The sequence below is a fragment of the Protopterus annectens genome, chromosome 7.part1, assembly GCF_019279795.1.
Source record: "Protopterus annectens isolate FY-2018-M chromosome 7.part1, PAN1.0, whole genome shotgun sequence".
Classification (NCBI taxonomy): domain Eukaryota; kingdom Metazoa; phylum Chordata; order Ceratodontiformes; family Protopteridae; genus Protopterus; species Protopterus annectens.
In genome coordinates, this window is record NC_056740.1 from 463,178,169 (window position 1) to 463,322,347 (window position 144,179).

At 40.5% G+C, this 144,179-nt stretch overlaps 1 protein-coding gene across 1 annotated transcript; it reads left to right on the plus strand.

Annotated features, from left to right (window-relative positions):
- The first annotated feature begins 17,023 nt into the window (after positions 1–17,023).
- LOC122807599 (zinc finger protein 260-like) lies at positions 17,024–70,450 on the plus strand. Its single transcript, XM_044078509.1, has 3 exons — positions 17,024–17,297; positions 17,382–17,558; positions 68,453–70,450. The coding sequence occupies exons 1-3, from the start codon at positions 17,024–17,026 to the stop codon at positions 70,153–70,155; spliced, it is 2,154 nt and encodes a 717-aa protein (XP_043934444.1). The 3' UTR covers positions 70,156–70,450.
- Positions 70,451–144,179: the final 73,729 nt, after the last annotated feature.

Genomic DNA, 144,179 nt, shown 5'->3' on the forward strand with positions numbered 1-144,179 from the left:
TGTGGTTTGTGTTTTGGGACAGGTTTTTCAGGTCAGGACTATGCTGAGTGTTTTGTGGTTTGTGTTTTGGGACAGGTTTTTCAGGTCAGGACTATGCTGAGTGTTTTGTGGTTTGTGTTTTGGGACAGGTTTTTCAGGTCAGGGCTCTGCTGAGTGTTTTGTGGTTTGTGTTTTGGGACGGGTTTTTCAGGTCAGGACTATGCTGAGTGTTTTGTGGTTTGTGTTTTCGGATAGGTTTTTCAGGTCAGGACTATGCTGAGTGTTTTGTGGTTTGTGTTTTGGGACTGGTTTTTCAGGTCAGGACTCTGCTGAGTGTTTTGTGGTTTGTGTTTTGGGACAGGTTTTTCAGGTCAGGACTATGCTGAGTGTTTTGTGGTTTGTGTTTTTGGACAGGTTTTCCAGGTCAGGACTATGCTGTGTATTTTGTGGTTTGTGTTTTGGGACAGGTTTTTCAGGTCAGGACTATGCTGAGTGTTTTGTGGTTTGTGTTTTGGGACAGGTTTTTCAGGTCAGGGCTCTGCTGAGTGTTTTGTGGTTTGTGTTTTGGGACAGGTTTTTCAGGTCAGGGCTCTGCTGAGTGTTTCGTGGTTTATGTTTTGGGACGGGTTTTTCAAGTCAGGGCTCTGCTGAGTGTTTTATGGTTTGTGTTTTGAGACATGTTTTTCAGGTCAGGACTATGCTGAGTGTTTTGTGGTTTGTGTTTTGGGACAGGTTTTTCAGGTCAGGACTATGCTGAGTGTTTTGTGGTTTGTGTTTTGGGACAGGTTTTTCAGGTCAGGGCTCTGCTGAGTGTTTTATGGTTTGTGTTTTGAGACATGTTTTTCAGGTCAGGACTATGCTGAGTGTTTTGTGGTTTGTGTTTTGGGACGGGTTTTTCAGGTCAGGGCTCTGCTGAGTGTTTTATGGTTTGTGTTTTGAGACATGTTTTTCAGGTCAGGACTATGCTGAGTGTTTTGTGGTTTGTGTTTTGGGACAGGTTTTTCAGGTCAGGACTATGCTGAGTGTTTTGTGGTTTGTGTTTTGGGACAGGTTTTTCAGGTCAGGACTATGCTAAGTGTTTTGTGGTTTGTGTTTTGGGACAGGTTTTTCAGGTCAGGACTATGCTGAGTGTTTTGTGGTTTGTGTTTTGGGGCAGGTTTTTCAGGTCAGGACTATGCTGAGTGTTTTGTGGTTTGTGTTTTGGGACGGGTTTTTCAGGTCAGGACTATGCTGAGTGTTTTGTGGTTTGTGTTTTGGGACGGGTTTTTCAGGTCAGGACTATGCTGAGTGTTTTGTGGTTTGTGTTTTGGGATGGGTTTTTCAGGTCAGGACTATGCTGAGTGTTTTGTGGTTTGTGTTTTGGGACGGGTTTTTCAGGTCAGGACTCTGCTGAGTGTTTTGTGGTTTGTGTTTTGGGACAGGTTTTTCAGGTCAGGACTATGCTGAGTGTTTTGTGGTTTGTGTTTTGGGACAGGTTTTTCAGGTCAGGACTATGCTGAGTGTTTTATGGTTTGTGTTTTGGGACAGGTTTTTCAGGTCAGGACTATGCTGAGTGTTTTGTGGTTTGTGTTTTGGGACAGGTTTTTCAGGTCAGGACTATGCTGAGTGTTTTGTGGTTTGTGTTTTGGGACGGGTTTTTCAGGTCAGGACTATGCTGAGTGTTTTGTGGTTTGTGTTTTGGGACAGGTTTTTCAGGTCAGGACTATGCTGAGTGTTTTGTGGTTTGTGTTTTGGGACAGGTTTTTCAGGTCAGGACTATGCTGAGTGTTTTGTGTTTGTGTTTTGGGACGGGTTTTTCAGGTCAGGACTATGCTGAGTGTTTTGTGGTTTGTGTTTTGGGACAGGTTTTCAGGTCAGGACTATGCTGAGTGTTTTGTGGTTTGTGTTTTGGGACAGGTTTTTCAGGTCAGGACTCTGCTGAGTGTTTTGTGGTTTGTGTTTTGGGACAGGTTTTCAGGTCAGGACTATGCTGAGTGTTTTGTGGTTTGTGTTTTGGGACAGGTTTTTCAGGTCAGGACTATGGTGAGTGTTTTGTGGTTTGTGTTTTGGGACGGGTTTTTCAGGTCAGGACTATGCTGAGTGTTTTGTGTTTGTGTTTTGGGACGGGTTTTTCAGGTCAGGACTATGCTGAGTGTTTTGTGGTTTGTGTTTTGGGACAGGTTTTTCAGGTCAGGACTATGCTGAGTGTTTTGGGACAGGTTTTTCAGGTCAGGACTATGCTGAGTGTTTTGTGGTTTGTGTTTTGGGACGGGTTTTTCAGGTCAGGACTATGCTGAGTGTTTTGTGGTTTGTGTTTTTGGACTGGTTTTTCAGGTCAGGACTCTGCTGAGTGTTTTGTGGTTTGTGTTTTTGGACTGGTTTTGCAGGTCAGGACTATGCTGAGTGTTTTGTGGTTTGTGTTTTTGGACTGGTTTTTCAGGTCAGGACTATGCTGAGTGTTTTGTGGTTTGTGTTTTGGGACAGGTTTTTCAGGTCAGGACTATGCTGAGTGTTTTGTGGTTTGTGTTTTGGGACAGGTTTTTCAGGTCAGGACTATGCTGAGTGTTTTGTGGTTTGTGTTTTGGGACAGGTTTTTCAGGTCAGGACTATGCTGAGTGTTTTGTGGTTTGTGTTTTGGGACAGGTTTTTCAGGTCAGGACTATGCTGAGTGTTTTGTGGTTTGTGTTTTGGGACAGGTTTTTCAGGTCAGGACTCTGCTGAGTGTTTTGTGGTTTGTGTTTTGGGACAGGTTTTTCAGGTCAGGACTATGCTGAGTGTTTTGTGGTTTGTGTTTTGGGACGGGTTTTTCAGGTCAGGACCATGCTGAGTGTTTTGTGGTTTGTGTTTTGGGACAGGTTTTTCAGGTCAGGACTATGCTGAGTGTTTTGTGGTTTGTGTTTTGGGACTGGTTTTCAGGTCAGGACTATGCTGAGTGTTTTGTGGTTTGTGTTTTTGGACTGGTTTTTCAGGTCAGGACTATGCTGAGTGTTTTGTGGTTTGTGTTTTTGGACTGGTTTTTCAGGTCAGGACTATGCTGAGTGTTTTGTGGTTTGTGTTTTGGACTGGTTTTTCAGTTCAGGTCTATGCTGAGTGTTTTGTGGTTTGTGTTTTGGGACAGGTTTTTCAGGTCAGGACTATGCTGAGTGTTTTGTGGTTTGTGTTTTTGGACTGGTTTTTCAGGTCAGGACTATGCTGAGTGTTTTGTGGTTTGTGTTTTGGGACTGGTTTTTCAGGTCAGGACTATGCTGAGTGTTTTGTGGTTTGTGTTTTGGGACAGGTTTTTCAGGTCAGGACTATGCTGAGTGTTTTATGGTTTGTGTTTTGGGACAGGTTTTTCAGGTCAGGACTATGCTGAGTGTTTTGTGGTTTGTGTTTTGGGACGGGTTTTTCAGGTCAGGACTATGCTGAGTGTTTTGTGGTTTGTGTTTTGGGACTGGTTTTTCAGGTCAGGACTATGCTGAGTGTTTTGTGGTTTGTGTTTTGGGACTGTTTTTCAGGTCAGGACTATGCTGAGTGTTTTGTGGTTTGTGTTTTGGGACAGGTTTTTCAGGTCAGGACTATGCTGAGTGTTTTGTGGTTTGTGTTTTGGGACAGGTTTTTCAGGTCAGGACTATGCTGAGTGTTTTATGGTTTGTGTTTTGGGACGGGTTTTTCAGGTCAGGACTATGCTGAGTGTTTTGTGGTTTGTGTTTTTGGACGGGTTTTTCAGGTCAGGACTATGCTGAGTGTTTTGTGGTTTGTGTTTTGGGACGGGTTTTTCAGGTCAGGACTATGTTGAGTGTTTTGGGACGGGTTTTTCGGGTCAGGACTATGGCAGTTTCTTGACTCCCCTCTTGCTCATTCCTTGGGACTTGGTTCTGTTGTTTTTTTGGTTGGTTCAAAATGTCTGAGAATCCTTCAGGATTTAAGAGGTTCTACTCATGCAGTCTGAAGATGCCTGTCTCTGACTCACACAAGGAGTGCCTCTACTGCCTTGGCGCTGGCCACCTGGAGGTTGAATGCGGCATTTGTGCTGAGGGACAGTTGGGCCATTTATCTTTGCATCTTTTGGCCTGAGCAAACATCACAACTTATCAGTGGGTGCTAAGAATCATATCCAGGGGCTACTATATTCTCTTTTCTGACCCACAGCCAAGAATCAGAACTCTTCCTGATGTGCCACCCAGTCAGAAAGAGTTAGCCCATCTAGATGTGGCTAACCTCATTCTAAAAGGAGCCATCCAAAAGGTCTCCCCAGGACAGAGAAGATTTGGAACTTACTCCCACTTCTTTTTGGTGCCCAAGAAAACAGGGGACCTGCGTCCAATTCTGAACCACAGTCAGTTAAATCTCTCAGTCATGATGTCAAAGTTTCGAATGGTCACTGTACAGTTGATTGTGCCCCTTCTACATAAGAATGCCAAAAGTGGCCACTGAAGCAAACCTCAGGCAGTCTATCCACCTTCCAGTGTTCTTTCCCAATTATTCTAACAAGGGGAATACATTGTGCATACCTTAGATGTTCATTGAAAGCTTTGTTTTTATTTGCGCAGAACTAAGTCTTTAGTGGCCTTTTCAGTCAAGAGGAAGAGCTGAGGTGTTTCAAAAGTTACCATTTCTCACTGGATTTCCCAATGCATCACTACTCCTTCTATGGTACTTCTTTGCCTGGACAATTTAGGGCTCATTCTACCAGGTCAGTTGCTACATCAGCTGCCTTCTCATCTTGTCAATCCTTGGATTACATTTGTGCAGCAGCAACATGGTCTTCCTTTCATACCGTTGTTACTCATTACAAGCTCAACCTACTTTCTAGGGTAAGGGCTTCCTTTGGCTCCACTGTTCTTCAGCTTGTCCTTCCATGAGGCCACCCGAGAATGTTGGGTAGCTGGGGACTCTGACCGGTATGTGATGAATGGTGACTAGGATACCATCAGATTAGTAGTTGTGTACTTACCATAACTTAGTATCTGGTACTTGCCATCTGTGTCTGTATCTGTGTTATCTGTGTCTGTACTTGCCATCTGTGTCTGTATCTGTGTTATCTGTGTCTGTACTTGCCATCTGTGTCTGTATCTGTGTTATCTGTGTCTGTACTTAACCATCTGTGTCTGTATCTGTGTTATTTGTCTGTACTTACCATCTGTGTCTGTATCTGTGTTATCTGTCTGTGCTTACCATCTGTGTCTGTATCTGTGTTATCTGTCAGTACTTACCATCTGTGTCTGTATCTGTGTTATCTGTCTGTACTTACCATCTGTGTCAGTATCTGTGTTATCTGTCTGTACTTACCATCTGTGTCTGTGTTATCTGTCTGTACTTACCATCTGTGTGTGTATCTGTGTTATCTGTCTGTACTTACCATCTGTGTCTGTATCTGTGTTATCTGTCTGTACTTACCATCTGTGTCTGTATTTGTTTGTACTTACCATCTGTGTCTGTATCTGTCTGTACTTACCATCTGTGTGTGTATCTGTGTTATCTGTCTGTACTTACCATCTTTGTCCGTATCTGTGTTATCTGTCTTTATTTACCATCTGTGTCGCTATCTGTGTTATCTGTCTGTACTTACCACCTGTGTCTGTATCTGTGTTATCTGTCTGTACTTACCATCTGTGTCTGTATCTGTGTTATCTGTCTGCACTTACCATCTGTGTCTGTATCTGTGTTATCTGTCTGCACTTACCATCTGTGTCTGTATCTGTGTTATCTGTCTGTACTTACCATCTGTGTCTGTATATGTGTTATCTGTCTGTACTTAACATCTGTGTCTGTATCTGTGTTATCTGTCTGTACTTACCATCTGTGTCTGTATCTGTCTGTACTTACCATCTCTGTCTGTATCTGTGTTATCTGTCTGTACTTACCATTTGTGTCTGGGTTATCTGTCTGCACTTATCATCTGTGTCTGTATCTGTGTTATCTGTCTGTACTTACCATCTCTGTCTGTATCTGTGTTGTCTGTCTGTACTTACCATCTGTGTTTGTATCTGTGTTATCTGTCCGTACTTACCATCTGTGTCTGCATCTGTGTTATCTGTCTGTACTTACTATCTGTGTCTGTATCTGTGTTATCTGTCTGTACTTACCATCTGTGTCTGTATCTGTGCTGTACTTACCATCTGTGTCTGTATCTGTTATCTGTCTGTACTTACCACCTGTGTCTGTATCTGTCTGTACTTACCACCTGTGTCTGTATCTGTGCTGTACTTACCATCTTTGTCTGTATCTGTGTTATCTGTCTGTACTTACCATCTGTGTCTGTATCTGTGTTATCTGTCTGTACTTACCATCTGTGTCTGTATCTGTCTGTACTTACCATCTGCGTCTGTATCTGTGTTATCTGTCTGTACTTACCATCTGTGTCTATATCTGTGTTATATGTCTGCACTTACCATCTGTGTCTGTATCTGTGTTATCCGTCTGTGCTTACCATCTGTGTCTGTATCTGTGTTATCCGTCTGTACTTACCATCTGTGTCTATATCTGTGTTATATGTGTGCACTTACCATCTGTGTCTGTATCTGTGTTGTCTGTCCTTACTTACCATCTGTGTCTGTATCTGTGTTATCTGTCTGTACTTACCGTCTGTGTCTGTATCTGTGTTATCTGTGCTGTACTTACCATATGTGTCTGTAGCTGTCTGTACTTACCATCTGTGTCTGTATCTGTGTTATCCATCTGAACTTACCATCTGTGTCTGTATCTGTGTTATCTGTCTGTACTTACCATCTGTGTCTTTATCTGTGTTATTTGTCTGTACTTACCATCTGTATCCGTCTATACTTACCATCTGTGTCTATATCTGTCTGTACTTACGATCTGTGTCTGTATCTGTGTTATTTGTCTGTACTTACCATCTGTGTTTGTATCTGTGTTATCTGTCTTTACTTACCATCTGTGTCTATATCTGTCTGTACTTACCATCTGTGTCTGTATCTGTGTTATCTGTCTGTACTTACCATCTGTGTCTGTATCTGTGTTATCTGTCTATACTTACCATCTGTGTCTGTATCTGTGTTATCTGTCTGTGCTTACCATCTGTGTCTGTATCTGTGTTATCTGGCTGTGCTTACCATCTGTGTCTGTATCTGTGTTATCTGGCTGTACTGACCGTCTGTGTCTGTATCTCTGTTATCTGTCTGTACTTACCATTTGTGTCTGTATCTGTCTGTACTTACCGTCTGTGTCTGTATCTGTGCTGTACTTACCATCTGTGTCTGTATCTGTGTTATCTGTCTGTACTTTACCATCTGTGTCTGTATCTGTGTTATCTGTCTATACTTACAATCTATGTTATCTGTATGTACTTACCATCTGTGTCTTTATCTGTGCTATCTGTCTGTACTTACCATCTGTGTCTGTATCTGTGTTATCTGTCTGTACTTAGCATCTGTGTCTGTATCTGTGTTTTCTGTCTGTACTTGCCATCTGTGTCTGTATCTGTGTTATCTGTGTCTGTACTTGCCATCTGTGTCTGTATCTGTGTTATCTGTGTCTGTACTTGCCATCTGTGTCTGTATCTGTGCTTTACTTACCATCTGTGTCTGTATCTGTGATGTACTTACCATCTGTGTCTGTATCTGTGCTGTACTCACCATCTGTGTCTGTATCTGTCTGTACTTACCATCTGTGTCTGTATCTGTGTTATCTGTCTGCACTTATCATCTGTGTCTGTATCTGTGTTATCTGTCTGTACTTACCATCTCTGTCTGTATCTGTGTTGTCTGTCTGTACTTACCATCTGTGTTTGTATCTGTGTTATCTGTCCGTACTTACCATCTGTGTCTGCATCTGTGTTATCTGTCTGTACTTACTATCTGTGTCTGTATCTGTGTTATCTGTCTGTACTTACCATCTGTGTCTGTATCTGTGCTGTACTTACCATCTGTGTCTGTATCTGTTATCTGTCTGTACTTACCACCTGTGTCTGTATCTGTCTGTACTTACCACCTGTGTCTGTATCTGTGCTGTACTTACCATCTTTGTCTGTATCTGTGTTATCTGTCTGTACTTACCATCTGTGTCTGTATCTGTGTTATCTGTCTGTACTTACCATCTGTGTCTGTATCTGTCTGTACTTACCATCTGCGTCTGTATCTGTGTTATCTGTCTGTACTTACCATCTGTGTCTATATCTGTGTTATATGTCTGCACTTACCATCTGTGTCTGTATCTGTGTTATCCGTCTGTGCTTACCATCTGTGTCTGTATCTGTGTTATCCGTCTGTACTTACCATCTGTGTCTATATCTGTGTTATATGTGTGCACTTACCATCTGTGTCTGTATCTGTGTTGTCTGTCCTTACTTACCATCTGTGTCTGTATCTGTGTTATCTGTCTGTACTTACCGTCTGTGTCTGTATCTGTGTTATCTGTGCTGTACTTACCATATGTGTCTGTAGCTGTCTGTACTTACCATCTGTGTCTGTATCTGTGTTATCCATCTGAACTTACCATCTGTGTCTGTATCTGTGTTATCTGTCTGTACTTACCATCTGTGTCTTTATCTGTGTTATTTGTCTGTACTTACCATCTGTATCCGTCTATACTTACCATCTGTGTCTATATCTGTCTGTACTACGATCTGTGTCTGTATCTGTGTTATTTGTCTGTACTTACCATCTGTGTTTGTATCTGTGTTATCTGTCTTTACTTACCATCTGTGTCTATATCTGTCTGTACTTACCATCTGTGTCTGTATCTGTGTTATCTGTCTGTACTTACCATCTGTGTCTGTATCTGTGTTATCTGTCTATACTTACCATCTGTGTCTGTATCTGTGTTATCTGTCTGTGCTTACCATCTGTGTCTGTATCTGTGTTATCTGGCTGTGCTTACCATCTGTGTCTGTATCTGTGTTATCTGGCTGTACTGACCGTCTGTGTCTGTATCTCTGTTATCTGTCTGTACTTACCATTTGTGTCTGTATCTGTCTGTACTTACCGTCTGTGTCTGTATCTGTGCTGTACTTACCATCTGTGTCTGTATCTGTGTTATCTGTCTGTACTTACCATCTGTGTCTGTATCTGTGTTATCTGTCTATACTTACAATCTATGTTATCTGTATGTACTTACCATCTGTGTCTTTATCTGTGCTATCTGTCTGTACTTACCATCTGTGTCTGTATCTGTGTTATCTGTCTGTACTTAGCATCTGTGTCTGTATCTGTGTTTTCTGTCTGTACTTGCCATCTGTGTCTGTATCTGTGTTATCTGTGTCTGTACTTGCCATCTGTGTCTGTATCTGTGTTATCTGTGTCTGTACTTGCCATCTGTGTCTGTATCTGTGCTTTACTTACCATCTGTGTCTGTATCTGTGATGTACTTACCATCTGTGTCTGTATCTGTGCTGTACTCACCATCTGTGTCTGTATCTGTCTGTACTTACCATCTGTGTCTGTATCTGTGTTATCTGTCTGTACTTACCATCTGTGTCTGTATCTGTGTTATCTGTCTTCACTTACCATCTGTGTCTGTATCTGTGTTATCTGTCTGTACTTACCATCTGTGTCTGTATCTGTGTTATCTGTCTGTACTTACCATATGTGTCTGTATCTGTGTTATCTGTCTGTACTTACCATCTGTGTTTGTATCTGTGTTATCTGTCTGTACTTACCATCTGTGTCTGTATCTGTGTTATCTGTCTGTACTTACCATCTGTGTCTGTATTTGTGTTATCCGTGCTGTGCTTACCATCTGTGTCTGTATCTGTGTTATCTGTCTGTATTTACTATCTGTGTCTGTATCTGTGCTGTATTTACCATCTGTGTCTGTATATGTGGTATCTGTCTGTACTTACCCTCTGTGTCTGTATCTCTGCTGTACTTAACATCTTTGTCTGTATCTGTATCTGTGCTGTACTTACCATATGTGTCTGTATCTGTGTTATCTGTGCTGTACGTACCATCTGTGTCTGTATCTGTGTTATCTGTCTGTACTTACCATCTGTGTCTGTATCTGTGCTGTACTTACCATCTGTGTCTGTATCTGCAGTCACCATTCAGCACTGTCTCTTCCTCCTTTCCCCCTTCCTGAGAGGCTGGCAGGAAATTAGCTGGACCTTTTCTGGTGACAGGTCTACTCTTTCTGTCTTCTTTCTCCAGTGCAAACTCAATCTGAGGGGTTAGAGGTCAGCAGAGTATTATGGGAGGAGCTGGAGCTAAGCTGTTGTCTAAGTGTTACTGGCTCAGATCCGATGTCTGATCCTAGACCCACACGTGATGAATGGTGACTACGGATAACACAGATATCAAGTTATAGTAGGTACATAAATATTATTTTAAGTGGAATTGTTCTCTGGTCTCTGATATTAAGAAATGTATTATGAGCTCCTACAGATGGCGTCTCCCAAAACTGTCTGCCGTTCCTCCTGTTTGGGCTCCCCTTTTGAATACCTTTTGGCAGTATCTGTAGCCACTGTCTCTCAGCATCCTACATGTAAGAAACCTGATAGGTTCTGTAGGGTGCCTGAGAAGTAAAAATTTCTTTATAAATGCCCTTCTTTTGACCCTTCTGTCATGTCAGTCTCTTCTGACAGGCCATCCAAGTTATTGGCCTTTACCAGGCTGCTGTCTTTTAATAAGGATATTAGGTGATGAAGAGGTTGGGCACAAAAGTTACACTGCTGCCATCTTGTCCTTTAGGGACATTAATTGCCAGACTCATATGACCAGGTATGTCTTGACTATTCTTTCTCGGGTTTCTAAGGTGGTTTCTGATCTTCCTGAGTCCGAGGGGAAGGCTTTGTCTCCTACCCTCCTGGACTCCAGTTCTCAAGTTGCCCACCTTCCATTTAAATGCACCTGATGCCTCTTCCAGGGCTGCTGCCCTTGGTTCAGTTTTGAGGCGTTACTCTTGGCTTTGTCTTCAGGCTTTGCCTGATGACCTTAAGGCCAAACTTGTGATGCTGCTTTGGATAACAAAAGTAGTTTTGGATCAACTGCTGTTGTCCTTTTCAAGTCCCTGTAGGACAAGGGCAAAGCCTTGCAGGGACTGAAACATATTTTTGTTTCTCCCATTCTTAAATTTCAGAGGAACTATCCCCCCAATTATGCCTTTCTCACAGGCATTCTTGCACTCCTCCCAATGATAAGAAAGCTCCTAGGCATGAGCCACCTAAGTTTACTCAGATTCCTGCCTCCCAGATGCCTTCTTTTCAGGACAAGCCTGGTTCTATTTGATGGTTTGCTTCCTCCTTCCCTTGGCCAGGTTCCCTTGTTTCTTCATCTTTCCCTGTCTCTTGCAGATTAGCCACGAGTCGCTTCAGACTCTTGGGTTCTTTCCATTATCAATCAGGATATTTCATGGTTTGTAAGTTCCATCCTCCCTTTTCAGGCATTCCTCAACCTCCGTAGGGACAGCTCTCTCACTTCCTGAAGGTTTTTTTTTACTTTCTTTTGGCTCAGGACACTAATCAAGCCATGCCTCTTAACACAGGTAGGAAAGGGATTTTATTCCAGAATGTTTTTGGCCCCACAAAAGGAGGGTACATAGAGACCATTCCGGATCTGTCCCTGCTGAGCACCTTTCTCATGGCTCCTTCCTTTCAAATGTTTTCCCTTTTGACATTTTGCTTCTTCTTCTTCTTTCACAAGCCTTTCTGGTATCTATGGACCTTAAGGATGCATACCTTCACATCCCCGTTCATCCTGTTTTCAGGAATTTTTTTTATATTTCTCTGCCTCTTCCTTGCATTTTCAGTTTTTTTTGCTTTGCCTTTGACCTCTCTACTGCCCTAAGGGTATTCATCAAATGCCTCACTCCTGTCATTGCTTTTTGCAGGAGTCAAAGTATTCAGATGTTTCCCTGTCTAGACAATCTGCTTATCCAAGTTCCTTCCTCCCAGCATCCTGCTTCAGAATCTCAAGTTACTACTTGCCTATTACACAGACTAGGATTCACCGTAAACCTCCAGAAGTCAGTCCTGACATCTTCCCAGGATCACATGTTCCTTGGTTGCAGGCTTAGACTATTCCCATGCAGAAGTCAGTCCTGACATCTTCCCAGGATCACATGTTCCTTGGTTGCAGGCTTAGACTATTCCCATGCAGAAGTCAGTCCTGACATCTTCCCAGGATCACATGTTCCTTGGTTGCAGGCTTAGACTATTCCCATGCAGAAGTCAGTCCTGACATCTTCCCAGGATCACATGTTCCTTGGTTGCAGGCTTAGACTATTCCCATGCAGAAGTCAGTCCTGACATCTTCCCAGGATCATATGTTCCTTGGTTGCAGGCTTAGACTATTCCCATGCAGAAGTCAGTCCTGACATCTTCCCAGGATCATATGTTCCTTGGTTGCAGGCTTAGACTATTCCCATGCAGAAGTCAGTCCTGACATCTTCCCAGGATCACATGTTCCTTGGTTGCAGGCTTAGACTATTCCCATGCAGAAGTCAGTCCTGACATCTTCCCAGGATCACATGTTCCTTGGTTGCAGGCTTAGACTATTCCCATGCAGAAGTCAGTCCTGACATCTTCCCAGGATCATATGTTCCTTGGTTGCAGGCTTAGACTATTCCCATGTTGGCACCCTGCCTACCCCCAAGGCTGTATCACCAATAACCTTTTTTGAATCCCTTCTTCCACCGGCATCTATCAAGGCTGGAGAATTTTTCAGGGTCCTGGGTTTCATGGCTTCCACCATGACCATGTTCCTTCTTGCCAGGCTGTATATGAGGAAAGGTCAGTGGTTCCTCAGATTGGTGTGGCTTCACCACTGCCCTCCCATGGAGGTCCTGGTACCTTTCTTTCCTTGTCTCAAGCTTGAACTTCACTGTTGGATTCATCAACTTTCTCTCAACTCAGGACTTCCTTTTCAAGCTCCAGTTCCCACTCAGGAGCTATTTACAAATGCCTCAGACAGGGAGTGGGGTGCCTCCTGTGACCCCCTAAAGTTTCAGAGTCTCAGGCCTATGTATCACAAGCCAGACCACATCAACAAAAATGAGATGAGGGCTGTGCTTCTGGCTCTGCAAGCCATTTACTACCTCTTTTATCCTGGGCCCCTCAAAGTTTTGACAGACAGTACCACAGTGATGTGGTATGTCAAGAAGCAGGGAGGCACAAGGTCCTGTCTTCTTTGCAGACTAGCTCTTCAGCTCTAGGATCTAGCTATCCATTATCAAGTGACTTTTCAAGCAGTTTACATTCTATCAGAGCACAATCTAGTGGCAGACTTCTTGAGCAAATCCAGTACACAGGATCATAGGAGGTTACTAGACTAATGACCTTAGGGCCCTTACAGGCCTAGACAAGTTCAACTCATTTTCCCAAGGATGTGTGGTTTAAGCCCCTGTTCAAGAGGGACACAGATGGAACACTTGCGTTCAATTTGCAGCTACTCATCCAATCGTCCAAATTACGTTTAAATGGGGCCGAGAGGCTTTGTGTAACATGAATAGGAAGCTTGTTCCAAAGGCGGGGCAGCCTCTGTGAGATAAATCACAACACAGAATAAAGTGACAATGATTTTAGTCTATCCACATACGATAGACAATGACCCTGAATTTTCTCTGTAAGGAACCTTTGTGGTCTCTCCATTTGCTGTAGGCGTTTGGAAAGGAACATGCCAAAGGGAACGTTGTACTCTATTATTGACCTGATAAGGGAAGAATACAGGGGAGTTATAATCTCTTTTTTCTGGAAGCAATGCCCCTATTTATGAGATGAGCAATATAAAATGTCCTTCTTAACACTGTGGAGACATGGTGATAGAAGTTAAGGTTGCTGTCAACCTGTGTGCCCAGACTCTCACCATTGACTGTGTGTTTAGGGTATTGCATTGATGTGGTAGTTTGAAGAAACATCACCCTTGCCAAAGGGAATGACAGTGCTTTTTTGTATTAAGTTTAAGGCCATGACTTTGGCACCAGTCATTAGTCTGCTTAAGAACTTCTTGCAGGATATTGACATCACTAGGGGTTGCAGTGATCACTCCTGGTTTGCAGTCATTAGCAAACTTTGTCAGCTATAGTCCTTTAGTTTTAGACTGTACTTCAGAGATGTAGATTCTGAACAGTGGGGGTCCCAGAACCAATCTGTGTGGAGCACCACTAGTTACAGGTCTGCTGGAGGAGGTAGAGTCCCCTATTTTGACCATATGAGTTCTATCAATGTGCCAGTTTGCAACCCACCTGACAATGTATGGGTTGATAATCAGCTGGGTGAGTTTATCAATGATGCCTGAGTGGGAGATTGTGTCAAATGCCTTGACTAAGTCTAGGTAGGCCGTATGCACAGATTTGCCCTTGTTTAGGGCTTAGGTGACTGTCTTAAAGTCATGATCTTCCCTTGACAAAGCCAAACTGGGTGGGGTCGAGCATTTGGAGATTTCATAGATCTTTGTTAATAAGGTCCATTATGATTAGTTCCGTTGCCTTGCAGATAAGGCTGGTCAGGCTAATGGGTCTGTAGTTGCCAGGGTCCATGGAATGCAGTCCCTTTGTTCAAAGGGATGATAGTAGCTGTTTTCCATTCCACTGGGATGAAGCCAATACTTAAGCTGTGATTGAAAAGTGCATCCAATGATGATGCTAATTCCTGTTTTAACCTGTGCAGAACACAGCCCAGGATGTTGTCTTGTCCCCTGGAGGCTGCGTTTTAGCCTTGGAGAGGGCATTTAAGACCTCCTCCTCAGAGGTACTAGGTGGGGAACAAGTGTTAAGGATGCTTTGGGATATATGCGGCAGGGACAGGGGAGTTAAGTTTTCACTGAACTTATCAGCCAGCAGGTTTGCTATAACCACAGGTTCTATAAATGTAGTACCATTAACTATGAGTTCAGCACAAATCTGGGCCTTACCTTTGAGGTTACGTATGTAACTAAAGAACACCTTGTGGTTATCCTTAGTTAGGGGAAGCTAATCTGGATTCATAGTTTGCTTTGGAAGACTTCACTAGGAGTCTTATTTACTTGTTTAAGTTGAGGTGGCAGTGTTTCCAGCTTTGAGACTGTTCCTTCTTATTCTTAGAGAGCATTTTTTTTCTCCTATTGTATAGCCTATTAATGGCATTTGTCCACCAGGCAGCCTTGTTTTTCCGTGAAGATTTTGCTTTGGTGCTATCTGGTACGGCAGAGTCAATACAATTGTAGAGGTGCTCATATAAAGCATTGGTGTATAACTCAGCGTAGATGTCTGTTCCATCAGTGTGGGGAGGGCCTATGAAGCTATTTATGCTGTCACATAAGAGGTTGTAACTGGCCTAAGAGAAGTTTTTTAGTTTAGTTGTTGCTAAAGGGGGAGTCTTGTGTTATAGTTACTTCTAGTGAGACTCATTTGTAGTCAGATCACCAGGAATGGCCACAAACTGGATGTCATGCAGTGGACCCCCATGTTGGTGAGCACCAGATCCAGGAAGTTTGATCCCATTGTGGATGTGTCAGCCAGCTGGTCCAGGGCACTGGAGTTAATGATGTCCAGGAACCTTTGGGCAAGTGAGTTAGAACACGTATAATTTAACCATTCAACAGACGGGTAATTAAAGTCACCCAAAACCAGGTTATTTGGTTGTATCTTGATTGACTCAAGTGGATCCAAGTAGGCTGAGTGGATGTCTTGATTCATAGAGGGGGTCCTATAGCTGGCAATGACCCGAAGAAGAGTCTTACCTACATTCAGTTGCACCTGAAGTAATTCAAGAGAATCCTGATGTTTAACCAATATGGATATGTATTTATCTTTAATGAGTATTGATACGCCACCTCTTTTAGTTCTCATGCCTTCAGTTTGTGGTCTGAATGTGTGGAAGTAAATGTAACCTGGTGTAGCTGAGGTCTCCCTGCAGCCTTAAACCAGGTCTCAGTGACTGCTTAAATGTCACCATCTTCCAAGGTGAGGATTGCTTCCAGTGAGTGCTGTTTCTGGTTTAGACTCCTATCATTTAACAGCATAACATTGAGGTTGTTTTTAGAGGGTATTTTTACATTGAGAATTTTGTTCTTGTGACTTTGCCTAAAAAAGAGACTATGGTTGTGGCAAGAGCCTTAGCCAGTAACCGAAATCTTGGGGTGACAGATGAAAACCATCTCTGGCAAAGCATCGAGGTCTGTTGACCATGTCATCTCCAGACTGACAGATACTGGATCCCCTTTGAATGACACTAAAAGCTAACACAGTTGTTGAAGTCAATCATTTCTTCTTTGTATTGAGGCACCATACTAGGCAAAGGTAAAATGCTGGTTAAAGTTAGGGACATACCCGCCTGAGACACATAATCAGAGAGCTCAGTCATGTCTGTCTTCATATAGTCCAATGAGGTACATCTCAAGTCATTCACACCAACATGGACTATGGCGGAGTCATAACAGTGCCTGTTGCTGAGAGATTTGAGTGTGTGTGTGATACAGCGGATCCTGGCACTTGACAGCTGACTGTGACCTTTTCCTTATTCAACCTGGTGAGAGGGACATCTGTGTGTCTCACAACTAAGTCACTTATGACTTAGATGTTTGTTTTTGTGTCATGCCTTAGGAGCTTGACTGGTGAAACACTGGTGTGTGATGTATTATGTGTATTATGTTCTGCAGAGGATGTATTATGTGAATTGTGCTTGTGTTTGTGTTTGGGAGGTCTCTGATGTTTAGGTAAGCTTTTGGTAAGGACCTCCGCATATGTAGGTTTATGTGGTATTGGTTTGGTAGGTGCAGGAGATGAGGTGTGCGTGCTGACAACCTGCTTAGTATCAGATGAACTGACTGGTAAGTGAGAGAGCCTGGATTCTAGGTTCTTGATATTGATGCATCTCTCGCATAATGAATTTGTGTGGACTGGAAGAAGTGGGTTGCCAGTGTACATGAGGCAGTTGCTACCGTAAGCCCAGCTACTCAAATTAATTTCTTCACTTTCACAGTAACCATCCTTTATTCCAAAAATGGGACATTGTTAAAGGGCAGCTAGGTAGAGCTGCCCACATGGTTATGGATTGGGGTCATTTTGTTGAAGAATGTGAGCTTTTGAAGGCAATGTTTTTAAATCGAGGATTTCTTGAGTTACTTATTACTGGGCTTATAGTAGAGGTAAAAGAAAAAAAGAATTAAAGGGCTATTTTCAACCCCTTTTGAGTAATGTAATTCTTGATAACAATATGGTGGGTTCATCACATGTGTCTTGTATAAGTTTGAACATAGAGATTGAAGCAAATTTACTGTTGTCTGTTCCTGGTAGTAGTGTTGAGCCTAAGGGCAGACTTGGTACAAGTATGTATACTAATGCCTTTACTACATCTTTTAGTGATGATAGTCATGCCATTAGAGGTGTCTTAATGAAAAATTGGAATGTGTTACTCAATGATTCTGATGTTAGAGTGAGAATAGGTGATAAACCCACAATAGTCTTTAAAAAAGGCTTTAATCTGAAAAGTATTTTTAAACATTCTAAATCCTTTCCTAACAAAGGACATATGATAAAGTGTGGTGCTTATGTTTTTTGTAAATATATTTTAGCAGTAAGTCAAGTAAATATTAACCATCAGACTATTCAGATTTTTGGAAAACCTTGCTGTAATACTAAAAAGGTTGTTTACTGTGCTATCTGCTCTGTCTGCCCTTGTTTTTATGTTGACAAGACCAAGAGGAAACTTAAAAATCGAATTAGTGAGCATTTATCGGATATCCGTCCAAGTAAAGTAACCAATGCTCTTTTTAGGCATATTGATGCCCATAATGATCATTCCTTTAAATTTGATTGTGTTACAAACATTATCTGAGTCACACAGAGGTGGTGCTTGACCACTACTTCTTGAAAAAGTCGAGTTATCCTGGCCACTTCGTTTAGAGGCTCATTGCTGGCCAGGTTTAAATGAAGCTGCATCGGTTTTATGTTTACTTAAGCTAAAAGCCATTTCTAGCCACTGGGTAAGGTTTGTTTAAATAATTGTTTTAATAAGTCTTTTATTTTAAGCGTTGTAGTTAGGTTTGTTAATATAAAAGTGTTTCATGTTTAATGTAAAAAGTGGGTCTATGCATGGACGTGAATATGGGGGGGGGATGTCTGTTTTTAGACACTGTCATTGGGTTTTAATATTAACCCTATTGATTATGATGCGAATGTGTGTCTGATTATGTGTTTTTATTGGATCAGTGCCATTTTAAAAGGTTTTTGCTTTATGTAAATGTTTTATCTGAGAAATTCCAGTCTTGTAGTGGGACGGAATCCTGTGTTGTGTAATTAAAAGGATAATTGTTTATTTCAGCAGTTGCTTTCTGCTTCAAGTTATTTTATTGGCTTGTAACCAGAATTTTGCTTAAGGAGATTGTCTGTGTGTTCCCACTAGGGTCGTTTATTGGTTTATATCATTTTGTTGGTTTACATTACCTCAGGATGCCCATGTCAACCAGGCTGGCTGGAGAAACTGTCTGTCCATAATGCTAGGTAAGTTGATGGGAGAGGAGATGACAGGAGAAGTGGACAAAAAATATGAAAAGCTAGTGGGAAGGATCTGTGTTAGTACTTCAAGAGCTTCGCTGAATGTATGACCTGTCAGTGAGGGACATAAGTTCATGAATGGATGTGTCACAGAGATGTGTTCCTGGGCATTGTCCATCGGTAGTTCTTTTTGCCTCCCCTCTGAACACACATATTCCTCTATTCTCTTCCAGAATCCCAAGTCCTCTGGCTTGGAAAGTGGATGGTTTGTTTTTTTTTCGGAAGGGAATGTTTCTGTACGCCTTTCCTCCCCTTTGTCTGGGGCCAGTCACTACAAGTTACATCACTGGGTGGATCTTCTCACACAAGACAAGGGGTCTCTTATCCATCCTTACTTGTCCACTTTTCAAATGATGCTGTTGGTGATAGGGTTTTGATCCTTTTTAGGAACCTCTTTTTTTGACAGTGTAATTCAGGTTCTGTAGGAAGCCAGGAAACTCCTATCAGGAAATCACATATGTCCAAATGGAAAAGATTTTCTGTCTGGTGCCTCTCACAATCAGGATCCCCTTTCTGTGGAAGTTACTCTGGTTCTTTTCTTATTTGTGTGACCTGCTCCGTACTGGGTTGGCATATTCTTCAGCGAAAGCTCACCTATCATCAACTTCTGCTTGTTTGCCCTTTAATCCTCCACTGACCTGTAGGTTTGAGGTTAAACAATTCCTTAAAGGCGTCCTTCATATCAGGCCTCCCAGGAAGCCTATTCTGCCTTCTTGGGACCTCAGTTTTGTACTTGAAAAATTGACCCAGGCTTCTTTTCAGCCTGCTTCCTCAGCTTCCTTGTAACATTATACTTGGAAGACTGTTCTGATTTTAGCTCTTACTTCAGCCAGAAGAGTATCTGAACTTCAGGCTCTCATGGCTATTCCTCCTTTTTTTAGTTTTCAATATAGACAAGTACTATTCCTTCTTTTATGCTCAAGGTATCCTTCTTTGCAGAGTGAAAAGGTTCTTCACAACTTGCATTTGCATATACAGCTCAGATATTGTTTATGTAAAACTGAAGTCTCTCATAAATTTGAGCAGCTTTCTGTTTCTTTTCACCCCAATTTTTGGGTTTGGCTGTTTCTAAGCAAACAATCTTCTCCTGGATTTCTATTCTTTTCATGGAAAATGTTTTTCCTCGTCGATAAAGGCACAGTCTACTAGGGGAGTTGCCTCCTCTGGTGCTTTTTTTAAGGGTTTGTATACCAGTTCCATCCTTGAAAGTGCAACTTGGCCCTGTCTTCATACTTTGACTAAAGCATTACAAATATGATGCTGTTTTCAGAGGCAGAACAGGCTTTGCCAGGGCTATCCTGGATGGGTTTGTGGAGGGTTCTTCTTTGCATTCCTCCTTCCAGGCATCCTCTTGAGCTCTTATACTCTCCCTTAGGTGGAGCACTGCAACAGTGTACGGAAGGACAGTTGTGTAAAATCTTATGTCCTTGTCTTCACTGTTGTAGTATTTAGCCCCTCCCTTCTTCCACCCCTGTTCTTACTCTTGCCCTGTGTTCTGGTTGCCCCCCAGGGCAAGGGCCTTCTTCCTTGTTTTTCCTTCTGGGTGCACTTATTCTCTTTGTCCCCATGGGTATTCTGTTCCTGGTGGGTTTTTTCATTTCTGAGTATCTGTGTCTGTACATCATCTTTATGGCCAGTGCCGTGCACCGGGTACATATGTGTGATGTGTGGTGCCTATAAACTGCATGAGCTGAAGGCTTTGGTATACTGGACAGATGTTGGGCTATCCTTGGCAGGAGATCCCTAATGATGAAGATTATTGCAACAGTGAAGAGAAGAACGTCTACTGTAATGGTAATATTTTTACACAACTATACTTTCTGTGTGTGGACATTCTTAGTACATTTTATTATGCACTTTGCATATTGTGGGTTTTATTCCCCATAACCTGTCTTTGCCTGTTGTGCGACTCTGAGCAGGTTGGTTAAATGGAGTTTGTGCATGGCTCATTCTTGGAAGGGACCATGTGTCCAGTGGGCTTACCAGTTAACAAATGCTTTTATTTTTTTATTTTATGTGTTGCTGTTTATATGCACTTTAGCATTCTTAGTAGTAATTCATGTGTCCACTCAAATATTTCTTTTATTGATTTCCGACTTATCATTTTGTCAGTTTGAGTGTTACATCCTGGACACAACTTGTTTTTTGAAAGAAAATTAAGACTGACTTTTTTTCTTTACTGATAATTTTTACTCACGCAATTCTTTCACTAACATGATCATGAATGTATTTTTCCTACATGAGATCAGGGTATCACAGAAACTGTTGCCCAAGTGTCTTGGTTCAGTGCCACTCTCATGCCTTCTTTGGGACTCATGCCTATTATAGATATTTTCTTGTGCAATCCATCCAGCCATGTGTTTGCTAGACATCCTTATTTCATGCTTTCTTCTTCCTGTCTTTCTCCTAAATCTCTTCACAAAATCTACTTTCCTGCACATGTGCTCAAACTATGGTAATCAGATCTCTTTGACCTTCTCTGCTGTTGAAGCTACTTTGACTTCTGCTCTGATGCCCTCATTTGTTCGTCTGTCCCATAGAGTGCATCGTACCACCCATCTCAGGCATTTTGTTGACATCACCTTTAACTTCCTCTACTGCTTTGCCTTTATTGCCAGGTTTCCATACTGTACAGTAGTACTGGTCACACCACTGCTTTGTATACATTACTTTTCAGCTTCTTTGCCATTATTTTGTCAGACGGTATCTCTGACACACTGTGCCAGTTGGCTGCAGCTCCTCTGGTTCCAGCCCCGACCTCATCATTCCGACTTTCCTCCTCCTCGACCAGCCCTCTCAGATACTTGAAGCTGTTTACCTGTTTCGCTATTTTCTCTTCTGTCTCAGTTTCCAGCTTCTTCTGGTTTCCTTATTTGCTGCCATGACAACCTTCGTCTCTGTTTCTTATACAGCTTCAGTTTTGCATTTTGTTCCTCCATCCAGTAAATTCAGTTATTGAGTAGTAAGTGCACTGCCTGGATGCCAGCAAAGAGGAAACTTAGAGAGCCTGAAAGAAAATCAACTGGAAAAGGTAAACACTTACTGGGAAGAATCCTGCAGCTGTTCAGCAAAAACAGTTCAAGCTCCAGCTTTGACAGAAGACATGACTTCCAGTAACTTAGAGGAATATAAATCAAATGTGCTTAGAGCTGATTAAAATAAATGAAACACTGAAGGAGTATATCAACTTAAGTAACAAAAGACTGTAAAAATGGAAGAAACTTTAAACAGCTATTCAGATGAACTGATAAAACTGCAAACGTCAGTGGTTGAAATGAAGAAATATCTCACTGAGTGTGAGTCCTCAGAAAGAGGTCAATCAAATGTGAATAAATATAATAAATACAACAGGTGTTTCAAAAATAGTGCAGTTACAGGACAAAGCATACAGGGAAAAACTGACATTTTCTGCTGTACCAGAGTAGTGGGGCAATGCGGCAATTGCCTCATGTACACAGAAAACCTCATCTCCTACCACCCAACGCTACAACCTGCGAGAGATGCACTTACATAGTCAAACTGGAAGCAAAGCTCTCTCCACCCAAGATTGTGCTAGACAGTCAAGAGCAGAAGGTTAACACCCATACTACACCTCAAGCAACACATAGGCCTTCTAAACCCACACCACCAACACCCTCACATAGCAACACTAAACCCTCATATGCGGTGGCCCTTAACAGTAACCTGCCCAAGCAACAAGGACCTCCGAAGCTGAAATGCAAACAAACACTAATCACAACCAAAGTGTCACATAGCTCACAACACCAGTGTGCCACCCACAATAGCGCCTAAGGCGAGACAACATACCCAACACTTTAGTCATAGGTGACTCCATAGTCAGGCACACTGATGTCCCACTCACCAAGCTGAACAAGGAGAAAATTACAGTCAGCTGCTTGTTGGGTGCCAGGATCTGCCACGTAATGCATGCACTCAAGTCACTCCACAACAAGTACAGATATGACTCTGTCATTGTCCATGTTGGAGTGAATGACTCGAGACGTACCTCCCTGGACTACATGAAAAGAAACATGGAAGAGCTCTTGGATCATCTGGCCCAGGCAGGTATGACCATAGCCCTGAGTAGCATCCTGCCTTCACCCAGAATGATACCACAGTATAAGGACAAAATGATTGACTTCAACAATTAGCTAAGATTCTGGTGTCATTCAAAGGGGATCCAGTATGTGTCTGCCTAGGATGACACGATCGACAGACCACGAAGCTTTGACAGAGATGGTCTGCACCCGTCGCCCCTGGGATTCAGTAGCTTACTGGCTAAGGCTCTTGCCACCCCTATAGTGCCTTTTTTAGGCAAAGTTCAAAGGACAAAACCACCACCGTAACAGGTACAAGCATGCTAAATCTGAAGGTAATGCTACTCAATGCTAGAAGTCTAGACCTCAAAATGCACTCTCTCGAGGCACTCCTAAAAATGGAGAACATCAATATCTGTGCAGTAATTGAGACCTGGTTCAAGGCTCCAGAGAGCACCCCTGCAATACCAGACTAAAACTCTTACCACACTTTTCGGCCACTAAACCAGGACCAAAACACTAAAAGTGGAGGACTGTCCATATTCACCAAGGATATTCACACCACCTTGCCAGTTGCCCAACACAATGCGTCTGAAATTCTCCAGGTGCAACTAACACTAGGTAAGACTGCAATCCAAATTGTAGCTTGCTACAGATCCCCCATCATGCCCCAAGATTCTCACTACACTTTTCTAAACATACTGGAAAATATTAAGATATAACCAAACACCCTAATACTGGGTGATTTCAACTGCCCTGCCATTAACTGGGAAAACTACTTGTGTACCAACACCTTTGCCCAACGGTTCTTGGCATTCATAAATTCCAATGCGTTGGATCAACTAATCCATAGTCCCACCAGGGGCTCCAATATCCTAAACCTGGTCATTACCAACATGGGAAATCGATGCTCCACACCTATGGTCACCCCCTCATTGGTCAAGTCTGACCATAAGAATTTCACGCTTGACATCCACATCCCCGGCCCCCCAATAAGGAAACCTCCATAAAAAACTTCTCCAAAGCCAACTCCATGCTTCTCAAGTCAGAAGTGACAAACTTCATGATACCCATGCAGATGGGAACTGAAAGTTCGACTGCTGAAACCTACACTAAGACACTGTACGAGCACATCCACTCGTGCATGAATCATGCCATCCCAAATACAGCCAAGAAGTTCTCCTCCAAAAAAGGAAGCCAATCTAGTGGTCCCCTGCCATAAACAAACTTTACAACAAAAGGAAGAAACTGTTGCAGAAAAGAGGAAAATCCCAGGATGCAAAAAACTCCCTTACCAGTCTCAGTAACAAACTGAGATCCCTCATAAAATCCTCCAAAGCTAGTTACAACAATAAAATTGCCAAAGATTCCAAACACAACCACAAGGCATTCTACAGCTATGTCAAGAATCTAAATGGCAATGCTCAGATCTGCTCTGAGCTACAACAGAATGGCATTAAATATACTGATCCCAAGGATATTGCCAATATCCTGTCAGATCGATTCATTGCCAACTTCACCCTCCTCTCACCCCCTAAAAGGCTCATCTCAATACCAAAAGATTGCTAAATTATGGTAATAACTGCCACATAGGTAAAAAATGCACTTTCCAAAGCTATGAATACAGCATCCATGGGACCAAACGACATCGCGGGCTGTATACTACATGAACTACAAAATGAACTGGCACCTCACCTAAGTGTCATGTTTAATCATAACCTCACCTCAGGCTTTGTGCCCACTGAGTGGAGCACAGCTACAGTTATCCCATTCTACAAGGGGGGATCCACCTTGGATCCTGGGAACTACCGCCCCATCAGTCTGACGAGCCTGTTTTTCAAGGCCATGGAATGTATTATCATGGAACTTATGAACAAAGACATTGGCAAGCTTCAAACACTGGACCCCACCCAGTTTGGGTTCGTGAAGGCCGATCTTGTCTCCTGAACTTGATTGACTTCTTCGAATCAGTCTCCAGAGCTGTGGACAAGGGTAAGGCGGTCCACACAGCCTATCTGGACCTCGCCAAGGCCTTCTACACCATCCCCCACTCTGAAATCATAGATAAACTTACTAAGCTGGGCATTAATCCCTACATCACTCGATGGGTTGCCAACTGGCTTACTGACAGAACCCACACTGTAAAAGTAGCCGACTCCAAATCCAGCTCCAGACAAGTGACAAGTGGAGTACCTCAGGGTTCAGTCCTGGGTCTGCTCTTGTTTGGCATCTACTTCTCTGAAGTACAGGCCTACACTAAGGGAGTCTGGCTAACAAAGTTCGCAGAAGACTGCAAACTGGAAGCCATTATTGAATCCCCAAATTATGTGGATATTCTACAAAAGGGCCTTACAGAAACAGACACTTGGTGCAAGAGTCATGGGCTCTAGCTCAATGCCAAGAAATGTGTAGATGTTCATCGTGTTTTGCTGTTGCTGTCATTACACTTGGGTTATCCTGCTGGCAGGCTACCCGCAATCGGCCTGAATTCCAAAGTCCTGGTCCGGCGTCAGTTGCTGTCGCCTCTTCCCTGACGTCAGTGCACCAGGGGTATAAAAGATGCAGCTGACGCCATTTTCTTCAGTCTTTCTTGCCGTGCGGTGCCCGAAGCAAAAGCAGTTTGCAAGTGCCGGTCGGCCGACTCCTGAGATTTTCATAATTGAATTTCAGATCCAAAGTCTTCAATAAAGCTAAGTACCCGGTTGGGGAAACTTTTTTCTTGCTCCAGACCGATGTCAGAAAAAGTTAACAATTGTATTTCTTGTGGGAAGCAAATACCTCATAAGGATTTTCATTCTTACTGTATTCCTTGCCTAAGCCCTGATCACAATGTTGCTAGTTGTCGGTTTTGTGCTAGATTTAACCAACGCATTATAAAGCGTCGGTATGACTTTGCTTTTCATTACTTTGGCTGAAGGTTTAACTATATAATGCTGTCGGAACAACCGATGACCGGAATTCATAAAAAGCGCAAGTATAAAGAAAAGGACAGGCATCCGAGGTCCAAAACTGACGAAGAAGCCTCTTCTAGGCCAGTCACCGGTTCGCCGGTGCTCAGTGAGGCGCTTTTGCAGCCCCTGACTCCTGCTACCTCAGAGCCACAGGCTGCTTCCGACTCCCACGTGGAGACAACTAGGCCTCTGGATACTCAAGGTATTGGCCCTTTGGAAGTCAATCCCTCAGATGGGTCCGGAGCCGCTGAGCAGGCATCGGCTTCTGAGGGTGTTTTCAGACCTACACAACTTTATATCAAGCCTACTTCAGCATCCAAGACCAAGTCTAAAACAGTTTTAAAGACAAGGAAACAAGTACAGCGTTCTCCAGGACAGACTTCCATGCCTAAGAAACAGATGCTCAAAATGGCCGAAGACCTAATTACTTTGATCAGGGGTTCCCATCCTCCTCCTGATAAGAGACCTAGGCAAGATACTGAATATGATTCCTCTGATGAGGTTTCCATTTCCTGTGATTCCTTGGAACAGGAATATTCCCTTCCTCCCTATGAAGATTCTGATGCTGAAGAATCTATCCCTTCAGCCTCTCCTCCTGAGGATTATTCTTTTGGTGAGACCCTACATTCTATGAGGGAACATTTCCACTGGGAGAGCCAGGATTACTCAGATTCTAAGAAAAGGCTTAGAGACTTTCTGTTACTGCCTCAGCACAGACCTCTTGCAATTCCTCCGGTACTAGACATAGTAGATGATGTTTTTTCAGAGACTGTCTCCAGACTCTTTACCTCCTGCACCTGTTAAGCCGGACAGATACTACAGGGTTCCAGATTCCCATAAATTTCTATATAAAAACCCTGCTGCTGACCCAGAAATTATCTCACATGGTCCCAAAGGGGTCAAGGGTGCTTCTGCTAAAAACCCTGTCCCCTCAGATAGAGATTTTAGGGCTCTGGACAGATGGGGGAAAAAAGTCTACACTTCTGCTACCTTGGCTGTAAGGGTTTTAAATTGTCAGTTTCATATGCTCAAATATCAGCAATACTTAATGTCTTTGTTAAAACAAAAAATGTTGACAAATTCTGAATGTTTTGAGAACAAAGAATTGCAGGATTTATTGCATGCAGCTGAACAAGTGGGAAAACATACTTTGCAATGTGGTTATGATTCACTGGAGGCCTCGTGCAGGGCCGCAGTTACAGGTTCTGTTATCAGAAGGCATGCTTGGTTAAAGGAACAGAATCTGCCTGATCATGTTAAAGCAAAATTATTGGACGCTCCATTACAGCATGATACTTTGTTTGGTGTTAAGGCAGAAGAGGTGTTCAAGAAAATGGAGGATAAGGCTAAATCTATGCAGACAGTAAAGGATTTCTTACAGGTACAGCCACCCAGATTTATCAGGAACTGGCCTTCTAAGAATTGGTCCTTTCCAGTGGCAGACAGACCACAAAGAGGCAAATTCAGACTCCCTAGAGGCAGGCAACAGCCCCAGGGCTCATACAGGCCCAGACAATGGGGTGCTTCTACCTCCAAAAGTGGAGAAGACAAGTCACAACCCTATAGGAAACAGTCACAATGACTTCCCTCTGCCAATGCCAAGCACTTATCTTTTGGCAGCTCCCTTAGGGAGAAAGTTAGCACTTGTTTCACAAAATTGGCACAGGATCACCCAGGACAAATGGGTCTTAAATATAGTCTCTCAGGGCTACAGGTTCCATTTTCACACCCTTCCAAAGGCAAAAGGTATGCCAGACCTGCCACACAATCAATGGGCAGAGGCACAAAAACAGGTTTCATCTCTCATGGACATGAGGGCTATTCAGCCAGTGCCACAACAAGAACAGGGACAAGGATTTTACTCAAGACTTTTCTTAGTACCAAGAAAGGACAGTTCTGGACCTGTCTATTCTAAACACTTTTCTGGACATTCCAAAATTCAAAATGTTGACTCTGCAGCAGCTTCTGCCCATGCTGGGCAAGGAGGCTTGGCTTGTAACTTTGGACCTCAAAGAGGCATACCTGCATGTCCCAATCAGACAATCTTGCAGAAGATACCTCAGATTCATAGCTGGCTCAATGCACTACCAATTCTCTGCACTGCCCTTTGGCTTATCTACTGTGCCTAGGGTCTTCACAAAATGTCTGGCACCAGTAATTGCATTTTGCAGACAAAGAGGAATTCATATATTTCCCTACTTGGATGATTGCCTTATTCAAGCAGAGACCAAAGACATTCTACTAAAGCAACTGGCGTTTGTAAAAAGATTGCTAATTTGCCTAGGGTACACTGTAAACGAAAATAAATCAAAACTAGTACCCTCTCAAGAGATAATATTCCTGGGTGCAAGCTTAAATACAACTGCCAAGATGGCTTATCTCACGCCAGACAAACAAAGACAACTGACTTCTTACTTCAAAAACATGGCAACAAAGACCCAGTTATCTGCAAGAAAAATTCTGCAGGCTCTGGGCTACATGGCATCCTGCATTCTACTAATTCCATATGCAAGACTGCATATGAGGAAACTACAATGGTACCTAAAAAGTGTTTGGACTCAACATTGCCACAGCCTGGAAACATTAATAACTCTCATTCCCTGCCTGCAACAGGAGTTTCGATGGTGGGCACAGGCCTGTCACCACATCAAGGGACAGCCATTCGCTTTACCCACACCCAGGCAGACATTAACAACAGATGCATCAGATTATGCCTGGGGGGGCAAACATGGCAGGAAAATGTATTCAGGGCACATGGCCTGCAAGCCAAATGCATCTTCATATCAATCAAAAAGAGATGCTAGCTGTACAAAATGCCCTGACAGCCTTCAAGGTACTACTTCATCCGGGACAACTGCTGATAAAGATGGACAATACTACAGTCATGTGGTACATAAACAAGCAAGGAGGCACACATTCCTACCACCTCTGCAGACAAGCCATGACTTTGTGGAACACAGCATTGACTTATCAAGTACACCTGCAAGCACAATTCCTGCAGACAAACTAAGCAGAAACCTCATGGATCCTCACGAGTGGAAACTAGATCCACAAATCTTCAGAATGATAACAGGGAAATGGGGATGCCCAGACATAGATCTATTTGCCTCCCCTCACAACTGCCAACTACAGAGATTTTGTACAAGGACTTATCACAAGCTAGCATGGAAAGTGGATGCTCTATCATTCAGCTGGGAAAACCTTACAGTATATGCCTTTCCTCCACTACCTCTCCTCCCCAAGGTACTCCTAAAGGTCAGACAAGAGAAGCCAAAAATTATCCTGATTGCCCCAGACTGGCCACACCAGCACTGGTACCCAATCCTAAAGAGCTTGTCTCAAGGCCCAGCCTGGACATTACCTCAAATTCCTCATTTGCTGACCCAACAAAACAATCAGATCCTACACAGCCAACTCAGAACCCTAAGTCTGGCTGCATGGCGGATAACGTAACCATTCAGAGCACACCTCTCTCTAAAGCAGTTATGGATGTTATTTTGGAGGCCAGGAGGCCCAGCACCAGAAAATCTTATGCAGAAAAATGGAAGAAATTCTGTGCTTGGAACCAGGCACAAGGAATTGACACGCTTGTTCCAAATATTCCTCAGATTTTACAATACCTAACTGAGATGCTGGATAAAGGCCTATCCTTCTCATCAATTAAGATCCATGCCTCTGCCATTTCAGCTCATTACAATACGGACCCACCTATTTTCTCTCATCCACTGCTAAGGCAGTATCTCAGAGGGGCCAAAAACATAAGACCTCCAAGGAGAGCTCCAATACCTGCATGGGACCTCAATTTTGTCTTGGAAAAATTCACTCTGCCTCCTTTTGAGCCAGCCAATACAGCTGAGATAAAATACTTATCATGGAAAACAGCTCTTCTCCTAGCAATAACTTCAGCAAGAAGAGTCTCAGAATTTCAAGCACTAATGGCTGTGGAACCTTTTACTATCTTCCATCCGGACAGGGTTTCTCTAAGGACAAACACAACATTTATGCCTAAGGTAGTGTCCAGCATGGCCCTTAACCAAACCATACATTTGCCTAGCTTTTATCCAAACCTGCAGAATAAGGGGGAGAGACTTCTGCATTATTTGTACATACACAGACAGCTACATTTTTACTTGGACAAGACTAAAGTTTTCAGAAAGACTGAGCAACTCTTAGTGGCATATGCTGCAGGATCGGAAGGAAAGCTATTTCAAAGCAGACTATTTCAAAATGGATAGGCCACTGCATTCGTTTCTGCTATTCACAACATGGCAAATCAGTGCCTAAGGGCATTAGGCCACATTCTACCAGAGCAGCAGCCACTTCAGCAGCCTTCCTCAGAGGAGTACCAACCAAGGACATTTTGGAGGCTGCAACCTGGACTTCAGTGCACACTTTCACAAAGCATTACCACTTACCATCCAGAGCAGGCTTGGCCACTGCAGTTCTGCAGGGCCTCATAGCCACTTCTAATTCTATTTAGGCCCAGCCACCCAACCTCAGCTTTGGGATTCAACCCAAGTGTAATGACTGCAACAGTGAAACATGATGAACATAGTACAGTTGTGTACCTACCATAAATGTAGATGTTCGAGTGTATTCACTGTTGCAGTCCAGGTTACCCTCCCACTACCCCCCTTTCATTGCTAGGACTTATCTGTACTTCTCTATTCTATACAACCTATGTGGTGTATTTGCTTGTAGATGAAGTTATGTGAATGCTTTTTTATGATCAGAATTTTTAGCCTACCCTTTTGGGGGCACCTGACATCTGGAGCAAGAAAACTGAAGAAATGATGTTGGCTGCATCTTTTATACCCCCGGCGCACTGACGTCAGGCAAGAGGCAATAGCAACTGATGCCAGAGCAGGACTTTGGAATTCAGGCCGACTGCAGGTAGCCTGCCAGCAGGATAACCCAAGTGTAATGACTGCAACAGTGAATACACTCGAACATCTACATTTATGGTAGGTACACAACTGTACTTTATCCCCTTTGGGAAAAAACATGCACCTGTGAAATACCACATAGGTGGCAGTACACTAAACACTGAAAGTGTGGTAAGAGACTTAGGGACACAGGTGGACAGTGGTCTCAGCTTTGATAACCACATTGCCATAACAGTCAGGAAATCCTTCTATGTGGCACACCTCATTACTAAGGGCTTTTCATCCAGAAAAAGGAGGTCATTCTCCCACTGTACTCCTCCCCCATTTGACCCATTATAGAATACAACGCCCCATTTGGTATGTACCTCTCAAGACATCTGCAACAACTGGAAAGGCCATAGAAATAACTCACTAAAAGAATCACAGGCCTAAAGCAGATGCCCTATGCTGACCGTCAAAAAAACCTCCAGCTATACTCTGTCGCATATCGTCTACTCAGAGGCGATCTCTGCTTAACATACAAAAGGTTACAAAAAGGTTACTAGGAGTTTATAGTCACATAATTTGACTTTTATCTCTGTAGATGTTATAGATTTATTTACCTCAATACCACATGATGTGTGTTTAGAATGGTTTGAGGAAGTTTTAAGTGACAGCAACGAGATATCTTTTAATGAATTTCGCACCAGTTTAATTTAGTCCTGAAAAATAATTTCATTTTCTTTGAAGGTGAGTTTTTTTGACAGCATAGGGGTGTTGCAATGGGGGCTCATTGTGTGCTTACCTATGCAAATATTATCTTGTCTTACTGGGAAAAGAAATATGTTTTTAATTCAGAGTTTAGGGACTGTTGGGATTTTTATGCACATTTCTTGGATGATATATGTTTATTTTGGGTAGATTCGAAAAGTAGGTTTATGGAAATTTTCAACTATATGTGTGGGACCACCAGTTTTTTAAAATTTACTTATGAAATAGGACATGATGAGATGAAGTATTTGGATGTTAATATATCTAAACATAATGGTAATTTTAAATCCAAAGTACATAGAAAGGAGACTTTGTCAAACTCATACTTGTATTACATCAGTCTTTTTCTTCTTCTTCTTCTTCTTTCAGCTTTTTCCCGGTTAGGGGTCGCCACAGCAGATCACCTGTCCGCTCATGATTGGCAGTGGAGTTTTACAGTGTCGAGTTGCCAGCCCAACCTTCCACAGAAGGCACACACACGCACACACTCACACTTAGGGCAAATTTAGAGTGTCCAATCCACCTACAGCATGTCTTTGGAATGTGTGAGGAAACCCACACGACCACAGGGAGGACATGTAGACTCCGCACAGAAGGCACCCCAGCTGAGGATCAAACCGGAGAACCTCTTGCTGTGAGGTGGCAACACTAACTGCTCCACCACCGTGGCCGCCCTACTTGTATTACATCAGTACTCATCCTTTTTATCAGAAAAAGGGGTTTGGTAAAGGGTCAGTTCGTACCAGTGAGCAGAATGACCTAAGAAAATGTAGATTTTAACAATGAGTGTAAGTTCCTTATGGATTTATTCAAAGCTAGGGGGTACCCTGAAAATTTATTGTTGGAAGTATTTGAAGTGAGGCGAGAAAAACTAGGTTTGCTCCTATACTAGGGAATTATATGGATAATATTGTTCAGAACATTTTGAATAGTAAGATAGTGGACAAGGCTTATAATAGTGCTCTGGTTATTACATATGATGGGGATGCAAAGCTTGTTAAAAACATTATAGAAAAGGATTGGACGAAGTTTGCTAACATCTTGGATTTAAATTTTATCTTTGATAAACCTTTCAAATGTATATACAGAAAGGGCCGTAACATTAAAATATTCCAGAAAATAGGACTTCTTATTTTAATACTGCAAAACAAGGTAAAAGGGGCACTTACAACTGTGGAAGTTGTCCCAGTGCCCGTATGCTAAGGAAGGTGATATGGTTTACCTAAAGAGCAGAGATAGGTATATTAGAAGTAGGGGTTATGGTACCACTGGTACTATTATTTACCTTCCTTTATGCGACAAATGTGAGGCGTTTTACATAGGTAAGACTGAAAGGAAGTTTAAACTTAGGCTGTATGAGCGTAGGTATGATGTAAAGAAAAAGAACATAAACACGGCTCTATTTAAGCACACCCAGATTTGTGATGGAGCAGATTTTATTTTTTTGTAATAAAAATATTGCCTATTGTTCCAAGAGGTGGTCCTTGGGAAACTCGACTGGAGCACAGGGAACTGTATTGGCAGTTAGTGTTAGAAGCCAATAGGTTGCCTGGCTTGAATTATACTGTTTCTCTTGTATCAGTTCTAAAACTCAGATCAGCTAAACTTTAAATTATTTTCATACAGAATTTATATCTTTGGCCAGTAGATGGTGGTGTTGTACAAGTTAACAAGTGCGTCTACTTGTATACATATACATCACCCATATACAAGAACCATGTATTTGTATGTATATATTTATTTGTTTATTTATTCATGTTTTACTTATTATTTTATTAGAGTTTTAATGAGGAGAATTTGTTTTATTCATTATATTCCAATATGACTTTAGTAAGTGATTTTAAAAGTCATTGTTATTCAACATTTTACATTATTATGTATACGTGAACTGTGATTGGTAAATTGGTGGAAGTAACAATTAAGTTTATCTGTTTAAGGTCATTGTCATTTGGTACACTCACATATGATAAAGTTTTTAAGACGAAAACGCAGTGATAAAGTTAAGTGTTCTGTGTGTTTCTCTTACTATATGTGTATTTACTTCTGTGTGGATTATTCGTATTAAAACTGTTGATTTGGATTGTGTGTGTCCCTCTGGTGCCTTTTTTATGTTTATTGGTTTATCATTTAGCACTTTTACCACTATCATTTATTTGATTAAAATTTATGAAAATATTTGGTATGTAAGATGTGAATTCAGTAGTAGGAACTCAGAGAATTTACATATTGTTCCCTAAGGTACAATAACTGAGCTAGATTAGACAGAAAATATATTTTATTGCAGCTTGTGTACTTAATTGAAAGCTTTGACAGACATACAAATAACTATTTCAGATCATGCCAATAACAACTAAGATAAAAGTGCAGGGTAATAAAGTAAAAATGAGACACTAGTCCCCACCTACGTGTGAAAATGAGAGGAATTTAAGGATTGGATAGTAGAAATTATTCAAGAGGTTTTAGATGTTCATAGAGGAGGTAGTATTATTACTACTAGGCTAACTGCTTTTATTATTTTAAGCCTAGCCCCCCTATCCCCTGTGAGAATTCAACTGTAACTTGTGTTTGTAAGGCAAACACCTTAACCATTAGGCCACCCTCCCAACCCTAGGGACAATAGACTATCAAATGAAACTTGAGTTTAAAACTCGAGGAGAATTAAAAGAAAAAACAGAAGAAGGAACCGGAATTATTTAAAGGAGCTGGCAAGGTTCAAGTGCTGCAGAATGAGGGCGATCTCACCCAGCAAAAAGAGGCGCAACTGCAGCGTGCCAAAGAAAAATTAAGGGAGTATCTGGATAATATGTATGAGTTTAGAATTCCAGAGCACAAAAACCTTTAGCACAACAAAGTATGTAACAGAAAGAAATGGTTGTTGCCCAATTTAGGGAGCCTATAACAAGAAAAATGACCAGATATCATGTAGCGGTATTAAGTGATATTTCAGAAATGTTATGAAAATTAATATAAAGCAGAGAAATGTGGAAGTCAAGAAAGAGCATACGTGAAAATGTTTGTGGAAGACAAGTATACCAAGATTAGAGGTAGATGAGGCATGTTTATTTATTTGACATTTGCTAACCAGGTTGATCTGACTAAGCCTGAACCCATTTTCAGTGGATGGTGATAAACAATCAATCAGCAGGAAAGTCTCCAGTAAAAGATGATATTCCTGTGAAATTAGGAAGCTACGAGGAAAGAAAGGGATTAAGATCTGGAAGGTTTTGTTTAACAAACAGTATTTTAAAAGGAGGGGAAGCACCAACATCATAGAGGAAAGCTGTGATGGCTATAATACCTAAAGATGGTAAAAACCCATTGGATACAGCTTCATATAGGCACATTTCAATTTTAAACTATGATTATAAAGTGCTTATATCTATAACAGCTAAAAGAATAGCAAAGGTGTTGCCAAAAGTGGTAGATATGGATCATTGTGGTTTTGTGTAGGGGAGACAGACATTTGACAACATTAGTAGAACAGTGATGATCCATAGAGAAGCAGAGTGTTAAAAATATTCTGTTATTGATGGCATTTCCTGATACAGTAATAAGGTTAATCATGAGGATATATCAGGAACTGGAGGCAAAAATTAAAGTGGGAGGGTTCCTTTCTGACAAGTTCTCTATGAGCAGAAGAAGCAGGCAGGGGTGTCCTTTTTCCTCTTTGTTATGTGCTTTATGTTTAGAGCTACTGGCAAAGAACATAAGGGTCTCAAACATTCAAGGATATAACTGGTATGGTAACCAAAAACTGGCTTTATTTGAAAACAATTTATTTATTTTTTATTTATATTTTATATTTTATTATTTATTTTTTTATTTATTTTATTTATTTATTTTTTATTTGCAGACATTATATTTCATATCTCAGTATTGTGGATCATATTGCGACAGTTTCAAGTATATTGAGATATAACATTCATCATCATCATCTTCTTTCGGCTGTTCCAGTTAGGGGTCGCCACAGCAGATCATTTGTTCCCATTTCTTCCTGTCCTCTGCATCTTGCTCTGTCACACCATCCACCTGCATGTCCTCTCTCACCACATCCATAAACCTTATCTTAGGCCTTCCTCTTTTCCTGTTACCTGGTAGCTTCATCCTTAGCATCTTTTTCCCAATATACTCACCATCCCTCATCAGGACATGTCCAAACCAACGTAATCTTGCCTCTCTAGCTTTGTCTCCAAACCTTCCAACCTGGGCTGACCCTCTAATATACTTATTCCTAATCCTGTCCACCCTCATCACACCCAGTGCAAATCTTAACATCTTTAACTCTGCCACATCCAGCTCTGACTCTCCTGCCTGTTTGTCAGTGCCACTATCTCCAACCCATATAACATAGCTGGTCTCACTACCCTCTTGTTGACCTTCCCTTTCACTCTTACTGGTACTCGTCTGTCACAAATCACTCCTGACACTCTTCTCCACCCACTCCATCCTGCCTGTACTCTCTTCTTCACCTCTCTTCCACACTCACCATTACTCTGAACTATTGATCCCAAATATTTAAACTCATCCACCTTCACCATCTCTACTCCTTGCATCCTCACCATTCCTGTATCCTCCCTCTCATTCACACACATATATTCTGTCTTAGTCCTGCTGACCTTCATTTCTCTCCTCTCTAGAGCATATCTCCACCTCCCCATGGTCTCCTCCACCTGCTTCCTACTCTCACTACAGATCACAATGTTATCTGCAAACATCATAGTCCACTATTGAGATATAAAATGAATGAATATAAAACAAAGGCTATAGCTATAAGCTGTGTACCCACACATGAAGCTGGCCCAGCAATAATCATGTCTGTGGGAATACAATAAAATAAAATGAAGAATCCAGGAGGATTAAAAAGCATTTTGTTATAACAGCGAAGGGTATGTGGGGAGAGACTAAAAAGATAAAACAAGAAGTTAGAAACTGGCAGCTCTTTACGGATATGGATAACAAGTAGTGAAAATGTTTAGTCCCTTTAGCTTTATATACAGGTCAGGCATATTTTTATCAACCAGAGGAAAAGCTGTGGACAATAATTAAGGGTTGAAGAAATGTATCTGGGGGGAAGGATAGCTAGGGTGAAGTGGAATAAGTTTATCCTTCCAACAGAAGAAGGTGGTTTAGGATTAAGGATTTAAAGTGATATGTTAGAGCTACACAGTTAAGGCTCATATACATAACACAAGCAGAACTCTAGTATTAAAATGGAAAGGGATGATGATGAAATGGGGGGGGGGGTTCAAGACATAGGGAGAGAGTAGGATTTTGGATGTAGACTGTTGAAAGGAATAACAGCAGATGTATGGAATATTATATTCATAAAGTAGCCGAAAGTATTTGAAGATCTAAGCCGACACGAGAATGGAGAAAGGAGATTTTGCCAGTAAGGATGACTGTAATTAGGGGTACAGAGAGAAGGCAAGACGGGGCTGAATTTATTGGAGAAAACTGGCAAAGCAACCAAGGTACTGGGAGCAAATAACTAGAAAGGGAAAGATAGAATGGGAAGAGGCCAAGAAGATATTTGGACTGAAGGCTAGAGACTGCCTTCCCTATCAGCTATTGATATTAGAGTACAGGCAGAGAGACAGGGCTAGAGGAATCCTACGAGAAATCCTACCAGGGATTGATATTAGAGTACAGGCAGAGAGACAGGGATAGAGGAATCCTACGAGAAATCCTGCCAGGGATTGATATTAGAGTACAGGCAGAGAGACAGGGATAGAGGAATCCTACGAGAAATCCTACCAGGTATTGATATTAGAGTACAGGCAGAGAGACAGGGATAGAGGAATCCTACGAGAAATCCTACCAGGGATTGATATTAGAGTACAGGCAGAGAGACAGGGATAGAGGAATCCTACGAGAAATCCTACCAGGGATTGATATTAGAGTACAGGCAGAGAGACAGGGATAGAGGAATCCTACGAGAAATCCTACCAGGGATTGATATTAGAGTACAGGCAGAGAGACAGGGATAGAGGAATCCTACGAGAAATCCTACCAGGGATTGATATTAGAGTACAGGCAGAGAGACAGGGATAGAGGAATCCTACGAGAAATCCTACCAGGGATTGATATTAGAGTACAGGCAGAGAGACAGGGATAGAGGAATCCTACGAGAAATCCTACCAGGGATTGATATTAGAGTACAGGCAGAGAGACAGGGATAGAGGAATCCTACGAGAAATCCTACCAGGGATTGATATTAGAGTACAGGCAGAGAGACAGGGATAGAGGAATCCTACGAGAAATCCTACCAGGGATTGATATTAGAGTACAGGCAGAGAGACAGGGATAGAGGAATCCTCGAGAAATCTTACCAGGGATTGATATTAGAGTACAGGCAGAGAGACAGGGATAGAGGAATCCTACGAGAAATCCTACCAGGGATTGATATTAGAGTACAGGCAGAGAGACAGGGATAGAGGAATCCTACGAGAAATCCTACCAGGGATTGATATTAGAGTACAGGCAGAGAGACAGGGATAGAGGAATCCTATGAGAAATCCTACCAGGGATTGATATTAGAGTACAGGCAGAGAGATAGGGATAGAGGAATCCTACGAGAAATCCTACCAGGGATTGATATTAGAGTACAGGCAGAGAGACAGGGATAGAGGAATCCTAAGAGAAAGAACTAGTAGAGTTTTTAGTTGACTCTGAAAGAGAAATTGTTTTTAAAAAGGGATAATTAGTAGAGCTTGTAAATATCGCATGATAACTATAGGAATTAATCAGAGGAGGTTAGAAAGGACTAGGAAGAGAGACTGGATAAGCAATTCACAAGGAAACAAAGGGAAAGCATATATATGACTCCCAAATATGCAACAAAGTCTAGAACGTTTAGGATTTTTGCTTAGAAGTGTTTGCATAGGTATTTTTATACCCCAGCCAGACTCCAAAGAATTTTTCTCAGGTAGATGTTGGAGATGTGATGGGGAAGAAAGAGGTAACTGGGAACATATGTTTTGGGAGTGTAATGAGTTGGCAGACTTCAAACATTCCCTACAGAGTACTCTGTCAGAAGTATTGGGTAAGCAAATGGGTGTAACTAAGGAAATTATTTTTTGAGCTGGGATACACGATCTGAATTGCCTAGACATAGTAAGGCCTTGCTAAGTTTAATTCTGGTAGCTGCCAAAAAAGCAAATTACTAGAAAATGGAAATCACAGTGTAAACCAGCTGTATTTGCAGTAGTGAATATTGCAACAGAGATAAAATAACTGGAAGAGGTTCTTTTGAAAAGGGCAGGAGCAAATTACATAAAATAGAAATGTTGGGAACAATATATACAGAAAAAAGTAGGAACTGAATAATTCATGTAATGTGGATTGATGATAGTTATGCAAAAATATGTGATCTGTAATGTTTGTAACAAAGAATATTGAAAGCATTGATTAGACTGTAGTATACTGGAATTAACTGGAAATGACTGAAATGAGACTGGAATCTGTTAATTACCCAAACTTGTGCTGAACGGGTGCCAGTCTCTCCTTTATGGACCAAGTCTTTTTGTACTTTTCAGAATGAATTCTACACCCGAATACCATCTCCAATAACAGTACTGATAAGCAATTACGTTTGTAGAAATTCTGGAATGTTGGATAACAGAAACAATGCTGCTAAATATAATCAAAGTTTCTGCACTTATAGTCTGATTCTTCTCAGTTATATCAACTGAAACAGTCTTTTTCTCCGGAATGGTATGGGTATTTGAAACTGAACTTGTCTGAAGTATTTTCTGATAATACCAAAACCCTGTAATGTCCTACACGCCTCTTTAAACTTGGTTTCCAAGCCTTGTCTTGCATGTGCCTCACAGTGCCTAACTGTCTATTCTTTATCTAGCACTCTGTTCCAAGTACACACAGCTTTCCCTTGAGAAAGGAACATTCTGAAGCTTTCTCTTGAAAACTGTTATTTCTGCACAGCTCATGCTTAGCCAGAAAGGGTATCTTTTCCTTCCTACTGACTCTTTCCATAAACGTGAATGTATACATGAAAACACAAGTCTGACTTTATATTGTCAGGCCTGTTATTCTACCTTAATGTACTATAGTGAACTCCCTCAGTCAGACAAAGATTTTAATATGATTTAATCCAATGTTGTCTAGTTTTATCTATTTCAAACGTATGGGTTGTTAAATCTGACTTGATCTGTCCTCGTCTCTGACTTTGAAATTTCTTCAGATCCAGAGTTGTGACTCCTCCCCTACCCATAATTCCCTAGACTCCACCTTAGATGCTCAGATCTCGTTTACCACTCATAGATAACGGATGTGTGAAAGAGTTCTCAACAATAAGCTTGCTGTATACTTTGGAATACAAACTGTTTCTGTCCTACCACGAGAGAGTTTTCTGTCTGTAAGTTTAGCATTAGTTGCTAGTCAGTCATTTTAGTTAGTTAACTCAGTTAAGACCTCCAGCCTACGTAGTACATCTTATTTGCTTTTTATATATAAAAAAATAGGATATATAGCTTTAATAGTTGTAATAATTGTTGTTGCTGTTAAAATAGAACTGTAGTTAGGGTGTAACCTACACTTTTTTCTAGACTACCTTCACCATGTCAGAATCCACTGGATTCAAGAATTGTTCATAGTGTCGGCATAAACTTCCATGGGTGCCGCACATTTTGTGGACTATCAGTCCTATGCCACCTTTAGTGCCAGAGCCCTTCAGACAACAAGGGACAAACTTGTTGTAAAGGTGCTCCTTCCAGCACAGACAGGGGCTACCCCATCAACTTCTGCTCCCCCTCCAGAAAAGATTGACCTAAACCTGAGGGGAAGAAGAGGAAAAAGATGAAGATAAATGGGAGAAAGAGAGGAGCATGTTACCCACTAAGACTACCTGAAAATGGTTACCAGAACTGACAGCTTTGCATTGTCCAAATCAAAAAAAACACTCAAAGATTGGATCTGATGACTCCTTGAGCCCAACCACCTTCTCCTTGAACCAGATACTCACCAGGACCAGTGAGTCCTAGATTACATTTCTCTATCCTGTAGGAAAAAAGATATCCAGGCCATCATCAGTGGCGTCATCCACTCGGTCATCTCAAATCCTCACAGATCGCGATACTGATAGGGTGATGAGGACATTTTTGAGGATGTAAATCTAGCTTGGGGTTATCCCAGTACCATCCCCTGGAAACCAAGTTCTGGCCATCTTACTTCTCCTCTGGAATCTGTACCGACAAAAAACCCTTTGGATCTGGTGCTATTGGATCTGACTGGAACAGGAGCAGCTTTATTGGTACCAGATCTAATCATGACATTGATGCAGACTGCTTTCCTCTCTCTCTTGACAGATGCCCTCAGATCGAGATGAAACTCAGAATTGAAGCATCTTCACTGAGTTCCTAGAGTGCGAATCAACACTCAGATTCTCAGAGCCATCCCTCCCACTTGGGATTTCAGCACTGGACAACTCAGATCCAAGATCGACTTTGGGGCCAGGGGTCATCAGTGGTGAGGGTTCCCTTCTTTCCTTGGATCAGAGGGTGTCCTCAGTGCTGGTGGCAGCTTCAGCCTTAGAGGCCTTTGAAAGTGTTTTGGGAAGTTCCAAAGAGAGGGTGCCTTAATTCACCTCGGCTTTACCCAAACCCCAGTAGTGGTCTGCTTCCTCTTCTGTACATCTTGTTGTGCAGAGACGGCTGGTCTTAAGGGCTTCTGAGAAAGTCTGCTTTGTCAGCTCCCTGTCTGATTCTGAACAATCTGTTGCCACCCAGAAAGTGTCCCCAGAAAATGGATCTGCAAATAGAAGCATTTAGATTTTTTCCCGGACTTTCACTCACTGGATACACACTGACTTAGAGGTAGAGGAGATATTCTTGAATTAATGAAGCAGAGATGAAGTTGGTCATCTCAAGACTCTTCACCAGATAAGTCTGTGACCCCCTTATCGACCTTATGGTTCATTGGGCTTGGAAGGACCATGATGTGGTGGAGCCCATCCCTAAAACAAGCAGATTGCATCTTGGATGTGCCTAAGGATAAGGAACACTGGAGTAAGGGTTCCCCTGTAGATGTTGTGGTAGCAGCAGCAGCCGCCAGAAAATAACTATCTGACGAAAGTTCATCTGTTCATCCTCCTAACAGAGAATCTAGGGTGATGGATAGATTTGGAAGGTGGGCCTATGCATCAACGACGTTTGCCCTTAGATTGCTGAACTGTTTGGCTTATTTAACAAGATTCCGGAGAGACTTGACCAAAGAAATGATCAAGTCTCTCTTCAGGTATATTACCTGCAGATGTTCAGAAAACTGAACTCCCAGCTTTCCACCCTGCAATACTCTTCAAATAAGTTTACTCTCTAATGCAGCTGATGGCACAGCCATAGCACACGGCACCAGCATCACACATGCCACCACACCTGGATGTGTCTTTGTGGAAGGGTTTAAGTTGTCTTTTGTAAATACCCCTTTTGATGGTTCAGGCTTGTTTGGACCTAAATTTAATGACACAAGTAGTCAACAGAATGATAAGACTTCCTCTGTGGTGGGATTACACTTCTCTACCCTGCAAAAGATCTTTCCTCTGTGAACTAGAGATCAGGGAAGAAGATTTGGTTCCTCAAATCACAGAGTACTTTCCATGACAACCAAGGTGATAGACATCATGTGGCAGAGGTGGAGGGAATGCTAATGGATGACTCACTATAGGCAGGGGCAGACCACATAACTAAGGCTTTCATGGTCCTTTTACTGAAAAAGGTTTTCAGAATTTATGAATGGTTGCCTGACTGCTGCACTGTGAGGGCAGTCATGGGGTGCCTTCCTTTGCATCCTCAAGCCTGGAACAAAATATTGATGGATTCCTGGGTGCTAAAGATAAAATCCAGAGGCTATTCAATTCCATTTTCCCTTCCATCTCTCAAAAAGAAGAATGTCCCCGATGCTCCATCCAGTCAGTGGTACTTGGCAGCCATAGAAATGTTAAAGCTGCAGAAAAAGAGTCAGTTAACCAGTGTCCTATGACCAGTTAAAGTCTGGAGTTTATTCCAGGTTTTTTGTAGTGCCAGAGAAAATGGGGGACCTCAGACCATTTTGGATCTCAGTCACCCAAACCAGTTTGTGAAACATACAAATTTCCACATGGTCCCAGTTCAGTCCATTGTATCTCTACTGAGGAAGGACAACTGGATGTGGTCCATAGATCTCCAAGACAACGACTATCACATCAAAATAGCAAAATAATCCAGGAGATTTCTTCACTTCCAGATGGGAACCAATTACTGTCAATTCTGGACACTGCCATTTGGTCTCAAAACAGCCCCCAGGGTGTTCACCAAGATCGTGGCAGTGGTAGCAACACAACAACGCCTTTTGGAGATCCATGTTTTCCTGTACCTTGATGATTGGCTCCTCATTGCTACCTCCAAGCAGCTACTATTGCGAAACCTGTACCAGGTACTTCAGTTGTTACAGATGTTACTGGACATAGTCTTCTTTCGGCTTTTTCCTGGTTAGGGGTCGCCACAGCAGATCACCTGCCCGCTCATGATTGGCAGTGGAGTTTTACGGTGTCGGGTTGCCAGCCCGACACCCAACCTTGCATGGAAGGCACACAAACACATGCATGCACTTACACCTAGGGCCAATTTAGAGTATCCAATCCACCTATGTTACTGGATGTTGTAATAACTGTAAAGCTACCAAAATGTCGACTGACTCCAACACAGAGTATAGAGATTATAGGATGCTACCTAGACACCCACCAACAAATAGCCTTCCACAGCCCAGAATTCTGTCACTTCATCTCAGAGAATTGCAAACACTGCATTACCCATCACCTCCAGCAAGGTTAGCTGTGCATCGTTTAGGCCCCATGGTATCCACAGTACTAATTGTCCTTTTAGGCCGATACTACATGAGAATAGTGCAGTGGACGTCTGCATAACAGTGGTCTCAGTCCATTCACCCTTTACATTCAAAAGTCTGAATTACTCAGGTCTGCAAACAACGTGTGGCTTGGTAGGTAACATCCCTGACTGTAATCGAGGGTTGCCCTTTCCAGTCAGAATCACCAATTGCAACAGTGACCACTGACACTTCTCTTCTAGGGTGGGGGAACATTTCAAAGGGAGAATGGTCGAAGGTACATGGTTATCACTAGAGGTCAAACTTCACATCAGTGTCTTGGAGTTGAAAGCAGTTCTCCCAGCATTTCAGGCATATCATGATCCCCCTTGGATGGGTTCGGAGCCACTGTGCAAGCACCAGCTTCTGAGGGTGTATTCAGGCCTACAGACTTGCATATTAAATCTACACCGCCTTTATTATTAAGTCCTAAATCTCGATCCATGTCTAAAATGCCGACACCTAGGTCACATGTTCAGGCCTCTATGCCTAAAAAACAAATGATAAAAATGGCTGAAGATCTAATTACTCTAATCAGGGGTAGTCAACCCCCCCTCTAAGAGGCCTAGGGCTGAGCTTGATTATGAATCTTCTGATCAAGATTCTGTTTCTTCTGATGACCTGGATTTGTCCATACCTACTTATGAGGATTCTGATGCAGAGGATTCTATTCCCTCTGCTTCCCCTCCTGAGGATTTTTCTTTTGGGGAAACTTTACATACTTTAAGGGAGCATTTCCACTGGGAAAGCCAGGAATTTTCTGATTCAAAAAAGAGGCTTAGGAATTTCCTTCTTCTACCTCAGCATAGGCCTTTGGCTATACCTCCTGTACTAGACATTGTTGATGTTTTCTCGGAATCCAGTTTTGCCCCTGATTCCCTGCCTCCTGCTCCTAGTAAACATGACAGATACTACAGGGTTCCTGAGTCCCACAAGTTCCTTTTCAAAAATCCTGTTGCAGATCCAGAAACTATTTCTCAGGGGCCCAAGGGCATTAAGGCTTCTACTGCTAAAAATCCTACCCCTTCTGATAGAGACTCCAGGGTGCTGGATAGATGGGGTAAAAAGGTTTATACTTCTGCCACCTTGGCAATCAGAACATTAAACTGCCAATTTCATATGTTAAAATATCAACAGCATATTATTGGACTGCTTAAACAGAAAATGATGTTGATTCCTGACTGTGTGGAAAATAAAGATTTACAGGATTTAATGCATTCTGATGAACAAGTTGGAAAATATACTTTGCAATGTGGTTTTGATTCCTTAGAGGCCTATTGCAGGGCTGCTGTTACTGGGTCTGTACTTAGAAGGCATGCTTGGCTTAAGGAGCAATCTTTGCCTGATCATGTTAATTGTTGGATGCTCCTTTAACTCCTGACCACCTGTTTGGCAACAAGGCTGAACAAGTTCTTAAAAAGAGGAAGATAAAGCTAAATCTATGCAAACTGTTAAAATTTTTTATAAGTGCAACCTCCAAGATTTCGTAGGCACTGGCCTACTAAGAATTAGTCCTTTCCAGTCCCTTCCAGGTCCTCTCAAGCCAAACCCAGACACAGTAAAAATACCAGGTTTCAGTCCCAGGGGACTCTCAGAACTAAGCAGTGGGGGGCCTCCACTTCCAAATCTGGAAATAACAAGACACCCCCTATGGTAAACAGTCTCAATGACTTCCTTTTAAAATTCCCAAGCACTTATCTTCTGACTGCCCCTTTGAGGGGAAAGATTGCTCTTCATGCAAAAAACTGGGAACTCATAACCCAGGACAAATGAGTTTTAAATACAGTGTCCCATTGATACAGATTTCATTTCCACACGTTGCCAACGCCAAACGGGTGGCCAGACCTGCCCACAAATCAGTGGGCAGAGGCTTAAAAACAAGGACTTTCCCATTTAAGCATGGGGGCTATTCAACTGGTACCAGAAGAGGAAAGGGGACAAGGTTTCTACTCCAGGCTTTTTCTGGTACCCAGAAAAGACAAATCATGGCGTCCAGTCCTGGACCTGTCTACTATAAACACCTTTCTGGAGATTCCAAAATTCAAGATGCTGACTCTTCACCAATTACTTCCTATGCTAGGCAAAGATGCCTGGTTGGCAACACTAGATTTAAAAGAAGCATACCTGCACATCTCAATCAGGGAATCTTGCAGAAGATACCTACGCTTCAAAACAGGCTACTCGCATTATCAGTTCTCTGCACTGCCCTTTGGCTTATCTACTGTGCCCAGGGTATTCACAGTATTTGGCTCCAGTTATTGCATTTTGCAGGCAAAGAAATATTCAAATATATCCATACCTGGACGATTGTCTAATTCAGGCAGAAAACCAGGGCATACTTTTTAATCAACTGGCATTTGTAAAAAGGGTTCTAACTTGTCTGGGGTACACCATAAACGAAAAGAAATCACAACTGGTACCCTGTCAACAAATTACATTCCTGGGTGCAAGCTTGAATACAACTGCCCAGATGGCTTTCTTCATGCCAGAAAAGCAAATTCATTTGCTAACTTACTTCAAACAAGTGGCCATAAAAACCCTGCTATCTGCAAGACAAATCCTGCAAGCCTTGGGGTTCATGGCCTCCTGCATTCTTCTAATTCCATATGCAAGACTGCATATGAAGAAACTACAGTGGTATCTAAAAAGTCTATGGAGTCAACATTATCACAGCCTGGAAACAATGATTCCTATCACACCTTGCCTACGCCTGGAGTTCCTATGGTGGGCAGAGGCCTGCCACCAAAACAAGGGACTACCAGTCACGATACCCCCTGCTGCCCAAACCCTAACTACAGATGCATCAGACTATGCATGGGGGGCTCACCTGGCAGGGAAGTGCATTCAGGGCAAATGGAACCCAAATCAAGTGCACCTGCATATCAATCAAAAAGAAATGTTAGCTGTACAGAATGCTCTGACAGCCTTCAAGGACTGAATTCTTCCAGGACAACTAATGGTAAAGATAGACAACACCACAGTTATGTGGTACACAAACAAGCAGAGGGATACACATTCCTACTCCCTCTGCAGACTAGCCATGGCATTGTGGAACACAGCATTGAGCTACCAAGTGCACCTACAAGCTCAATTCCTGCCAGGAAAATTGAATGCACTGGCAGACGGACTAAGCAGAAACCTCATGGACCCATGCGAGTGGAAACTGGAACCAAGGATTTTCAGCATGTTAACAAGCGAATGGGGGAGCCCAGACATAGATCTATTTGCCTCCCCCCAAAACTACCAGTTGGACAAGTTTTGCACAAGGTCTCCCCATAAAGAAGCCTGGAAAGTGAATGCTCTGTCCTTCAGCTGGAAACACCTCTCAGTCTACGCCTTCCCCCCACTGCCTCTGCTCTCCAAAGTTCTACTAAAAGTCAAACAGGACAAACCAAGGATGATCTTGATTGCTCCAGACTGGCCTCAGCAACACTGGTATCCCTCCTGCACAGTGTGTTGCAGTTATCTCCATGGCACCTGCCTCAGAAACTTTCCCTGCTGTCTCAGCAGGAGAACGAAATTCTGCACCCTCGGCTTCCAACATTGAACCTTGCAGCATGGCTAATCACTTAAATTCACCCTTATCATCCCTCAGCAAACCTGTGATGGATGTCATCTTGGAAGCAAGGAGACCTAGTACTAGAAAATCTTATGCTGACAAATGGAAAAGATTCTGTGCCTGGAACCAATCTCAAGAGATGAGCACAGCAGCACCCAATTTACCTCAGATTTTGCAATACTTAACTGAGATGCTTCACAAGGGCCTGTCATTTTCCTCCATTAAAATCCATGCCGCAGCTATTTCAGCTCATTATAACACACAACCTCCCCTCTTCTCTCATCCTCTACTCAAGCAGTATCTCAGAGGGGCAAAAAACTTGACACCACCCAGGAGAGCTCCAACCCCTGCCTGGGACCTTAACTTTGTTTTGGAGAAACTCACTCTACCTCCTTTCGAGCCAGCTGCTACTGCAAACTTAAAATTTTTTTCTTGGAAAACAGCCTTCCTTTTAGCAATCACTTCAGCTAGAAGGATATCTGAATTAGAGGCCCTTATGGCAGTGGAGCCTTTCATCATCTTTCATGCGGACAGGGTATCTCTCAGAACCAGTCCATCCTTCATGCCCAAGGTGGTATCCAGTGTGGCTCTTAATCAGTCCATTCATTTGCCAACCTTCTTTTCCGACCCACAGAACAAAGGGGAACAGATTCTGTGTTCCTTGGATGTGCACAGACAACTTAGATTCTACTTGGACAGGACTAAATCTCGAAGAAAATCTGAACAACTGCTGGTAGCATTTGCTGCGGGGGCAGAGGGGAAGGCTATTTCAAAACAAACCATTTCTAAATGGATAAGCCATTGCATTCATTTCTGCTATAAGCACCATGGAAAACCTATCCCACAGGGGATCAATCTCACTCCACCAGGGCTGTATCTACTTCTGCAGCCTTTCTCAGAGGTGTTCCTACCAGGGGCATCCTAGAAGATGCTACCTGGAGCTCTATACATACTTTCACCAAGCATTATCATTTACCAATTTTCTCTAAATCCAGAGCTGGCTTTGCCACTGCTGTCTTGCAGGGCCTTATATCTGGCCCTAATGCTGTATAAAATCCTCCTCCCAACCATAACTTTGGGAATCTACCCAAATGTAATGACTGCAACAGTGAAACACGAAGAACATAGTACAGTTGTGTACACTTACCATAAATGTAGATGTTCGAGTGTATTTGCTGTTGCAGTCCTGGTTACCCTCCCTCCAGCCCCCCAACTTTTTCTGGCTATACCTCTACTTTCCTTTACTATGCTTAAAAGCCTTTTTGGTGTATCTGCTTTTTGTTGGAGGTATTGCTTTGTGTTTTTATGTTTATTTGCTCCCCATTAGGGGGCACCTGACATCTGGGGCAAGAAAAACTGATGTAATGGCATCATGCATGTTTTATACCCCTGACGACCTGACATCATGGAAGAAGGGACAGCAACTGATGCAGGACCCAAGACTTTGTTAATCAAGCCGACTGAGGGCAACCTGCCAGCAGATTACCCAAATGTAATGACTGCAACAGTGAATACACTCGAACATCTACATTTATAGTAAGTGTGCACAACTGTACTATCTTGTGTAGCCCATGCAATTGAGGTAAACTAAGTTGAGGAACCAAAACATAATTGTGTTGATCAAAACTTATGAGTCAGTTCATATAATGTATCATGCTCTCTCCTAATTATCTTGTCCACATGCACTCTATTAATATGACAGTATGTTCCTAAATCCGATAAATGCTGGTACATAGTGTCCAGGTATAAAGTACTGCCCATAACGACAACAGACCCCCTTGTCTGCCGGTCATATATGGATGTCATTATTCAATCTCAACTCATGGAGTGCACTGCATTCTTAATTAGTTGAATTATGAAACTTCACCGAATGCAAATTATTAATATATGTATAGATGTCAAATTCACACAGCCTTAAGAAAGATTCCAACAATGGACATAAATGAAGATTCATGGTACTCGGTTAATGTAAAGTTTTATCAACACCAGTAGAAAATGTATCTGTAAACATGGTGCTTAACATCACCTTTCTAACAAACATTCTTAGATCCACAATGACATTAGTCAAATCTGACCGATTGCAGGGAATAAAAGATAAAACCTTTGTTCAGTAAAGAACTTTGTGCTAAAGTTAAATGGTGAGAGGAAATGTTATATACAAGAGTTACTTCACTATCCTTTTGGCCTTGCTGTTCCTGCTGTCTGTCGGTGCCTTCCATTTGTGAACACCCTTACGTGGCATCCAAAAACATCATTGCAACTGGTAAACTCTGAAAAAATGAAGATGTGGGTTGACATTGATGTGAGATGAAGGAAACATTGATTGCTTCTTTCCTATGTGCACGAAGATCCAGGGAGGTATTCATACTGACTGTGGAGCCAGTACAAACAGACGCTTGTTCTTTATTGTTGTTAATAGCAAGAGAAGACCTGATAATAGTACCTTCACTGCACTGAAGATTAGATGTCACAGCTGCATGCTTGTTGGAATCAGTAGAATGTACAAAATTACCAGTCTGCTTGTTAACACGATGAGAACATTCATTAACATTCGCAGTACATCTGGGCCAGACAAATATATATTCTGATTTAAAATCAGTGTAATCACGCTCAAGTTTCCTTTGCTTTTGTTGCTTAAGCCTGACCTCATACATCTGTATTTTATTACATAAACTCTCAACTTTAGAAATACAGGGGACAGATATGCAGGTTTTCTTAATTTTATGCAACAATGTCGAGAAAGCACTACATAAATCGATTTCAATGGGTTTAAAAAAGTCAAAGAGAAGCTACATATAACTAAAACTAAGGCAATGTTGCTAGCTAGCCACTGTTTCAACAGCTCAGGAAATTGCTCCTCGTAAGTCATTTTAAAGATGCGAAGCCCTGTCAGAATAATCTGATGATGCAAACATGCCTCAAGATGTAATCTTTGCAAAGGTAGCCGGTACATTTTATAAAACTTATTTTCCAAATCCTGTAATTCAGACTAAAAGGATTCCATATTCACATTAGCTTCATCTGCATTCCTTGCATCTTCAAATGAATGCAGAGTCAGAAGGGGTTAACCTTCAACAGTCAGTCATGCCAGAATCACCAGGTACATACTTCAGCTCCACTTCTGGGCTCTCCGTCATGTACCCAGAGGTCAATAACAACTTCCAAAAGATAAAAAACAACAAAACCTCTTGGCTGATGGGTAGTACTAATGTAAAACTCACAAAGAAGAGTGAAAACAAAATGAACATAGTGCAAATCAACATGGTGGATAAAAACAAGGAAAAAACGTTAATATTGGTAAGCTCTTTCAAGGAATATTCCCCTTCTTCAGACCATAAAATCATATCAGGATCAGGTCATTTATAACAAACTTATGATCAACAAACAGCCAATAAAAAGTAACTATTAATTAAAATCAATGAACTACATTGCGAGCCTGTTGTTATGGACAGTACTTTATATCTGGACACTACACTACAAAAATCAGGAGTTGCTATAGGTAGTATTTGCTCCAATAGTTAACGCTAATTTGGTGATGGCCCAATGGGAATCTGAACATGTCTTATGTACCCATGCATACACTTTTAGTTTAAAATTTTATGGCAGGTACTTGGATGATATATTTATATTGTGGGAGGCTCTCTGGGCTCTTGAATGATTTTATACAGTATTTAGAGTCCAACACCAGCGTTCTTAAATTTACAGTGCATTCTTCACTACGTACTGTAGTTTTTCTTGATGTATGTTTGAATAAGAGCTGTCAAGGTCATATAGATACAACTCTACTTAGGAAACCATGCTAGAAGAATGGAATATTGCATCATAGTTGCATGCATCCCATGGATGTTTATTCCAACATTATTAAGGGTCAGTCAATGAGAATATCTAGGCTCCATACTGATCACAAAAGCATTTTGATACAGCGATAGAAGGCATTTGTAAGGATCTCATGCATAGGGGTTATTTGAAAAAAGAACTTCATAAATCTTTGAGTACAGTTAATGTTATATATGAGGCATGTCCCTATTTCTCCGCTGTTAGAAAGGAGCCTAAACATAGGCGATATTACGGTAACAGTAATAAGTTAATTCTCACATTTTTAGTGATATCAGGAATGTGTGTGACATTATTAAGAAAAATTGGCCTATCCTCATGACTGACCATAATATTAGAAAAAAGGTGGGCGATAAACCATGTTTCCTATTTAGAAATAATGTTTCTCTGAGAAGACAGCTTTGTTATAAATTTAGTGATATTAATGTAGGGGAATAGGCTTTTGTCGGATAGACTTGGGACCTTTCCCTGTAATCATTGCACATGTTATAGTTTTATTTCCAAAGATAGATGTTTTATTCATCTAGTAACTAGCAGGGCATTTATTCCTCGGTTTTATGCAGACTGTATTAGTTGTAATTTGATTTATCTTGCAACCTGTAATAGATGTGCTAGTTTTTATATTGGTAAAAGTATACGCTCTTTTAAAGAGCATGTTTTAGAACACATTGGTTGTATACATAGATGTGATGTCTCTAATGCACTTGCCAAACATGTGATTGAATGTACAGATCATATTTTTTCTTTTAAAGTATTGCAAAAGATTTATGGCAGTGCATACTTAGGTGATTTTAATAATACAGTGGGAATGGCAGAGTTGAGATGGATTGTAGCCCTACAGGCACATAGAGAGCCAGAGTTAAACGGATCTGTGCCTTTAAAACCTATATTGAAGGCTTGCAGTGTACTTCATTCATTTTAATTAATAGTTTTTATTGATTGAGTGTTGATTGCAAATTTGTTATAAATGTGCATTATTTGATGTGATTTTATGCTCCATGTTCCGCAAAACTAACCTATATTAAAGGTTTTTCCTTGTTTTTGTCCGCCGTGTTGATTTGTACTACGTTTATTTTGTTTTCCTTGTTCCTTGTGAGTTTTATGTTAGTACTACTCATTAGCCAAGAGGTTTAGTTGTTTTTGAATTTTTTCCCCCTTGCAGTAGTCAACATCCTTTCTGCTTCTCAGAAACTGTTCTAGAAAAATTTACCAGAGTAAATGGAAGAGATTCTGGATTGCTCCTACTCTAAATGCCTGGAGCCTTTTGCAGCTCCTGTTCCATCCATGCTATATTTTTTATCTGATCTCTTTGATAAAGGTTCTAGCTTTGCTACCATCAAGATGCAGTTGACTGCAATTTCAAATTTTCATGTTGGATGTAAAGACTTTCCAGTAGCTTCATTGAAAGTTTCCAAAGCTTTCTGAAAGGTATCTTTCTACAAAGACCTCCCATTGGAGACCCAGCCCCTCCAAGAGCTTCACCATTATGCTACAAGTTCTGACACCAGCTCCATTTGAACCTATGACAGCAGAGCTAAAATTTCTTACTTGGAAAATAGTTGTCCCAGTGCAGTGACATCACCCAAGCAAATCTCTGAGTCCTGTAAGCCTCCTTATGTAGTGTTTCATAAAAATGAAGTTTCCGTTATAACTAATGCATCCTTTTTCCTAAGGTGGCATCTGAAGTTAATGAAAATCAATCAATAAACATGCCTGTGTTTTTCCCAGGTATTCATATAAAGGAGAATGCTTACCTGCTTATGTTAGCTGTCCACAGGCAGCTCAGATTCTGTATCCACAGGACAAAACAATTCGGAAAAGAATATCGATTCTTCCAGGTATTCATATAAAGGAGAATGCTTACCTGCTTATGTTAGTTGTCCACAGGCAGCTCAGATTCTGTATCCACAGGACAAAACAATTCGGAAAAGAATATCGATTCTTTGTTTCATTTTCTAAACTAAAGTTGGGGAAGGTAGTTACTAAGGTTAAACAATCAAAAATGAGGGAAGCTGAAAAAAACAACAAAGTACCCAAGCACAGCTTCAGGGATGATGAATGCATTCAGCAACGAAAACGTGTTTTACTTGTTGGAAATATCAGCGTTAATAAAGAAGGTTTATTTTCAGTGCTTTCACCACTTGGTTCTTGGATATTTATTGGCATCATCCCTGAAGCTGTGCTTGGGTACTTAGTTACTAAGGTTACTTTGCCCAGATGGCTGTCAGTGTCTGTGATAAGAATTTACCCTTATTGAGTACACCAAAAACCCACTGAGCTAGGGCAGTTTCTACTTCAGCCTTTAACAGAGGACTATCCATTGATGATGTGCTGTGACCACGTGGTCTATGTTACACACATCTGTGTCTCACTGTAGTCTGGATGTACAATCCAAGGCATGTTCTTTTGCCTCCATCATCCTCAGGAATGTCCTTCCTTGACACAGCTCAGTTTGAAAGCTTGGGATTCTCCCCCACATGTTTGAATGGACAAAATTACAAAAGTTATGTACTTATCAGAATGTTAGATCCATGTTATCTGATTTTTGTGTGGTTTACACTCCCTCCTCCCCCTTCCAAATTGTCACCTGTTGCTTTGAGATGATTGGATAAATTTTATTCCTTGTCTCTGCATAGTCTTGTAAGACTGTACCCACCATTCCTCAACAGCGTGGAAAAATTAGGGGTTCATTTGTAGGGTGGTTCCTTTTTTAGCATGTGTCTGATATATGACAAATATTGGGGGTGGCAGACTCGATCTGAGCATCTAAGGTGGAGTCTAGGGAATTATGGGTAGGGGAGGAGCCAGAGGTCTGCATCCAAAGAAGCTTCAAAGTTGGCTCTGAAGTCTGATCTGACAGCCCATTCATTTGAACATGCATTACTGTTTGACAGGTGTACTGGCCCAGTCAAACTTCCCACCTGACACTGTCCCCAGAGCTTAGTCGTTTACACTTCTGTGCATAATGATGGATGCATCAGATATGAGCTACAGTACACAGCTCAAGTCTTGGAATTTCCATTGAGTGTGGACCTTATCGTGGATTTCAGTCTGTCAATTTTAAGGAGATGTTAGCATTCATCCTTACCTTTAGACCTTTCAGTAACTTGAGGTCAGCAGTGCTTCATGTGTTAATGGACAGTACCACTGTCATGTGGTATGTAAACAAGCAGCATGGTCACAGTTTATTGGAATCTGACTCTGTTCCTTATTTGGTAGTAATGCATCTGGCAAGAGAGTTAGCTTTCTGTGGATGTCTTAAGTCATGTGGTTCTTTTAGGTTACAGATGGCAGCTGAACTTTAAGGTGTCAACTTTCCTGGTAGACGTCTGCATGAGCCAAGAAAATTAGATGTTTTCAGCTCAGTAACAGCATTTCTTTTTCCTCAAGTTTTGGATGAACCTTAGGGTGCTCTCATGAGAATCTGAACCCAGGGCTATTTTAACCTATCCCTCCTATGTCTCCTATTCATAAAATTCTGTTAAAGGAAAGATAAGGAAAATTCAGATTGCTGTTGGTGGTCATTTGTTGGCCTGAAAAACATCTTCTCCTTCTGTTAAACAGCGAGGTGTTGTTCCTTTTGCTTTTGTAATCCAAGGGCAGCTTGTTTCCTGAGCAGCAGGGTAGGATTCTCTGCCCTAGTCTTCATCATCTCTACCTCTTATCTTGGGTATTTACTTTCTCCTCTACAGTGGTATAAAATATCCAGGAGACTTAAAAACTTTCTGCCATAAATTATATATCAACATAGGAGAGATTTTAAAACTCTCATTCCATTGCAAGTGGAACTTGCGTTCTCTTCTTACCTATTGTATCCTTTAATGAGTATGACTGTTTCTTATATAAATATTTGAAAGCACACTCTGCTGTTTTGCTGGCAGGCCTTTCCTAGGTTTTTGCTTTAGCATCAAAACCTACAAATATGTTTTTTTTTTTTTTGAAAGGGTGCATACATATCAAACCTGGTAGGAAGAATCCTTTCTGATAATATGACCTGAGCTGATAAAGTCTCCATTTAAGCCAGCACATTCAACACTTTTTTTAAGTTCCCTTGGTAAATGGCTGTTTTGTTGACTAAGTTAAGACAGTGTCTCATCTACAAGCTTTGTTGTGTTTATTTTCTTTTATATTTTATTTGTACTTTTTGGTCAAGGTCGAACACTGATCCATGTGGACATTTTCTATACTTTCCCTGTGAGCATTGTCTGGTTATGTGATTTACTTTGAGTTACACAGTAGACAGATGGAGGCTGAGGGAATCAAACCCTAGACTGGTGAATAGCTCAGAGTCTCAATCCATTCTACTAACTTTCAGACACCCCCACTGTACAATATTTTATAAAAACAAATTGAAAAAAAAAATACAGTGATATTGAATGCCAGATGCTCCATTATGCCCAGATCAATGTAGTACTTAGCTCAAAGTCAAAATGATTACATTTCTATTCTTTTATCCCTGCCTCACATCTGAGGGAATAGTTGTACCTTATAGGTCAAAGCAAACAACTGTGGGCCTGTATTTCCAGATTCAGCTGTTTCATAGTGTTATCAACTTATGTTTCATTTACGCAGAGCAGGCTGAGCCTGAACTTGATCGGTATTGATCAGTACACTACCCCGATAAACACATATAAATAATAATAATAATAATTAATAAATAAATACTGATCAGTGCACTACCCCAATAAATGTAAATATAATAATAATAAATAAATACTGATCAGTACACTACCCTGATAAACAAATATAAATAATATAATAATAAATAAATACTGATCAGTACACTACCCTGATAAACAAATATAAATAATATAATAATAAATAATAATAAATAAATACTGATCAGTACACTACCCTGATAAACAAATATAAATAATATAATAATAAATAATAATAAATAAATACTGATCAGTACACTACCCTGATAAACAAATATAAATAATATAATAATAAATAATAAATAAATACTGATCAGTACACTACCCCAATAAACAAATAACAAATAAATACTGATTTCACTACCCCGATAAACAAATATTAATAATAATCATAATAATAATAATAATTACTGATCAGTACACTACCCCGATAAACAAATATAAATATCATAATAATAATAATAAATAAATACTGAACAATAATCTACTGGCAATCATTAGTAGACCGGAGTTCCGCTGTGGCGACCCCTAACCGGGAAAAGCCAAAAGACACAACAACAACACTACTCCAGTAAACAAATATAAATAATAATAATAAATAAATACTGATCAGTACACTACCCCAATAAACAAATATAAATAATATAATAATAAATAAATACTGGCCAGTACACTACCCCAATAAATATAAATAACAATAATAATAAATAAATACTGATCAGAACACTACCCCGATAAACAAATATTAATAATAATAATTACTGATCAGTACACTACCCCAATAAACAAATATAAATAATAATAATAAATAAATACTGATCAGTACACTATGCCAATAAACAAATATAAATAATATAATAATGAATAAATACTGGTCAGTACACTACCCCAATAAATATTAATAATAATAATAATAATAATAATAATAATAATAATAATAATAATAATAATAATAATAATGATCAGTACACTACCCCGATAAACAAATAATAATAAATACTGATTAGTATACTACCCGGATAAATATAAATAATAATAATAATAATAATTAAATAAATACTGATCAGTGCACTACCCCGATAAACGAATATAAATATAATAATAATACTAAATAAATACTGATCAGTACACTACCCTGATAAACAAATATAAATAATATAAATAATATAATAATAAATAATAATAAATAAATACTGATCAGTACACTACCCCAATAAACAAATAATAAATAAATACTGATTTCACTACCCCGATAAACAAATATTAATAAATATCATAATAATAATAATAAATAAATACTGAACAGTAATCTACTGGCAATCATTAGTGGACCGGAGTTCTACTGTGGCGACCCCTAACCGGGAAAAGCCAAAAGACACAACAACAACACTACTCCAGTAAACAAATATAAATAATAATAATAATAATAATAAATAAATACTGATCAGTACACTACCCTGATAAACAAATATAAATAATATAATAATAAATAATAATAAATAAATACTGATCAGTACACTACCCTGATAAACAAATATAATTAATATAATAATAAATAAATACTGGCCAGTACACTACCCCGATAAATATTAATAATAATAATTACTGATCAGTACACTACCCCAATAAACAAATATAAATAATAACAATAATAACAATAATAATAATAATAATAAATACTGATCAGTACACTATGCCAATAAGCAAATATAAATAATATAATAATAAATAAATACTGGTCAGTACACTACAACGATAAATATTAATAATAATAATAATAATAATAATAATAATAATAAATAATGATCAGTACACTATCCCGATAAACAAATAATAATAAATACTGATCAGTATACTACCCCGATAAATATAAATAATAATAATAATAAATAAATAAATACTGATCAGTACACTACCCCAATAAACAAATATAAATAATATAATAATAAATAAATACTGGCCAGTACACTACCCCGATAAATATTAATAATAATAATTACTGATCAGTACACTACCCCAATAAACAAATATAAATAATAATAATAATAATAATAATAATAATAATAATAAATAAATACTGATCAGTACACTATGCCAATAAACAAATATAAATAATATAATAATAAATAAATACTGGTCAGCACACTTCCCCAATAAATATTAATAATAATAATAATAATAATAATAATAATAATAATAATAAATAATGATCAGTACACTACCCCGATAAACAAATAATAAATACTGATCAGTATACTACCCCGATGAATATAAATAATAATAATAATAATAATTAAATAAATACTGATCAGTGCACTACCCCGATAAACAAATACAAATAATAATAATATAATAATAAAAATAAATAAATACTGATCAATACACTACTCCGATAAATGAATATAAATATAATAATAATAATAAATAAATAAATACTGATCAGTACACTACCCCGATAAACAAATATAAATAATATAATAATAATACATAATAATAAATAAATACTGATCAGTATACTACCCCAATAAACTAATAAAAATAATAATAATAAATAAATACCGATCAGTACATTACCCTAATAGACACATATTAATAATAATAATTAAATGCTGATCAGTACACTACCCCTATAAACAAATATAAATATAATAATAATAATAAATAAATACTGATCTGTACACTACCCCAATAAACAAATATAAATAATAATAATAATAATAATAATAAATAAATAAATACTGATCAGTACACTACCCCGATAAACAAATATAAATAATATAATAAATAAATACTGATCAATACACTAACCCGATAAATATTAATAATAATAATAATAATAATAATAATAATAATAATAAATAAATACTGATCAGTACACTACCCTGATAAACAAATAATAATAATAATAAATACTGATCAGTACACTACCCCGATAAATATAAATAATAATAATAATAGTTAAATAAATAAATAATGATCAGTGCACTACCCCGATAAATGAATATAAATATAATAATAATAATAATAAATAAATAAATACTGATCAGTACACTACCCCGATAAACAAATATAAATAATATAATAATAAATAAATACTGATCAATACACTAACCCAATAAATATTAATAATAATAATAATAATAATAATAAATAAATACTGATCAGTACACTGCCCCGATAAATATAAATAATAATAATAGTTAAATAAATAAATTCTGATCAGTGCACTACCCCGATAAACAAATATAAATAATAATAATATAATAATAATAAAAATAAATAAATAAATACTGATCAGTGCACTACCCTGATAAACAAATAATAATAATAATAAATACTGATCAGTACACTACCCCAATAAATATAAATAATAATAACAGTTAAATAAATAAATACTGATCAGTGCACTACCCCGATAAATTAATATAAATATAATAATAATAATAAATAAATAAATACTGATCAGGACACTACCCCGATAAACAAATATAAATAATATAATAATAAATAAATACTGATCAATACACTAACCCAATAAATATTAATAATAATAATAATAAATAAATACTGATCAGTACACTACCCTGATAAACAAATAATAATAATAATAAATACTGATCAGTACACTACCCCGATAAATATAAATAATAATAATAATAGTTAAATAAATAAATACTGATCAGTGCACTACCCCGATAAACAAATATAAATAATAATAATAATATAATAATAATAAAAATAAATAAATAAATACTGATCAGTGCATTACCCCAATAAACAAATACTGTAGATCCTGGATTCGTTCCTGTTCACTGCAACACATCGGGCAACAAGCACCATTCAGCACTCTTTCCATTGCAGTTCCTCAGAGGCTGCAGCACACACACACACACACACACACACACACACACACACACACACACACACACACACGGCCAATTTAGAGTGTCCAGTCCACCTATTGCATGTCTTTGTAATGTGGAAGGAAACCTGCGCACCATGAGGAAACCTACGCAAATGCAGGGAGGACATGCAGACTCCACATAGAAGGCACACCAGCCAGGAAGTGAACCAGAGAACCTCTTGCTGTGAAGCGACAATGAATGCTAACAGCTGCACCACTGCACTGCCCATATATATAAAGTTAGGAGCCTCTGCTGGTAAACAGCACTGGCTTTTCCTACGACTCTTCCGACAAGCCCACTGAGGACTGTATCAGAGCTCATTCCACAAGGGGGTTGCAGCAATCTTGGATAAACTTTACAGAGGTGTTCCAGCTGGTGAGCCTTGTGAGGCAAAGGCAAGTTGTTCTGCATATAGATTTGGCAAACATTACAAGCTGGACTTTCAGTCCGAGGCTTGGGGGATGGCATATTTTCTTCAGGGAATGTGATGTTCATTGTGTTTCACTGTTGCAGTCATGACTGTAGGGTTCTCCCCTGCTGGCAGGCAGTCCTCAGTCGGCCAGAATCCCAAAGTCTGGGTCTGGCGTCGGCTGCTCAGCCATGCTCCCTGATGTCAGAGCGCCAGGAGTATAAAGCTGGCAGCCGACGCCATGTTCTCCAGTCTTTCTGTCTTTTTTGCCGTGCAGTGATAGCAGTTCGCAAGTGCCGGTTGGCTGACTCCTGACAATTTTTTCTAAACGTACTTCAGTCCGAAGACTTTCTACTCCTACTCAAAGCTAAGTACCCCGTTGGGGAAACTTTTTTCTTGCTCCAGTCCGATGTCAGAAAAAGTTAATAATTGTATTTCATGTGGGAAGCAAATACCTCATAAGGATTTTCATTCTTACTGTATTCCTTGCTTAGGCCCTGACCACGACGTAGCTAGTTGTCGGTTTTGTGCCAGATTTAATCAACGTACTATTAAACGAAGGTACGATTTTGCATTTCATTACTTCGGTAGGCGTTTTAATTACAAAATGTCATCAGACATGCTTCCGGCTACCGGAGTTCACAAACGGCGCAAGGATAAAGACAGGCCTCCGAGGTCCAAATCAGACGATATTGTACAAGCAGAGCCAGCTTCAGGTTTGGCAGTCGTCAGTGAGGTGCTTTTGCAGCCCCTGTCGTCGGCCATTTCAGAACCGATGGCCGAAACGGACTCCCACAAGGAGCCAACAAGGCCTTTGAATACTTCAGTTGCAGGACCTTCGGACAATGCTCCTTCGGATGGGTCCGGAGCCGCTGTGCAGGTACCGGCTTCCGAAGGGGTTTTCAGGCCTACACAGCTTCTGATAAAGGCAAAGCCAAAGACAAAGGCAAAGACTCCTTCCAAATCAAAGACTACAGCCCGGGCCTCTTCTGATCCGGGACCCAAGTCTCAGAAACAGTTACTTAAGATGGCGGAGGACTTACTTACTATGATTAGGGGTTCACATCCCCCTCCAGACAAAAGGCCAAGGCAGGAATTGTATTGTGACTCCTGTGATCAGGCTTCTGTTTCTTCAGTTTCTTCTTCTGACCAGGATTATTCTTTCCCTCCCTATGAGGATTCTGATGCTGAGGAATCCATTCCTTCAGCTTTTCCTCCTGAGGATTTTTCTTTTGGGGAAACTTTACATGAAATGAGGGAACATTTTCACTGGGAAGGACAAGAGACTTAGAGATTTTCTTCTTCTTCCCCAACATAGACCCCTGGCTAGCCCTCCTGTTTTGGATATTGTGGATGATGCTTTTTCGGAGGCTAACTTAACTCCTGACTCTTTTCCTCCAGCTCCTGTTAAGCCAGACATATATTATAGGGTTCCTGATTCCCACCAGTTTTTATACAAGAATCCTACTGCTGATCCTGAAACCATTTCCCAGGGTCCTAAGGGGGTTAAGGCCGCTTCTGCTAAAAACCCCATTCCCACTGAGAAGGATTCCAAATCTTTAGAAAGATGGGGCAAAAAATGTACACTTCTGCAACTTTATCTATTAGGGCTTTAAACTGTCAGTTTCATATGCTGAAATACCAGCAATTTCTTTTGTCTGTTTTGAAACAAAAGCTAACTTCTATTTCTGCTTGTGCAGATGATAAGGAATTACACGACTTAATGCATGCCACTGAACAAGTAGAGAAGCATGGTTTACACTGTGGTTTTGATGCCTTGGAGGCTTCTTGTAGGGCTGCTGCCTCAGGCACAGTCATTAGAAGGCATGCTTGGTTAAAGGAACAAACTTGCCAGATCAAGTAAAAGCTAAGTTATTGGATGCTCCTGTTCAACATAATGTTTTGTTTGGATCAAAGGCTGAAGAGGTGATAAAGGAGATGGAGGACAAGGCAAAATCCATGCAAACGGTTAAGGATTTCTTACAAGTACAGCCACCCAGATTTAGTAGGAATTGGCCTACTAAAAATTGGTCCTTTCCCAAATCAGACAGGCCTCAGAGGGGTAGATACAGACGCTCCCGAGGAAGGCCTCAAACGCAAGCCTCTTAGAGACCAAGACAGTGGACTGCTTCCACCCCTAGGGGAGGAGAGGACAGGTCACAAGTTCATAGAAAACAGGCTCAATGACTCCCCCTGTTGGGCTGCAGGAATTTCTTGCCTGGAAGCCCCTCTCGGAGGAAAACTTTCTCTTTTTTACCTAAATTGGACTCATATAATCCAAGACAAGTGGGTTCTGGATGTGGTTTCAAGAGGTTACAAATTCCATTTTCATACCCTTCCAAGACTAAGCGGATGGCCAGATCTACCAAAACATCAATGGTTAGAGGCCTTAAACCAGGTGGAAGCCCTCTTGGCTATGAAAGCCATAGAACTGGTCCCACTTTCAGAAATGGGACAAGGTTTTTACTCAAGGCTCTTCCTAGTCCCCAGAAAGCAAAATTCATGGAGACCCATTCTGGATCTGTCAGTCTTGAACACTTTTCGCGAGATACCAAAATTCAAGATGCTTACTCTACAGCAGCTACTTCCAATGTTGACCAAAAATGCATGGATGGTAACTTTGGATTTAAAGGAGGCTTATTTACACATTCCCATCAGGCAGGAGTGCAGAAAATACCTCGGGTTCAAGGCCGGATCGAGGCACTATCAATTCTCTGCGCTGCCCTTTGGATTGTCTACTGCGCCCAGGGTCTTCACCAAATGCCTGGCTCCAGTAGTAGATTATTGCAGACTCAAGGGAATTCAAATTTACCCTCATCTGGACGACTGTCTTATTCAGGCAGATAGCAAGAATGTCTTACTCCAGCATCTAGAATTTGTTCAAAAACTTCTCAAGTTCCTGGGATTCACTGTAAACATAAAAAAGTCAAATTTGACACCCTCACAAAAGATAACTTTTCTGGGTGCTCTTCTAAACACAAAAACCCAGATGGCATTTTTGACATACGAAAAACAATTACAGCTGGCTTCAACTTTCAAAACCTTGGCATCATTAACTCAGCTATCTGCAAGGAAATTCCTGCAGGCTTTGGGTTACATGGCCTCCTGCATCCTTCTCATACCATATGCAAGACTACATATGAGGAAAATACAGTGGTACCTAAAAAGTGTATGGTCTCAGCATTGCCACAGTTTAGACATACAGATCACCATCCTGCCTTGTCTTCAAAAGGAATTCCTTTGGTGGTCCAAGGCATGTACTCAAAATAAAGGGAAGGCCTTCAGTCTGCCTCCAGCCAGTCAGTTACTAACCACGGAACGCCTTGGATTATGCATGGGGAGCCCATTTACAGGGCAACTGTCTGCAGGGCCTTTGGACAAAGGATCAGAGGCACCTGCATATCAATTTAAAGGAAATGTTAGCTGTTCAGAATGCTCTATTGGCCTTCAGGAATCTTCTACAACCAGGACAACTACTGATACGGACAGACAACACCACAGTTATGTGGTACATAAACAAGCAAGGGGGATCACATTCCTATCCCCTTTGCAGACTAGCCATGAATCTGTGGAACACAGCTCTAGCTTACAAACTGGACCTTCAAGCCCAGTTTCTACCAGGGAAGCAAAACATCCTGGCAGACAATCTGATCAGGAACCTGTCAGACCCACACGAATGGATGCTGGACACAGAAATATTCAAGATGATTACAGCAATCTGGGGATGTCCTCACATAGACCTCTTTGCATCCCACCTCAATCATCAACTACAGATATTTTGCACAAGGACATTCCACGAACTAGCTTGGAAAGTGGATGCACTATCATTCAGTTGGAGAAACCTCTCGGGGTATGCCTTCCTGCCTCTACCTCTTCTTCCACGGGTGTTATTAAAGATCAAACAGGACAAGCCCAAGATGATAATTTTGCTGGCCCCAAATTGGCCTCGACAGTTTTGTTACCCAACTCTGAAAAACCTTTCTCTGGAGCCCCCTTGGGTTTTACCTCAGACTCCGAACCTTCTGTCCCAACACCAGGGTCAAGTTCTGCACTCCCATGTCAAAACTCAGCCTGGCTGCCTGGTTAATCCAGGGTCTATGATTCATTCTCTTCTACCCAAGCAGGTTATGGATGTCATTTTAGAAGCCAGACGTCCTAGCACTAGAAAATCTTATGCAGGAAAATGGAAAAGATTTTGCACCTGGATGCAGGCTCAGGATTCGGATCCTCTTATTCCTAACATTCCTCTGATTTTACTTTATTTGACAGACCTCTTACATAAGGGTCTTTCTTTTTCTTCCATAAAGATACATGCCTCTGCTATTTCTGCTCATTATAATACAGACCCTCCAATCTTTTCCCACCAGCTCATGAGACAGTTTCTCAGAGGAGCTAAGAACTTAAGGCCCCCTGGATCTCCACCCATTCCTGCTTGGGATCTCAACTATGTTTTGGAAAAACTCACCTTACCTCCTTTTGAGCCTGCTGCCACATCTGACATCAAGTTTTTATCTTGGAAGACAGCCATTCTGTTAGCTCTGACCTCTGCCAGGAGAGTTTCAGAGTTGCAAGCTCTCATGGCTGTGGAACCTTATATTATTTTTCACCAAGACAGGGTGTCTTTAAGGACTAATCCTACTTTCATGCCTAAGGTGGTTTCCAAAGTGGCTTTAAATCAAACTATTCACTTGCCAACTTTTTTCCACACTCCTCAAAATAGGGGGGAAAGGATCTTGCATTCCTTGGATGTACACAGACAACTACGTTTTTACCTGGACAGAACCAAGGACATCAGGAAATCAGAGCAATTGTTTGTTTCTTATGCTTCAAGTTCCCAAGGTAAAGCCATTTCAAAACAGACCATTTCTAAATGGATTGCTCATGGAATCAGATTTTGTTATTCACACCATGGAAAGCAAATCCCAGGGAGTATAAGGACTCACTCTACCAGAGCTGCTGCCACTTCAGCTGCCTTCCTCAGGGGAGTTCCTACCAAAGACATTTTGGAAGCTGAAACTTGGAGTTCAGTGCATACTTTTTCTAAGCACTACAATCTGCCTCTCTACTCTAAGTGTAGGGCAGGCTTTGCTTCTGCAGTCTTGCAGGGCCTTTTAGCCTCCCCCTCTACTTTATGACCACCTCCCTTTTCTTCTGCTTTGGGATTCAACCCTACAGTCATGACTGCAACAGTAAAACACGATGAACAGAGTACAGTTGTGTACACTTACCATAAATGTAGATGTTCGAGTGTCTTCACTGTTGCAGTCTGGGTTACCCTCCCTCCTGTCCCCTCTTATTTTTTCTTCTTTTGTGTGGTTCCCTTCTTCACGCTTTTTCTGAGGTGTATTTGCAAAGGGCATGGGATTTTACTCATTTTGGAACTCCTGACATCTGCGGCAAGAAAAACTGGAGAACATGGCGTTGGCTGCCAGCTTTGTACTCCTGGTGCTCTGACGTCAAGGAGCATGGCTGAGCAGCTGACGCCGGACCCAGACTTTGGGATTCTGGCCGACCGAGGACTGCCTGCCGGCAGGGGAGAACCCTGCAGTCATGACTGCAACAGTGAAGACACTCGAACATCTACATTTATGGTAAGTGTACACAACTGTACTTTCTCCAGCTTCCAACCATTCTCATGCTCATAGATGTAGAGCTGACCAGTCTGTGTATAAAGTAAAGTCTGCAGGAACAGTAGTGAGGGTGAGGAATTCCTGTATTACTTCTGTCTCTGCAGTACCTTTTTTCGTCCATCCTCCTACTGTTTTTAGTTGCTGCTGGGTTTTTTCCCATCTCATTAGAGTTCTTTGGTTAGTACTGTAAGGCTGAAACTGTGTTGAGTAAGTGTTTTATTATTTATTTATTTGTTTGTTTATTGTTCATTTGCATTTGTTTTCTGGGATAGCCTGACTGGGCCATGCAAGACCCTTTTCAGTGGAGGCTTGTGAAGAAAAGTTCACCAATCAAGCTGAAAATAAAAATATAGGTTACAGTAAAATAGAAATTAAATTGTAAATGAAAACAATGACTAGAAAACACAAATATACCAACTGACTCATTTAAAAAAATAAAAAATGGATAAAATCAGTAAGTGAGAAAGAAACAGGATAGTGTTAAGATGAGGTGTATTGTTTGAGTAGAAGGTTGTGAAAAGATCTGACTATAGAAACCATTAGTGATAGGAATGCACACCTCTCAACTGTCCAGATTTTTACAGAATGTCCTGATTTTTGCCATATATTCTTAATCCTTTCCAGAGAAAATTTGTGGTTTTGTCGCAAATCACTGAGGATCGAAGTCACTAAATAATGAACAACATTTAAGTTGCAAGCTTCATATCCTTCACAATATGCATGTTAATAGAAAACCTGTTATTGCAGTAACTTCCTAAGTTTATAAGACTAATATGTAATAATTGATATGTACAATATTGATATTTGTCTGATGGTAGTAGGAAGGGAGTTCCAAGTTGTTCTGTTGTGTTATTATTGTGTTAGAGTGATAACACCCCAGTAAGGAAACCTCCATAAAAAACTTCTCCAAAGCCAACTTCATGCTACTCAAGTCAGAAATGACAAACATCATGACACCCATGCAGACGGGAACTGAAAGTTCGACTGATGGATCCTACACTAAGGCACTGTATGAGCACATCCACTCATGCATGAATTGTGCCATCCCAAATAGAACCAAGATGCTCTCCTCCAAAAAAAGGAAGCCATTCTGCTGGTCCCCTGCCATAAACAAACTTTACAACAAAAGGAAAAAAACTGTTACAGAAAAGAGTAAAATCCCAGGATGCAAAAAACTCCCTTACCAACCTCAGTAACAAACTGAGATCCCTCATAAAATCCTCCAAAGCCAGCTACAAAAATAAAATTGCCAGATTACAAAGACAACCACAAGGCATTCTATAACTATGTCAAGAATCTAAATGGCAATGCTCAGATCTGCTCTGAGTTACAACAGAATGGCATTAAATGTACTGATCCCAAGGATATTGCCAATATCCTGGCAGATCGAGTCAGTGCCAACTTCACCCCCCTCACCCCCTAAATGGCCCGTCTCAATTCTGGTAATAATGGCCACACGGGTAAAAAATTCACTCTCCAAAGCTAAGAATACAGCATCCATGGGACCAGATGACATCCCAGGCTGTGTACTACATGAACTACAAAATTAACTGGCACCTCACCTAAGTGTCATGTTTAATCATAGCCTCACCTCAGGATTCGTGCCCACTGAGTGCCACACAGCTACAGTTATCTCACTTTACAAGGGGGGATCCACCTTGGATCCCGGGAACTACCAGCCCATCAGTATGACAAGCCTGATCTGCAAGACCATGGAACGTATTATCATGGAACTTATAAACAAAGACATTGACAACCTTCAAACACTGGACCCCACCCAGTTTGGGTTCGTGAAGGGCCGATCTTGTTTCCTAAACCTGATTGACTTCTTCAAATCAGTCTCCAGAGCCATGGACGAGGGTAAGGCAGTCCACGCAGCCTATCTGGACCTCGCCAAGGCCTTTGACACCATCCCCCACTCTGGAATCATAGATAAACTTACTAAGCTGGGCATTAATCCCTACGTCACTCGATGGGTTGCCAACTGGCTTACTGACAGAACCCACACTGTAAAAGTAGCTGACTCCAAATCCAGCTCCAGACAAGTGACAAGTGGAGTACCTCAGGGTTCAGTCCTGGGACCTCTCTTGTTTGGCATCTACTTCTCTGAAGTACAGGCCAACACTAAGGGACTCTGGCTAACAAAGTTCGCAGATGACTGCAAACTGGGAGCCATTATTGAATCCCCAAATGATGTGGATACTCTACAAAAGGGCCTTACAGAAACAGATGATTGGTGCTAGAGCCATGGGCTCAAGCTCAATGCCAAGAAATGTATAGTTATCCCCTTTGGGAAAAAACATGTACCCGTGAATTACCACATAGGTGGCAGTACACTAAACACCGAAAGTGTGATAAGAGACTTAGGGACACAGGTGGACAGTGGTCTCACCTTCACTAACCACATCACCACAACAATCAGGAAATCCTTCTATGTGGCACACCTCATCACTAAAGGCTTTTCATCCAGAAAAAAAGGAGGTCATTGTCCCACTGTACTCATCCCTCATTAGACCCATTATAAAATACAATGCCCCATTTGGTATGTACCTCTCAAGACATCTGCAACAACTGGAAAGGCCGCAGAAATACCTCACTAAAAGAATCACAGGCCTAAGGCAGATGCTCTATGCTGACCGCCTTAAAAAACTCCATCTATACTCTGTCGCATATCATCTACTCAGAGGCGATCTCTGCTTAACATACAAGGCCATGTCAAACCCAGAGCTGTTGGACATGCTACACTTAAAGAAATCCCAATCCCTCAGAGCCACACACTCCAGGGATCTAAACCTTATCATCACAATAAACAAAACATGCTGGACGGATAGGTTCCTGACCCAGAGACTCCCCAGACTCTGGAACAGACTGGCCATACATGTCAAGCAGAGCGTCTCTTTGGCCCTCTTCAAAAGGAACCTTGATGATTGGATGGGAGAAAGGAAATTCACCCCGGGGATCACGTCAGTTGCCTTGCTAGACAGGGGTCCAGGGAAGTAAATATTGTGGGAAGAAATAGCCAGAGAATTGTTATGGCTAGGCTTATATTGGCCCTGGGGCCGATATCCTAGTACCAACCTATGAACCTATAAGGAAGGATGATATTTGTCTGTTGGTAGTAGGAATGGAGTTCCAGGTTGTCCTGGTGTGTCTTTGTGTTAGAGGGATGACACAACTGGTTTAAAGTTAAAGAAGGATGATATTTGTCTGATGGTAGTAGGGAGAGAGTTCCAGGTTGTTCTGTTGTGTTATTACTGTGTTAGTGGGATAACACACCTGGTATAAAGTTGTGGCTTTGTCACATGATGACAACCATGTCTGGGTCTTTTGTTTACCATGGGTATGATATAGAAAAGGATATTGCAGTAGTCTTTGGGAAGAATCTGCAGTAACTATTTGAACATTGGTAAAATGTGATCAGTAATTTAGGCATGTGATGATTGATTGTGTCTTGTGTACACTGTTTGTGACAAATTATCCACTCTCAGCAAGACTGAGATTAAATAAAATCATGTAAAAGGTGTTAAAGCAAGTTCTTGTGTAGTATTCACAGATTCTTTGCTATTTTAATATGTTGTTTTCTTTTTTCTTTTAAGGCACCAGGAATGCAGATTTCAGTGAGATACAAACTCAAAAGTCATCATGTGGGAAGTACTGTAAATCTAAATATGACAGCACTTTTATGAATAAGATGTTGATCACGAGACTAGATATGGTGCATACCAAAAGCAGACCCTTCTGCTGTGAGGAAAGAAATGAAGACAGTACCATGGGAAGTGAACGAGAAGTGCATAATTTGGAAATGCATAGAAGGAAAAGGCCACGTAAATGTGTCGACTGCAGCAACAATGTTAAATGTAATAGTGTCTTACCTGATCATTTAATTCAGAATATGAAAAGCCAAAATGATACTTTGGTAACGCCTGAGCAGATATTTGGTAAAGAGAAGCTGTATAAATGTGACACATGTAGCAACTGTTTTTCAAGTAAATATCGTTTAGCAGTACATCAGATTACCCACACAGGACAAAACCCTTATAAATGTACCACGTGTGACAAGAGTTTTACATGTAAAAGCAGTTTAACAATGCATCAGTATACTCACTTTGAGCAGAAGCCCTATATATGTGTCACATGTGGCAAGAGCTTTGCAACTAAAAAAAGTTTATCAATGCACCAGCTTGGCCATACGGGACACAAGCTATATAAATGTAGCACATGTGACAAGGGCTTTGCACAGAAGAGTACTTTAGTAGAACATCAACTAGTCCACACGGGTAAGAAACCATATAAATGTACCACGTGTGACAGGGGTTTTACACAGAAAGGAAGTCTGTTAAAACACCTGTCTATCCACACAGGGCAAAAACCTTATAAATGTAACATATGTGACAAGACATTTAGACAGAAAGGCACTATGATAAGCCATCAGGGTATCCACACTGGTCAGCAGCCATATAAGTGTACCACATGTGAAAAGCGTTTTACAGATAAGAGATATTTGGTAGCACATGAGAGTATTCATACTGGGCAAAAGCCGTATCGGTGTACCACATGTGACAAGGGTTTTACAAATAAGAGAAATTTGTCAGAACATCAAAGTAGGCATACCGGGATTAAACCCTATAAATGCACACTGTGCGACAAGAGTTTTATGTATCGCAGGACAATGATAAGTCATCAGAGTGACCACACGGGCCTGAGACCATATAAATGTACTGTATGTGACAAGGGTTTTACCGATAAGAGATGTCTTGCAGCACACCAGAGTACTCACACGGGACAGAAACCGTATCATTGCATGACATGTGACAAGGGCTTTGCAAATAAGAAAACTATGACACTGCATCAAGCTATCCACACTGGACAGAAACCGTACAAATGTGACACATGTGGCAAGAGTTTCACACAGAAAGGGAACATGCTGTGGCATCAGTTAGTGCATACCAGGCAGTTGCCTTATAAATGTGCCACATGTGGCAAAGGTTTTGCAATTAAGAAAAGTTTAGCAAAGCATCAGGCCATCCACAGTACAGAGAAACCCTTTAATTGTCTGATGTGTAATAAGGGATTTACAACTAAATATGGATTATCATTGCATCAAGTTATCCACACTGGAGAAAAACCTTACAAATGTACCAGTTGTGACAAGAATTTTGCAAATAAATCTAACATGATGCAACATCAATTAGTCCACTCGAGACAGAAACGATATAAATGTTTCACATGTGAAAAGGATTTCACTCATAAGAAAAGTTTGACATTGCATCAGGTTATACATAATGGAGTCCAACTTTAGCTCCAATCATAGAAGTATCTATGAAGATCCTGTAGAACATAACAAAGATGCTAAATGGATAGAAGAAGTTAAATAAAGAATAAGAGGTTTAAAGGTACAGGAAATTAAATGGGATGAAGTAACAGCCAGAGAGATTGAAACAAAGTTGAGAAAGGCCTCTAATTGGAAAACCCCAGGCCCAGAAGCAGTACCTATCTTTTGGCTGAAAGTAGTAACATCTTTGTGCGAAGATTTAGCCATGAGTAAGATCTATTTATATGCACACCCTAAACAGACACCAACCTGGTTAACAACAGGAAAAACAATGCTCCTACTTAAGAGTGAACCTGCAAGCTACCCTAAAAATTATAGACCAATAACTTGCCTTCCGACGACGTATAAACTACACATGGGAATTGATGCCAACAGAGTTTATAGTCATTTAAAACACTCATTTATGGCAGTAGAACAAAAATGCAATAAAAGAAAGTCATATGGAACAAAAGATCATTTGTTGTTAAATAAAGTCATAGTGGAGAACTGTAAGAAAAAGGGAAGAATCTAAGTATGGCATAGAGTGACTACAAAAAAGCATTTGATAGTATCCCACATTCATGTATAAAAGAATGCTTAAAAATGTATAAGATACATCCTGCACTGCTCGACTACATTACAGTGACCATAAAACAGTGGCAGACCACTTTATAATTAAGCCACAATAAAGGACAAATTATTATCCCTGGAATAAAAATTCAAAGGGGGATATTCCAGGGTGAATCTTTGTCACCACTGCTGTTCTGCCTTTCCCCTAACCCTTTAAGCTGTTTACTTAACAGCTTAGGCCATGGCTATAATCCTGCTCTAGAAAACAACAAAGTGTAAAGACTTTTCATCTTATCTTTGTCAATGATTTAAAACTGTATAGCTCATCAGATGAAGAACTGAAAGCACAACTGCAAGTTGTCAAAACTTTTTCAGATGATGTAAGAATGTCATTTTGTCTTGATAAATGTGCAAAAGCAACCTTTAAAGCAGGAAAACTGCAGCACCAGGAAAACATAAGTTTGGGACAAGAATGTGACATAAAAGAACTTGAACAACAAGGAGTGTATAAATATTCAGGAACTGATGAAGAATTAACAATAAAACATGAAATGCGAATAAAACTTAGGAAAGAATACTTCAGAAGACTTAAATTAATCCTGAAAACAGCACTGACATCTCGGAACAAAATCCATGCTATAAATCAGTTTACTCTTCTTGTCCTAAATTACAGTTTTGGAGTGATTGACTGGCCCCAAAGCGTGTTGGATAGATTAGATAGAAAAACAAGGATACTTCATGCTCACCAAATAAAATCAGTGATACCAGGATTATCTATTCCCAGTTCTGAAGGAGGGAAAGGCCTCCTTGAAATTGATTACATGTATAGATCTGTAGTTGTGGGACTCCACACATATCTGCTGACCTCACAAGACCCAATGCACTGAAAGTTTTGAAACATGAGGAGAATAAATGTAAGATGACTTCTCTGCTTACCCTAGCAGAAGCATATCGGCGTCAAGCAGGAATGGAAATCAAACCAGAAGTAGATAAAAATCAGGCAGCAACTGAATGTGCCAAAAAACAAAAGAAAGAATATAAGGTGAAGGACCAGGTGAGAAGGCAAGAAATGTGGAAAAACATAAGTATAGTTGCAAGTATAGAAAACTTCTGGAAGAACCTCATGTTGATCAGGAACAAACACAGGAATGGTTAAGGAGAGGCAAATTCAAACCAAGAGATGAAAGGATAATATTGGCAGCCCAAGACAATGGGCTGCATACATGTTGGTTTACAAAGTCCATTGCAAATGTGGGAGAAAGACAAATGTAGATTTTGTAAAACCGAATTGGAAACAGTCACACACCTCATTGCTGGTTGTGACATACTAATGGCAGAAGGACTGTATACTGAAAGGCATAATAATGTGGCAAGACTGTTGCAATGGGGATTGTGCAAACATTACGGTACTGAAGTGGCTGAAAACAGTGGAAATATGAGCCACAAAGCATCACAGAAAATGAAGAAGTCTACATCTAGACAGGGGTCCAGAGAAGTAAATATTGTGGGAAGAAATATCCAGGGAATTGTTATGGTTAGGCTTGCATAGGCCCTAGGGCTGATAGCCTGATACCAACCTATGAACATGGGTTCACCCATTACCAACAGTTCAAAAGATAGAGGCTAGAAAACTGGATATAGTGGTCCAAGAAAAGAAGGCAAAAGTAGTATTGCTCATTGAAATTGTCATACCCAGTGACTACAGTATCTTGTGTACAGAAAGACACAAAGTCATTAAATATCAGGATTTGCAGGCAGAAATGAGAGCAATGTGGAAGAAAGATACCCAGACAGTTCCATGGTAGTAGGAGCAGTAGGTCTTATAAAAAAGAGTTTACAATCTTATTTAGATATGTTAGCAGTCCATGTAACTCCGTATGAATTGCAGGAGGAGTCATTACTGGGCACATTGTGGGTGCTGCGAAGAGCACTACTGGGTGACATCAAAGAGTGAAACAATACTAATTTCATGAACTGTAATCGTACTTTGACTTAGGAATGGGGTCCATTCCCATCACGGTATTAAAAACCCAAAAGATTTGGAGAAATTCAAGAGAGTCCAACTTTTTCAGATGATATAAGAATGTAATTTGTGTTAATTAATACAACAGCTTTATGAAAAACATTATGTAGACCAAGAAACCTTGGCTTGTTTAGAAAAAGAAGCAACTGAGGAAGTGTGAAACTATAAAGAACAAAATCTTGATACTTTTGAAAGCTAAAAAAAAGAAATATGGACATGTGAAAGAAAGAGAGATATGATATGGTGCAATATTTATGCAAAGGAGAAAGCCAAATTAATAAAAACAAAAAAGGCAGCCCCGAAGATATTTGAGGAGAAATACCAGCAAAGGCATCCAGACATGGAAAATTTCACAATAAAAAAATAAGATCACAAAGAGGGAATGTAGAACAGAAGATCAGTAAATTAGAAGTAAAAAAAAATAGAAGTTGAAGTTATGGAGTGCCTGCGAAGTGCAGGATTTAGTGTAGAAATTCTAACACAGGTTACATCACAGCATGTTGGAACGAGTCCCCAAAGTAAGGAGAAACAGGAGGATCAGGAGACATCTGAAGAAGAAATATGGACATGGACATGGGGAAAAAAAAAGAGATTTAACATGGTGTAATATTTATACAAAGGAGAAAGCAAAACCAATCAATACAAAAAAAGCAGCACCAAAGATATTTGAATAGAAATATAAACAAATGTTTCCAGACATGGAAAATTTTACAATACAAAAATAAGAAAACAAAGAGGATTAGTAACGGAGAAGTTAAAGAAATAGAAACTGAGGTTATGGACTTGCTGTAAAGTAAAGGATTTAGTGTAGAAAATCTAACTCAGAAAACATCACAGCAGGATAGAGCAATGGATCCCCAAATTAAGGTGAAACCACTGGAACAGGAAACATCTGATCAATTGCCAGATGAAGATACTATGGAGCCTTCCACAGCAAACCAGTATAAACATTCAGATGGATTTGCACAGCAAGAGGAGAAACAGGAAACTCTGGCAACTATGACACAGCCATTGTTGTGGGGGTGATAGGCTAGTGAGTTCCCATATGAAATAGCAATGGATGACCCAGGATGAAACTGAAGATAGTATGGCACAGGAAGATGCTGTGGAACTATCTACAAAATGCCCACAGGAAATGGAGAACAAAGAATGTGCCCTCAGCCTAGAAGAAAATGACCTAAGAGAAGAGTTGCTTCATTTAATAGAGATGGACTACAGAAAGTCAACAAAATTCAAAAAGTTAGAAGTTTGGTAAAACAAATGAACACAGTAGGACTGTACACAGAGATTCATGTGATGTAACAGAAGTAAACAGGATATATTGTTGTGCAGCTAAATTAATAAAAGATAAAGTCTTGCCACAAAAGCACAGGGTAGTAAGGGAAAGGAAGGGGAGAAATCGAATGTCATCATGGAAGTATCGAATAGAAGAAACAATAAAGCAGTTAAGACAAGAAGTGTCACTGTTTGTTAGAGTATATAAGAGAGAACAGATTAAAAAAATACTCAGAAAGATAGATGTGATAAAAGCAATGCACAGAGTCAGAACAGATCAGGATATATTATGCATTATTACAAATAATAAACTAAAAATATCAGCACAGGCAGAAAAACTTAGAAGATACACCATAAAGGAAAAGTACAAAATAAGCAATGTATTGATAACCCAAAAATGTTTTATAGACAATTGGAAAACAAGGCAAAAGGAATTGAAATGCCACCAAAAACGAAGAAATAGATAAATTTTGAAGAAATATCTATGAAGACCTTGTGGAACTTAAAGATACTAAATAGATAGAAGAAGTAAAAGAAATAATGTTCTTCCGGCTTTTCCTGGTTAGGGGTCGCCACAGCAGAAGTCCAGTCCGCTAATGATTGGCAGTAGATTTTTTTACGGGTGCTGAGGTGCCAGCTCGATGCCCAACCTTCAGCGAAGGCATGCCCATTCTATGCATGTCTTTCGAATGACACTCGGCCGCGAAGGACATGCAGACTCCACACAGAAGGCACTCCAGCTGAGAATCGAAAGGGAAAACCTCTTGCTGTAAGGCAACAATGCTACTGCTGCACCACCGCGGCTTAAGTAAAAGAAAAAATAAGAAGTTCAAATGTACAGGATATGAAATGGGATAAAGTAACAGCCATAGAAATTGAAACAAAGTTAAGAAAAGCCTTTAACTGAAAAACCCCAGGCCCAGATGCAGTACCTAACTCCTAGTTAAAAGTATTAACATTTTTACATGATCATTTAGCCATGAATAAGAAGTATTTATAAGTGTACCCCGAATAATAATAAAGGAAGTAGAAGTAAGCTGAACAGACACCAGCCCAACTAACAACAGGAAAAACAATACTCCTACTTAGGAGCGAATCTGCAAGTTATCCTAAAAATCCTGTCATGGCATTAAAAACCCAAAAGACTTGGAGAAATAAAAAAAGAGTCCAAATCTAAGTATGGCATGGATAGACCACCAAAAAAAAAAAAAAAAATGACAGTATCCCATATTCATGTACAAAAATGTGCTTAAGATTTAGTTATTTAACATTTGTTTTTCCTGGGAAAGTCTAACTGAGAAAACCCATTTTAGCGGAGGTCTGGGGAGAAATGCTGCAGATGCTTGTCTTTGGAATGTGGGAGGAAACCGGAGCACCCAGTAGAAACCCACGCAAACACAGGGAGGACATGTAGAGTCTGCACATAAGGCACCCAGCCAAGAATCGATCAAACTGGACAACCTCTTGCTGTGATGCAGCAGTGCTAACTGCTGCACCACTGCATGTAACATACACGCTAGACTGATCGATTACCTTACAGTGACCACACAACTGTGGCAAACCACTTTGCAGTTAAGCCATGATAAAGGACAAATTATTCTCCCAGGGATAAAAATTCAAAGGGGTATATTCCAGGGGGACTCTGTCACCGCTGCTCTTTTGTTTGCCCTTAACCCATTAAGTTGTATACATAACAGATTAGGTCATTGCTGCAATTTGGTTCCTAGAAAACAAAGTGTAAAGACTTCTCATCTTTTTTGTAGATGAAGTAAAACTGTATAGTTCATCAGATTAACTGAAAGCACAACTGTAAGTGGTCAAAACTTTTTCAGATGATATAAGAATGTCATTTGGTCTTGATAAATGTGCAGAAGCAACTTTTAAAGCAGGAAAGCTGCAGCACCAAGAACATTTTTATTTATTTATTTATTTAACATTTGTTTACCAGGAAAGTCCAAATGGACACAGGTCCTTTTTCAGCAGAGGCCCAGGGACAAAAGCTCCATGAGTAACAGTAAATTTTCATGCACACATTACAATAATCAATAAAGTATAAAGTAAACAAAATGTAGTATACATAAGAACATACAAATTTGTCTGTGCTAATGTAATTTTGGCCATTGTGGTCAGGAACCTTTTGTGCCTATATAGACTTCCAAGTTTTTATAGTTAGGGAGACATGCAAGTCAAATTTTAGGGTATTGTCTATTTCCACTCCATGAAGCTTTGTATGGATTGTTGGGGAGATCACAGTATTGTCTTTGGCTATTATGTTAAATGTTGGGCATAAAATAGATGTCTTGTTAGGTTGGAAGAGTAATAATTTAGTTTTGTTTGCGTTCAGGATTAGATGGGCATTGGCTAACCATGTTTCAGCAGAATTGAAGGATTCCTGTGTTTGAGAATGAAGAGTTGATAGAGAAGTGTCAACACAGATAAGTGTTGAAGCATCTGCAGACAGTATTATAGAACCATGTGCAGTAGGTGTGTGTAGATTATTAGTCACAGATAAGGGTTGAATCATCTGCAGACTGTACTATAGAACCATGTGGAGTAGCTGTGTGTAGATTATTAGTCACAGATAAGTGTTGAATCATCTGCAGACTGTATTATAGAACCATGTGGAGTAGGTATGTGTAGATTATTAGTCACAGATAAGTGTTGAATCATCTGCAGACTGTATTATAGAACCATGTGGAGTAGGTGTGTGTAGATTATTAGTAAAGAGGGAGAAAATGAGAGGGTCCGAGATAGATCTTTGGGGGAGACCAATGGATAAAGGACGGTGTGGAGATGGCCACCCTGCCATAGAACAGATTTTTGACGGCCAGATAAATAGTTATGAAACCATGCTGTGGCATATGGTGAGAAGGATAGTTCAGTTAGTACATCTATTAGTTTGGAATGGGAGACCATATCAAAAGCTTTTGATAGGTCTAGAAAGATGGCAGATACAAAGTTGTTGTTATTCCTGTGATGGTTTACAGTGAAGGATAAGAGAGCCGTAGTGGTACTATGTGATGGGCGAAACCCATGCTGAGTGTTTGCGAGAAGGTTATTTGTTAGTATGAATTTCATGACCTGGAGATGAATACACTTTTCGAGTAACTTAGAAAGAGGTGAAAGAATAGCAACTGGCCGATAGTTTGTCAGTTCTGTGGAAGGTCCCCCTTTATGAAGTGGGATTACATGGGAAATTTTCCACAGTTGAGGGACCTTGTTTTCGAGAATGAATCTGTTTATAAGGATTGGTACTGGAAAGGCTATAGATTCAGCTGCAGTTTTGAGGTATCACTGGGTAAGTTATCTACGGCAAGTGTAGTAGGTTTTAGTTTCTGTAGTATTTTTTTTTATAGTGGCTAAAGGAACTGGGGAGAAAGAGAATGAGGCATTGCTAGTTGTAGACTTGGCTGGTTTGGTATCAGGAGTAGAGGTTTGCTGTTTGGAAAGTCAATTATAGATTCGGTAAAATGTTTGTTAAAAACGGTAGCCATGCTGTCAGAATTGTTGTGGATGTTTGGCGTTGGTGTAGATTTTCCTGGGAGAAGGATTGAGTTTATAGCCGGACAGATTTTTTGAGGGTTTTTTTGATATGTGTTTTGAATGTTATGATAGAAATTTATTTTATCCTGTTTTATTTGCTTTTTTTTGTTTTCAGAAGGGCCCCTGTGTCTCTGCTTAGCCAGGGGGCATAGTTTGATTTTACTCTGATGGTTCTAACAGGCATGTGCATTTAATATATCTGAGAAAGATTTATTAAAGTGGTTCACTGCATCATCTAGGTCAAGGTACTTGAGTGGAGTCCAATTGCACCTTTGTAGGTCAGCTAGGAAGTTGTCAGTATTAAAGTTCTGTCTTTTTCTCAGTTGTTTAAACATAGGTTTTGGTGGGAATGTGTATTGTTGTATAAGAAATGTGGGTAGGTGGTCACTCAAACCATCAGGAAGGCGACCTGATTGTAATGAGTGAGAGGAGTTACTTAATAATATCCAATCCAAGGTGGATTGTACCATCAGGAAGGCAATCTGATTGTAATGAGTGAGAGGAGTTATTTAATAATATCCAATCCAAGGTGGATTGTACCACCAGGAAGGCAACCTGATTGGAATGAGTGAGAGGAGTTATTTAATAATATCCAATCAAAGGTGGATTGTACCACCAGGAAGGCAACCTGATTGGAATGAGTGAGAGGAGTTATTTAATAATATCCAATCCAAGGTGGATTGTACCATCAGGAAGGCACCCTGATTGGAATGAGTGAGAGGAGTTATTTAATACTATCCAATCCAAGGTGGATTGTACCACCAGGAAGGCACCCTGATTGGAATGAGTGAGAGGAGTTATTTAATAATATCCAGTCCGAGGTGGATTGTACCATCAGGAAGGCGACCTGATTGGAATGAGTGAGAGGAGTTATTTAATAATATCCAATCCAAGGTGGATTGTACCACCAGGAAGGCACCCTGATTGGAATGAGTGAGAGGAGTTATTTAATAATATCCAGTTCAAGGTGGATTGTACCATCAGGAAGGCACCCTGACTGGAATGAGTGAGAGGAGTTATTTAATAATATCCAGTCCAAGGTGGATTGTACCATCAGGAAGGCACCCTGACTGGAATGAGTGAGAGGAGTTATTTAATAATATCCAGTCCAAGGTGGATTGTTTTTTACTAGCTTTATCTATTCGGGTAGGTTCTTGAATAGCTTGTGTAAAACCATGCAAGTTTATGCGATGGATGGGGTGATCTGTATCACATGCAAACCAGTCTAAATTAAAATCACCCAGTATGAATGTCTCCTGACTAAAAGTACTACTTGCCCAGTGCAGTAGACATTCTATAACTGGGAGGTGGGATATAGCAGCCTATTATATTAGGTATTTTTCTTGAATTTATGGTTAGTATGGTATAGATGATTTCTGCACTGTCCAGTTGTGGGGTTTTGCATTAAAGGAAAGTTAAAGTGAGACGGTCTTTAAAGAGGACAGCAACTCCACCTACTCTTTTGCTGAGTCTATTCACCCGTAGTATGGAGTAACCTGGGGGTAGTATTTCAATATCTTTTGTACTTGGTTTTAAACATGTTTCAGTGTTTAGGACTATGTCTGGGGAGCATGTAGCTAGAGTGGCATGGAGGATGTCCAATTTGTTGGCTATACTTCTAATATTAATGTTCATTAGCATAGGTTCATAGGTTCATAGGTTCATACTAGGCTATCTGCCCAAGGGCATTTATAAGCCTAGCCCATAGTTATTTGGCTTTCGCCACCCCTTTAGTTTGAATAAAACTATGCCTATTATTTTGCTGTGCCTCTGTCAAGCAGTGACACTGAAGTAATCCATGGGGTATATCTGCGATCCCCCATCCATTGGTCAAGATTCCTCTTGAACAAGGCCAGCGAGGTGCTCTGCCTCACATGTACCGGGATTTTGTTCCACAGCATAGGGAGTCTCTGGGTGATGAATCTGTCCCTCCAGCATGTTCTATTAATAACCGTGTCAAGGTTTAAGTCTCCGCCCTTGTGGTTCTGAGGGATCTAGATTTTTGAGGTGAAGCATATTCATCAAATCAGGGTTTGACATGGCCTTATATGTCAGGCACAGGTCACCTCTGAGCAAGCGGTATGAGACTGAATAGAGCTGGAGTTCTTTCAGTCGGGCAGCATAAGACATATTTTTGAGACCCTTTATCCTTTTGGTGAGGAACTTTTGGGGCCTTTCCAGCTGCTGCAGGTGTCTGGTCAGATACATTCTGAATGGGGCATTGTACTCAATCATAGGTCTAATGAGTGATGAGTACAGGGGCGATGACCTCCCTTGATCTAGATGTGAATCCCTTCATGATCAGGTGGGCAATGTAGAAGGTTTTCCTAACTACTTTAGCAACATGAGTGTCAAATGAAAGGCTACTGTCAACCTGGGTCCCCAGATCCCTGATGACTTCTTCTGTGCTCAGTGGATTGCCACCTATATGGTAGCTAGGGGTAACCTTGTTTTTCCCGAAGGGTATGACTATGCATTTCTTGGCATTTAACTTTAGGCCATGGCTCTGGCACCAGTTATCCGTTTCTGTGAGGCCCTTCTGAAGGATATCTGTGTCAGATGTGTTTTCGACTATGGCCCAGTTTGCAGTCATCTGCAAACTTTGTCAGCCATAACCCTCCTGTGTTTGCTTGTACTTCAGAAAAGTAGATGCCGAACAAGAGTGGACCCAGGACTGAGCCCTGTGGGACACCACTTGTGACAGGCTTTGAGTCTGACATGGCTCCAGCAACTCTGACCCTGTGGGTTCTGTCACTTAGCCAGTTTGCAACCCATCTTGTGATGTATGGGTTTACATTCAAGCTGATGAGTTTTTGATGATACCTGAGTGGGGTATTGTGTCGAAGGCCTTTGCCAGGTCAAGGTAGGCTGTATGGACTGCCTTTCCCTCATCAATGGCCTTGGTGACTGTCTCAAAAAGTCAACCAAGTTTAAAAGGCATGATCTGCCTTTGACAAAGCCAAACTGGGTTGGATCCAAAGTCTGCAAGTTCCCTATGTCTTTATTTATGAGTTCCATTATGATCCTCTCCATGGCTTTGCAGATAAGGCTTGTCAAGCTAATGGGACGGTAATTTCCAGGGTCGGTGGAGGCACCGCCCTTGTGAAGTGGGACCACAGTCGCCATGCGCCACTCCTTGGGTACGTATCCTGAGGTGAGGCTAAGATTAAACAGCTGTCCTAACTGCGGGTTTAATTCCTCATTGAGTTCATGGAGCACACAGCCGGGGACACCATCCGGTCCCATGGATGCTGTGTTTTTTGCTTTGGAGAGAGCAGTTCTAACCTGGGCGTTGGAGATGTTTGGGGGGCTACAATCCTCTGGTATAGATATCTCTCCTTTTGGGGGGGAGGGGAGAAGTTTGCACTGAACCTGTCAGCCAGTATGTTGGCAATGTGTGTAGGTTCAGTAATCTTCACATCATTTTGAACTAATTCTGAGCATATCTGGGAGTTTCCTCCTAGGTTTCTAACATAGCTAAAGAAGGCCTTATAATTGTCTTTTGAATCCTTGGCGATTTTTCTCTCAAAATTTGCCTTGGATGATTTTATGAGAGCTCTTAGTTTTTTACTTATAATGATCAAAGGTGTCTTACCTTTCAAGGATTTTGCTCTATCTTGTAGTAGCTTCCTCCTTTTGTTGTAGAGCTTGTTTATGGCTGGGGTCCACCAGACTGGACGCTTGCCTTTGGTACAAAGAGTCTTAGTTTTGTTTGGGATTGCCTGATCCATGCAGTCCTGTAGGTGCTGGTAGAAGGCATTTGTAAGTGATTCAGCGGTTTGAGTAATGTTTACCACTGGCTCAGGGGCCTTAAAGGAGACCACACTAGTTTTTAGAAGTGTGAAGTCGGCTTTTGAGAAGTTTTTCACTGTGGTCTTTTTTATTTCAGGTGGGGGCGGGATGAGGACCTCCAGCGAGATTAGTTTATGATCTGATCTCACCAGTGAGGGGTATACTTCGGTGTTGAACATTGTGATCCCATGTTCGTGATGATGAGATCAAGTATGTTTTCTCCTCTTGTGGGGATGGTGACTAGTTGTTCCATGGCATTTGAGTTTATGAACTCCAGGAACCTTTGGGCTAGAGTGTTTGAGCTTGAGTAGTGTTCCCAGTCTATATTAGGGTAGTTGAAGTCACCTAGTATGATGGTGTTTGGAGATACATTTATCCCCTCCATTGTTTTCAGGAAGGCCATGTGAGGTTCCTGAGTTTGAGAGGGTGGCCTGTAACATGCTACAAATTGCAGAGCAGTCTTGCCTATGGTTAATTGCACCTAGATGGTCTCCGATGAATCGTGCGTTGCCACCAACCTTGAGGTGTGGGTGTCCTTTATGAATATGGACACCCCCCCTCTTTTCTTGGTGTTGTCCGGATTTTGGGGCCGGAACGCATGATATGAGGTGAAACCTGCTAGTGCTGGGGTGCTCTCAGGAGCCTTGAACCAGGTTTCTGTCACACACAGACATCGATGTTCTCCATACTGAGAAAGGCCTCGAGTGCGTGCATCTTGAGATTGAGACTTCTGGCATTGAGCAGCATTACCCTTAGTTTTTTTACTTTTTTGTGTTCTAGGGTGGTAGGTTTAGAATTTGAGCCTTGCCTAAAAAAAGGCACTATGCGGGTGGCAAGAGCCTTTGCCAATATCCGGAAGCCTAGGGGTGACAGGTGCAAGCCGTCCCTTGTGAAGCAGCGTGGCTTGTCCAGCATGTCATCCCAGGCAGACAGACATTGGATCCCCTTTGAATGACACCAGAATTTAAGCCAATTATTAAAGCTGATCATCTTATCACTGTATTGTGGCATCATTCTAGGTGAAGGTAGGATACTGCTCAAGGTCAGGGTCATACCTGCCTGGGCTACATAATCAGAGAGCTCCTCAATGTCTCTTTTCATGTAGTCCAAGGAGGTGCGTCTCAGGTCGTTGACACCAGCGTGGACAATGACTGAGTCGTACTTGTACCTGCTGTTGAGAGACCTGAGTGCTTGTGTTATGTGGCGGATTCTAGCGCCCGACAGGCAGCTTACTGTGACCTTCTCCTTACTCAGTCTGGTGAGCGGGACGTCAGTGTGTCTGACTATGGAGTCACCTATGACAAGTATGTTTGGTGTTGTATTTGGCCTTAAGGGCAGTGACTGCTTTGCACACTGATTTTGTTGTTTATGTGTTGTTTGTGTGGTGTATTGAGTTTGCAGTTGCTTGGGTGTCTGCTTTGGAGGCCTCTGCTGTTTAGGTAAATTTTTACTCAGAGCCTCCAAGTATGTCTTAGTGTGTTTATGTGTTTGATTCAGTGGTGTGGTTGAGTTATGTGAGACTGGTATTGTGGTGTGTGTAGTTGCCTTCTCCTCCTGCCTGGTCTTGCCAGTCCTGAGTTGAGAGAGCTCAGCCTCCAGTCTGGCTAAATAGCTGCATCTCTCACAAGTGTTAGTGTTACATGGGAGGAGGAGATGGTTGTCCGTGTACATGAGGCAATTGTAACATTGTCTCAGAATTCCCAGATTCACCAAATGGGCAGGAGAGGACGCCAGCAACTGACCCTTCGACATGCTAGAAAGAATTATGAGTTGGTATGAGACAGAAAAGTAGTGGGCTTAGCAGGGAAGTGGGCACTCCTGGGGGTTTTGCTAGTGAGAGATTTGTATAATATAGGAGTGCTTGACCTGCAAAGAGAATGCTTATAAGACAAGGGATATGCTTATAAGACAAGTGCTGAGCTTTTTGAGAAGAAAAAGCTATTGGGAACAAGTGCTGCACTTTTTAGTGTAGGTGTAAACTGTTTAGGTTCCTAACAGAGCAGTTCTAAGGGAAAATTTGAAGAACAGACTTTCTGGAGCCAGAAAGAGTTTAACCTTGTTTAACCGGCGCTGCCCGATGCTGCTCTAGTGGCAACTCCGCACTAAATCGCGCTAAAGCACGTCAAAGCGTGCTTGATAGCAGGGGCTGGAAAGAAGCAGGAATAGACCCAAAAGGGAGAATAAAACTACAGTTTCAAGTCAGTAACCACCTCTACGGGGGGCAGGGAAGCTGCTCAATGTTAGTCACTGCCACTGATGAACAGAGAGACCCTCCTTCAGCCCAAGCAAAAATGGCCTCACAGAAACTTTCAAACAGTTCAGGAACAGCAAGCCTGTAACTGAACTTTTTTAACTCTCAGAAAAGTGGGAAAAGAGCAAGATTTTTTTTTTGTTTGTTTTTTACAGAGATAGCAGAGGTTCACAAGTAATATCAAGTTATAACAGTGCAGTAAATGACCCCACACAAGAGTGCTAGGTCAAGGACAGAAAATATGCAAGTTTTAAGAAAAAAACGATTTAAAATTAAGTGCAAACAGGAAATTCAGCAAACAGCTTTTGGTTTGCTCTAAATACAGCTACTAATACAGAAATCAAGTTTAACAAGCCAGAAAATGCTCAAGCTAGGCAGCTATGCAGAAAAACTTAGCAAATAAACAGAGGTAAAATACTTAAAATCTCAAAAATGTCTCCTTCTTCTCTCAGCGTTTTTCCTCTTGGAGGGTGCTTCACCAACAGCCAACAAGCCTGAAAAGGCAGCTCAAACCATGAGGCAACTAGGTTTTAAGAGAGGAAGATGAAGGAGTTATGGAAATGACCCCTAGTGGCCAATAAAACTACAGTTTCAAGTCAGTAACCACCTCTACGGGGGGCAGGGAAGCTGCTCAATGTTAGTCACTGCCACTGATGAACAGAGAGACCCTCCTTCAGCCCAAGCAAAAATGGCCTCACAGAAACTTTCAAACAGTTCAGGAACAGCAAGCCTGTAACTGAACTTTTTCAACTCTCAGAAAAGTGGGAAAAAAGCAAGATTTTTTTTTTTTGTTTTTGTTTTTTTACAGAGATAGCAGAGGTTCACAAGTAATATCAAGTTATAACAGTGCAGTAAATGACCCCACACAAGAGTGCTAGGTCAAGGACAGAAAATATGCAAGTTTTAAGAAAAAAACGATTTAAAATTAAGTGCAAACAGGAAATTCAGCAAACAGCTTTTGGTTGTGCTCTAAATACAGCTACTAATACAGAAATCAAGTTTAACAAGCCAGAAAATGCTCAAGCTAGGCAGCTATGCAGAAAAACTTAGCAAATAAACAGAGAAAAAATACTTAAAATCTCAAAAGTGGCTCCCTTCTTCTCTCAGCGTTTTTTCCTCTTGGAGGGTGCTTCACCAACAGCCAACAAGCCTGAAAAGACGCTCAAACCACGAGGCAACTAGGTTTTAAGAGAGGAAGATGAAGGAGTTATGGAAATGACCCTAGTGGCCAATAAAACTACAGTTTCAAGTCAGTAACCACCTCTATGGGGGCAGGGAAGCTGCTCAATGTTAGTCACTGCCACTGATGAACAGAGAGACCCTCCTTCAGCCCAAGCAAAAATGGCCTCACAGAAACTTTCAAACAGTTCAGGAACAGCAAGCCTGTAACTGAACTTTTTTAACTCTCAGAAAAGTGGGAAAAAACAAGATTTTTTTTTGTTTTGTTTTTACAGAGATAGCAGAGGTTCACAAGTAATATCAAGTTATAACAGTGCAGTAAATGACCCCACACAAGAGTGCTAGGTCAAGGACAGAAAATATGCAAGTTTTAAGAAAAACGATTTAAAATTAAGTGCAAACAGGAAATTCAGCAAACAGCTTTTGGTTGTGCTCTAAATACAGCTACTAATACAGAAATCAAGTTTAACAAGCCAGAAAATGCTCAAGCTAGGCAGCTATGCAGAAAAACTTAGCAAATAAACAGAGAAAAATACTTAAAATCTCAAAAGTGGCTCCCTTCTTCTCTCAGCGTTTTTTCCTCTTGGAGGGTGCTTCACCAACAGCCAACAAGCCTGAAAAGACGCTCAAACCACGAGGCAACTAGGTTTTAAGAGAGGAAGATGAAGGAGTTATGGAAATGACCCCTAGTGGCCAATAAAACTACAGTTTCAAGTCAGTAACCACCTCTACGGGGGGCAGGAGAGCTGCTCAATGTTAGTCACTGCCACTGATGAACAGAGAGACCCTCCTTCAGCCCAAGCAAAAATGGCCTCACAGAAACTTTCAAACAGTTCAGGAACAGCAAGCCTGTAACTGAACTTTTAACTCTCAGAAAAGTGGGAAAAAAACAAGATTTTTTTTTTGTTTTTGTTTTTCCAGAGATAGCAGAGGTTCACAAGTAATATCAAGTTATAACAGTGCAGTAAATGACCCCACACAAGAATGCTAGGTCAAGGACAGAAAATATGCAAGTTTTAAGAAAAAACGATTTAAAATTAAGTGCAAACAGGAAATTCAGCAAACAGCTTTTGGTTGTGCTCTAAATACAGCTACTAATACAGAAATCAAGTTTAACAAGCCAGAAAATGCTCAAGCTAGGCAGCTATGCAGAAAAACTTAGCAAATAAACAGAGAAAAATACTTAAAATCTCTAAAGTGGCTCCTTCTTCTCTCAGCGTTTTTCCTCTTGGAGGGTGCTTCACCAACAGCCAACAAGCCTGAAAAGATGCTCAAACCACGAGGCAACTAGGTTTTAAGAGAGGAAGATGAAGGAGTTATGGAAATGACCCCTAGTGGCCAATAAAACTACAGTTTCAAGTCAGTAACCACCTCTACGGGGGCAGAGAAGCTTCTCAATGTTACTCACAGCCACTGATGAACAGAGAGACTCTCCTTCAGCCCAAGCATAAATGGCCTCACAGAAACTGTCAAACAGTTCAGGAACAGCAAGCCTGTAACTGAACTTTTTAACTCTCAGAAAAGTGGGAAAAAGCAAGATTTTTTTTGTTTTTGTTTTTACAGAGATAGCAGAGGTTCACAAGTAATATCAAGTTATAACAGTGCAGTAAATGACCCCACACAAGAGTGCTAGGTCAAGGACAGAAAATATGCAAGTTTTAAGAAAAAACGATTTAAAATTAAGTGCAAACAGGAAATTCAGCAAACAGCTTTTGGTTGTGCTCTAAATACAGCTACTAATACAGAAATCAAGTTTAACAAGCCAGAAAATGCTCAAGCTAGGCAGCTATGCAGAAAAACTTAGCAAATAAACAGAGAAAAATACTTAAAATCTCAAAAGTGGCTCCCTTCTTCTCTCAGCGTTTTTTCCTCTTGGAGGGTGCTTCACCAACAGCCAACAAGCCTGAAAAGACACTCAAACCACGAGGCAACTAGGTTTTAAGAGAGGAAGATGAAGGAGTTATGGAAATGACCCCTAGTGGCCAATAAAACTACAGTTTCAAGTCAGTAACCACCTCTACGGGGGGCAGGGAAGCTGCTCAATGTTAGTCACTGCCACTGATGAACAGAGAGACCCTCCTTCAGCCCAAGCAAAAATGGCCTAGGTCTGATTTTTTTCTGCTTAGGATTGGATGTGTGGGGGTGTTGAGACTAGAGTGATTAGATGGGTTGGTGTTATCTGACAGTGGTCCAGGGTTTGAGTGGATGTCACCACTAAGCAGTAGCCTAGAGGCAATGTTGGTAAGTCGTTTCAATCATTTGATAAGCTCATTGCTGAATAACTGAGGATTATAGTGACTGTCTTTAGTAGGTATTAATTTAAATGGAAAATATTGGAGGCTAGTAATATTGACAAGTATAGAACTGATGGTGAGATATGTACATGGAGTAGTATGGCAAGGTGGGTTTGTGATGTGATGAAAAGTGAGTGTCTGGAATGTGTTGTGATAAGTAGTGAGGTGAGATAGTAATATGAGTGTAGTAAGAAGTGATAGGTGCAGCACGAGCATGGTATAGGTCTAGGAGGAGGAAAAAAGATAACAGGAAGTGCATCTAATTGGATGGATAGAGTGAGGGAGTGTCAGCCTAGTGCTCAAGAGTAGAAGCACTGGGGGCGGGTGGGATATGGGGGCAGGGTGGGGGAGTGGAGTGAGCCCAAAGGGCAAAAGGAGCAGGCAGAGCAGCCCCAGCAAGAGAGATTCCAAAAGAAAAGAAAAAACAATCAGGAGCCAGGAAATGTAAGTAAGACAATACACTATGTTAGAGCTTTTCAGCTTACAGAAACCAAATGTTGCTAGCAAGCTCTTTAAGGATGAGTAGAGCTAAGGGAATTGGAACTGAACTAAAGGTTTGTTTTTGGATAGTTTAACCTTAGACTCTGGAGCTCACCTGTATGTATACAGAAGGAATAAAGAACTTGTACAATTAGTAGAGTATGTTCCTACCTAATGGCTGACTTCATTAAAGCTTTCCAAGTTGGAAGATAAATGAAGCTCAATGCAGCTGTGCTCACCTGACAATGATGGTCACAAAGTAAGAGAAATTTTTTAAAAACAATTCAATGACATTCACCTAATAATTAATTCTACCGGAAGGCTTGTGTTTAAAAGTTGAGATTTTCCAGGGCTAATTTGAGCTTTTAAAATATCAGTTTGGGACAGGATTGTGATATAAAAGAATATGATCAAGAGGGAAGTGTATAAATATTTGGGAAGTGATGAACGATCAACAATAAAACATGAACAAATGCAAATAAAATTTAGTAATAAATATTTTAAAAGACTTAAATTAATACTGAAAACGACATTGACATCTAGAGACAAAGCCCAATGTATAAACCAATTTGCTCTTCCCACCCTAACTTACAGTTTTGGGAAATGAAACCAGAAGTATATAAAAATCAGGCAGCAACTGAATGTGCCAGAAAAGAAAAGAAAGAATATAACGTGAAGGATCAGATGAGAAGGCAAGAAATGTGGAAAATGCATAAATATAGTTACAAGTATAGAAAAATCGTGGAACAACCTCATGTTGATCAGGATCAAATGCAGGAATGGTTAAAGAGAGGTGAATTTAAACAAAAAGATGAAAGTTTAATGTTGGTGGTCCAAGATAGTGGACTACATACACATTGGTTTACAAAGTCTATTGAACATGTGGGAGAAACAGACAAATGTAGGTTTTGTAAAACAGAATTGGAAGTAGTTGCACAACTTGTTGCTGGTTGTGATGTATTAATGGAAGAAGGACTGTATACTGAAAGGCATAATAATGTGGTAAGACTTTTGCATTGGGGATTGTGCAAACATTATAATAATGAAGTAGCTGAAAAACACAGGAAACATGGGTCACACAGCATCATAGAAAATGAAGTCTACATCACATGGGATCACCCTTTACTAACTAATTCAAAAAATAGATGAGAGAAACCCAGCTGTAGTAATCCATGAAAAGGAGACAAAAGTAGCATTGATCACTGAATTTGCTACACCCAGTGGTTACATACAGAGAGACACAAAGTCATAAAATACCAGGATTTGCAGGCAGAGACAAGGGCAGTGTGGAAGAAGGATACTCAGACAGTTTCAATAATAGTAGGAGCAATGGGTCTCATAAAAAAGACTCTACAGTCTTATTTAGAAATGTTACCGATACCTGTAACTCCATATGAAGGAGTCAATTCTGTGTACATTGTGGGTTCTGTGAAGTGCACTTTGGGCTAACATCCAAGATTGAAACAGTACTAATTTTGTGTACTTTAATCATGATTTGTCTTACAAATGGGCTCCATTCCAGTCATGGTATTAGAAACCCATAAGACTTGGAAAAATTAAACCAATAGCTCCTTTTTTTGTTAGGCACATGTGATAAGGGATGGCAGACTAATAAAAGCTAACAGTGCTTCATATTAGCCACAGGGATTTGTCTCTTTGGACACATGATGTCATTGTGATGGGAAACAGGTGGTAATGGCAAATGGAACCAAATTTATCATTAAGATTTAAGTGGTACTTTAAGACAGTTAACTATTTAGAAAATGTGCACCAAAATAAAGGTGTTGTTTAGAAATTATTTTGTATTGAGTGTGTGTGTGTGTGTGTGTGTGTGTGTGTGTGTGTGTGTGTGTGTGTGTGTGTGTGTGTGTGTGTGTGTATGCATGTTATGGAAAAAGATAAAATTAAAACCGGAGTCTGCTTGCACAAGTCACTGGATAAAAAAGTACCCCACTATAGCACAGGCGCCAGAGCAGGGCTGCAGTAAAACAGGATGCAAATTCCTCAAAAGAAGGTGAAAATCATGTCACATTGCTAGTATCTTCTCTCTGTAAGAGCTCCCTGTAGCAGAAAAGACAGCAATCCACAAAATGTAAAAAAATATTATAATGTACATGTTGCATGCACGCTTGTATGTATTTGGCTAAGCAAGAGTTCTAGAAACACTGAAATAAACAACTGAGGATAATGAAGTTATACAAATGCACACATTTAACAAATATTGAAATATGTATACTGTGGGGGAGTGAAAAATCTACTGAACCACCTAAATCCTGCTAAATTACATTATCAAGTCTAATATCACAGTATAGGGCAGAAAAGGGTAATGGACTTTGGAAAAACTCCAGTAGTTTCCTTTCTCTTTTACATGACAGATTCAAACTAGAATACAGGCACTTTTGAAACAGTGCTCAGAATTAGTGGTTGTGAATGTAGCACTGTTTTTTTAATGTCTGATTCAGTCACTCTAGGCATAGTGGTATTGCATTATTTCATTTATTTTTTTTAATTTCTTGCCTCTTCCTAATGTGCATTGACTGCTTAATAAGGCTTGTACAGAATAGTAGAAATAATAGCTATGATAAATATTAAACACTAGACATTGTGTTTGTATTTCCAAATTACTTTGAAGGAGTCATAGAGCATTGTTTAGTTATTTTGTATGACTTATAGTGAATGCTTAGTTTCTCAACTTCTGTCTCATGTGGTCTATTCTTATCCGAATTACTAATATCCTTTCCATGCTACATTCTTCATTAACCTCTCTCTCTGTATGTACCATCTAGTAGATATTACTTACAGTTTAAATTATGCCTGTTGATTTTATCCCATATAAAGCTGCCCACACTCTCTCCCCTCTTTCTCTAGGTTTTAAAAGGTAAAGTGACAATTCTCTCTGCCTGCGTCTGCCTTCTAGATAAAACCTGCCCCACTATCAGGAATAATGACCATGCTCTTCTCTGTTTACTCTGTTTCTAATTAAAGTATGTTCCAATTTTAAAGCCCTGAATAATCTCACTTTGCCAACTTGATAGGTTGCCTGCACACCACTGAGATCCCCCTCTATACTCAGCCCTTCTTTAAAAGTTCTTGCCTACTTAACTCTCTCTAGCATTAATAATCTATCGCTGCCCTAGTTGAGACTTTACTTTGGTCTGTTCTACTCCCTTTTATGTATCTAGTTTGCAGTCTCCACCTAACTGTGATTTCCTGTTAATACCTCACAGCTTCAGACCCCTCCCTGCCCACACCTCCCCTCTCCCCTCGACTTGCTCTTCTTACCTACAGTTTAACTCTGCTGTGCTTACTTTTGCTTTTTGTCTTAGTGATTGTTTTTAGAGGAGACTGCCATTTCTGGTCCAAACCGCTCCATTCAAGCTCACTCAGCTCCCCTAACCTACCCCATTCCCACCCACCTCCACTTTCTTTACTTTTATACCTTTTTCACCTTGTTCTAACCCCCCTCCAATAACCCCTAATCCACCAGTCTTATCTGTCTCAGCAGACCACCTGCCGACCCCTCTCCCATATACCCCCTCATACACTCCTTGTCATCCAATCTCTATCACCCTTGCTCACCTCTAACTAGCCCTCCCTCTCATATCCATCCCACTCCCTATCTCCACCCCACTGAAGCCCCCATCTTTCACTACTTCTCTATAACTCATCAGTTTCACTTTTACTCTCACTCCTCTCTACCCTAGTAACTTTCACCTTTGATCCCTTGTCCTCCCTGTATTTCAGGTCTCTACCCTACTAAGCACACACTTCCTCATACACTCTTACCTTTGAGTTCTCAATCCACCTTTCACTACTTGCCTCACACACATAATGCCCCTCTTCTACCTCATATCTATCCTACTACATTATCTATCATTCTTTACCTCCTATCATTCTAATTTTAATCACTCACATCCATCTCCAGCCTCCACATTTCCTCTACTCCACAAGGAATCCTCCCTGCCTTTCCAAATCTGCCCCTGTCTCTTTAATTCTTCCTTCCCACAACTCTTCAAATTAAAAATTCTCCCTTTTGCCACTATATCTTTCAAACACAAAAACAAACCTTTTAGTTTTTACCTTCATACTACAACACCTCCCCCACTTGCAAACAATATACTATTATCTGGTGACATCCACCCTAACCCAGGCCCTTCTATTCCAACCACAACAAATACCAGCTTGACCAAACATCTCTCTAGCTTTGCTATCAACATACAGAGTCTACCTAAGAAAGTTACAGAGCTACACTCCTGGATAATCCATCACTCACCTCACATCCTAGCCTTATCTGAAACTTGGTTAAAACCACATATCTCAAACTCTGAAATATTACCTCCCCACTACAATATTTACCTCCAAGATAGAACTACCAAAAAAGGTGGGGGTGTTGCTATCCTGTACTTGACACTCCTCAACAGATCCCCCCTGCCCATATCTCAGCCCAACTTTCAACCAGCAAAACTACTTCTAAACTATCACTTCAACCCCTAAAATAAATTTGCCATCACATCTATATCCCACTGGGGAATAACATTGCTATCCTTGAATCTATCCTAGCCTGGATATCTGTGAATATCCCCCATGAGACCTCACTACTAGGTGATGTTAATATCGACTGGCAAAATCTATCCTCTACCTCTTCCTCCCTACATATTGACCACCATGTTTTCCATCACCGTATCACAACATCTACCCACTTCAATATTAACAATACCAACAATTCCACCTTAGACTGGATTCTTACCTCTGACCCCCACCCTATATCATGACCCCAGTACTCTAACTGATTCCCTAAGTGACCACCTCCCTTCTCAAGTCCAGCAATACTTTTTTCAAATTCCTTAATCCCACCATTACAGAGAATGGTGCAACCTTTCTTCCTTCAACTCTGAAACTTTTAACAACCAACTCACTTCCATTAACTGGAACTTCTGAAGTACCTCCCTCCCAATGATGCCATTCTACATTTTAATCATACATTTCTGAATATTCTTGACTCTTTAGCTCCCGTAAGAAAGGTGAGAATCAAAACAAATTACTCACCTTGATTCACCAAAGATCCCCTGTCTCTCATGAAAGAAAGGGACAAGTACTGGCAAAAATGGCTAAAAACTAAATCTGCAACAGTCTTTCCAAAAATACAAAGAACTACATAATCTATCAATAAAACAAATTAACAAAGACAAGAATATAAGTACCAGTTCTTCCAAAAGTCTAATCCTAAAATATTCTGGCATACCATCAATAACATTTTGCATCCTAGTGAATCCACCACCCCTAGCCCCTACCCAAATAATTCTTCCCTAGAAACTGCCACCTTACTTAATACCCACTTCATAAAATCAATTCAAAAACTTACCCAACCCTCCCAAACCCACAACCTCTCTCACACCATACACAATGCATGTAACACCACTGCTTTCTCTCGTAACCCCATCTCCACAGCTTACATCAGGTCTCTTCTACTAAAATTAAAACCTTGCTCTCCCTGTACTGATACCCCCCTTTCTTAAACTTGAAGCTCATTCTATAGCCAATCCTGTTGCTATCCTAATAAACTGATCTATCCAAGAATCCACTGTTCCAGACATGGAAATCTTTCTACACCATTCCACTACACACAAAGGAGGTAACTCCACTGAGCCATCCAACTATAGACCCATTGCCATCCTATCTCCACTATCCAGAATCCTTTAAAATGCATTCATACCAGCTTCTAAACTACCTAATCAATGAAAATCATCTGACCCCTACTCAGCATGGCTTTAGGCCATATCATAGCACATCCACAGCCCTTACATCCTTCACTCACACTGTTGCCGAAGCTAGGGACAAAAATATTCTGGTATGTTGCCTTTTCCTCGATCTCTCTAAAGCTTTCGATATGGTCTCCCATTCCAAGCTACTCACCAGACTTACTGATCACCACCTCACCCCCTTCACTATTCTCTGGTTCTCTAGCTACCTTTCAAACAGGCTTCAGTCTTGTCAGATGGCAAGCTATGTGCTCCTTTTTCCTACAACGCAAACTGGCATCCCTCAAGGCTCAGTCCTTGGCCCCCTCCTTTTTAACATCTTCACCAATCATCTCTCCACTCTCTGTACCACCTTCTCACTTATACAATATGCCAATGACTCTACTCTCATCTCATGTGCTGACAACATATCCAAACTTCTTTCCATCACCCAAAACTCATCTCATCCATGGAAAAATGGCTCACAGAACACCAACTCATTCTTAACCACAAAAAGACTAAACTCCTAGTATTTCTTCCCAAATCTCTCTCCCACCATAAATCCACCTTTACCATTTCTTCTCTATATAACACCCTCATCAAAGCAGAACCACACACTAAATTGCTTGGTAGTATAATTGATGGCCAGCTAAAATTTGACATCCATTTTCAACACTGTATCAAAAAAAAAAAAAAAAAAAAAAAAACTAATCAGAGACTTGCTCTTCTCTACAAAAATAAAAAATAAATCCTTGCTCCTTAGCTTTCCTCCTTCCATGTCTCTTGTATGCCTCCCCTATCTTTACCCATCTCCAGTCAGCCCTTCTCTCCAGACTTGAGCAGACCTACAATAACATAGCCAGATTCACTTGTAACCTACCTTACATATCACATATTTGCCTTGCCCTGAAACAGTTCCAGTGACTGGAATTCCCTCAGCTCTTACTACTTTCCCAATTGCAGCTCACACACTCCTTACTTAACAAACCCCAAGTCTGCCCATCTCTCTCCACCATAGTATCCCCTTACATCCCTGCTCATTCACTTCGTAGCTCAGACCAGCACCTTCTTGACATCTATAAACCAAACAAAGTTATTGGTAAACTCCTGTACAAGCACTCAGTGTCCCTTGCTTGGAATAGGATCCCACCTAACCTTCGCAGCATGAGTAGTTCCAGCTGATTTAAAACTGAAGTCAAGCTTTACTTTCTCAAATCAAGATCCTTCCCCTGCCAAAATTCTCCTTAAATTTCCATGTGCATTCCTTCTTATTTTCTCTATCTTCTATAACTTTGAACTTAATAACTAATCTGTTGATGAATTTCAGTACTAATGATATGATACCACTGGAAAGATAGATCTTTATTGTTACTACTTTCACCTGTTATTTAAATTTATGTAGCCTTCTTAATGTCAAGTACTTGCCCTCTTAGTTTCTGTATTTTTGCCTAGCTTGTAACTTTTTGTTTTGGTAATGTGGAGCTTTTCTCCTTTTTTTTTGTATATTGCCTAATCATGTTATCTTTGTGTTCATTTTTATAATGCTGGAGGTTTTCTCCTCTGGTCTCCACTGAAAACGGGCCATTGGTTCAGATGGACTAATCTGTTTCACAAATGTCAAATAAGTAAAGAAATAATTGTCTGATTTAAGCTTTTGTGCTTCGTGAAAATGTATATATTCACTTAGGAGTGCATCCATTCCTGCTATATCATAAAAAAGGAAAAGCTAAATATTTGGAGAAATTAAACCAAAAGCTTGAAAGTGTAGGCAAGTTTTTTTTTTTAAATGAACAAAAAAAAAAAGTTTGTTTCCACTTAACGGAAAAAAGAGTGAAAAAAAAATGAAAATAAAGTGGCAACTGGAAAACCACCATTTTAAAGTAACACTTTTATGAAGCATTAAAATAATAATAAACAGAGGCAATAAAAGAAAGTATTAAAACAGATTTAACTCATTACATCCTAGTGACATCTGCAGGCATTTCTCTAGTTCTTCATGATGCTTTCAGGTGTCCAATGTCATCCGTTCAGTTTTACATTAATAATAGCAAACCTGTGCTATGTATAAGCTATTGAAATATTTCATATGAAAGTTTACACAAAGGGTAACACAAAAACATTGATATGTGATCTCTGTCTAGTACAACAAAAGAGATATTAAACATTTGTCTATATCTCAACAACCAAGCATAACAGACATAAACTGTTTAACATCATATGAAATGTTAGTGAACAAACTATTGGTAACAGTAACTGTGTAACTTGTGTACTTAATGAAATGGATACTTTCCCCAAACATCACAAAAATCAGTATTTACTGTATTTGTTGTGATTTACAAAATCTATTTTAATGACTAGAGTCTAATGAAGGTTACCACTTGTAAAAATGACTTTTTGCTAAACAGTTTATTATTTTATCTCCATGGATCTTTATCATATTCTGCCTTGGAAACACAATCTAGTTAGGTGACTTGCTCAGAATCACAATGTTAGGCAGATAAAGGCTAAAGGAATCAAACCAAGAACACAGGACGCTGCTTGTTAACAGCACTTAGTGTTAATCATCTGTGCCAACTGCCAGAATATTTATATTTCCTTAGCAACAGTTATGGCTGTTGAGATACAATCATGTGTTTGATGTTTCTATAATTTGGATTTTGCACTAGCAACCACTGTCGAAACACACAGCCTGGTCCTCCAGTTCAGTTCCTAACTGGTGCGCCTTCTTTGCGGTGTCTCTTTGTGCTGTTATTGTGTCCATGTGGTTTTCTGCAGGGATCTCCAGTTTCCTCCCACATCTCAATGACAAAAGTTGGTCATAGGTGTTTGCCCTGTAATGGATTGGCTTTCTTCCTTAAAGCTGTTGAGTGTCAGAATGGGATGCATGTCCCTTGCAAACTTTAGCTAGATAAAATATCCATTTAAAAATTAATGAATTTTTGCAAACTGAAAATCCAGGTACAATTTGAAAAACAAGGGAGATAGGGTGAGCTGTTAAAAAAATGAAGAATGACCCTTAAAGTTCCCTAGGGTGCTGGGAAGGAACATGGTCGGAAGCATCTCTGGAAACCCTGCTGAATATAACCACAATGCAAAATGGGTATAACGCCTTAAATAAAATACAGATGACCAGTATAAGAGGTATGGAATGTAAGTAGGCAACTGATAAAGAGAAACAACTAATGTTAAAAAATGATTATGAATGGAAAATCGTGGGTCTAGATTCTATACTCAGTGGCTGACTAAAACTAAGACATCTTTGCATCATGAAGTAACTTTGAGTAAATGGATGAAGTGCCAGTAATTCATCATGAATACATGAGAACAATTATAAACAGCAAAAGTTTTAAAGCATTACAGCTAGCTGTGAAAATATCAGAGTAAAACTGAAGCTATAATTCAGCTTACTGTCATGGTGATATTGTATAATTCTATTTTTTTACATCAGTTGGATAAGAATTTTTTTCATTCTTGTAACTTCAGATCAAATCAATGATTATGTTTCTATGTAAGCATGTTATGTGTGCAACACACAAAAACAAGTAAAACAGCAAATAAAAAATATTCTTGGCTATGTCATCAGTCAGTGAGATCTATGAAATGAATGACACTTTACAATAAAAAACAGTCACAGGGTACTTTCCTGGGGCAGTGAATGTAGTGAATTTTACACAAGTGGAACCTGGTACAAAAAAGAACGCATAGCAGATGTTTTTTAAAGCAGCCCATTAACAGCTGAAGCTTCTACTGATCAACAAGTCTTTAAGAAAGACAGGACCCTTATCATGCTACAGAACATACGTAAGTATCAAAACATAAATAACATACGCAAGTATCAAAACATATTTACTTAGCATGCGTAAGTATCAAAACATACTTACATAACATATGTAAGTATCAAAATCTTTTACTGCTGTTATGGTAACAGAGGTACAGAAACCAATCATGAATTAACATGCCACAGGGTCTTGCACTGGAATGAGATGGGTAATCATAGCAATGTTTCTTGGACAAAAACAAGATGATGTCCTTCAAGAATGCAACTGCAGTCCTGACATATGGGTTGTCCTGCCTCAGGCAGCCCTTCGATCGGCCGGATTCCAAAGTCTGGGTCCGGCGTCGGCTGATGTCGCCTCCTCCCCGACGTCAGAACAGCTGGGGTATAAAGGCATCAGCCGGCGCCATCTTCTTCAGTCTTTCTTGCCGCGTGGTGCCCGAAGCAGAAGCAGTTCGCAAGTGCCGGTCGGTCAGCTCCTGTGTTTTCAGTTACCGAAGTCATCTAAAAAGCTAAGTACCCCGTTGGGGAACATTTTTTCTTACCTCAGCCGATGTCAGAACAAATTGAGAAAGTTAATAATTGTTTGTCTTGTGGTAAACAAATACCTCATAAGGACTTCCATTCTTACTGCCTCCCTTGCCTGGGCCCAGACCACGACGTCTCGGCCTGTGCCGCCTGTGCTTGCTTTAATAAGCGCACTCTCAGGCGCTGGGCAGAATTTGCCGAAAACTTTTTTGGTGAATCCTACGCTTACACCATGCCATCGGAACAACCGACAGCACAAACTACCAAAAAACGTAAGGACCGGGACCGACACCCTCGGCCCGTGTCTTCTACCGATACTACTCCTAAGCCCTCCGCGAGTGCTTCAGTCCCTTCGGAAGCGGTTATTGAACCGCTCCAGCACGACGTCACTGCATTAACACGTTCTTCGGTCTCGGAGCCTACACCGGTGCCGGTTGTTGATTTTCCTCCAGAAACCGAAGTTCTCGATCTACCCGACACCATTCCTGTTGACAAGGTTACCCCTGCACGTGGGGCAGCTAGGCCTCCTGTATCCATGTCCATTAAGGCCTTTGCATGTGCTAAGGCCGCCATCCAGGCCAAGGCCCATCCTAAGCCTGCCTCACAGGCCCCTTCTTCTGATAGACAGATCATGTCTCTTGCTGCAGATTTAATCTCTCTTATCAGGGGGTCTCAGCCCCATCCAGTCAGAGGTTCTCAGCCACCTGCAGAAAAAAGGCCTAGAACTGAACAGGCTGACGACCTCTCTTCAGATGAAGCCTCTGGGGTTTCAGAACATTCAGATACCCAAGAAGAATCCTTCCAAGCCTATGAAGTCTCTGATGCTGAGGAATCAATTCCCTCTGCCTCCCCTCCGGAGGATTTTTCTTTAGGTGAAGTCCTCCACTCCATGAGGGAACATTTTAAGTGGCAGGGTAAGGAATTTTCTGATTCTAGGGAAAGGCTCTGTACCTTCCTCAAGTTACCCCAGCACAGGCCTTTGGCTATCCCTCCAGTTTTGGATGTCCTGGATGATGTATTTTCAGACTCCAGTGCTTCCCCTGATTCTCTCCCTCCTGCTCCTGTCAAGCCAGACAGATATTACAGGATCCCTGACACTCACAAGCATTTCTTTAAGGCCCAAACTGTGGATCTAGAAACTATTTCACAGGGCCCCAAAGGAGTGGCTTCTTCCTCGGCCAAAAATCCACTACCAGCTGACAGGGAAGCAAGGTCCCTGGAGAGATGGGGTAAAAAAGTTTATACCTCTACCACCCTTGCTATGAGGTCACTTAACTGCCTTTTTCATATGTTTAAGTACCAGGATTATTTGCTGGATGATTTGCAGAAAAAGCTAGCCTCTCCTGAGCCTATAGATAGAAAGGCATTGCAGGATTTGGTTCATAATTCACAGCAGGTTAGCAACCATTTTCTTCAGTGTGGTTATGATGCATTGGAGGCTTCATGTAGGACAGCTATGACAGGGGCTGTTATACGTAGACATGCTTGGTTGAAAGAACAGCCACTGCCGGATCATGTTAAAGTAAAGCTCCTGGACGCACCTCTGGATAAACAGAAGCTGTTTGGTGCTAATGCTCAGGATGTGTTGAAGTCTATTGAGGAGAAGGCAAAATCAGTACAGACAGTAAAAGATTTCCTCCAGGTTCAGCCACCCAGATTCAGCAGGAATTGGCCTTCAAAGAATTGGTCCTTTCCAGACTCAGACAAGTTTCAAATGGGAAAGAACAGGCGTGCACGAGGTAGAGGGCAATACCGAGGCTCCTACAGGGGCCGCCAGTGGCAACCTCAAAATCAAAGAAGTGGCACAGGTACTTCACCTGCACCACAGGGACAATCACAATGACTTACCTATCTCTCCACCTACCAAGGCTCAAAGAGAAGCACCTTTAGGCGGAAAATTATCTCTATTCTCAAAAAACTGGCACATTATAACAAAGGACAATTGGATTCTGGACATAATAGACAGAGGTTACAAGTTCCACTTCCATACTTTACCAACAGGACAAGGCATGCCAAACCTGCCACAAAATCAAAGGGCAGAGGCACTCAGAGAAGTCTCAAAGTTGTTACAAATAAAAACAATAGAGAAGGTTCCTCCTCAGGAACAAGGCCAGGGATTTTACTCAAGACTGTTCCTTGTTCCAAGAAAAGAAAAGCAATGGAGACCTATTTTGGACTTATCCGTACTAAATACTTTTCTCAAGGTGCCAAAATTCAAGATGCTGACGTTACAGCAACTTCTTCCCATGTTGGGCAAGGGGTCGTGGCTGGTTACTCTGGACCTCAAGGAGGCATACCTGCATGTCTCTATCAGACACAGTTGCAGAAGATACCTCAGATTTCTTGCAGGAACAGAGCATTATCAATTCTCAGCATTGCTGTTTGGCTTATCTACTGCACCCAGAGTATTCATGAAATGCCTGGCATCAGTAGTGGCACACTGCAGACTCCAGGGGATTCAAATATACCCCTATCTGGAAGACTGCCTCATACAAGCAGACAGCAAACAAACCTTGACAAAACACTTGGATTATGTCATTCAGTTGCTACAGGCTTTGGGATACACAGTTAACATTCAAAAATCAAGACTACTGCCATCCCAAGAGATTATTTTTCTAGGAGCAAAGATGAACACACAGCTACAAATGGCCTTTCTCACAGAGGAGAAACAAGAGCATTTGACAGACTACTTCAAAAGCCTAGCAAAGCTAACCCACCTGACCGCAAGGAAGACCCTGCAGGCCCTGGGGTTCATGGCATCTTGCATTCTTCTAATCCCTCTGGCAAGACTACACATGAGAAAACTACAATGGTACCTCAAAAGCTTGTGGTCTCAACACAGCCACAACCTAGAACACATAATTCCTCTCATACCATGCCTACAAAGGGATTTTTTATGGTGGGCTCAAGCAAGTCACTTAAACGAAGGCATGCCTTTCAACAAAGCTCCAACAAGTCAAACTATTACAACAGATGCCTCAGACCACGGATGGGGGGCGCACATGGACGGCAGATGCATTCAAGGGCAATGGACTCCCATGGAAAGTCATCAGCACATAAATCAAAAAGAGATGTTGGCAGTGATACACGCAATAGAAGCCTTTGGAAAATCTCTTCAGCAAGGCCATCTGCTAATAAGGACAGACAACACCACTGTCATGTGGTACATAAACAAACAAGGGGGCACTCATTCCTACCCCCTCTGCAGACTGACAATGACTCTTTGGGAAAAGTCCCTGAAACCGAACATCTACTTGCAATCCCAGTTTGTTCCGGGCAAGGACAATGTTCTGGCAGACAGGTTAAGCAGAAATTTCTTGGATCCGCACGAATGGATGCTGCACCCACGCATTTTCTCACAAATAACAACTGCATGGGGAAGGCCAGACATAGACCTCTTTGCATCTCCTCTCAATCATCATCTGGAAAGGTTTTGCACAAGGATTTACCATCCTCTAGCCTGGAAAACGGATGCTCTTTCCTTCAGGTGGAATGCCCTAACAATTTATGCATTCCCTCCCCTGCCATTAATCACCAAGGTGTTACTGAAGATCAAGGCAGAACAACCAAGAGGAATCTTGATAGCTCCAGACTGGCCAAGGCAACACTGGTACCCACTGCTACTGAGCATTACTCACACCAAACCGTGGCCCTTGCCTCCATGGCCTCAGCTCCTGACTCAACACAGCTACAAAACTGATCATCCGAAGCTGCAAACCTTAAAGCTGACAGCTTGGAGAGTCCCATGACTGGGATCCATGACTCCCTCTCCAAAGAAGTTCAGGAAATTTTGTTGGAGGCACGCAGACCTTCCACCAAAAAAACCTATTCGGCCAAATGGAAGAGATTCACCATCTGGAATGTCAACAAGGGCCAGGATGCATCCCTGATGAGCATATCTCTGATATTAGAATACTTGGCAGAAATGTTTCGCAGTGGCCTTTCTTATTCTTCCATCAAAATCCACGCTTCAGCTATCTCAGCACATTACAACTGTGATCCACCTGTGTTTTCGCACCCTTTGCTAAGACAGTTTCTAAGGGGTATAAAGAATATCAAACCTCCAAGGAAACAACCAATCCCTGCACGGGACCTCAACTACGTCTTGGAAAAATTAACTCTTCCTCCTTTTGAACCAGCAGCATCTTCAGAAATGCAATTCCTATCTTGGAAAATGGTTTTCCTGTTGGCAGTCACCTCAGCAAGAAGAGTCTCGGAGATACAGGCCCTCATGGCAGTTCCTCCTTTCCTCAACTTTCATCAGGACAGAGTTTCTCTTAGGATCAATCCTTCCTTCATGCCTAAGGTGATATCCAGGGTGTCTCTAAACCAAGCAATTCACCTGCCTACTTTCTTTCCTAACCCTCAAAACAAAGGGGAAAAGCTGTTGCATACTTTAGACATTCACAGGCAACTACGCTACTACTTGGACAGAACCAAGTCTACCAGGAAGTCTGACCAACTGTTCATAGCCTATGCTGCTGGGGCACAAGGAAAGGCAGTCACCAAGCAAACTATCTCAAAGTGGATTGGACACTGCATCAGATTCTGTTATTCTTTCCATGGAAAAAGTGTGCCAGTCAATATTAGACCACACTCCACCAGAGCTATGGCCACATTCACAGCCTTTCTAAGAGGAGTGGCTACAAAAGATATTCTAGAGGCTGCTACATGGAGCTCCGTGCATACATTTACCAAACACTACAACCTGCCATTATACTCCAGATCCCGAGCAGGCTTTGCTTCGGCAGTCCTGCAGGGCCTTCTAGCTACACCATCTCTTGCTTAGTCCTACCACCCCCAGCTTGGCTATGGTATTCAACCCATATGTCAGGACTGCAGTTGCATTCTTGAAGGACATAGTACAGTTTTGTACCTACCATAAATGTAGATGTCCGATAGATATGCAACTGCAGTCAGGTTTTCCCTCCCTCCTACCCCTCTGTTTTTCCCTTGGGTCCATTTCCCCCCCTTTTTTCCCTATAAGCTGGGGATATCTGTTATGGTGTATCTGTTTATTACTGTTGTGCATTTCTAGATTTTTTGCTTATCCATTCACAAAATTCAGCCTTCCTTGGAGGGCACCTGGCATCTGGGGCAAGAAACACTGAAGAAGATGGCGCCGGCTGATGCCTTTATACCCCAGCCATTCTGACGTCGGGGAGGAGGCGACATCAGCCGACGCCGGACCCAGACTTTGGAATCCGGCCGACCGAAGGGCTGCCTGAGGCAGGACAACCCATATGTCAGGACTGCAGTTGCATATCTATCAGACAGCTACATTTATGGTAGGTACAAAACTGTACTATTTACAAAAGTAATTACATGTATCCTCCAAGTGACAGCTTATCATTAAGGAGATGGCAAGATTATCTAACCTCAACACAAACTCCATAGTGTTCCTCCACACATGATCAAGGCAGAGGTGCTTGGTGTATTGGAAGATCTTAGCGATGCTTGAATGACCAACGCTCCATCTTTGAAGGTTTGAGCCTTATTTGATGCTTCCTTATAGATTCATAGATTGTTACTAGGCTAACAACCTAGGGGGCCTAGCCAAGTATTCTAGAAAGAATAATGATGTCCTATATCCAAATAGGACATTGAGGGCCATGCATTTACAAGTTACCTCAGTCCATAAAGGACATGGGTGCTAGACCTAGTGTACATTTCCTATTCCCATCCACTGGCCTAAGTTGTGCTTAAACTGGGTAATAGATAAACTCAACTTCACATGAATGAATAGCCAGTTTCATAGGAGGGGCAGTTTCTGGGACACAGTGTGTTCCAAAGGAGGGGCCGTCTGTGGGACACATATCTGTTTCTCCAGCATATTTTGTCTAAGTCACAGACAAAATTCAGGTCCTTATCCATGACAAAATGGTGCTAGGGAATTCTTTATAAGGAAATCTATATCTGCCATATGCTTTAAAGGAAATATATAGCTGGGTATCTTCCTCATAATAACAATACATCATCCCTTTCCTTCAAACAATCTCATCCAGTAGATGTATATACACCGTAAGTATTAAATATTCCAGGACTGTGGCCTGTGGAACCCAGAAATGCAGAAGGTACCTAGAGGAATAATTAATCCTAGAGACCATCCTATATGCCTGTAAAGGTAAGAGGCAAACTAGCCAAGGACTGAGGAAGAAAACATTTCAGCAAGATTTCATAGTGCACAGTATCTCATGTAGCCAAAAGAACAAGACAGATCAAAACTGAGTAATACAGTTGATCCATTTTAACTAGGAAGTCAATGGTAGCATCAGGAAGTTTTATTTCATTGCTATGCTGGACCCTGAAACTGATCAGGGACACCATAAGCTTTTTCATAAGACTAAAGGTGCACATTAGTAAAATCTTTTATTGCTTATCCAATGAAGTGAAGATTACAGATGGGGAAAACATTTTTACAGCTTTGAAGATCAAAGAAATAAAACAGTATTAAAGAGTAACTTCTAGAAAATGTGCCCAGTCATCAGTGAGATCCTTACAATCCGGAAAGTAACTGGACCAGAGGAGTCCATACAAGATAACGCAAGAGCAGCTGGAACAGGATTCAGTGTGAACATTGAGATATGTAAGCTGAAATCAAATTCTTGACCAAATAATAACTTGTAAAATGAAACTGATGATTCAGTGACACTCCTATAAGGGAAATGACCAACCTGTTGGGCGCTTCTCATAGTTTCCAGCCTAATCTGGGCAACTTTATCAAAGAAAAATCAAGCAGCATCTTGAGACTCAGAGGCAGAAAGATCTTTCTGGTTCAACTGTCAGCCTACACTGCACAGTCTGTTCACTTTCTGGATGAGCATCACAGTTTAATTCATTTTTGAAGATACTGGAAAATAGTGCCTTCTTTTGGTAGATCTTTGACTGGGAACACAATAATGTTTATCTAGATTGTTTGCCCTTGACAAGGACAGTCTTTCTTTTACCCCACTTTCCTGAGACTGGGCAGGTTGTGATCATTCCAATGGTCATGCATCACACTTGAAGTGGGAAGTACACAACTTGTGCTGAGGTAATCAGTGATAGCCTTGTTATAGGCTTATATCAACTACTTGGGCTTATTCACCCGAAATTTCTGAGAGAGCTGATCAGTTAAAATGGCTGCGTCACTACTAATAATATGCAGATCCTTATACTTCACTGGTTCAAGATCACATGACATTTCTTGGAGGAGTTTCAATATGAAGGTAATCAAGGAATGATTATGTCAAGAGACGGGCTCCACTACCAAATCAGAAGTGGCACATCTAGATGAAAAACCAAGTGCAGAGGCAACTACCTAAACCAACACAAATCTCTTTGTTGCATTCAGGAATTTTTAGTATAAAACATCAACGTGAGAATCAAAGAGAAGGGATTATTAAATGTACAGTTGTCTCTAGCTCCATAATTTGATTTCCATTTAATTTATGAGAATAGTTTCCTTGCTATTTCATCCACTGAAATAGTTCAATTAACTCCATAGGTGTTTGGTTTATTAAACAGACAAATCTGCTATAGCTTTTGATGGATACTATTGACTTGCTTTATCATTATTTTATAGCTGTTTCTTAACTGCAGGAGGCAGTGTAATGGTTAATATTAAGGATGTACTTGCCTATTTCATAAACCATTTGAACCAAGATTATATATATATATATATATATATATATATATATATATATATATATATATATATATATATATATATATGTATATATATATATATATATATATATATATATATATATATATATATATATATATATATATATATATTTATATATGTAAGGAATTTTTGAGTGACATTTTTTACCTTGTCAAAAGAAACATATCAAAGTAATAACAATCAGTAATTTAGGCATAGCAAACCTAGTTGTTGTATTATATACTTTGTTCCTAGAAGAATTTTGTTGAATGATTTATGCGCTTTATGGAAAAGGGAGCACTTTCTGTAAGCAAAAAGGGTGTGCTGAACTAAAATCTTAAAATGAGAAAAAAATGAAAAGCTTAATTTGTGGGTTAGATATGTTTTTGGCAAAATGCAAATGTTGAAGATAAAGCATGAAGATGAAATACACATGATGAGAAAAGTACACAGTAAAATAACGAATGGGTAGATTTTCAGGTGGTACGTTAAGGAGTTAACCGAGACACACTTGAAAATCACCTTGAAAACTGGTAATGAGGAAATATTGCCTGTAGGTTTGTGTGACATAAACTGGTAATTCTGTCCTAGCAATGTGTAAGAAGGCCAATATGAACTCCAATTAAAAATTGGTTTTAGGTTGCTGCTTTATATTACCGCTTCTTTGTGTAATGATGTACATAGTAACTTGTAACATTTGCTAAATGTCTAGTAAATGTTTATAATGTTAGTTGGAATTGCGGCTGATAAAAGGACCACTGATCAGCCCAACTATGCAATTAATTAGTACATTAAACATTTAATTTGTATGTATTTACCATTGCATTTACTGTTCCACTTTGTAAATATTAGCTTATTGATGATGTAACTTTGTAAAATAAACCTCTGTAGTTAAATCCTAATATAAACAAGCTCTGAAATAAAAAGGAAAAAAACCTCCCTTCCCTCCAAAATAAATTTTACTCTTAAGATGCCAGTAATACTTTTGCTAAACTTAACAAGGAACTCTGGATGCTGATCAAGCCAACATTGCCAGACATGAGGTAAAAATAGCCACCCAGTCAATAATCATAAAGTGTTCTTTAACTTTGATAGCTAAATCTCAGAAATAATGTTCAGCACTGCACAAAAATAAAACTAAAGGACATCATGTACTCCGAAACAATGCCCAGCACTGCAGAGAGCTAATAGTGAAGGATATGACATATTCAGAAACAATGCCCAACAATGCACAGAGCTTATAGTAAAGGACATCACATACTCAGAAACAATACCCAGCACTGTAAAGAGCAAATAGTAAAGGACATCACATACTCATAAGCAATGTCCAGCACTGCACAGAGCTAATAGTAAATGACATCACATACTCAGTAAGACTGTCCAGCACTGCACAGAGCTAAATGTAAACATCACATACTCAGTATCAATGTCCAGCACTGCTCAGAGCTGATAGTAAACGACATCACATACTCAAAAACAATGTCCAGCTATCATCTACTCAGTAACAATGTTCAGCACTGCACAGAGCTAATAGTAAATGCCATCACATACTGAGTAACAATGCCCAGCACTGCACAGAGCTAATAGTAAATGACATCACATACTCAGTAACAATGTCCAGCTCTGCACAGAGCTAATAGTAAATGACATCACATACTCAGTAACAATGTCCAGCTCTGCACAGAGCTGATAGTAAATAACATCACATACTCAGTAACAATGTCCAGCACTACACAATGGTAATAGTAAAGGACATCACATACTCAGAAACAATGTCCAGCACTGCACTGCGATAATAGTAAATGACATCACATACTCAGAAACAATGTCCAGCACTGCACAGCGCTAATAGTAAATTACATCACATACTCAGTAACAATGTCCACTGCAGCACGCAGCTAATAGTAAATGACATCACATACTCATAAACAATATCAATCACTGCACCGAGCCAATAGTAAATGACATCATATACTTAGTAACAATGTCCAGCACTGCACAGAGCTAATAGTAAATGACATCACACACTCAGTAACAATGTCCAGCACTGCACAGAGCTAATAGTAAATGACATCACACACTAAGTAACAATGCCCAGCACTGCACAGAGCTAATAGTAAATTACATCCCATACTCAGAAACAGTGTCCAGTGCTGCACAGCAATAATAGTAAATTACATCACATACTCAGTAATAATGCCCAGCATGCACATAGCTAGTAGTAAATGACATCACATACTCACGAACAATGCCCAGCACTGCACAGAGCTAATAGTAAAGGACATCACATACTCATAAACAATGTCCATTGCTGCACAGAGCTAACAGTAAAGGACATCACATACTCAGTAACAATGTCCAGCACTACACAATGGTAATAGTAAATGACATCACATACTCAGAAACAATGTCCAGCACTGCACTGCGATAATAGTAAATAACATCACATACTCAGTAACAATGTCCAGCACTACACAGCGGTAATAGTAAATGACATCACATACTCAGTAACAATGTCCAGCACTGCACAGAGCTAGTAGTAAACTATATGACATATTCATAAACAGTGTCCAGCACTACACAGAGCTAATAGTAAATGACATCACATACTCATAAGCAATGTCCAGCACTGCAAAGTGCTAATAATAAAGGACATCACATATTCAGTAACAATGTCCAGCACTGCACAGAGCTAATAGTAAATGACATCACATACTCAGTAAGAATGCCCAGAACTGCACAGAGCTAGTAGTAAAGGATATGACATATTCATAAACAGTGTCCAGCACTGCACAGAGCTAAGAGTAAATGACATCACATAATCATAAACAATGCCCAGCACTGCACAGAGCTAATAGTAAAGGACTTCACATATTCAGTAACAATGTGCAGCACTGCACAGAGCTAGTAGTAAATGACATCACATACTCAGTAAGAAAGTCCAACAGAGCTAATAGTAAATACCATCACATACTCAGTAACAATGTCCAGCACTGCTCATAGCTGATAGTAAATGACATCACACACTCAGTAACAATGGCCAGCACTGCACAGAGCTAATAGTAAAGGAAATCACATACTCAGAAACAATGTCCAGCACTGATCAGAGCTAATAGTAAATGACATCACATACTCAGCAACAATGTCCAGCACTGCACAGAGCTAATAGTAAATGCTATCATCTACTCAGTAACAATGTTCAGCACTGCACAGAGTTAATAGTAAATGACATCAAATACTCAGAAACAATGTCCAGCACTGTACAGAGCTAATAGTAAATGCCATCACATACTGAGTAACAATGCCCAGCACTGCACAGAGCTAATAGTAAATTACATCACATACTCAGTAACAATGTCCAGCCCTGCACAGAGCTGATAGTAAATAACATCACATACTCAGTAACAATGTCCAGCACTACACAGTGGTAATAGTAAATGACATCACATATTCAGAAACAATGTCCAGCACTGCACTGCGATAATAGTAAATGACATCACATACTCAGAAACAATGTCCAGCACTGCACAGCTCTAATAGTAAATGGCATCACATACTCAGTAACAATGTCCAGTGTAGCACACAGCTAATACTAAATGACATCACATACTCATAAACAATATCAATCACTGCACAGAGCTAATAGTAAATGGCATCACATACTCGGTAACAATAACCAGCACTGCACAGAGCTAATAGTAAATGACATCACACACTAAGTAACAATGCCCAGCACTGCACAGAGCTAATAGTAACTTACATCCCAAAATCAGAAACAATGTCCAGCGCTGCACAGCACTAATAGTAAATTACATCACATACTCAGTAATAATGCCCAGCATGCACATAGCTAGTAGTAAATGGCATCACATACTCAAGAACAATGCCCAGCACTGCACAGAGCTAATAGTGAAGGATATCACATACTCATAAACAATGTCCATTGCTGCACAGAGCTAACAGTAAAGGACATCACATACTCAGTAACAATGCCCAGCACTGCACAGGGCTAATAGTAAATGACAGCACATACTCAGTAACAATGTCCAGCTCTGCACAGAGCTAATAGTAAATGACATCACATACTCAGAAACAATGCTCAGTACTGCAAAGAGCTAATAGTAAATGACATCACATACTCAGAAACAATGTCCAGCACTGCACAGAGCTAATAGTAAATGACATCACATACTCAGTAAGAATGCCCAGCACTGCACAGAGCTAGCAGTAAAGGATATGACATATTCATAAACAGTGTCCAGCACTGCACAGAGCTAATAGTAAATGACATCACATACTCATAAACAATGTCCAGCACTGCACAGAGCTAATAGTAAAGGACATCACATATTCAGTAACAATGCCCAGCACTGCACAGAGCTAGTAGTAAATGACATCACATACTCAGTAAGAATGTCCAGCACTGCACAGAGCTAATAGTAAATATCATCACATACTCAATAACAATGTCCAGCACTGCTCATAGCTGATAGTAAATGACATCACACACTCAGTAACAATGGCCAGCACTGCACAGAGTTAATAGTAAATGCTATCATCTACTCAGTAACAATGTTCAGCACTGCACAGAGTTAATAGTAAATGACATCAAATACTCAGAAACAATGTCTTGCACTGCACAGAGCTAATAGTAAATGCCATCGCATACTGAGTAACAATGCCCAGCACTGCACAGAGCTAATAGTAAATGACATCACATACTCAGCAACAAAGTCCAGCACTGCACAGAGCTAACGGTAAATGACATCACATGCTCAGTAACAATGTCCAGTACTGCACAGGGATAATAGTAAATGATATCACATACTCAGTACCAATGTACAGCACTGCACAGAGCTAACAGTAAATGACATCACATACTCAGTAGCAATGTCCAGCACTGCACAGAGCTAATACTAAATGACATCACATACTCATAAAGAATATCAATCACTGCACAGAGCTAATAGTAAATGACATTACATACTTAGTAACAATGTCCAGCACTGCACAGAGCTAATAGTAAATGACATCACACACTCAGTAACAATGTCCAGCACTGCACAGAGCTAATAGTAAATGACATCACACACTCAGTAACAATGTCCAGCACTGCACAGAGCTAATAGTAAATGGCATCACATACTCAGAAACAATGCCCAGCGCTGCACATCAGTAATAGTAAATTACATCACATACTCAGTAATAATGCCCAGCATGCACATAGCTAGTAGTAAATGACATCACATACTCAAGAACAATGCCCAGCACTGCACAGAGCTAATAGTAAAGGGCATCACATACTAATAAACAATGTCCATTGCTGCACAGAGCTAACAGTAAAGGACATCGCATACTCAGTAACAATGCCCAGCACTGCACAGGGCTAATAGTAAATGAGAGCACATACCCAGTAACAATGTCCAGCACTGCACAGAGCTAATAGTAAATGACATCACTTACTCAGAAATAATGTCCAGCACTGCACAGAGCTAATAGTAAATGACAGCACATACTCAGTAAGAATGTCCAGCGCTGCACAGAGCTAAAAGTAAATGGCATCACATACTCAGTAACAATGCCCAACACTGCATAGAGCTAATAGTAAATAACATCACATACTCAGTAACAATGTCCAGCATTGCACAGAGCTAGTAGTAAATGACATCACATATTCAGGAACAATGTCCAGCACTGCACAGAGCTAGGAGTAAAGGATATGACATATTCATAAACAGTGTCCAGCACTGCACAGAGCTAATAGTAAATAACATCACATACTCATAAACAATGTCCAGCACTGCACACTGCTAATAGTAAATTACATCATAATCAGTTACAATGCCCAGCATGCACAGAGCTAGTAGTAAATGACATCACATACTCAGAAACAATGCCCAGCCTGTACAGAGCAAATAGTAAAGGACATCACATATTCAGTAACAATGCCCAGAACTGCACAGAGCTAGTAGTAAAGGATATGACATATTCATAAACAGTGTCCAGCACTGCACAGAGCTAAGAGTAAATGACATCACATAATCATAAACAATGCCCAGCACTGCACAGAGCTAATAGTAAAGGACTTCACATATTCAGTAACAATGTGCAGCACTGCACAGAGCTAGTAGTAAATGACATCACATACTCAGTAAGAAAGTCCAACAGAGCTAATAGTAAATACCATCACATACTCAGTAACAATGTCCAGCACTGCTCATAGCTGATAGTAAATGACATCACACACTCAGTAACAATGGCCAGCACTGCACAGAGCTAATAGTAAAGGAAATCACATACTCAGAAACAATGTCCAGCACTGATCAGAGCTAATAGTAAATGACATCACATACTCAGCAACAATGTCCAGCACTGCACAGAGCTAATAGTAAATGCTATCATCTACTCAGTAACAATGTTCAGCACTGCACAGAGTTAATAGTAAATGACATCAAATACTCAGAAACAATGTCCAGCACTGTACAGAGCTAATAGTAAATGCCATCACATACTGAGTAACAATGCCCAGCACTGCACAGAGCTAATAGTAAATTACATCACATACTCAGTAACAATGTCCAGCCCTGCACAGAGCTGATAGTAAATAACATCACATACTCAGTAACAATGTCCAGCACTACACAGTGGTAATAGTAAATGACATCACATATTCAGAAACAATGTCCAGCACTGCACTGCGATAATAGTAAATGACATCACATACTCAGAAACAATGTCCAGCACTGCACAGCTCTAATAGTAAATGGCATCACATACTCAGTAACAATGTCCAGTGTAGCACACAGCTAATACTAAATGACATCACATACTCATAAACAATATCAATCACTGCACAGAGCTAATAGTAAATGACATCACATACTTAGTAACAATGTCCAGCACTGCACAGAGCTAATAGTAAATGACATCACACACTCAGTAACAGTGTCCAGCACTGCACAGAGCTAATAGTAAATGGCATCACATACTCGGTAACAATAACCAGCACTGCACAGAGCTAATAGTAAATGACATCACACACTAAGTAACAATGCCCAGCACTGCACAGAGCTAATAGTAACTTACATCCCAAAATCAGAAACAATGTCCAGCGCTGCACAGCACTAATAGTAAATTACATCACATACTCAGTAATAATGCCCAGCATGCACATAGCTAGTAGTAAATGGCATCACATACTCAAGAACAATGCCCAGCACTGCACAGAGCTAATAGTGAAGGATATCACATACTCATAAACAATGTCCATTGCTGCACAGAGCTAACAGTAAAGGACATCACATACTCAGTAACAATGCCCAGCACTGCACAGGGCTAATAGTAAATGACAGCACATACCCAGTAACAATGTCCAACACTGCACAGAGCTAATACTAAATGACAACACATACTCAGAAACAATGTCCAGCGCTGCATAGAGCTAATAGTAAATGACATCACTTACTCAGAAACAATGTCGAGCACTGCACAGAGCTAATAGTAAATGACAGCACATACTCAGTAAGAATGTCCAGCACTGCACAGAGCTAAAAGTAAATGACATCACATACTCAGTAACAATGCCCAGCACTGAACAGAGCTAATAGTAAATGACATCACATACTCAGGAACAATGTCCAGCACTGCTAATAGTAAATGACATCATAATCAGTAACAATGCCCAGCATGCACAGAGCTAGTAGTAAATGACATCACATACTCAGAAACAATGCCCAGCCTGTACAGAGCAAATAGTAAAGTACATCACATACTCAGTAACAATGTCCAGCACTGCACAGAGCTAATAGTAAATGACATCACATACTCAGTAAGAATGCCCAGCACTGCACAGAGCTAGCAGTAAAGGATATGACATATTCATAAACAGTGTCCAGCACTGCACAGAGCTAATAGTAAATGACATCACATACTCATAAACAATGTCCAGCACTGCACAGAGCTAATAGTAAAGGACATCACATATTCAGTAACAATGCCCAGCACTGCACAGAGCTAGTAGTAAATGACATCACATACTCAGTAAGAATGTCCAGCACTGCACAGAGCTAATAGTAAATATCATCACATACTCAATAACAATGTCCAGCACTGCTCATAGCTGATAGTAAATGACATCACACACTCAGTAACAATGGCCAGCACTGCACAGAGTTAATAGTAAATGCTATCATCTACTCAGTAACAATGTTCAGCACTGCACAGAGTTAATAGTAAATGACATCAAATACTCAGAAACAATGTCTTGCACTGCACAGAGCTAATAGTAAATGCCATCGCATACTGAGTAACAATGCCCAGCACTGCACAGAGCTAATAGTAAATGACATCACATACTCAGTAACAATGTCCAGCCCTGCACAGAGCTGATAGTAAATAACATCACATACTCAGTAACAATGTCCAGCACTGCACTGCGATAATAGTAAATGACATCACATACTCAAAAACAATGTCCAGCACTGCACAGCGCTAATAGTAAATGACATCCCATACTCAGTAACAATGTCCACTGCAGCACACAGCTAATACTAAATGACATCACATACTCATAAAGAATATCAATCACTGCACAGAGCTAATAGTAAATGACATTACATACTTAGTAACAATGTCCAGCACTGCACAGAGCTAATAATAAATGACATCACACACTCAGTAACAATGTCCAGCACTGCACAGAGCTAATAGTAAATGACATCACACACTCAGTAACAATGTCCAGCACTGCACAGAGCTAATAGTAAATGGCATCACATACTCAGAAACAATGCCCAGCGCTGCACATCAGTAATAGTAAATTACATCACATACTCAGTAATAATGCCCAGCATGCACATAGCTAGTAGTAAATGACATCACATACTCAAGAACAATGCTCAGCACTGCACAGAGCTAATAGTAAAGGGCATCACATACTCATAAACAATGTCCATTGCTGCACAGAGCTAACAGTAAAGGACATCACATACTCAGTAACAATGCCCAGCACTGCACAGGGCTAATAGTAAATGACAGCACATACCCAGTAACAATGTCCAGCACTGCACAGAGCTAATAGTAAATGACATCACTTACTCAGAAATAATGTCCAGCACTGCACAGAGCTAATAGTAAATGACAGCACATACTCAGTAAGAATGTCCAGCACTGCACAGAGCTAAAAGTAAATGACATCACATACTCAGTAACAATGCCCAACACTGCATAGAGCTAAAAGTAAATGACATGACATACTCAGTAACAATGTCCAGCATTGCACAGAGCTAGTAGTAAATGACATCACATATTCAGGAACAATGTCCAGCACTGCACAGAGCTAGGAGTAAAGGATATGACATATTCATAAACAGTGTCCAGCACTGCACAGAGCTAATAGTAAATGACATCACATACTCATAAACAATGTCCAGCACTGCACAGAGATAATAGTAAATGACATCACACAATCGCTAATAATGGCCAGCACTGCACAAAGCTAATAGTAAATGACATCACATACTCAGAAACAATGTCCAGCACTGCACAGAGCTAATAGTAAAGGACATCACATATTCAGTAACAATGTCCGACACTGCACAGAGCTAATAGTAAATGACATCACATACTCATAAACAATGTCCAGCACTGCACAGAGCTAATAGTAAATGACATCACATACTCAGTAACAATGTCCAGCACTGCACAGAGCTAATAGTAAATGACATCACATACTCAGTAACAATGCCCAGCACTGTACAGAGCAAATAGTAAATGACATCACATATGCAGAAACAATGTCCAGCACTGCACAGAGCTAATAGTAAATGACATCACATACTCAGTAACAATGTCCAGCACTGCACAGAGCTAATAGTAAATGACATCACATACTCAGTAACAATGTCCAGCACTGCACAGAGCTAATAGTAAAGGACATCACATACTCAGTAACAATGTCCAGCACTGCACAGAGCTAATAGTAAATGACATCACATACTCAGTAACATTGTCCAGCACTGCACAGAGCTAGAAGTAAAGGACATCACAAACTCAGTAACAATTCCCAGCACTGCACAGAGCTAATAGTAAAATGACATCACATACTCAGTAACAATGTCCAGCACTGCACAGAGCTAATAGTAAATGACATCACATACTCATAAACAATGTCCAGCACTGCACAGAGCTAATAGTAAATGACATCACATACTCAGTAACAATGTCCAGCACTGCACAGAGCTAATAGTAAATGACATCACATACTCAGTAAAAATGTTCATCACTGCACAGAGCTAATAGTAAATGACATCAAATACTCAGTAAGAATGTCCAGCACTTCACAGAGATAGTAGTAAATGACATCACATACTCAGTAACAATGTCCAGCACTTCACAGAGCTAATAGTAAATGACATCACATACTCAGTAACAATGTCCAGCACTGCACAGAGCTAATAGTAAATGACATCACATACTCAGAAACAATGTCCAGCACTGCACAGAGCTAATAGTAAATGACATCACATACTCAGTAACAATGTCCAGCACTGCACAGAGCTAATAGTAAATGACATCACATAATCGCTAACAATATCCAGCACTGCACAGAGCTAATAGTAAATGACATCACATACTCAGTAACAATGTCCAGCGCTGCACAGAGCTAATAGTAAAGGCTATCACATATTCAGTTACAATGTCCAGCACTGCTCAGAGCTAATACTAAATGACATCACATACTCAGTAACAATGTCCAGCACTGCTCAGAGCTAATACTAAATGACATCACATACTCAGTAACAATGTCCAGCACTGCAGAGAGCTAATAGTAAATGACATCACATATGCAGAAACAATATTCAGCACTGCACAGAGCTAATAGTAAGTGATATCATATACTCATTCACAATGTCCAACACTGCACAGAGCAAATAGTAAATGACATCACATACTGCACAGAACTAATAATAAATGACATCACATGCTCAGTAACAATGTCCAGCACTGCCCAGAGCTTTTAGTTAATGACATCAAAAACTCGGTAACAATGCTCAGTACTGCACAGAGATAATAGTAAATGACATCACATACTCAGAAACAATGTCCAGCATTGCACAGAGCTAATAGTAAATGACATCAAATACTCAGAAACAATACCCAACACTCCACAGAGCTAATAGTAAATGATATCACATAAACAATATCAATCACTGCACAGAGCTAATAGTAAATGACATCACATACTCAGTAACAATGCCCAGCACTGCACAGGGCTAATAGTAAATGACAGCACATACCCAGTAACAATGTCCAGCACTGCACAGAGCTAATAGTAAATGACATCACTTACTCAGAAATAATGTCCAGCACTGCACAGAGCTAATAGTAAATGACATCACATACTCAGTAACAATGCCCAGCACTGCACAGAGCTAATAGTAAATGACATCACATACTCAGTAACAATGTCCAGCATTGCACAGATATAGTAGTAAATGACATCACATATTCAGGAACAATGTCCACCACTGCTAATAGCAAATGACATCATATTCAGTAACAATGCCCAGCATGCACAGAGCTAATAGTAAATGACATCACATACTCAGAAACAGCACCAAGCCTGTACAGAGCAAATAGTAAAGGACATCACATACTCGGTAACAATGTGCAGCACTGCACAGAGCTAGTAGTAAAGGATATGACATATTCATAAACAGTGTCCAGCACTGCAGAGAGCTAATAGTAAATGACATCACATACTCATAAACAATGTCCAGCACTGCACAGAGCTAATAGTAAATAACATCGCATACTCAGTAACAATGTCCAGCACTACACAGCGGTAATAGTAAATGACATCACATACTCAGAAACAATGTCCAGCACTGCGCTAATTGTAAATAACATCACATACTCAGTAACAATGTCCAACCCTGGACAGCCGTAATAGTAAATGACATCACATACTCAGTAACAATGTCCAGCACTGCACAGAGCTAGTAGTTAAGTATATGACATATTCATAAACAATGTCCAGCACTGCACAGAGCTAATAGTAAATGACATCACATACTCATAAACAATGTCCAGCACTGCACAGAGCTAATAGTGAAGGACATCACATATTCAGTAACAATGTCGAGCACTGCACAGAGCTAATAGTAAATGACATCACATACTCAGTAAGAATGCCCAGCACTGCACAGAGCTAGTAGTAAAGGATATGACATATTCATAAACAATGTCCAGCACTGCACAGAGCTAAGAGTAAATGACATCCCATACTCATAAACAATGTCCATTGCTGCTAACAGTAAAGGACGTCACATACTCAGTAACAATGCCTAGCACTGCACAGGGCTAATAGTAAATGACAGCACATACCCAGTAACAATGTCCAGCACTGCACAGAGCTAATACTAAATGACATCACATACCCAGAAACAATGTCCAGCGCTGCACAGAGGTAATAGTAAATGACATCACTTACTCAGAAACAATGTCCAGCACTGCACAGAGCTAATAGTAAATGACAGCACATACTCAGTAAGAATGTCCAGCACTGCACAGAGCTAATAGTAAATGACATCACATAATCAGTAACAATGTCCAGCATTGCACAGAGCTAGAAGTAAATGACATCACATATTCAGGAACAATGTCCAGCACTGCTAATAGTAAATGCCATCATAATCAGTAACAATGCCCAGCATGCACAGAGCTAGTAGTAAATAACATCACATACTCAGAAACAACGCCCAGCCTGTGCAGAGCAAATAGTAAAGGACATCACATACTCAGTAACAATGTCCAGCATTGGACAGAGCTAGTAGTAAAGTATATGACATATTCATAAACAGTGTCCAGCACTGCACAGAGCTAATAGTAAATTACATCACATACTCATAAACAATGTCCAGCACTGCACAGAGCTAATAGTAAAGGACATCACATATTCAGTAACAATGTCCAGCACTGCACAGAGCTAATAGTAAATGACATCACATACTCAGTAAGAATGCCCAGCACTGCAAAGAGCTAGCAGTAAAGGATATGACATATTCATAAACAGTGTCCAGCACTGCACAGAGCTAATAGTAAATGACATCACATACTCATAAACAATGTCCAGCACTGCACAGAGCTAATAGTAAAGGACATCACATATTCAGTAACAATGTCCAGCACTGCACAGAGCTAGTAGTAAATGACATCACATACTCAGTAAGAATGTCCAGCACTGCATAGAGCTAATAGTAAATATCATCACATACTCAATAACAATGTCCAGCACTGCTCATAGCTGATAGTAAATGACATCACACATTCAGTAACAATGGCCAGCACTGCACAGAGCTAATAGTAAATGCTATCATCTACTCAGTAACAATGTTCAGCACTGCACAGAGTTAATAGTAAATGACATCAAATACTCAGAAACAATGCCCAGCACTGCACAGCACAGAGCTGATAGTAAATAACATCACATACTCAGTAACAATGTCCAGCACTACACAGTGGTAATAGTAAAGGACATCACATACTCAGAAACAATGTCCAGCACTGCACAGAGCTAATAGTAAATGACATCACATACTCAATAATGTCAAGCACTGCAGACAGCTAATAGTAAATTACATCACATACTCAGGAACAATGTCCAGCACTGCACAGAGCTAATAGTAAATGACATCACATACTGAGTAACAATGCCCAGCACTGCACAGAGCTAATAGTAAATTCCATCACATGCTCAGTAACAATGTCCAGCCCTACACAGCAGTAATATTAAATGAAATCACATACTTAGAAACAATGCCCACCACTGCACTGCAATAATAGTAAATGACATCACATACTCAGAAACAATGTCCAGCACTGCACAGCGCTAATAGTAAATGACATCACATACTCAGTAACAATGTCCAGTGCAGCACAGAGCTAATAGTAAATGATATCACACGCTCATAAACAATATCAATCACTGCACAGAGCTAATAGTAAATGACATCACATACTCAGTAACAATGCCAAGCACTACACAGGGCTAATAGTAAATGACAGCACATACCCAGTAACAATGTCCAGCACTGCACAGAGCTAATAGTAAATGACATCACTTACTCAGAAATAATGTCCAGCACTGCACAGAGCTAATAGTAAATGACATCACATACTCAGTAACAATGCCCAGCACTGCACAGAGCTAATAGTAAATGACATCACATACTCAGTAACAATGTCCAGCATTGCACAGATATAGTAGTAAATGACATCACATATTCAGGAACAATGTCCACCACTGCTAATAGCAAATGACATCATATTCAGTAACAATGCCCAGCATGCACAGAGCTAATAGTAAATGACATCACATACTCAGAAACAGCACCAAGCCTGTACAGAGCAAATAGTAAAGGACATCACATACTCGGTAACAATGTGCAGCACTGCACAGAGCTAGTAGTAAAGGATATGACATATTCATAAACAGTGTCCAGCACTGCAGAGAGCTAATAGTAAATGACATCACATACTCATAAACAATGTCCAGCACTGCACAGAGCTAATAGTAAATAACATCGCATACTCAGTAACAATGTCCAGCACTACACAGCGGTAATAGTAAATGACATCACATACTCAGAAACAATGTCCAGCACTGCGCTAATTGTAAATAACATCACATACTCAGTAACAATGTCCAACCCTGGACAGCCGTAATAGTAAATGACATCACATACTCAGTAACAATGTCCAGCACTGCACAGAGCTAGTAGTTAAGTATATGACATATTCATAAACAATGTCCAGCACTGCACAGAGCTAATAGTAAATGACATCACATACTCATAAACAATGTCCAGCACTGCACAGAGCTAATAGTGAAGGACATCACATATTCAGTAACAATGTCGAGCACTGCACAGAGCTAATAGTAAATGACATCACATACTCAGTAAGAATGCCCAGCACTGCACAGAGCTAGTAGTAAAGGATATGACATATTCATAAACAATGTCCAGCACTGCACAGAGCTAAGAGTAAATGACATCCCATACTCATAAACAATGTCCATTGCTGCTAACAGTAAAGGACATCACATACTCAGTAACAATGCCTAGCACTGCACAGGGCTAATAGTAAATGACAGCACATACCCAGTAACAATGTCCAGCACTGCACAGAGCTAATACTAAATGACATCACATACCCAGAAACAATGTCCAGCGCTGCACAGAGGTAATAGTAAATTACATCACTTACTCAGAAACAATGTCCAGCACTGCACAGAGCTAATAGTAAATGACAGCACATACTCAGTAAGAATGTCCAGCACTGCACAGAGCTAATAGTAAATGACATCACATAATCAGTAACAATGTCCAGCATTGCACAGAGCTAGAAGTAAATGACATCACATATTCAGGAACAATGTCCAGCACTGCTAATAGTAAATGCCATCATAATCAGTAACAATGCCCAGCATGCACAGAGCTAGTAGTAAATAACATCACATACTCAGAAACAACGCCCAGCCTGTGCAGAGCAAATAGTAAAGGACATCACATACTCAGTAACAATGTCCAGCATTGGACAGAGCTAGTAGTAAAGTATATGACATATTCATAAACAGTGTCCAGCACTGCACAGAGCTAATAGTAAATTACATCACATACTCATAAACAATGTCCAGCACTGCACAGAGCTAATAGTAAAGGACATCACATATTCAGTAACAATGTCCAGCACTGCACAGAGCTAATAGTAAATGACATCACATACTCAGTAAGAATGCCCAGCACTGCAAAGAGCTAGCAGTAAAGGATATGACATATTCATAAACAGTGTCCAGCACTGCACAGAGCTAATAGTAAATGACATCACATACTCATAAACAATGTCCAGCACTGCACAGAGCTAATAGTAAAGGACATCACATATTCAGTAACAATGTCCAGCACTGCACAGAGCTAGTAGTAAATGACATCACATACTCAGTAAGAATGTCCAGCACTGCATAGAGCTAATAGTAAATATCATCACATACTCAATAACAATGTCCAGCACTGCTCATAGCTGATAGTAAATGACATCACACATTCAGTAACAATGGCCAGCACTGCACAGAGCTAATAGTAAATGCTATCATCTACTCAGTAACAATGTTCAGCACTGCACAGAGTTAATAGTAAATGACATCAAATACTCAGAAACAATGCCCAGCACTGCACAGCACAGAGCTGATAGTAAATAACATCACATACTCAGTAACAATGTCCAGCACTACACAGTGGTAATAGTAAAGGACATCACATACTCAGAAACAATGTCCAGCACTGCACTGGGATAATAGTAAATGACATCACATACTCAGAAACAATGTCCAGCACTGCACTGGGATAATAGTAAATGACATCACATACTCAGTAACAATGTCCACTGCAGCACACAGCTAATAGTAAATGATATCACATACTCATAAACAATATCGATCACTGCACAGAGCTAATAGTAAATGACATCACATACTTAGTAACAATGTCCAGCACTGCACAGAGCTAATAGTAAATGACATCACACACTCAGTAACAATGTCCAGCACTGCACAGAACTAATAGTAAATGACATCACACACTCAGTAACAATGTCCAGCACTGCACAGAGCTAATAGTAAATGGCATCACATACTCGGTAACAATACCCAGCACTGCACAGAGCTAATAGTAAATTACATCCCATACTCAGAAACAATGTCCAGCGCTGCACAGCACTAATAGTAAATTACATCACATACTCATTAATAATGCTCAGCATGCACATATCTAGTAGTAAATGACATCACATACTCAAGAACAATGCCCAGCACTGCACAGAGCTAATAGTAAATGACAACACATACTCATAAACAATGTCAATTGCTGCACAGAGCTAACAGTAAAGGACATCACATACTCAGTAACAATGCCCAGCACTGCATGGGGCTAATAGTAAATGACAGAACATTCCCAGTAACAATGTCCAGCACTGCACAGAGCTAATAGTAAATGACATCACTTACTCAGAAACAATGTCCAGCACTGCACAGAGCTAATAGTAAATGACATCACATACTCAGTAACAATGTCCAGCACTGCACAGAGCTAATAGTAAATGACATCACATACTCAGTAACAATGCCCAGCACTGCACAGAGCTAATAGTAAATGACATCACATATTCAGTAACAATGGCCAGCACTGCATAGAGCTAACTGTAAATGACATCACATACTCAGTAAAAATGTTCATCACTGCACAGAGCTAATAGTAAATGACATCACATACTCAGAAACAATGCCCAGCACTGCACAGAGCTAATAGTAAAGGACATCACATACTCAGTAACAATGTCCAGCACTGCACAGAGATAGTAGTAAAGGACATCACATACAGCACTGCTAATAGTAAATGACATCATTCAGTAACAATGTCCAGCACTGCACAGAGCTAATAGTAAATGACATCACATACTCATAAACAATGTCCAGCACTGCACATAGCTAATAGTAAAGGACATCACATACTCAGTAACAATGTCCAGCACTGCACAGAGCAAATAGTAAATGGCATCACATAGACAATAACAATGTCCAGCACTGCACAGAAGCTAATAGTAAAGGACATCACATACTCAGTAACAATGTCCAGCACTGCACAGAGCTAAGAGTAAAGGAGATCACATACTCAGGAACAATGTCCAGCACTGCACAGAGCTAATAGTAAATGACATCACATACTCAGTAACAATGTCCAGCACTGCACAGAGCTAATAGTAAAGGACATCACATACTCAGTAACAATGTCCAGCACTGCACAGAGCTAATAGTAAAGATGACATATGACATATTCATAAACAGTGTCCAGCACTGCACAGAGCTAATAGTAAATGACATCACATACTCATAAACAATGTCCAGCACTGCACAGAGCTAATAGTAAATGACATCACATACTCAGTAACAATGGCCAGCACTGCACAGAGCTAGCAGTAAACAACATCACATACTCAGTAAAAATGTTCATCAATGCACAGAGCTAATAGTAAAGGGCATCACATACTCAGTAACAATGTCCAGCACTGCACAGAGCTAATAGTAAATTACATCACATACTCAGTAACAATGTCCAGCACTGCACAGAGCTAATAGTAAAGGACATCACATACTCAGTAACAATGTCCAGCACTGCACAGAGCTAATAGTAAATGACATCACATACTCAGTAACAATGCCCAGCACTGCACAGAGCTAATAGTAAATGACATTACATACTCAGTAACAATGTCCAGCACTACACAGCGGTAATATTAAATGAAATCACATACTCAGAAACAATGTCCAGCACTGCACAGCGCTAATAGTAAATGATATCACATACTCAGTAACAATGTCACGTGCAGCACAGAGCTAATAGTAAATGATATCACATGCTCATAAACAATATCAATCACTGCACAGAGATAATAGTAAATGACATCACATACTTAGTAAAAATGTCCAGCACTCCACAGAGCTAATAGTAAATGACATCACATACTCAGTAACAATGTCTAGCACTGCACAGACCTAATAGTAAATGACATCACATACTCGGTAACAATGCCCAGCACTGCACAGAGCTAATAGTAAATGACATCACATACTCAGAAACAATGTCCAGCACTGCACAGCGCTAATAGAAAATAACATCACATACTCAGTAACCACTGCACAGAGCTAATAATAAATTACATCACATATTCAGTAACAATCTCCAGCACTGCACAGAGCAAGTAGTAAATGACATCACATACTCAGGAACAGTGTACAGCACTGCTAATAGTAAATTACATCACATAATCAGTAATAATGCCCAGCATGCACAGAGCTAGTAGTAAATGGCATCACATGCTCAAGAACAATGTCCAGCACTGCACAGAGCTAATAGTAAAGGACATCACATACTCATAGACAATGTCCATTGCTGCACAGAGCTAATAGTAAAGGACATCACATACTCAGTAACAATGCCCAGTACTGCACAGAGCTAATAGTAAAGACATCACATACTCCGTAACAATGTCCAGCACTGCCCAGAGCTAATAGCAACTGATATCACATAGTCAGAAACAATGCCCAGCACTGCACAGAACTAATAGTAAAGTACATCACATATTCAGTAACAATGTCCAACACTGCACAGAGCTAATAGTAAATGACATTGCATACTCAGTAACAATTTCAAGCACTGAGCGGAGATAATAGTAAATGACAGCACATACTTAGTAACAAAGTCCAGCACTGCACAGAGCTAATACTGAATGACATCACATACTCAGAAACAATGTCCAGCACTGCAAAGCACTAATAATAAATGACATCACATAGTCAGTAACAATGTCCAGCACTGCTCAGAGCTAATAGTAAAATACAGCACAAACTCAGTAAGAATGTCCACCACTGCACAGAGCTAATAATAAATGACATCACATACTCAGTAACAATGGCCAGCACTACACAGAGCTAATAGTAAATGACATCACATACTCAGTAACAATGTCCAGCATTTCACAGAGCTAGTAGTAAATGACATCACATACTCAGGAACAATGTCCAGCACTGCTAATAGTAAATGACATCATAATCAGTAACAATGCCCAGCATGCACAGAGCTAGTAGTAAATGACATCACATACTCAGGAACAATGCCCAGCACTACACAGAGCTAATAGTAAAGGACATCACATACTCATAAACAATGTCCTTTGCTGCACAGAGCTAATAGTAAAGGGCATCACATACTCAGTAACAATGCGCAGCACTGCACAGAGCTAATAGTAAATGACATCACATACTCAGTAACAATGCCCAGCACTGCACAGAGCTAATAGTAAATGACATCACATACTCAGTAACAATGCGCAGCACTGCACAGAGATAATAGTAAATGACATCATATACTCAGTAACAATGCCCAGCACAGCACAGAGCTAATAGTAAATGACATCACATACTCAGTAACAATGTCCGGCATTGCACAGAGCTAGTAGTAAATGACATCACATATTCAGGAACAATGTCCAGCACTGCTAATAGTAAATTACATCATAATCAGTAACAATTTCCAGAATGCACAGAGCTAGTAGTAAAGGACATCACATACTCAGAAACAATGTCCAGCACTGCACAGCGCTAATAGAAAATGACATCACATACTCAGTAACCACTGCACAGAGCTAATAATAAATTACATCACATACTCAGTAACAATGTCCAGCACTGCACAGAGCAAGTAGTAAATGACATCACATACTCAGGAACAATGTCCAGCACTGCTAATAGTAAATGACATCACATAATCAGTAATAATGCCCAGCATGCACAGAGCTAGTAGGAAATGACTTCACATGCTCAAGAACAATGTCCAGCACTGAACAGAGTTAATAGTAAAGGACATCACATACTCAGTAACAATGCCCAGCACTGCACAGAACTAATAGTAAAGGACATCACATACTCAGTAACAATGTCCAACACTGCACAGAGCTAATAGTAAATGACATTGCACACTCAGTAACAATTTCCAGCACTGAGCAGAGCTAATAGTAAATGACATCACATACTCAGTAACAATGTCCAACATTGCACAGCGCTAATAGTAAATGACATCACATATTCAGGAACAATGTCCAGCACTGCTAATAGTAAATTACATCATAATCAGTAACAATTTCCAGAATGCACAGAGCTAGTAGTAAAGGACATCACATACTTAGAAACAATGCCCAGCACTGTACAGAGCAAACATTAAAGGACATCACATACTCAGTAACAATGTCCAGCACTGCACAGAGCTAGTAGTAAAGTATATGACATATTCATAAAGTGTCCAGCACTGCACAGAGCTAATAGTAAATTACATCACATACTCAGTAACAATGCCCAGCCCTGCACAGAGCTAATGGTAAAGGACATCACATACTCAGAAACAACACCCAGCACTGTACAGAGCAAATAGTAAAGGACATAACATACTCAGTAACAATGTCCAGCACTGCACAGAGCTAGTAGTAAAGGATATGACATATTCATAAACAGTGTCCAGCACTGCACAGAGCTAATAGTAAATGACATCACATACTCAGAAACAATGTCCAGCACTGCACAGAGCTAATAGTAAATGACATCACATACTCAGTAACAATGTCCAGCACTGCACAGAGCTAGTAGTAAAGGATATGACATATTCATAAACAGTGTCCAGCACTGCACAGAGCTAATAGTAAATGACATTACATACTCATAAACAATGTCCAGCACTGCACAGAGCTAATAGTAAAGGACATCACATATTCAGTAACAATGCCCAGCACTGCACAGAGCCAATAGTAAATGACATCTCATACACAGTAAGAATGTCCAGCACTGCACAGAACTAATAGTAAATATCATCACATACTCAGTAACAATGTCCAGCACTGCTCATAGCTGATAATAAATGACATCACACACTCAGTAACAATGTCCAGCACTGCACAAAGCTAATAGTAAATGTTATCATCTACTCAGTAACAATGTTCAGCACTGCACAGAGTTAATAGTAAATTACATGAAATATTCAGAAACAATGTCCACCACTGCACAGAGCTAATAGTAAATGACATTACGTACTTAGTAACAATGCCCAGCACTGCACAGAGCTAATAGTAAATGACATCACATACTCAGTAACAATGTCCAGCCCTGCACAGAGCTGATAGTAAATAACATCACATACTCAGTAACAATGTCCAGAACTGCACAGCAGTAATATTAAATGACATCACATACTCAGAAACAATGTTCAGCACTGCACTGCGATAATAGTAAATGACATCACATACTCAGTAACAATGTCCTGTGCAGTACAGAGCTAATAGTAAATGATATCACATACTCATAAACAATATCAATCACTGCACAGAGCTAATAGGAAATGACATCGCATACTTAGTAACATTGTCCAGCATTGCACAGAGCTAATAGTAAATGGCATCACATACTCGGTAACAATGCCAGGCACTGCACAGAGATAATAGTAAATGACATCACATACTCAGAAACAATGTCCAGCAGTGCACAGCACTAATAGAAAGTGACATCACATACTCCGTAACAATGTCCAGCATTGCTAATAGTAAATGACATCACATAATCAGTAATAATGCTCAGCATGCACAGAGCTAGTAGTAAATGACATTGCATACTCAAGAACAATGTCCAGCACTGCACAGAGCTAATAGTAACTGATATGCTCTTCACTTTTTCCCTTAGAACTGCTCTATCTCTCAATTTAAACACCATTTTCTCATTCTAAGGCCTTTCACTTGTCCAAATAAGTAATCTTACAAGTTAGCACTATTAAACCATAAGCACTACTTACTCTTATACTCTCTATGATTACCTTGTCCCCTATTGGTCCATCTTAATTTAGTTTCCCTATATTATTCTAGCATGTCCAAAGGTCAGTCAATGGTTTCCTTTCCAGTCCAACTGGTGAATCTGGGAATTTTGAGGCAATGTTACAACTGTCTCATGTACACGGACAACCCTCTCCTCCTCCAAACAGGTTCAAATATATGTGAGAGATGCAACCATATAGCCAAACTGCAGGGTGAGCTCTCTCATCTCAAAACTGGTGAAACCAGTCAGGAGGAGATGGTAACCTCACACAACACAATTCCAGTATCACATAGTCCCACCACATCAGCGAACCAAACACATAAATACACAAAAACATACTCGGAGGCTCTAAATAAAAATCTACCTAAGCAACAGAGACCTCCATAGCAGACATCCAAGCAAACGCTACCCCAAAACAAAATACACACAACACATAGCCCACAAAGTCAGTGTGCCAAGCAGCAACAGCCCTTAAGGCTGAATAACACACCTGATACTCTTGTAATAGGTGACTCTATTGTCAGACACACTGACGTCCCGCTCACCAGGCTGAATAAAGAGAAAGTCACAGTGAGCTGCCTGTCGGGCGCTAGGATCCGCCACATAATGCAAGCACTCAGGTCACTCCAAAGCAAATACAAATATGACTCAGTCATTGTACATGCTGGTGTGAATGACCTGAGAACTACCTCCCTGGACTACATGAAAAGAGACATAGAGGAGCTCTCTGATCATGTAGCCCAGGCCGGTATGACCCTGACCTTGAGCAGCATCTTACCCTCATCTAGAATGATGTCACAGTACAAAGACAAAATGATCGATTTTAACAATTGGCTAAAATTTTGGTGTCATTCTAAGGGGATCCAGTGTCTGTCAGCCTGGGATGACATGCTCGACAAGCCACGTTGCTTCACTAGGGACGGCTTGCACCTGTCACCACTGGGCTTTCGGATATTGGCAAAGGCTCTTGCCACCCCCATAGTGCCTTTTTTAGGCAAGGCTCAAAAGTCAAACCCACCTCCATAGACAGCACAAGAAACAAGAAACTAAGGGTAATGCTGCTAAACGCCAGAAGTCTTAACCTCAAGATGCACACACTCGAAGCTCTCCTCAGTATGGAGAACATTGATATCTGTGCAGTGACAGAAACCTGGTTCAAGGCTCCAGAGAGCACCCCAGCACTACCAGGTTATACCTCATATCATGCTTTTCAGCCCCCAAACCTGGACCGAACCACAAAGGGAAGGGGGAGTGTCCATATTTATCAAGGATATCCACACCTCCAGGTTAGTGGAATTGCATGAAGTATCGGAGACCATCCATGTGCAACTAACAGTGGGAAAGACTGCTTTTCAGTTTATACCATCCTACAGACCACCCTCTCAAAGTCAGGAATCCCACTCGGCTTTCCTGAAAACATTGGAGAACATGAAGATCTCTCTGAACACCATTATACTGGGCAACTTCAACTACCCAAACATAGACTGGGAGCAATACTCAAGCCCCAGCACTTTAGCCCAAAGGTTCCTGGAAATTATAAACTCAAATACTATGGAAGAACTAGTCACCACTCCCACAAGAGGGGATAACATACTAGACCTGATCATTACCAACATGGGGACTCTATGCTCCACACCTGAAGTATATCTCTCATTGGTAAGATCAGACCATAAATTAATTTCACTGGATGTCCACATCCCGACTCCACCCCCAGCCCAGAAAACCACAGTGAAAAACTTCTCAAAAGCGAACTTCTCACTTCTCAAAACTGAAGTGGAATCCTTCAAGGCCCCAGGGCCAGTGGAAACTATGGCCCAAACTGCAGAATCCTATATAAACGCATTCTATGGACATCTCCAGGAATGCATGGATCATGCTATCCCAAACAAAACCAAAGCCCAAACATCCAAAGGCAGGCATCCAGTTTGGGGGACCCCAGCCATAAATAAACTGTACAACAGAAGGAGGAAGATACTACATGATAGAGCAAAATCTTTAATAGGGAAGGCATCCCTGATCAGTACTAGCAAAAAATTACGATCCCTCATAAAATCCTCCAAGGCCAGCTTTGAGAGAAAAATTGCTCAGGACACTAAAGACAATCATAAGGCTTTTTTCAGTTATGTTACGAACCTGGGATGCAACTCCCAGACTTGTTCTGAGTTGATTCTAAATGACAAAAAATACACTGAACCCACAGACATCGCTAATATCCTGGCAGACAGGTTCAGTGCAAACTTCTCCACCCCCTCCCCCCCCAAAAAAGAGCAAGTATCTATCCCAGCAGAGAGCTGCCTCCCAAACATCTCTGATGCTCAGGTGAAGGCTGCCCTCTCCAAAGCAAAAAACACTGCTTCCATGGGACGAGATGACATCCTGGGTTGCGTCCTACATGAACTCCAAGAAGAACTAATCCCTCAAATAAAACAGCTGTACAATCTCAGCCTCACTACAGGATATGTGCCCACAGAATGGCGTACAGCAACAGTGGTCCCACTCCACAAAGGTGGAGCCTCCACGGACCCTGGAAACTATCGCCCCCATAAGCCTGACTAGCTTAGTCTGCAAGGCTATGAAGAGGATCATCATGGAGCTCATAAACAAAGACATTGGGGACATACAGACACTAGATCCTACCCAGTTTGGCTTTGTCAAGGGCAGATCCTGCCTTTTGAACCTGTTTGACTTCTTCGAAAAAGTCACCAAAGCCATAGATGAAGGGAAGGTAGTCCACACAGCCTATCTGGACCTAGCAAAGGCATTTGACACAATACCCCACTCGGGCATCATAGATAAGCTATCCAGCTTAAATATAAACCCCTATGTCACAAGATGGGTCACAAACTGGCTCAAAGACAAACCCACAGAGTGAGAGTTGCTGGAGCCATGTCAGACTCAAAACCGGTCACAAGTGACGTCCCACAAGGTTCTGTCCTGGGACCGCTCTTGTTTGGTATATACTTTTCCGAGGTACAGGCCAACATGGGAGGACTATGGCTCACCAAGTTCACAGACAACTGCAAACTAGGCGCCATAATCAACTTTCCAGCTGACACAAACATCCTTCAAAAAGGTCTCACAGAGACGGATAACTGGTGCCAGAGCCATGGTCTAAAGCTAAATGCCAAAAAGTGTATAGTCATACCCTTTGGCAAAAACAATGTGCCCACAAATTACCACATAGGCGGTAACCCATTAATTACAGAGAAAGTAATTAGGGATCTCGGGACCCAAGTTGATAGCAATCTCTCCTTTGACAACCACATTGCCAAAGAGGTTAGAAAGACCTTTTACATAGCCCACCTCATCATGAAAGGATTCACATCTAGATCAAGAGATATAATCGTGCCCCTTTATTCATCCCTCATCAGGTCCATCATAGAATACAATGCCCCTTTTGGGATGTATCTTACCCGACACCTGCAGCAATTAGAAAGACCCCAAAAGTACCTCACCAAGAGGATCAAGGGACACAAACAGATGCCATATGCTGCTCGGTTAAAAAAACTCCAGCTCTACTCAGTTGCATACCGCCTACTTCGAGGCGTTCTATGCCTGACATATAAAGCTATGTCCAATCCAGAATTAATGGACATGCTCCACCTCAGTAAATCTAAATCCCTTAGAGCCACACGCTCGAGGGACTTGAACCTCAGCACTGAAATAAATAGAACTTGCTGGAGGGACAGATTCATAACCCAGAGGCTCCCTTCACTCTGGAACAGAATTCCAATTCAAGTTAGGCAGAGCACCTCTCCGAATCTCTTCAAGAAGAATCTTGATGAGTGGATGGGGATCGTAGGTTTGTCCTGGGGATTACTTCCGTGTCACTATTAGACAGAGGCACAGCAAACTAAACCTTAAAAAGGGCACAGTATACTCATATCAAGGGGTGGCATAAGCCAAACAAAATCGGGCTAGGCTTATAATTGCCCCAGGGCAGATAGCCTAGTATGAACCTATGAACCTATGAACCTATATCACATACTCAGTAACAATGCCCAGCACTGCACAGAGCTAATAGTAAATTACTTCACATACTCAGTAACAATGTCCAGCACTGCCCAGACTAATAGTAAATGACATCACATACTCAGTAAGAATGTCCAGCACTGCACAGAGCTAATAGTAAAGGACATCACATACTCAGAAACAATGCCCAGCACTGCAAAGAGGTAATAGTAAATGACATCACATACTCAGTAACAATGTCCAGCATTGCATACAGCTAGTAGTAAGTGACATCACTTACTCAGTAACAATGTCCAGAACTGCACAGAGCTAATAGTAAGTGACAACAAATACTCAGTAACAATGTCCAGCACTGCACAGAGCTAATAGTAAATGACATCACATACTCAGTAACAATGTCCAGCATTGCACAGAGCTAGTAGTAAATTACATCCCATACTCAGTAGCAATGTTCATCAGTGCACAGAGCTAATAGTAAATGATATCACATACTCAGAAACAATGCCCAGCACTGCACAAAGCTAGTAGTAAAGGATATGACATATTCAGAAACAATGCCCAGCACTGCAGAGAGCTAATAGTAAAGGATGTCACATTTTCAGACCCAGGGGACATGGCCAATACACTAACATACAAATGTAGTAATAACTTCATCCCCTCTCTCCTGATATATTCCTGGATCACATAACTGCATGTGTACCCCCTAATCTTCCAAGAACAAGTCCTCAAAGCACTTTTCAATGCCAAGTGGGATTAGATGATATACTGGGCTGCCTAATGGTTTGCCTGAAATGTGACTTTTCAGCCTCCCCCTGCAAAGGTTATTCAATATCAGCCTCCAAACAAGCTCTGTGCTTGATAAATGGAGAACCAACTGATATTGCCCACATTCTGGCAGACAGGTTCAGTGCAAACTTTACCCACTCACCCCCCAAAGGGCCCATCTCCATACCAGAAGATCAATAAGGCCCTGTAATCACGAACGCACAATTAAAGACTGCACTCTCCAAAGCCAAGAACACAGCATCCATGGGACCAGACAACATCCCAGGCTGTGTTCTGCATGAACTACAGAATGAACTGGCACCCCACTAAGTACCATGTTCAACCATAGCCTCACTTCAGGCTTTGTGCCTATGGAGTGGTCCACAGCGATGGTTATCCCACTCCACAAAGGGGGTGACACCACTGACCCCAGGAACTACTGCCCCATTAGCCTGACGAACCTGGTCTTGGTATGTTTTGCAATGCAATGATAAAGGCTCTACAAAGCTGAAATATGCTATAATTTGACTTTGGAACAATGGCAAGCTTTTTCAGATTTTTGTAAAAACCAAAATCTGGTGGTTAAAGCATCAGATAAAGGTAATAATGTTGTTATTTTTCACTACACCCAATATATACGTATGTGTTATGCCCATCTAAATAATCAGGAAGTTTATGAGAAGTGTGGCATCTTAAAATATTATGAAGCCATTAAAGAATATCAATGTCTCTTGAAAAAGGAGCATAGGGTAGGTTATTTCTCCACCCATGATGTAGAAAAGAAATTTAATGTTGAATATAGCAGTATGGCGGTATTTTATTGTCTACCTAAGATACATAAAGGTCTTGAAAATTTAAGTGGTAGACCTATTGTTTCAGTGGAGAAATACTTTTTGAAAAATGTTGGCATTTTACTACACGAACATTTAAAAACATATGTTATGAGCATTGCTTCTTACATTAAGGACAGACAAGATTTTCTGAGAAAAATTAAGGGTATAAAGTGGAATAGTAATATGTATTGGTTGAGTCTTGATGTAAGGAGTCTTTATACTAATATTAAACATAGTGTAGGTATATCAGCCATGCTCCATTTATTAGGTGACTGCCACAAATCTCACTTCCTTATGGATTTGCTTCTATTTTCCTTGAAGAACACTTTTTTTGTGTTTAATGGTGAGATTTTTCATCAGCTCCAAGGTACTGCTATGGGGTCGGCTTTCGCCCCTATGTATGCCAACCTAGTTATGGTTATGTTTGAGGAAGAGTATATCTATGTACATAATTTTTATAAGTCTGAGGTAATTTACTAATTGAGATTTATAGATTATTTGATTTTTCTATGTCAGGGTGATCGTACTAAGGCACCTATTTTTGTTGAAGAACTACAGGTGAATAATATGGGTCTTCAGTTTAATGGTGTGCAGATGGGTGCTCAGGTAAATTTTCTGGATATCCAACTTAATGGATTGGGTACTGGAATACATAGAAAGTTAGATCAGAGAATTTTGTTTCTTTTTGGGAGTAGTTGTCACCCACACCATTTAATTTCAGTTCTGCCATATAATAAATTTTCAAGAAATGATAAGTTATGTAGTGGGGATGAGATTTTTAATAACGAAATTTTAGAGATGGAAAAATGTTTATTAACAGAGGATATGATGTCAACATAGTGAGTGAGGCAAAATCTAAGATTATAAATAAGAGATTTGCTGACTATAATATTGTTTCTTTAAAAGGAAACAGCAGGAATCCAGAGATGTTTTATGGGAGAAGAAATGAGAATAATACAAATGATGCGAGATAAAAACGAAACGTATTTCGTTACCACTTTTAATGTGATAACAGATGAAGTGGTTAAGAAGGTACATGAGTTTTGGCCCATGCTGTTAAGGGACAAAGACTTAAGACAAGTTTTATCTGGGCATGTAAATGTGTCTTATAGAAGAGCTAGGAACTTGTCTGACATGGTGGTACATAATTATTTTGTTCCACCAGATGTCAGTGCTAGAAGGAATAGTCGTTAGTCAGGGCACAATACCCACAAGAAGCGTTTTATCTGTGAGAAGGTGGTCTCTACTTTTCTTTTTATTAATAATGCAATGTTTATAATGAATGGGACCTATTCATGTGACACCGAAGGAGTTATACATGCTCTAAGGTGTACTTGTAATTTATATTATATTGGTGAGACAGTCAGAAGTTTTAAGATACGCTTTCAAGAACATGTCAGAGATATTAAAAATAAAAAAATAGATAGTCCTTTGGGGGGGGCAACTTTTCATCTTTACACAGTTCTGATCCTAAAGATTTGCAAGGTTGTGTCTTAGAAAAAGGTCAGGTGGGTTTGTAGGAATGTGTTGCCAGCATCCTGGTACATAGGTTCAGTGCAAACATTAACCCCCTCACCCCTCCAAAGGGCCCATCTCCATACCAGAAGATTGCAAAGCCCCTGTAATCATGAATGCACAAGTAAAGACTGCACTCTCCAAAGCCAGGAACACAGCATCCGTGGGACCAGACAGCATCCCAGGCTGTATTCTGCATGAACTACAGAATGAACTGGCACCCCACCTAAGTACCATGCTCAACCATAGCCTCACTTCAGGCTTTGTGCCTTTGGAATGATGCACAGCAATGGTTATCCCACTCCACAAAGGGGGTGACACCACTGACCCTGGGAACTACCGCCCCATTAGCCTGACGAGCCTGGTCTGCAAGGCCATGGAATGCATTATCCTGGAGCTTATAAACAAAGACATAGGTAACCTCCAATCTCTGGACCCCACTCAGTTTGGGTTTGTAAAAGGTAGATCATGCCTCCTAAACCTGATTGACTTCTTTGAAGCAGTCACCAGAGCAGTAGACGAGGATAAGGTGGTGCACACAGCCTATCTTGGCCTCACCAAGGCTTTCGACATCATCCCCTACACTGGTATTATACATAAACTCACTGGACTGGGCATAAATCCCTATGTCACAAGATGGGTGGCCAACTGGCTCACTGACAGAACCCACACATTGAAAATGGCTAACTCGAAATCCGACTTTAGACCAGTGACAAGCAGAGTACCACAGGGTTCGGTCCTGGGTCTTCTCCTGTTCGGTATCTACTTCTCAGAAGTCCAGGCTAATACAGCTGGTCTCTGGCTAATAAAGTTCGCAGATGACTGCAAACTAGGAGCCATAATAGATTTGCCTAAGGATGTGGACATTCTACAGAGGCCTCACTGAGACTGATGCTTGGTGTCAAAGTCATGGCCTAAAGCTCAATGCCAAGAAGTGCATTGTCATCCCCTTTGGGAAAGACACTGGACCCATGAACTACCACATAGGTGGTAGCCTACTAAACACTGAAAGTGTGATAAACATAAAACTACTGTTCAATCTCAGCCTTACCACAGGATATGTACCCAAAGAGTGGCGTACAGCAACAGTGGTCCCTCTCCACAAAGGTGGTGCCTCAACGGATCCTGGAAACTAATTCTAGCCATCCTAGTTGTTTGAGGTTAAGACAGTGGTGAGTTTTAAAGGGAATGCATGTAATGAATCTAGCTATGCTATTATAACAGGCAGAAAGTTTGGAGATGTTGTTTTTTGATAGGTTAGTATATATAGCAGAGGCATAGAAAAGGGTAGAAATTAGGTGGATCTGGGCAATAGTTTTCCTGGCTGAGGGTGTAAGGAAGGGTTTAATTCTATAGAGAGTACCAATTTTTTTGCTAACAGACTTTATGGTGGCATTAATATGGTCATCATAGCTAAGATGATTGTCTATTGTAACACCTAGTAGGCGGGTGGTAGTATCTGGGGTTATGTTGGCAGCATTGTTAGAGTTTATATAGAAGAATGGAGTGGGTGATTTATGAGTTGGAGTAAAAAGCAGTAGTTTTGTTTTTTGGGATTAAGGAGGAGGCAATGTTGCATAAACCAGCTTTCAACATTTTGGAAAACAGTTTGGGTGAAGGACTGGAGGGAGGCTATGTTTTTAGCAGTACAGATTAAGGCTGAGTCATCTGCATATTGAATGCAGGTGGCTTGAGGTATGTTCATGTGGAGGTCATTAATAAATAAGGAAAAAAGAAGGGGACCTAAGATAGAGCCTTGTGGGACTCCAATATTTACTGGAAGTAATGAAGACAGATTGTTATCCCAAAGTACTGCTTGCTGTCTGTTTTGAAGATAAGACCTAAACCATTGTAATGCTTGTGGATCAAGAGAATGGACCTTTAGTTTATCTAGAAGTAAGTTATGGTTAACCATATCAAAGGCTTTTGACAGGTCAATAAATAGTGCAGAGGAAAAGGAGTTATTGTTACGATTTTTATTTATAGAGTCAGTGAAGGATAGAAGGGCAGTCGTTGTGCTGTGGAATGGTCTGAAGCCATGTTGGCAGTTGGCTGGTAGGTTATTTTGTAGTAGGTGGTTGAGTAGTTGTTTGTGAATACATTTTTCCATTATCTTAGCTAATGGGGAGAGTAAGGCAATAGGTCGAAAGTTAGAAAGCTCAATAGAAGATCCACCTTTATGTAGAGGGATGATGTGGGATACTTTCCATATGGTAGGGATTTTGTTTTCTGAGATAGTTCTGTTAATAAGTATAGATATGGGGTAGTCTATAGCTTTTGCGGCAATTTGTAGGTATTCAGATGGGAGTCAGTCGGCAGATGGGGTGCAAGGTTTCAGTTTTTTAAGTAGCTTAAAAATAAGAGATGTAGGAACAGGTTGTATATGAAAGGTAGGAGACGAAGTCTTGGAGGTATTTGGTGGGGAAGCAGTAGATGGAGGTAAAGAATTGGCTATGGTTTGAATGGCTTCTGTAAAGTATTTATTAAAGGCATCAGGGATCTGGTTGGAATTATTATGGTTGAAACCTAATAGGGCCGGAGTAGTCGAGTGTCCTGGCTGAAGAAGTTTGTTTATCCTTGACCAAAATTTTTGTGGAGTTTGTTGACTGGTTTAGAAGCCGTTTGTCATGTCTGGGTGAGGCTGTACCGCTTGAGTGGACCCTGTAATAGTGGGTGTGAGTGACCTCCAACACTGAATATTGTGGACAGTACCACTGTGTCACTGGACCCTACCACTTACATGTTGCCATCATTTTTTGCCACAGGTTCCCTACTGACATCATCCCTTTGTTGACCTTTTGTTGTCAACCCTTAAACACTGGAATCTGCAATAGTAGGAACACACATAACACCATTTTCCATCTTCGCATAACTCCATACAAAGCCCCTATGGCTTACATAATAGATGTTTAGCTAGCAATTTGGTGCCTTGTGCCATCCTGCAATCTGGCACCACCCCAACTCTAAGTTTAAGAACAAAAAAATAATTTTTTTTTTCTTCTAAACTGTAGCAACTGCTTGCTATATTTCTATCGAGCAGTGGCTATAGTTTATGCCTTCAGATCACAAAAAAAAGAAAAACTTTCTTTTTAAAATATATTAAACCGTGTGCTATAAACTTCTTTCATTTTACACTAAATCAAACTGCTTGCCACAGTGTAGTAAGCAACTGCTACATATGGAAAAGTAAATGCTTCAGTTCTGCCCACAAATGCAATAATAGCACATGACTGCAGGTAATGCACTGCATTGCCCCCTATTACTTTGTGGCCAGAGTGGATTGCCCCTTGGCCCCACACAAGCTGTGCTGCTAATGCATAGTACTACACATTAAAACATAGCTGTAGCATACTTCAACAGACACACCTTGTCATAAAGCTTGTTACATATGAGCACAACGGAGTAAAGTCCTTATAATGTATCCTCTTACTATGAAAAAAAGTAATAAGATTTGGAGGCCCAGGACTTTACTCCGTTGTGCTCATACCCACTTTGTGTTTAGTATACCTGTCTTGTTTTACTTAGTTTAACTTTTAGCATAATGTCTATATTCTATATTTATATTACTATATTATTTCTTTTAACCAATGCTACCAATGTACTGTTTCATACATGTCTTTGTTATATATTGTTAACTTTGTTTACTGTTCATACTTGGAGCTTTTCTCCCCGGGCCTCTACTGAAAATGGACATGTATCCAGTTAGACTAGCCCGGTCAACAAATGTAAAATAAAATAAAATAAATAAAAATGAAAGTCCCTGATGGACTCCACTTCTGTCCTGGGCACAGAGAGTTTCAGTCAGATGCAGTATTCCACAAAGAGGACAGATGGAAGGGTAGGTGCCACTGTGTCTCAGGGATCATATATCTGTCATAACTGACATTAACCTGCAGATGTGCAGGTTAGTGATCCTGGCACAATTAGCTACTATTCATAGCACTGTGCAGATGGTTAGTGTGCTCTCTGTATTTTGGGATGACCTGTAACAAGCAACCAAGGCAGAGCCATCAAACTGGTAGAGTGAGCATTGGCTCTAGATGATGGTCACTACAGATGTAACACCATAACTCATGTAGAAGTTAGGGAAAAGAGAGTTAACACTGATGCTGATGTAACAAGTAAGCTGTGACATGGAGTATAGAGACTGCAAGCAGATGATGATGCTGAGGTCACCGATGGCAAGGTTTGTCTCCATAGATGTCTCCATGAGAATCATTGGAGCTGCTGTCCAGACTCCATCCATATGCCTTGCTTTCTGCAGCCATGAGAAGATAGTCACAAACTATCCCATTTCAGCCTTCACAAGCTGTTGTTGAGGCAACGGTGATCCTCTGGCCATACCTCTCAATATATTAGGGCAGGAAATCTGGACAAAACCATAAATAATGGGGGGACAAAGGCCAAAAAATAGGGAACGTTTTAAATATTGCTCTTGTAAACATAGAAAGTTGCTTAAGCATGAATTGTCTGAAGGGTATGAAATCTGAAACTGAAATGTCTGTCATTATTTGCTGACTTTAATGTTCAATGATTTACCAGTGATTTGACAGAAAACCTCAATTTTATGAAAAACCAAAAATATGTGCAGTTGAGAGCTATGCCTCTGGCTCATCACCTGAGATTCTTTATTAGGCTGCATGCATGTATTTATGTCGATCTATTCCTTTCCTGTCACTTGTGAGCATATGGCCTGCCATGTCAGTTATGGGTGAGCACTGATTTTCAGACAATGGCAGTTATCAGTATGAATAAATGGTATGCCTCTTCAGGGTGAATACTCATGGTCATTCAGTGTTATCATCATGGCCACTGAGCCCCATGTACTCTCTGATGCCCCACATTTCCTCAGAGTGCATAGTTATTATAGTTAGTCAAATGATCCTACCTCATATCATAGAGTTGCAGGCAGTTGTCACCGTGTTGTCCATCAGTGCAAGTCTGCCATGTCCAATTGCTAACATATGTTGATATGGTGATGTCTGATGCACAACACTGTCAGTCCATGCACTGCCCTGAAAATGTTGGGTATATAAAACATGCTTACTTTTGTTCTGTGTTGTCTGTAGTTGTGGGCCAGATGCCTCCTCTTTGCCAGTTTTGCAATGTGTAGCACCCTCCTCTGCTTTGGCTGAGATACTGCTGTTGAGTGTTCCTCCCATTGACTCTCCACTACCTCTTCTGCTACTGATACAGCTGGTATGGACAGTCCTACCAAGATGCCTACCGACTAATCCATCTATTTGTGCATTGCATTCTTATGCAATATGACACACACATCAACATTCTTTCCCAAGAGGTGTGGAATGTGTACCGCAGTGCCTAACCTCATGTATCTAGCTAATAGATGCATCTCTTCAGTATACTGAGCACATGATCCACTATATTGTGTATTTCTGCAAGTACTGCATTATAGGCCTTTTCCAGCATGGTCAGGGTGTTATGCATTGTAGGTTCATAGGTGTTACTAAGCTTGCAGTCCAGGGAACCATTGAAGAGCCTATTCCAAATTCCCAACTGCTCCCAACACTATCTGTTTTAATGACTTGCTCAAGGTGACACAGTAGACAAATTAGGGCTGAACCAAACCCTGTAGCACATAAAATGCAGCTGACTGCCTCATACCTCTGCAGAAACAGACTGTAAAGAGAACTACACCTGAATGTATTTGAACTCATGCCTCCATGAACCACAACATTAGCCAGCCACTCCACAGAAATGAGGGCATATCTGGCACTGCATACAACACATAACAACACATTATACACAACCTGCTCTCTGCTTGAATTATACCTGTGTGTATAAACATATGTATTGAGCATGTATATGTACAGCTACCAACCAGATAACCCTGTGGGAAAATTCCCACACAAGAACCTTTTATAGAGACAGAGTGTGTGCCAGCTGTATAAATCAAGGAAGCTGCCCAGGTACCACACGGAAGGATAATGTCCTGGAAATTCCAGACCAATCCCTTCTTGTCAGACTGACCATCCCTCTGGGCTAGGTACGGCCTTGATGACAATGTGTTTGGGGGGCCTGGCTTTATTTGCCTGAATGTACCTAGAAAGATTTAAAGCCTAAAATGTCATGTGACTGAAACACTGTTATGTCCTTAAGAAGTAATTTGCATATATCCCATAGGCCTCCAGTACATGAGGATTAAGGTATTACACAGAGAAGATTCTAACTTGGGTGGGTCTTTCTTGCAACTTTTACTGAATGATTTGTCTGTGTGATTAAGTCTATGGTATTCAGGAGGTCATGGAAGTGGGTGATTTAGCAAAATGCCCATGTGGTACAGGTTCTCTCCTCTGTAGTTCTGGTGAACCATTTATACTCTTCTAAATTAATTAGAACAGTGCTGAGGAACTGGTTCAGGATTCTTGAAATTGGCACCTACAATTTCCCTAACATTTTCCTAGTTGGTATGTGACATAGTAATGTATGTAACATGCATCTGTCTTGATTACCATAACCATCCACTGCTTATAAATACAAGAAGTTATAAATACTCTTGAACTTCTTGCTCTAGACACACGAGCCATACAATGGTTCAAGTCTTACCTTAACAATAGACAGCAGGCAGTTCTCTGGGAAAACAAACTTTCATCCCACCTACCAGTCACCCTTGGAGTTCCCCAGGGCTCCATTTTAGGACCTCTTCTTTTCTCACTATTCATCAACGACCTTCATATAGCAGTCCCTGAAGCCACCTGTATTCAATATGCCGATGATTCCACACTTATATGTTCTGCCAACACCACGTCTGATCTATACTTTCTAACTCAGAAAGTATTCAACTCAGTAGAAGACTGGTTCCTGAAACGCTGTCTCCTTTTAAACGCCACAAAAACCAAGCTTCTACTTTTCACACCTACCAATAGGTCCTCTCCCATAAACTTCTCTATTAAGTCTAACAATGGTACCCTCATCGTTCCTGATCTTACTACCAAACTATTAGGAGTTACAATTGACAACAACCTCAACTTTGATAACCATATAAATAACACCATTCAAACAGTGAACAGAAAAATGGGCTCCTTATATCGAATTAAACCCTTCTTAACTCCCATAGCTAGAACCACTATTGCCCACTCTCACTTAGTCTCTACTCTTCTCTATGCTTCTCCCATTTATACTAACCTAAAGAATAATAATCTTCTCAAACTGTCTAACTCCTACAACAATATTGCCAGATTTGCCACTGGAAATGCATTTGAACACACCACTGTCTGAACCTTAACCAGCTAGACTGGCTTGAACTTCCTAACATGATAACTTATTCCCAACTCACCATTGCTCATAAAATATTTTACAAACCAAATCATACTCCAATACTTGCCAACCTAATTACTCCTTATAATAATCTAAATTCCCTCTAGCAAACTACGTGTTAGCATAAGTAAGTCCAATAACTTGTCAGGTGACAGCCTATTCTCCAATACTGTTGGGAAACACTGGAACCTTCTACCTACCGACTTAACACTACTACCTTCTCTGTCACTCTTTAAGCAAAACTCAAACGTCACCTAAAATCTCTCTGGCTATGCCCTGCACGAACCCTGATTAATCTACTACCTATCCTACTTTATCTTCTTACTGCCTATGGATATCTAATCACAATCTATATACCTCTCTGTATTCTAAATCTGGATATTGTAAAACTTTTATAACCACAAATATTTAAGTTAACTACAATGAACTCTAGTGTATCCTTTCATATCATATGATATGTGACTGACATGACTTTATACTCACCTTTTTATTATTGTACTTTTTAAAAACCTTTCATCTTTATTCTAAATACTTACTATTTTATGTGTTTTATTATTTTCTAATGTGTTTTATAATTTGATATTTCATTTTGAGCTATGCTGGAGCTTTTCTCCCCGGGCCTCTACTGAAAATGGAAATATATCCAGTTGGACTAGCCCGGTCAACAAATGTAAAATAAAATAAAATAAATAAATAAAATAAATAAATTACACTTATGGGTGACACATTTTGGCAAAGTCCTTAACAGCCTCCCTGTCTATGTGGAAATATGCACCATCTGTTAACTTATGAGCTGGCATCACGTCAGGTATTGCTTGTATCTCCTTCTTCATAGTGTTTGGTTGTGTTCAGCCATTTTGTAGAAGCTGTCTCTGATGGCAGGACATAAGTGAGCTGTAGCTGCTGCCGATGTGATATCACTGCTTTTGTTTACACCATGATTTCTCAATGTGTAAAATGGGTATGCACCCCCTGTCATTGTACCTGCTTAATATATGCCTGAATTAGTCCATCGTTTTAGGTGAATCCATCTGCATATTTCATACGGCTTATTTGCATGCCATCATACAGATAGCAGCATGTACTGCAAACCAAGCTGCTTTGTTCCTTATAAGACCATGTTGTACCTTTGAATCACAATACTCTGTGGATTGCTGCTACCTTCTCATTTGTTCTGTTCAGTGCACCAAACAACTATGAATCCCATCCTCTGTCTTTTTTGTTTGTGACCAAAAAGTCTTTGGTGATACCTCTGCAAGATTTGTGATTTTACACATGCAGTGTTGAATAAAAAAGCATGCAGGATATTTGACTCTTGCCTGTTTTCATATGTATTTTATGCATAGTCACTATTAACATTTCTGTAGTGGCTTGTCATCTAAAGATTTTGAAAATCTATTTAGTGGATAAACAGCTTTGTACAACCCGAACTTGGTGCTGGTCCAGGAATGGTCTTAGATGATTCATTTTTCTTAGTGAAAAGTCAACAGACATCCTGTTCCATGTCTGTTAAACTGATAAGTGAATGGTGTGATAGGCATTAGGTCTTCTCTACTATCTTACAAAATGAAGCACCTTCTGAAGCATTAGACATTTATTTCCATTATTAACAATGTCAGCAGTGCCTTATTAGAACATGAAAAGTAAAATTAGTCTAAAAGATAACTAAATTATTATAACTGCAACTAATAGGTCAGCTGAACTGCTTGTATTGTATAATTTCATATAGTCTTTAGTCTCTGGGGCTTCTCATGTAGCCACAATTGGAAATATAAAAAAGTGACAATGCACACCTCATTCTGTTTTGTAGAATTCTGACAGTTCTTTTTCAGATGTTTACACCACATATGAAGCATAATCTAATAATAAAAATGACAAGAAATTAGTGGGCACTCATCATACTTAAAAATGCCCCCACCCCCTCCAATAATGAAATGCCATTTGAGTCTAGGTTGTTTCTTAGTCGAGTTTACTTTTTAAAAAATGTCAGGCTACAACAGACATAGGAAAAATAAGATGTAATTTGTTTTCTAAGTGTTAAGTGCCAAGAAATAAACTGTAATGGAAAAGCGATAGGGAGTAATTCAA

What these genes read in the sequence shown, in the direction of transcription:
- LOC122807599 (XM_044078509.1), top strand. Translation starts at nt 17,024, where the DNA reads ATGGTGGGTTCATCACATGTGTCTTGTATAAGTTTGAACATAGAGATT. An exon ending in AAAAGGCTTTAATCTGAAAA is followed by an intron (nt 17,298 to 17,381) that starts GTATTTTTAAAC and finishes AATATATTTTAG; the next exon opens with CAGTAAGTCAAGTAAATATT. An exon ending in TTTATCGGATATCCGTCCAA is followed by an intron (nt 17,559 to 68,452) that starts GTAAAGTAACCA and finishes TTTTCTTTTAAG; the next exon opens with GCACCAGGAATGCAGATTTC.